At 40.0% G+C, this 144,179-nt stretch overlaps 3 protein-coding genes and 1 long non-coding RNA gene across 20 annotated transcripts; all 4 read left to right on the top strand.

Annotated features, from left to right (window-relative positions):
- Positions 1–39,935: 39,935 nt before the first annotated feature.
- LOC141769522 (protein NLRC3-like) lies at positions 39,936–107,107 on the top strand. Of its 16 annotated transcripts, none has more exons than XM_074639784.1 (18): positions 39,944–40,530; positions 40,866–41,041; positions 41,365–41,481; positions 43,513–43,629; positions 45,209–45,325; positions 49,222–49,338; positions 70,233–70,382; positions 72,016–72,132; positions 93,357–93,473; positions 94,439–94,536; positions 95,305–95,325; positions 95,412–97,179; positions 99,067–99,237; positions 101,194–101,367; positions 103,712–103,885; positions 104,764–104,937; positions 105,604–105,777; positions 106,527–107,107. In XM_074639784.1, the coding sequence occupies exons 2-18, from the start codon at positions 40,911–40,913 to the stop codon at positions 106,552–106,554; spliced, it is 3,765 nt and encodes a 1,254-aa protein (XP_074495885.1). In that variant the 5' UTR covers positions 39,944–40,530; positions 40,866–40,910; the 3' UTR covers positions 106,555–107,107. The 16 variants fall into 16 exon arrangements, with proteins under 16 accessions (XP_074495259.1, XP_074495664.1, XP_074495746.1 ...); XM_074638897.1 differs by lacking the exons at positions 70,233–70,382; positions 72,016–72,132; positions 93,357–93,473; ... (1 more) ...; positions 95,305–95,325; positions 95,412–97,179 and adding exons at positions 50,303–50,400; positions 55,050–56,832; positions 58,716–58,889; ... (1 more) ...; positions 81,601–81,774; positions 84,503–84,676 and having other exon boundaries at positions 39,946–40,530; XM_074638816.1 differs by lacking the exons at positions 70,233–70,382; positions 72,016–72,132; positions 93,357–93,473; ... (1 more) ...; positions 95,305–95,325; positions 95,412–97,179 and adding exons at positions 50,303–50,400; positions 55,047–56,832; positions 58,716–58,889; ... (1 more) ...; positions 81,601–81,774; positions 84,503–84,676 and having other exon boundaries at positions 39,947–40,530; positions 40,892–41,041.
- Positions 107,108–111,035: 3,928 nt separating this feature from the next.
- snrpe (small nuclear ribonucleoprotein polypeptide E) lies at positions 111,036–115,247 on the top strand. The gene is made up of 5 exons (XM_074638596.1): positions 111,036–111,211; positions 112,408–112,434; positions 112,534–112,596; positions 113,826–113,904; positions 115,042–115,247. The coding sequence occupies exons 1-5, from the start codon at positions 111,158–111,160 to the stop codon at positions 115,095–115,097; spliced, it is 279 nt and encodes a 92-aa protein (XP_074494697.1). The 5' UTR covers positions 111,036–111,157; the 3' UTR covers positions 115,098–115,247.
- Positions 115,248–116,750: 1,503 nt separating this feature from the next.
- cdc42 (cell division cycle 42) lies at positions 116,751–136,617 on the top strand. 2 transcript variants are annotated; one of them, XM_074638380.1, is made up of 6 exons: positions 116,751–116,887; positions 123,345–123,485; positions 124,698–124,770; positions 124,943–125,052; positions 126,461–126,658; positions 128,677–132,482. In XM_074638380.1, exons 2-6 carry the CDS (start codon positions 123,381–123,383, stop codon positions 128,764–128,766), a joined length of 576 nt encoding a protein of 191 aa, XP_074494481.1. In that variant the 5' UTR covers positions 116,751–116,887; positions 123,345–123,380; the 3' UTR covers positions 128,767–132,482. The 2 variants fall into 2 exon arrangements, with proteins under 2 accessions (XP_074494481.1, XP_074494399.1); XM_074638298.1 differs by lacking the exon at positions 128,677–132,482 and adding an exon at positions 134,265–136,617 and having other exon boundaries at positions 116,752–116,887.
- Positions 125,059–126,176, top strand: LOC141769418 (uncharacterized). Its single transcript, XR_012594299.1, has 2 exons — positions 125,059–125,833; positions 125,927–126,176. It is a non-coding gene; the product is annotated as an uncharacterized LOC141769418 (long non-coding RNA).
- Positions 136,618–144,179: the final 7,562 nt, after the last annotated feature.

Genomic DNA, 144,179 nt, shown 5'->3' with positions numbered 1-144,179 from the left:
GCTCCTACAACCTGAATGATACCCTGTGATACTATATGGTTACAAATATCACAGGAAAGCACTTCAAATATTAACACTAAACTCACCACCTTAACCCTATAATGTTCCACTGTGAATATTATTGTAGTATTATAGGCCTACTATTGAAGATGCATAACCCAAGTATAATAATAACAGCAATGAAATCACAACTGATTATGACTGACACAGTATAACATGCTTAAAGAAATGATAAATAAATATGAATAAGTCGCAAAAGATTGTTGATACCGGCCGACACACACGGCAACATGTGAATAAGAGGAGTACTGGCACTTGTTTTTCCACTTCAAGCTGTGATTGTAGGGATAGGTTTCGCTAGAAAACAAGTTCAGACATCATTGAGAGGGGTGAGATGCAAAATCTATTCAATATGGGGATAACACATTTCCAGACAGCCTCTCCTGAAAGGCATTCATAGTGTTGCACTCAGTTGTTCACACGAAAAGTCACAGAAATAGTGGTGTGGTGTGGCGAATGAAAAAAAAAGAGAGAGCTTCAGGTTCAAATGTTGCTCACTTTCTCACCTCAGCGCACCTGGCCAATCGCTGTGTGAAGTAGGCGTGAATGTCAGAGAGTCGCTTTTGGAAAGTAACAGAAATGCAGATGCAGCCGCTCTGATTCTGACGTTGGATAGTACTGGGGGGGGGGGGGTTCAGATGAAGCTGTTTGAATATCTGACAGATGTGATCAGGCAGCAACATCTGGTTCTGAGAAGTGAAGCCAATGCTGAAGTAGATTAAACTTGCATTCTTTCTAATAAACTTCTCTCTTGATTTATTACCTCAGTAAACATTGTAAACATGACTTTATGGTCTCAATCACTAGTTTCAAGTCTTCTTTAATACAGCATGATGACATTTAGTAAACTAGAATTGCACTCAGAGAGCGCAGACCTCCGCCAACGCTGTGTTTCCGTGTAACGTATCGGCAGATGCCTCTGTCATTCAGCAGCCTTGTTATGTCTGTATAACGTTACTCTACGTTGTCTCTCATCCCATCATCTACCGCTTTGTTCTTTCTCACCGCGGACGGACAGCAGCTCCCGCACACACATTCACACACGTATCTCTCTGCTCTCAGAAGGAGGCGGAGTCACGCGTCATCAACGTGTCATCAGCTACACTGTGCATGTGTTACACCTGTGGTTTTAATGCTTAGGCTGATCGGAACATTCCTAGTCCGGATCATGATCCGGATCGCCACCAAAATCTAATGGATTGTTTGTTGTGCTACACCCCACCCCTCCAAAACATTTCATTCAAATCCATCACAAACTTTTTGGAGTAATCCTGCTAACGGACAAACAAACAAATCAACAAACCACCAAACCAAAGCCGGTGAAAATATAACCTCCTTCCTAGGCCTTCGGCCTTGGCGGAGGTAATTATGGTCCCATTTAGAGTCAAATAGACCATAAAGCAGGGGATGCTTTAGGGCGGGGCTAGGTTGTGATTGACAGGTCGCTACCACGGCGTTGTCCGGTCTGTGAGTTGTCTGTGTTTTCGTCTTAGTGCTTTAACCCTTTCACAGTGTGTTTTCAGTTCATGAAATTTAGTTGTAACATTTTGGTCGCCTAAGGGGCCGCACACACATGCCGCGTCTTTCCATTGTAAAATTCAATGTATTCAAGCGTTCCCAAGCGCCAGTTTTTTGGGCCACATTTTCAACATCTGGGAAGATTTGAAAAATCTTTTAATGAAGGCCGGCCTTTACTGATGAAAGACAAAAAGATTTGAGTTTTTATATAATGTGTCTGCATTAACCTGCACTAGTGTGGGCTCGTTGTACAGTAAGCTTATCTGTGTGAATAACGCCGGCAGTGAAGGAGGAAAAACACGAACGTCACCAAAAATGTGACTGAAGGAGTGAAGACCCCATATCAAGACGGAAAGAAAGGGAAAGAAAGAATCGGCGAGGTCATGGGAGTGCACACGGTGAGGAGAAGATAAAAGGAGGCGCGGCTCTATGGGGACGGAGAGAGATAGAGAAAAGAAAGAGGGACAAAGAGAGGAGGAGAGAGAATGAAAGAGAGGGAGAGAACGAGGTAGAGAGAGCTTGGCTGTGCATGGGGGGAGCTGATGTGCCATTTCTAATCCCTCCTGTTCGTGGCTTTGTGCCGTGGCCCAGCAGGAAGTGGGAGCTGGGCAGACAACAATTAACAAAAGAGCTGTGAAGAATACAATTAGCCATCAATGGCCAACCACGGGCCTTTGTGCCTGTCGCCATGGAGACGGCACAACACCACTATACCGAGATTACAAAACCCTTTTCTACACTTCTCCTTTTTTTTCTCTCCATCTACCCTTTTCTCTTTTACCCTTTCCCTTTCTCTCTTTTCTTCCGCTTTCAAACTAATGTCCCTTTTTTTCTCTCTTCAGTTCATCTTTTCAGTCTTTTTTTCTCTCCGACACACACACACACACACACACACACACACACACACACACACACACACAGACACACTTATATGTACTGTTATACATGTGAACACTTGGTTCATGCTGTCAGTGAAGCAACATGATGTCTCTGTGTTGTGATGTTCTGGCTCCTCGGGGCGCTTTCACGAGCCAAAGTCATAGTTTGGCTAGTCCGAATCAGAGTTGAATTTATACTTTTGGTTTTGTTTTCTATTTAGTCTGGTTCAGTTTCACGATGCACAAATTAAAGCGCACCAAATAAAAAGAATAATCTACTGAGGGGCGTGTACGAAGGAGCAGATTTATCTTTTTCGTCTCTAGAGCTGCCACTTCTATGCAGGAAATCACAGACTTTGAAATATTGCTGTCAAAGTTTTTTCCACTTTGACCCGGCACTGATCTACTGTGCGCACGATTCCCTTCTCCTCCAGTTTATGACAGCATGTATGTTCTCTTCGGCCCAAATGTCAAACAAACATCGGACTTCTGCAGAAGTCCAGGTCAGTCTGGAGAGTCCAGCACTAAATGAACCTCTCTACACCCTCCAATAAGATCAACTTTACCCCTCAGCATCAGCCAGGAACTCTGGCTAGTTTTGTTCAGGCCGTCCTAGACAGTGATGTTTCATTTAATTCTGTGTGACAGCTGTGCTAATTCAACCCGACTGCACCCTTAACCGTAAAACTGCAGTTTGGCAACACCTGTAGCTGTGTAGACGTACCTGCCTCCGCCGGCAGAAGTTCGTAAAGACCTGTTGGATGTCCTTTGGTTTACCCGGAGTCTGTACAATCATGCCGTGCACAGTGGATTCTACACTCAGGGGCGATTTTGCAAAAAGATTGCGCAGCTTTTGAGACTGTTAAACCCGCAAAATAAGACCAAAATAAAACTGTGTAATTAAAAAAAAAAGCACCCGCAAAGGTTGAAATGCACCTCTAAGGCTGCGTTCACACCAGATCAGGCATTGTGGCGAAAACGCAGGTTATCCCATTCATTTTGAATTAGGGTAGTGCTTTTGGGCTGAGGCTGAGGCTGAGGCTGAGGCTGTGACTGAGGCTGCGACTGAGTCTGAGGCTGTGACTGCAGCTGAGGCTGAGTCTGAGGCTGCGACTGAGGCTGCGTCTGAGTCTGAGGTTGCGGCTGAGGCTGAGGCTGCGACCGAGACTGAGGCTGCGACTGAGGCTGCAACTGAGTTTGAGGCTGCGACTGAGGCTGAGGCTGAGAATGCGACTGAGGCTGCAACTGAGTCTAAGGCTGTGGCTGTGACTGAGGCTGCGACTGAGTCTGAGGTTGCGGCTGAGGCTGAGGCTGAGTCTGAGGCTGCGACCGAGACTGAGGCTGCGACTGAGTCTGAGGCTGTGACTGAGTCTGAGGCTGAGGCTGCAACTGAGTCTGTGGCTGAGTCTGAGGCTGCGACTGAGGTTGCAGCTGAGGCTGCAACTGAGTCTAAGGCTGTGGCTGAGTCTGTGGCTGTGACTGAGGCTGCGACTGAGGCTGAGTCTGAGGCTGCGACTGAGGCGGCCGCGGGGTTGCTGGAAAAAAAAACAGTGGCCTTCAGCAAAAAAGTAAAAACAGAATCGACTTGGAGAAATGCAACCCAACGTCACGCTGCGGTGGCTAACCAACCCAACCATGAGGGAACAAAAGACGTTAATCGTCGTGCAGTTAATGGGCTAATAAAGTGAGACACCGCTGCAAAGCTCTACAGCGAATCGCCGCAACGCCTGATCTGGTGTGAATGCAGCCTAACTGCGCTGCCAAGCAAACAGCATCTCAGTGCTTTTGTGCTATTTGCACACATTTAATTTAGGTAATATGCAGACATTTGGTCTTAAAGTGGAATTATTAGCGTCTACAGAGAGCTGGTGGTAACTGAAGTGCATTTATAAGGAATGTCCACTCAAACTCATTTATTTTGGGACGCAGTGACAGTTGTGTCATGAAAAGTAAATAAATAAAGCGCCCCTACATGTCATTTATGAAAATACATGAGAAAAAAATGAATGAAAAATAAACATAAATGAATAAACAAATTATTTCTTCCCTCTCCATCCTTCCCTAAATCCTGGGATTACATGTTCCCCTCTCCTCTCTCTTAATTGCCTTCAGGAGGTTTGGATGTGTGGCTTCCTGACCAGACCTCTGACTGACTGACTCTCAACCGACACGTTGGCCTCAAGCACGTTTATACTTTGCCTCGTGGATAACTGCAATCTGACGCAAAAAAAAGGGGCAAATTGCACCCAGCTGCATCTGTGTTTGTGCTGTAATATCATTAACACAATATCTGACCTTGAGACGGGGCAGATAGCGGTTTCAAGTGAATTCACCCACCAGTTACCAGATTATTAGGTACCCCCAGCTAAAAGTAATGCAGTCTAATACAACAATGCTGTAATAATGTAATGTTCTGTTTAGTTAAAACTGTTTTAGAGAGGTGATGATTCATCATTATGGTCATTGTAGAGACTGTAGCTTGAGTCATATTGAGAGTCTAGCCTCACTGATATAAATGTGGTATGATATTACCGTCAGTAATATATGCAGTGTTCATTTTGGCACCTGATTTTCATTTATTGATGATTGATTTATAGTCTTGTCTTCGTCAGTAAGTTTTAGTCATTCTTTTTTATGCCTTCAAGTGCCCTAATCATTAGGCATAAGCCCTAAACATTTTGAGGCCTCAGCAGTCGCTGAATATTTTCCGACGGGGAACTGAACTGAAAGTGAATCTTATCTTGAATTTCCCCTTTTTTCCGTGACGCTCAGCACGACTTTTGACCACGTATTTTTTAGTGCTTTTTCCTACGAATGTCCAGCAACACGAGACATACGTCAATTTACGCTCCATTCTTTTCAAAATAAAATTACTTAGTTAGGCTTAGGAATAGATCGACTTGTTTAGGCTTAGGTAACAGACTACTTAGTTAGATTTAGGAAAAGATCGTGGTTTGACTTAAAATAACTCCAGAAGTGCTGTAAGTTAAGTACGGAAGTTACGTGACAAATAAATCAACATTGACTTCTGGTTTCACACGGGACACGAATAACGGTCTCCTGGGTGAAAATCCTGTGATTTCAACCTCATCCCTACCCGGCGTTTGCTGCTCTTTAAACTTCCATATTTTATTTTTTTTTAACTCAAATCACAATCTTTTCCGAAACCTAACCAAGTGGTTTTATTGCCTAAACCTAACCAAGTTGATTTTTGTGAAGACAAAAGTTTATTTTTAAAAGACTGTATGCACGTAACAAGTAGAAATTTACACATTTTGCCAGACATTTGCAGGAAAACACAGGATAAATGAGGAATTGCTTTTCGTAAGATATCATTGTATGAGGATACGTTGACTGATTGTAAGAGGAATTTGAAGCATATATTTGCTGCTTTGCAAACTGAAACAAAGTCTTCTTGTTTCTGTCACCTTTCCTCAAAACTGGGCTTTTTGTTTCCGATAATGGGTCTGAACAATGGAGACAAAATTTAGTGTGTCAAATTATGGAAGTGGAAGGAGTAGGAGGCTGTGAGACACAAGGATGCACTGGAGGAGGCCTTTAAAGAATAGAAAAACTGTCATTTAATCTATAGATATGGAATAGTAAACAATCTTTAAACTGTCTTTCTATCAGCTTCCTCAACCACTTATGATGTTCAAGGCTGGTGAGCAGGTTCAAAGCCAGAACCTCGCTGTGAGTCTATAAACTGCCTAAAATATAAATATAAACATATGTGTGTCACCACTACATGATTACAGGTGTGAGCTGTTTTTTTTTGTTAAATAGGTTTGTTTTTCTTTTCTGGTCTTCAGTGGGTTTTTTTTTATTGTAGCATTTGCTTTTCACACACCATTATGTGATGTTTATTAATGGTACGAAGAGTTTCAGAACACAATGACGTTTCGAGCGAGCATTTACTGAAACATAGTTGTGTTGTGTTGTGTCACCTAATCTAAAAAAGCATGCACTATTGTTTCTGACAATGCATCTGAACAATGGAGGGAAACAGCCCAGCAGTGACGACGCATTGTTTTTTTTATTGTGTTTGAAAAACATAGGCTTAAGTTCCATCTGCCATTTCTATGGCACCGGCATTGTGTTCAGCTGTGTAATAACTTGAGAGGCTTTCTTCTTGTTTAATGCTCTTACTGTAAATGTGATGACTTTTTCACGGCAAAATATGAACTGAAGCTTAACTTAGAGAAAAGTCTACGGTCCCCATTCTGTGCAAAAATGCATTGTAAAGTTCACAGGCGTTACATTAGTCAAATCAAGTGGGTATCTTGTGTCTGGTGCCATGACATTGTTCCAACAGCCCATTAATCCGAAACCCTAATTGTCCGAAAAATGTCTATAACTAAGTAGTTTTATTTTGAACAGACTGAAGCGCATCTTCACGAACTGCCGTGAGACTGTACTGCCAGTTGTTCGTGTTCAAACTTCATACTACGGAAAACAAAACCTACGGAGCTTCTATATCCCCTCATGTTGTGTCCATACAAACCACACAGTTTTTATTTCAGTAGAAAGCACAGCGCCAGCTTCACAGTCTCACAGCTTTATTCTCCCTCCTGCCTTTCAGGTCGTGTACCTTTGTCAATGCCGTTGAAGCCGGCCAAGCCTGGCCGAGCCGTGCCAGCCTGCTCTGTTTGTTCTGCCTGGCTGGGCCAGTCTGGGCCGTGCTACAGCACCTTCAGCCACTGTTAGCTGTAGGTTAGCGTAGCCTTGTGTCACTATGCTCTGTACTATACAGTCTCAACCTCTAGTTGTACTCTCGGAGCTCCAGAGTTTCCATATTAGTGTGCCAGGTTGTTTAGAAGATGAGACTTTAATTATTCCCATGAGGATATTGAGCCGTTGCAACAGCAGAGAAAAGGAGAATATAAATAGGTACAGAGTAAATGGGTATTAAACATACATCAACCTGTAACACCAGCTTTCAGTGAAAAATCTCTCGCACATGTCCAGTAAAAGACAAAGTTAGCACCTTGCAGATATTTTTCTAAAGATTTGTGGAAACCAAAACAAGTTTATAAGATGATAATATACATTAAAGCAGGTGTTCTAGAAACAACAGGAAGTTATTTACTGTAGCTTGGCCACTGATTTGGCCCGCTTACCAATACAGTCAGCAGTAAAAGGTACTTAAAAACCCTTAGTGCCCCGTTGCTCCAATTTGCATCAAAATTCGTATTCCTTCTGGGAGTCATAACTCAGTCAAATCTAAACTCACAGACATGATAAGCATTTTTTTTTTTACATTCAGTGTGACTTACACATCCAGAGGATATCATTATATCCGATGTCCATTGTGAATAAATGTTCATAAAACAGCTTTGAAATTATAGAAAAAAAAGATGATCTTTGTACATCCACTGGTATATTGCAAATAGGAACTGCCAATAGCTAATTCGGCATACTTTCCATGGTGCCAATTTGCCAAAATGTAAACAAATGTATAGGCTATGTCCCTCAGGAAATTAAGAAATAATTTAATAAATTAGATAAATTAAATAAAGCTCTATCTTATCTTATATCTAATCTTGTAGCATGTCATTCCCCCTCTCTCCCTCATGAATGTAACACAGTTTATAGTCTAAGTATATAGTATATAAGTCTAATGCAGTGAGGGGCCAAAGTGCAAATGTACTACGGAGTATTAGGGCCACATTGAGGGAAAAAATTCTGAGCTTTCCAGAATAAAGTCGTAAGTTTACGAGAAAAAAAATCGTAATATTATGAGAATAAAGTCATAACTTTACAAGAAAAAAAAAATTACATGTAAAATTACTTCATAATATTATGACTTTATTTTCATAATACTACGACTTTTTTTCTCGTAAACCTATGATGTTATTCTCGTTATATTATGACTTTATTCTCAAAATCTCAGATTTATTGTTTTTCCTCAATGTGGCCCTAATACTCAGTCATACCGTCGTACCATAGACCTACAACAATAATAATAAAAATGAAAATGTAAACAAAAAAACAGATATTCATTTCCACATATTAATACACATTTGTTGTTCCACAGAGAGGTTAAAGGACTCGATGTTGTCCTCATCTCCTCCTGTTGTTGTTGTGGCCTATCAGACATTAATCAGCCCATCCTACTGTTCTCTTCCACCTGCTTCTATAACATTTTATCTTTCACTAACTGAGCCAAACTCGCCACATAACCGACGACGCTGCCAGGTTAATTGTTCTCCGAGTCCTCACACCCAACCTCGCCGCAGAGCTGAACAATAACGTCATGGCACGCACTGCACTCTCGATAGAACAGGACGTCACACACCCTCTCAACCAACACCTCACCCTGCGCTGCCCTCCGGGCGCAGGTATGAACTGAATGTGTTGTCTGTCATTGTGTGTTGTTACTGATGTATTGTCTGACGTGCACGGTGCTGTGGAGAGGAATTTTCCTTGGTGACAATAGTTTAAAGATATGTAACAAATTACACCTGTCACTGTTTTGTTTTTTTCTGTTTGATGGGTTTAAATTAAAACAACACAAACAGATTTAATCTATGTTTTTCTGTTTCCCTTTTAATATTGTTGCTCATTTTTTACTGTAAAGTTTTATTCATAAAGTGCATCTCCCATCCATCTCTTATCTGTAACCACTTATCCTGTTCAGGGTCGCGGGGGGGCTGGAGCCGATTGCAGCTGACATCGGGCGAAGGCGGAGTACACTTTGAACAGGTCGCCAGACTGTCACAGGGCTGACACATAGAGACAGACAACCATTCACGCTCACATTCACACCTACGGGACATTTAGAGTCAACAACTAACCTGCAGGAATGTCATACCAGCTTGTTGCAAAAGAAGTTATATAACGTCCAAACTTACACTAAATTTTAACGAGGAAAAACTGGCGTGGCCATTTTCAAAGGGGTCCCTTGACCTCTGACCTCCAGATCAGTGAATGTAAATGGGTTCTATGGGTACCCACGAGTCTCCCCTTTACAGACATGCCCACTTTATGATAATCACATGCAGTTTGGGGCAAGGCATAGTCAAGTCAGCACACTGACACACTGACAGCTGTTGTTGCCTGTTGGGCTGCAGTTTGCCATGTTATGATTGGAGCATATTGTTTTATCCGCTCGCTGTACATTATCCTGCTTATTACACAGCTACTTACTGAAGAAATCAATAATTTGACATCATCCTCCTCAACCGAACACCATAAGTGTTTTTTCTCGCTTTTTAATACTACATCATTAACTCTTACTGAAGCATTTATACGCGGATGCGTTCACATTGCAGTCAGTACAGGGTACATGGCGTACAAAAGACACACGGAAATCAAGAAAGGCGTACTTATTGTATGCACATGGCGCATTATTGTGTCATTCATACGCCTTTTTGTGAGAATAGGCTGCTTATTCAGATGTTATAAAATGTCTGTCATCATAATCATAGTACAGCAATCCTCTGATTTTAATAAATGTGTTTATTTGGACAGAGAACCACAGACTGAAATACATAAAAGCTCATTCTACATTAGCGTACAAGACATCATAATACATAATGCATACATATCCGTAACGTTAGTGGCGTTGTGTTACATTGAAAATGTGTTTTCTTAATTTAATGGTTTAAAAGTGTATTTATTCTTATAATAATCTGTTTGTAATGTCAGCGACAATTCACCAGAACTGTACCTGAGGTAAATGACAAATAACAGAAAATATGTTATGAGGGCAAATATGTGTTTTTTTTGGATGCACACACACCAACACATGCCCCGCAGGCCGCAGTGGCAGTTGCTGGAGGCTTGTTGTGTACCAGCAGCCCAACGTAATCTAGGTGCAACATGCCATAACAACCCCGACCTCAACTGAAGTCAATCAGCCACGCTGTCTTCCTGTGTCTCAGTTTGCCCCTCTTCTCTGGGGTTGTCAGATCCTGATGGTAGAGATTGGAATCAGGTCACTCGACTGTTATCTCCTCTCAGCCATTAGATAGATATCTGCTCTATCTGAGGGCTGCTGACTGGCACAGCCTGTATACCTGACGCTTCGCTGTGCTCCTCTCTCACACACACACACACACACACACACACACACACACACACACACACGCACACACACTCAACAACTCAAACCATGCACGTCCCGGATGATACCCACCAGATTTGTAAGGGGTTTTCTGCAAATATGGTCACTTTTGACTCTCCAAAATGTACCTTAAAGAGAGATTTGTCAAGTATTTAATCCTCTTATCAACATGGGAGTGGGCAAATATGCTGCTTTATGCAAATGTATGTATATATTTATTATTGTAAATTAATTAACAACACAAAACAATGACAGATATTGTCCAGAAACCCTCACAGGTACTGCATTTAAACTGCAGCCCAACAGGCAACAACAGCTGTCAGTGTGTCAGTGTGCTGACTTGACTATGACTTGCCCCAAACTGCATGTGATTATCATAAAGTGGGCATGTCTGTAAAGGGGAGACTCGTGGGTACCCATAGAACCCATTTACATTCTCATATCTGGAGGTCAGAGGTCAAGGGACCCCTTTGAAAATGGACATGCTAGTCTTTCCAGTTTGGAGTGTTATTTAACCTCCTTCACACACAAGTTAATATGACGTGGTTGGTGCAACCTAAAATCACAAGTTCCGTTAATGCGTTTAAGAAATTAGTGGCGTTGACACGAATTAGTGTTAACACGTTATTATCGTGTTAACTTTGACAGCTCTAGTTCCCATACTGCACAAAACTGCATTCTTAGTTACGTTTCGAGGGAAAAGTATTTTCTCCCAGATTACTGTCGCAGTTTGAAACACGTGGTTAACGTTGTAAATTGAAACAAAAACTGCAACAAAACTATCTCGTTAGATTTAGTAAAACATCGTGGTTTGGCTTAAAATGTCCTCATTTGTTATGTTAATTAAGTTGCAGACATGAATTAAAATAAGTCAACGTTGACTTTTGGTTTCACGCGGGACACCAACAGCGGTCTCCTGGGTGAAAGTCCTGTGTTTGTTTGACCCGTCCATTCACCCCAACCTCCTCCCTACACAGATTACCGCAGACTGTCATTAGATTAGTATTACTTGATACGTCAAGAACAAACGTAATCCTCAACAAAATATGTAATTACCTCGTACTGGGGCAGCTTGGTGGAGGTCTGCGCTCTCTGACTGCCCTTCTAGTTCACAATCCAGTTTAGTTGTATAGGAACTAGGGTTGTCAAAGATAACGTGATGATAACACATTAACCCAAATTCCTTTTAATGCCACTAATTTCTTTAATGCATTAGTGCAACTTGCAATTTTTAGGTTGTAGCGGGCTCAGTTTTAAAGCTAGAGTGAAGATACTGGTATCATATAAAACTAGAAAACCGAAAGAATCATGACATACTAGCATGTAGAGAAGGAGGTTAAATAATGCTCCAAACCTGCTGTTGTTGCCTGTTGGGCTGCAGTTTGCCATGTTATGATTTGAGCATATTGTTTTATGCTAAATGCAGTACCTGTGAGGGTTTCTGGATCAATATCTGTCATTGATTTGTGTTGTTAATTGATTTCCAATAATAAATATATACATACATTTGCATAAAGCAGCATATTTGCCCACTCCCATGTTGATAAGAGTATTAAATACTTGACAAATCTCCCTTTTAAGGTTCATTTTGAACAGATAAAAAATGTGTGATTAATTGCGATTAAATATCTTAATCGATTGACAGCCCTAATGGGAATGTAATTTATAGGAGAAGTGATTGTCTTTCATGTAAAGTATCACCTTCAGCATGTTGTATACGTAATACAACAGACAAATAGACAAAAAGCTCATTTGGCTGGTTAACATTGATTAAACCGGAGTACAGGAGATAATCAATGAGCTGCAGTTGAAGTGAAAACCTACAAGCTCTTCATGATGACTGAAAACCACTGAGACTCACAGAATGACCCTCACAGAGGGACACGGACATTGTTGGGTCACAGAACTGGTTCAGAGCACAGAAATAAACTGTAAAGAGTCGGCCTACAGCCGTCGCTGTGGGGAGGTTTTGGGTCGGTGTTTCCAGCAGCTGTGGTCACTCAAACAGCTCATAATAATAACTAGTATATAACTTCTGTCAGATCAATATCGGAAGATAGAATATGTTGATGGTATTTTCCTTTGCTGCCTCTCTTCTCACTGTAGCCGTGATACCGGATAATTTGTGGTATTTTATTTTGTAAAATCTGTAATAATCATATTTATGTTGCTGTTTTCCTGTTTTATTGTTGTCCGAATTTATTAAGATGATCGTAGTTAGTCTTTTGTCAGCATATATATATGTATATATATATATATATATATATATATATATATATATATATATATATATTTATTTATAGATAAATATTTATATATTTTTATTTATAATTAATGCACATATAAAATACTGTAGAATACAAATGCAACATATGTTTTGACTTTTCCACATTTTTTTTATGTATTTAAACTTATTTTTGTCCATCAAAATTCTTTGCTGTTTATACATGTTTATAATAAAGTAATTTTTGATGAATTTTGAGGTAAATATTGGAGTAATTTGGCAGTAATTCCAAAGAAATCTTTCGAACAGGTTACTTGCTAATTATCACCTAATTATAATGAAATTTGCAGACTTGTAAAATTTAAGTAAATTTACACTACACATGTGTTCATATCTTTGATATTCAACTTATTAGTCCATGTATAGTTCATGTGATCTAATAAATTCTAAAGTTTTACTGTTAGATATTTGCCCAAAGTATGTCGGTACCAAATTTCAAGATTTTTTACATATCAGAACAAATGTTGTGGCATTTTTAACAGACTTTGTATCACTCAGAGTTTATCTGTCATTTACTTCCTTTTGTGGTTTTTCAATAATAACACAAATCATCACTTTTAAAATGTGTGAAATGTAGAATTTGCCAGTTCAGTAACTTTTTAACTGTCAGATTTCTCACCTGATACCACAGTTAAGTTACCGCCTTCTCTCTCGTCACATGTACAAAAAAGTGGCATACTTCAAGTTTATTTTATGAAGTATACTTAAGTAAAGTTCAAGTGTGTTACCCAAAAATATACTTTGTGTAGTAAGTATACTAATATCAATGTAGTAGTATACTTGTAAGTGTATTACTTATACTTCTTGGGACTAAATTGGCCCATTTTATAGTTTATGAAAGTACACTTTAAAGTATACTCTCAGTAAACTACTAGTTTAATAGTAGTATATTTGTAAGTGTACTACTTCCATACTTCTTGGGACTAAATTGGCCCATTTTTTATATTTATAAAAGTATACTTTTAAGTTTTATGTATTACATGAAGAGACTTGCTCCTTTTGCTACTTGACTGGATGTTTTGTGATGATAAAAAAAAGAAAATAATAAAAAAAATGTCATACATGCATCCACGGAGGACGGAGATTCCAAAAACAGTTGAAGTAAATTCATATCAAAACATCCGTTTACAAACTCCCGCACTTTAAAGGGACTGTTTGTAACTTCTTACACGTATAAATCATTGCAGGTCGGTGTCCCATGCGCGCTCGCGTGTGTCTACGCTGTTCAGACTCAGACTCCAACACAAACTACACGGAAGCACCAAAACCTCTTGGTTGTATCTAGTGAAGCCCGTCTGTTAAACAGCGTTGGCCGCGGTCGGAGGACGCGGGGGAGACCGTAGCTTTGGTCTCCAGGACCGGAGTCTCTGCTGTACTCTGCTCCGCTGCCTGCTTGCCTTCACTCACACACCGCGCTCATTCTCACTTACTCAGCTCGCTCCACCTTTCACGTGCATGCTGCTCACTCCACATTGCAGAAGAGTGAGTTTAGCTCTGAGAATATCTAGTGAATGTTCAGTGGACGTTTGTGCAGAAATAACTGCTGCAGCTCCTCCAGACCAACAGAGGTTTCCCGTGTCTTGTGAAGTGACGGGGCTCCGCAGAGAGAAAAGTTATCGTCTCCGACCAAAACTCCGGCGTCTCCCCTGTTCCCTCCGGCCGCGGTCGGGAGGCTGAGGCGGGAAAAGCCAACACTAGGATCAGCATTGATTCATGGAGAGACCTTGGTCTGGTCAGCTAACATTACTGCCAAGCAGCTGAAATATAGAGTGATATTGTGCTTTTAGCTGACGTGTGTCGCCTCACTGTTTTGACAGATGCTCGCTCACATTCACGTAGCGCGTGCACACGGGCAACAGGACGCTGAAGTATATACAAGTATACTTGTAGTGTAAAAACTATTAAACTAGTAGTTTACTGAGAGTATACTCTAAAGTGTACTTTCATAAAACTTAAAAAGTGTGTACACTTCCAAGTATACTGCTAGTACATTGATATTAGTATACTTACTTCATAAAGTAAAAATATGGGGAATATATACTTGAACTTTACTTAAGTATACTTCATAAAATAAACTTGAAGTATACTACTTTTTTCGTAAGGGAAGACTTTTCTCTATACTTGTCAGTATAGGCCAAGTAAACTTAAAGTATACTTTAGATAAGTATATCTCTGATAAGTACATAAAACTGAAAGTGTACTAAATTTAATAGAAGTATTTTAATAGCACACTTGAATAAACTTCTTTTTGATGAGAGCTAATTCTTTTAGTTTGGGAACTTCCCTTTTACGAGTGAGAACCATCACATGTGTGAATATAGTGACCAGGAGCAATAACGGTGGACTTGTTACCAAGCAAGACGGTACGAATGCACAAATTACAAGAAGTTTGAAGTCCTTCAGTGCGATCCAAACACTAGAGCGATGAAGCTTGAAGGCGAATGGTGGCATCGATCGGTGACTTTGTAAAGTTTCTGTGTTGAATACCAGCAGATAATAATACCCACTTACATCTGTTCTCATCAAGTGTTCTTCTACTTCATCGTGAGCTTCAGGTCGGAGGTTGTTGAGGGATTTATTTATTAGAAGAAAAAAAAGCTCCATGAATGTACTTTAAAGTGTGTGAATATATAGACATCTATGCTTTGATTCAACCTTTTACCTGCAAGCTGTTAGTATAGTTTTATAGCAACCTCCTGTACCTGCAGCAGTGTGACCCGTGAGGGAGGGAGGGAGTGAGGGAGTGAGGGAGGGAGGCCCCTCTGAGATAAACACCATCAGTGGAAAAACCTCAAAAGATTATTCTGCTTAGTTGACACAATATCACAGCGATAGCTCCGGTCTGCTTATGTGTGCATTTAGACAGAACAAGGTGTCTTAACCAACATGCAAAAAAGTCACACACATAGCAAACCGCACAGAGGGGTGGCTGAATGAGAACTATCGAAAAAACAACCGTTTATTCATGAGCGTGTCAACATGTCACAGATGCTCCCGTCCGATAAGCAGAGTTCGCATTTATTTCTGAGAAGCGAGCACACCGCAACACCCTCTTTTTCCGACCCCTTCATCCGCTGAACGCGGCAAACACAACACAGCGGAAGCACGTTGAAGACGAGAGCTGCTTTTTCGGAAAAGTTACCCTATAGAAGATACGGAGACCGCAATGACCTGATTGAGGCGATAGCGATGTGCACAATGTTCTACAGAAAGAAGTCTCCCGGAGGGCGGGCGCACCGGTCGGCAAATATGACTCCAACGGTGAGACCTGAACATCGTAGGTCTGTCTGACGGGGTCGGACGCTTCCCGCTAAACCATCAACTTCCGCCTTTTTTCCCCTCCGTCTCTCTGCAGCTCGGGCCCGTGTAGCAGGCTACACTTTGCCCTCCGCTGATGGAAAGCAAACAACAAGCCACATAAAAGGCCTGCTCTGTGTCTACGGACACACATGCACAAATGCACACAGTCGCACACAAGATAACAGGGCCTCTGCGGGGGCGAGGGTGCGCGCAGGGGAGGGGGGGGGATTCAGGGAGTTGAGGGTCGAGGAGGGGTGGGGGAATATGGCACTGCCCCACACAAAGGCAGCCCTGAAATAGCCCCCGCGCACAATGAGACCTGCCACTCTGTCTATGAGATAATGTCTAATTGAAAACACTGCAGCCATTGTGCTCCTGTCACCGGCTCTATTGTCCAGATAGCCCTCTCCCCCCCCCTCACCCCCCACCTCTCTTTTTCCATTGACGCGGCGCGATTGTTCCTCGCCATTGTGGCAACCCTACTCTCTTTCTCTGTCTCTCTCTATCTCCCCCCTCTCTCTGTATTGTTATAATTTCATTACTTATTTGTTTTTTGTTCCGCTTCTCCTTTCACTCCCCTGCAGACCTTTTGTTCACCATATTTAGGCACTTCATTGGGATCTGCTGCCAATGTGTGTGTGTGTGTGTTAGTGTGTGTGTGAGCAGGTGTCAGTTTCACGAGGAGATAAAAACAGGAAGCAAGATAAAATAGTTCTCTGAGATGAAATAAAGCCCTCGCAGGCATCACAGAGGAGGAGATTGGCTTTATCCATGTGCAGCTCTTGATTCTGGTTGTATGAAACATGGCCCCTCGTCGTCCTCGGAGACAAGTGGTTATGAGGACAACAGGCATTGTCCTGAGTGGATTACTTGTCTGTGTTGACATTGTGGCAGTACGACGGAGTATTATTAGGGCCACAATGAGGGGGAAAAAAATCGGGGATTAAAAGAATAAAGTCGTAATATTACGAGAAAAAAGTCATACTATTTCAAGAAAAAAAAATCGCAATATTACAAGAATAAAGTCATAACATTACTAGAAGAAAAGTCGTAATATTACGAGAATAAAGTCGTAACTTTACGAGAAGAAAAGTTGTTTTATTTCGAGAATAAAGTCATACTATTTCAAGAAAAAAAAATCGCAATATTACAAGAATAAAGTCATAACATTACTAGAAGAAAAGTCGTAATATTACGAGAATAAAGTCATAACTTTACAAGAAGAAAAGTTGTAATTAAATGAGATTAAAGTCATAACTTTATTCTAAAATAATATAAAAAATATAATAAAATTATTTTACTACTTTTTTCCCTTAAACTTCTGACTTTATTCTCATGATATTATGATTTTTTTCTCGTAAACCTATGACTTTATTCTCGAAATTTCCGATTTATTTTTTTTCCTCAATGTGGCCCTAATACTCCGTCGTATAGCAGCCGGCCCGTGTCAGAAACTACAGACAACCTATCACCTAATGACACAGATATCTGGCAGAGACGAGGCAGACGTGGATCGTGAATCGTGGTGCTGACAGGGTCAGTCGACTTGAGGGGAAGTAATGCACCAGAGGCCTGTGAGACTTCTTCTCCTCATCTTACAGCTGCTATTTATATGGTTCTTCTTAAAAGTAAATTTGTTCGCTCAGTTTTCACATAAAAAGGTACAAAAGGTTGTCTGCATTAAGGGCTGTAAGGATGAAAAAAACACCTAAACCATCGTCTTTACTCTTTCCGACAATCACCAAGTGTGCTTTGGTCGAACTAGACTTTAATTTCACTGAGTTTAATGTGAAAAAACGCCGAATCATGCGTCATCAACGCATCGTCAGCTACACTGCGCATGTGTTATACCCTGTGGTTTTAATGCTCAGGCTGATCGGAATTCTTATAAATATTCCTGAATCCGGATCATGGTCCAGATCACCACCAAAACCTAATGGATTGTTCATTGTGCCAGAAGATTTCATTCAAATCCATCGCAGACTTTTGTAGTAATCCTGCTAACAGACAAACCAAGAAACCAACAAAGAAACCAATCAACAAACCAACGCCGGTGAAAACATAACCTCCTCCCTAGGCCTTCGGCCTTGGCGGAGGTAATGAAGAACTAAACCAATAAGGAGTATCGACGAGAGCAGGAGTATCGATAAAATCTTAAAGATACCCATCCCTACAAATAACCAAGATGGCGACGGCCAAAATGTCAAACTCGTGGCTTCACGGTGACTATGTTCACTTCTTATATACGGTCTACGATGGCCCTTTCCCACCTCTGTTTGGTGACGTTTAGAGAAATAGTGGAGTGGAGCGAGATGGACAGACAAAAAGCGAAAAGCTGAGAGAGAGAAGAGGTTGAAGTCCCTTGAGGCTGATGCAGCCAATTTAAAAAAAAAAAAAAAAAAAGAAGCAAATTATTCATTTGGCGCCGTTACCAGTCAATCATCTCAGCCTAGTGAGCCTGAAGGCACTGGCAGCAGAGAGCAGAGAGCAGCAGCAATACCAGTTCAACTGTTAGTGGAGGTTTTGAAGCTGAAGCGGTGACACAGAAGACAACAGAGACATGATAAACAAAGTTTGGGTTCGGCTAGATGACGAAAGTGTCGGGTTCCTTTTGTTGAAACGTGTTTAATTGAAATGGGCGGGACGTTAAAAAAAAGTTTGCTGTGCTGCAGCAAACTTGTGAACTCATTGTTATGCATGAACGTTTATGATTATTGATAAATTAGTACTAAGCTACCAAAATGTAGACTATTTTTCTTGCACACAGATTTAATGAAGGAACAAAACCTATACAAACTGTAAATGTTGGTTATGTATTGCTGCTGTATTACCCAATTTAATTTAATATTATGCTATGGTGGTGTTATTTCATATAATTACATTAAATTTTGGGCTGTCAATCGATTAAAATATTTAATCGCAAATTAATCACTAATTTTTTAATCTGTTCAAAATGTACCTTAAAGGGAGATTTGTCAAGTATTTAATACTCTTATCAATGTGGGAGTGGGCAAATATGCTGCTTTATGTAAATGCATGTATTATATTTATTATTGTAAATCAATTAAAAACACAAAACAATGACAGATATTGATCCAGAAACCCTCACAGGTACTGCATTTAGCATAAAACAATATGTTCAAATCATAACATGGCAAACTGCAGCCCAACAGGCACCAACAGCTGTCAGTGTGTCAGTGTGCTGACTTGACTATGACTTGCCCCAAACTGCATGTGATTATCATAAAGTGGGCATGTCTGTAAAGGGGAGACTCGTGGGTACCCATAGAACCCATTTACATTCACTGATCTGGAGGTCAAAGGTCAAGGGACCCCTTTGAAAATGGCCATGCCAGTTTTCCTCGCCAAAATGTAGTGATATATTTCCTCATTCGCGACAAGCTAGAATGGCATGGTTGGTACCGATGGATTCATTAGGTTTTCTAGTTTCACATGATACCAGTATCTTCACTCTAGCTTTACAACTGAGCCCGCTACAACCTATAACTCACAAGTTGCGTTAAAGAAATGAGTGGCGTTAAATATATATATTATATTATATATTATTTGTATATATATATATATCAATATTATACTAACATTACACCATTTTATTACACGGCTTTGTTGAATACTCGATTCTGATTGGTCAATCATGGCATTCTAAGGTCTGATATTTCTATATAACAGACCGTTGCTATGTATAACAGACCGTTGCTATGGGTGCAGTTCTGATGTCGGACTCAGGTGGACCGTTTTTGTGTCAAATTATTGATTTCTTCAGTAAGTAGCCGTTTGATAAGCGGGATAATGTCACTGTTGTGAAATAAGAAGACTGTCTGCTTTCAGAAGACAGTAATTAATTAATTATAATAATTATTCTTCTGAAGAACAAGCCCCGGCACTTCCAAGTGAAGGTATGTGAGCTGCCAGCTGGGCTACAAACGAACAGTCTATTATAAAGAGGTACTGCTCTCTTATCTTTTCCTCATTCGCTTTGGCTCAGTTCTCGAATGAGATTTGTATTTTTTTTTTCAAAACAATAAGTAATTAGTCTGTTGTTCACAACAGATTAGAATTTCTCATTCATTCAAGCAAATTGCACACGTCCTGCTGATTAAAAACTGATGAGTTGACTCAGTGAAACTGTCGTCCTCTTCACAACTTCTAAATGTTCTTTCATCGTTTGAGTCATCACATGCAAATATTCCGTTAAATTATCAAAATCTGTCCAACATGCATGTGTTTTACATAAATATCTATGACAAGGAGGTACAATTTGTTGATTTTTAACTGAACTACGGCAGTTTTTGTTTATTGTTGCAGGGTTGTTTTTGTTTTTAGCATAGATGTCATTTTGTGGCAAAATTTTCGTTAACTGTATATGAGAATAAAGTCGTAATATTACAAGAATAAAGTCATCATTTTACGAGAAAAAAAGTCAGAATATTACGAGAATAAAATCATAACTTCATGAGAAAAAAACTTGTAATATTACAAGAATACTAGACTGTGTTCATGTAATAGAGTTTACATAAAAGATAAAAAGAGATTTTTCTGTTTATAATACATGTAACACATTGCTACACAAATAAATTTACAATAACAAGGTTTTGTGTAATTCACTTTTTATTGTTTTTTCCAAAACAAGTTACATCACACAGAACAAAGACATCAGAAACAAAAACTGATAAGACCACAAGAAAAAAATAAAAATAAAAATAAAAATAAAAATAAATAACTAGAATGGCACTCGGAGAGCGCAGACCTCCACCAAGGTGCGTGACTTTAAAAACAGATCACAGCTCACAGCTGGCGGTACCGTGAGGTGGTCGGCGTGTGTTTCCGTGTAACGTATCGGCGGCTGTTATTATATTTTCCCATAAGTTCCAAGTCGTTTGGCAAATAACTCGGTTTTGAAGCATGAATGCAGTGTTTTTGGGTGAGTTACTACCTTTTGCAGACATGTAATAGAGTTGTGATGTTCCATCAAACAGTTGTGATGTTTGCACTTTACAGTTTAGAAAAAAAAATGAGCCAAAGCGATCGAGAAAACCCGTAATACGCCCGGCATGTTTGGGAGAGTGAGACGTGTGGGGTTGACAGATGATGAATCATTGTGTCTGCGTCTCTCTTGCAAAGTGGAATGTAAGTACGGCAATTTATTTAACCGCCATTTGTGCACTAACAAGTCAGGCCACAAATGTCACAATGATTGAGAAGAATAGTTTGGAACAATGCTAATTATCTCTCCTCCTTTGAACTTCTTTACTGTATGGAAATCAATCAGCGCACTTCAGAAGCCACCGTGGAGACGAGAGCGTCTCACCCTGCAGAGTCACTGAAACATGATGATCGTTACTATGACTGAATTTAGACACAAACCTGTAACAGCGGAAGGAGGATTCATCGTAGACATGACACTTAACATGACTCCTGATTTCTCTTCTGACTCACACTGTGTTTTATAATTAATTATGACATGCGGGAATCTTTCCTGCTATTTCAATGTTTTGTCTTTTTGTTACTCACATGGAGCTTTTTTAATAAGTTTGGCATTTAATAATAAAACATATTTGCTGAATTATAATACAGGCTTGTAGGTTGATTATACGTACTCAACAGCCCACCAATTACTGCGTATGCTGGGTACCTATATGTTAACGACGTTAAGGGCTATTTTCTTTTAATTACTGACTGCCTATTTAATAATTACAGCAAACAGAATTATTATTAGTAGTAATAATTTACTTATTATTATTATTATTATTATTAGGTTACTGGGTAACAATGAACAATGGGGCTATAGTGCTGATATTCAAATTAAATTATTTATATAATCATCTATTTTAAAATTGCTATTTGTGGTGAGAGGTAAGTAGGTGAGAGATGATTAAAATAAGTTATTTATATAAAACGGTCGCTATATCGTGACAGTAGTGCATGAAACAGGTAACCTGAAAAACATCATGTTCCTCTGTGTCCTCCGGTGTCCTCCGGTGTCCTCCGGTGTCCTCCGGTGCTCCTGACGACATCTGCAAGATTTCACAGACCGGAGGAAAACAAGCAGTAAGAGCTGATCTGAGGTCTGCTGTCCAGCTGCCGTCTATGAGAGCCGGCTGTCAATCACTCTGAACTCCGACCAAACGGTCAAACTAGGCCGCGCTGATCAAATATGAATCAATATTCTGTTACGTTAATGTCTATTTCTCTCCTCAGATGTTCTCAGAATCATCCTGTAGTGCACGGTTTAGCGTTTTAGAACGTTTGTGACGCCGCTGCCATTGTGAAATCTGGTGCAAGAACGCCAAGACAGAGCCATGAGGAGGAGCAGAAGTCTAGTTTTCTCTCAGAACACTTGAATTACAATATGGAGAAAGGTTATTATGGGATTTTTGCCCAATGATGCCAAAAATATATACTGCCTGCTGCCACTTTAAAGTTTGGGAACCCCTGACGTAGACATTACTCCACTATGTCTTTACATAGCAAATAGTTGTTTGCTGCTATATTAATGCTCTAGATAATACATTTTTAGCACCTTTTAATATTGTTTTTATGCAGGCTAAGCATGAGAGGAAGGGTGTGCCTAATGATTATTACATAATAAGCTTACATTGTTCACCCCTTTGTGACAGTAATTATAGAGTAGTTACAGAGTATTACAGAGGCACACGTGGCTCAGCTCCTCTTCCTGACATAGCTGCAATGAAAGGGACATATAGGCTATAAATCTACTTGTGTAATCTATGTACCTTGCAATTATTCTATATATACTGGGTAATTACACTTACAGTTTCCCTTATATGCAAATTTCTGATAACCTTGTTTCATGTTCACATGTACCTAAAGTTTAGGTAGCCAATATGTATTAGTATTTCCTCGGTACCCCACATTACAAAATATTTACACTTGCAGGCTGTAATCTAAAACGGTACCTTTAGTTTAGGATGGGAGGTGAAGACAAGTTAATGACTACTAATGTTGTTAGTTACTGGCAGCACTAATGCTTGCAGGAATTTGACATTTGATATGATCATTAAATCTTCTCTTAGACAAGACAATCTGGTCTGAACTACGGCTGCCAATCAATTAAATTAGTTAATGACAATTAATCGCATGATTGACTGATCGTCCATAGTTGAGATGCTGAGGCAGTGCAGGTAATCCTGTGTTCTTGCACAATAATATATACAGTAATATATAAAATATGTATATGCAATGTAAATATACTTAGAATAAGTAAAATATATGTACCAGAGAAGTCCAGACATATTTCAGTAACAGGAGTTCTCAGTAGTTTCTTAAATTCAACCCAGATATCTTACCAGTACTTACATTAAAAATTAGCTTAATTTCCTGATTATGATTTTATAGAAAGTAAAAATTGATAAATAAATAAATGTCATTAAATGTAGCAAAAAAAGATATTAAAAATAAATGTAGCCATTAATTAATTGATAAAATGTGACATAAATTGATATTTATGTTTTAATTTGCTTCTTTATTTATTTATCTTTGTATTAATTCCCTTATTTATTTACTCTTCTGTTTAATTTTCACTTTTATTTATGTATTTATTTTCATAGTTTTTACATGTATTTATTATTTTTTGTATTTATTTATTTTGTGTAAATTTTTTTGCATACATTTTTATTTATTTTACATTTATTTTTAAATGTATGTATTTATTTATGTATTTATTCATTTGAGTGTTAATAAATGGAGAACTAATGAAAATCTACCAAAAACACAACTAACATGTTATTTAATAAGATAAGATAATAAAATAAGATAAGATAAGATATGCGTTTATTGATGAAGAAAGCAGCACAAACACAGAAAAGTAAGTACCGATAAATGGAAAGTAAGAAATAAGTAGGATACGATAAGAATAAAAACTTAAGAATTAAAATGATGGAGCTTCCGTAGTGATGACATCATCTTGAGACAAATCCTGTTGGCGCTCTCAGTGAATAATAAAACAACTGGTAGCACACTCCGACCACAGCCACGGTGATTAGACTATAGTATTTAACAGATGGGGGTAGCTAAGAGGCCGTTCTCCCATAATGCAATCTGCTTTGAGGACAGACTTGCAGAGAATAAAAATGCAGCAAAATAATGCAATACAGGACCAAAGTTCCCTCCCCCCTGTGAAAACACAGAAACCTTTACTATTTAAAGTACTTTGTTTTTTAAACTGTGATGTGGACCTCTTTGCATTTCCCTGAGGATTTGGACCAAGTTGATTCAGTCTATTTCTTTTTTACTCCCCCTGTAAAATCACCACTCGCTGGGATGTGGAGACTCTGAGCTGTACAACGGTTTTAAACGAGACTATAATGCCTATAGGGGTGTCTAAAAATTGCTTTATTTTTTTTCTTTGGTTTGTAAAGTGTGTTGAGACAGCTGAGACTACGAGCTTTAAATGATCTTATATGTGCTTTGGCCAAAATGAGTAAAACACAGTATGTAATTTAAAATGGTATTAAAGGAAACCAAACAAATTATCATCGTTGAGAAGCAGTAGCGTCCAAATGCTTGATATTCTTACTTAAAGCTGTATTAAAGTGGCAGTAGGCAGAATGTTTTTTTGCATCATTCAGCATATTGTAATATCATGGCTCTGTTTTCAAGCTTTAAAAAATCTAACTTGACTTTGACCAATCACAGGTCATTTCAGAGAGAGAGCGTTCCTATTGGCTGTGCTCCGGCTGGTTGGCGGTGCTTTGAATTTCCTCAGCTGGTCTCAACATGGCTGCCCGGTCACTATCAAGCCCCCAAGGCCTATGGAAAGGAGGCTGGGTCACGGGCGGACATGGGTCTTGGGTTCTGGGGTATGACACATGCGCAGTGTAACTGAAGCTGCGGTCGTGCGTTGCGATTGGCTTAATTTCGGCGAGTGCAGGCGAGATTTTATTGCGCATGTGTTGTACCCCCGGAGATATGACGCGTGACCCAGCCTCCTTTCTGTAGGCCTTACAAGCCCCCAGGAAGTGCGCTGGTTGTTGATTCCAATTTTTCTAGTGGCCAAAAGGCAGTACTACAACTTCCGTGTCAGTCACGTGATGCCATTGGACCCAAAAATACTTTTTCCCCATAGACTTTTCCCAGAGACGTCTGTAACTCAGCGGATCTTTTTTTTTTTTAGGTGAATCAACTTAACCAACAGCACGAACGCTCTAATAGTCCTTATTTAATTCATTAGGTCCTAAAAGTTGTGAAACGCACTAATAGTTGAATCCAGAGTTATTTTCCTTCCTCCATTCATATGAATGAGACCCAGACCGAGGCTGGAGCGAGGGCTGGGAGGCGGAGTTAGCAAGCCGACAAGACGACAGCGTGACGGCTGAGCGCCTGCACCATGGGCCCAATGGATGCTGAAGATCGCTGGAAGATCCGGGTACTTTTCCAGACTGAAGTCGAGCCATTTTGGCTTCATGCGCCACTGAGCAACTTTCATAGGAATGAACGGGGCTCCGCCTCCAACGCTGTATCCAGTTCTCTTAATACATCCATGGTCACAAACTTCCTCATTTTACAGCTAAACCGTACACTACAAGATGTTTCTGAAAACATTTGAGGAGAGAAGTAGGCATTAACGTAACAGAATATTGATTCATATTTGATCAGCGCTGCCTAGTTTGACCGTTTGATCGGAGTTTGTGAGTGATTGACAGCTGCTCAGAGACGGCATGCTCCAGCTCGGCTCTGATTGGTTGTTTTCCTCCGGTCTGTGACACCGGAGGACACAGAGGAACATGATTTTTTTCATGTTACCTGTCTCATGTACTACTGTCAGGATATAGTGACCATTTTATAAAAATAACTTTTTTTTAATTATATTTGCTCCATTTCTACGCACTGCAGCTTTAAATAAAAATATATCTGAGAGCAGTGAGATGGTCAGTGAGATATTGATGAAGCTCTCCACCTCCTCTTCCTCCTCTTCCTCCTCCCTCCCCCCCGGTGCCTCTGCTCACTGACCCCTGCCACTTCTGGAGCAGCTTTGGCCGACATGTTCATCAGATCCGCAGCGTTACAGCCAAACAACCTCACAATGAAAAATGCCTCCACATTTCCTCGGTTTCACAAACACTGTTTGGAACAAAAAGGTCCTTATCGGACCTGCGTATTATTCACCGTGTTAATTGGAGGGAAAATAAATGTATTGTGCATCTCGACGGTGCTGTTAAAACAAGATAAGAACCGCATGAGTAAGTCCGAGGCAGCGGCTATTGAATGAATTGTTTAACAGAGAAAGTGTGAACAAGTTGGAAACTTTTTTTTTTTCCCTCTTTCTGCTTTGCTGAGAGGCCCGGCGTGGCTCATGTGACCAATCTGGCAATCCCCTGGTAGATGTCATTTTTTGATTGTCACCGATTCTGGCATTACCATTCAAGAAAAAAGGGTCAGAGGTCAAGCATGTACAGGCACGTTGAAGTTATAAACAGACACATTCACCGCCCAAGACAAGCTAATAGTAGTGTTTGGATCTACAGTGAACATTACAGTGAGCTACTGCAGATATGGAGACAAGCGTGCTGGTTAGATGAATTTGAATTAGTGGGAGAATGACACAGAGATTTTTTATTATATTCTCAGCAGCTGTCAGGCTTTTCTCCACCTCGGGCCACACAGGACCTCACACCTCTCTGTTCGCTTTTGTTCCCGACAAGTACAGCCACCTTACACGGAGAAAGTGACAGCTTTTCATGAATTAACAAAAACAAAAAAAGCAGCTTCACTTGATGACCGTGCAGTTAGAGCAATTTCTTCTTCTTGTTTTTCCCCCTTAGTAGGTTTCAGAATGAGCTCAAGGATCAAGTAAAACTTTCATAAATCATATAAAAATAAAATGTGAAAATCCACAAAATTGTGATTTCGAGGTCATTGGAGGATAATGAGTGTAAACCAGACTGTATAAAACATGGACGTAGTCTCTCAGGTTTCTGAAGAGCCGTTGTGAAGCTCAAAGTGGGTGGCTCCGGCCGCTGCCATCTTGGCAGCTACGACCATAGACTGTATATAAGACGAGGACATACGGTGCCTTCAAATGAAACTCGTGAGCTCGTGTTTACAACACAGGAAGTCGTGTACAGGATATGCTTGGCGTTCAAGTGGTTAAGTCGTGAGGAACACCGCTGCTAAGCAACGGCAATATTAACGTTACTGTCGGCGTCTAGAAGCAACAGAGGCTAACAGTTTAGCAAGCTAGCAAGTGGTTAACATAATGCAGGAAATGCATGACAGAGGAGAAAGATGAGGCTTTTGGGAATATCAACATTTTCCTCAGACATATTATATGATTACTAAGGAAAAACAATATACGACTAAAATTGATATATATTCACTTATTATGCACCGAAAAATGAACTTCCATGGCCTCCGCCACGTCACATGTGAACTCTGAGCTTTCAGATACTTTCCACTTACGAGGGGGGGCGTTTATATGGACTCTTCTCGTGAACACGGTAAACACGACCCCATTTGAAGGCACTAATAGTCACCGTGACGTCACCCACACTGGTTTGTGGACAATGGTTTTGAAGCCTCGAGTTCGGCATAATGGTCGTCACCATCTTGTTTTTTTGCAACCAGAAGTGACTCGAGAGTGTTGAGTTAAGTAAAACTGAACGCTGAATAAGACATTTTTAGTGTACCAAAATGGTTATAATTAACTTTCATGATGTGAAAGCACACTGTGAAAGGGTTAAAGTTCTAAGACGAAAACACAGACCACTAGCGACCTGTCAATCACATGGTGTCCCGTTACAATCAGCTGTTCGTTCGTGTCCCGTGTTCACAACGTTCTGTGTCATTTTCACTGTACCAACGTAGTAGTTTTAAGCCCAGACATGTAGTTCTTTCCTAAACCTAACTATAGTGGTTTTGTTGCAGAAAATTAAGTGACGCCAAGGGGCGTGACAAAGCAACATGTTCTCATCCAAACTCAGTATAATCTGACGCTTTGTCAGACCCCTCGGAGTCCCTTTTCGGTCACTGTAAACACGGGGTTAATGTTGTGGATTAAACAAAAACACTTGCTGAGTATGAGGCAACAAAACCCCTAAAGTTTGGGCTTAAAACTACTACGTTTGTACAGTGAAAATGTGACTTGACGTTGTGAACACGGGACATGAATGAACAGCTGATTGTAAAGTGGAACGTGACGCACAGGACACGAACAGCGGTCTCCTGGATGAAAGCCCTGTGTTTGTTGGACCCATCCACCTCCTCTCCAACCCGCCATTAGTGTGTCTCTTTCACTCTTTAAACTACGCCACCACAGTCATTCCTGGCGCTCTTTCTCTGAGCGTTTACTGTTGACGCGGATCGGTTGACATTGTAGTTAACTGAAAGCCCGTTGCGTCTCATACCGACACTAAAGGGTCGCCGACGGCCGTGACAAATCGTTGGTATTTGACGCCTTCGGAATGAAAACTGACTGGCTTTGTGACGATACAAATAAAGTTAACGGATTTTTTTTTAATATAAACATTGCAAAAATGTAGATGAATAATACAAAATAAATATCATAAGAGTAATACCACATGAGTTAAAATATTATATATATTAATCAGATATAAAATTATTGTTTCTCTCTGCTCTTTATAACTCGTCACCACAGCACTTTCTCTGAGCGTTTACTGTTGCTGCGGATTGGTTTACATTGTAGATTATGGTTAAAAATGCAGGTGTGTTTCATACTGGAGCTAAAGTGTGCCATGTGCGGTGGTATCGAACACCGGTGGGTGCGACAAAGCATCGGTATCTGACGCCCTGGAAATGAGAACGGGCTGTGTAAACAGAGTAAATATAGTACATATATAAATACGGCCGTATGCTGGGAGGCGACACGCCACAAACCATAACCTGGTTTTGCAGCATCTACTGATTGCAGTAAATTGAAGTGGAACAGTAAAGAGATAATTAGATCATGACTCACTTTAGTGAAACTCCATATTTGGTAAAAGTTCAGACCCCGAAAATAAAAACACGATTTTCTATAATTGTTTCCTCCATCACAGAGTAGAGCAACGACTCCACCTCCAACCTGTACTGAAGCGAACTTGATTGTCTGCTTTGAATAAAGGGAATAAACATGTCAGTAATCATGCTTGTTTGGTATAGGGCCTTCCTGACTGCTATCACCTCCGTGAGCGATAACCATCGACCGGAGAGAAAACGGCACCACAGACGCCGACCTGTGAGTCACACTGAGCGTGAATAGGTAGAGGGTTCACATGCAGGTTGAAACAACTCGCCATCACAACACTCACAAAACCACTTCTCTACGATCTACAATCTGTGGTGGCACTCAAGTGATATACAGATAAAACTATGTTAAAGCTGCTGCTCTTTGATTCAAGCAGCCTATAGATATAAACATTCAATATCTTTAAAGTGAAACTATAAGTGTTTCTGCAACTACGGTCACTTTTAACTCTCCCAAATTACAAAAAAATCAACCTTAATTTTAACCATCAGAGTATTGATACATATAAACAGGTAGACAAATTATATATGCATAAAAAATAAATGTAACATGTTTATTTTTAATGCTATTCATCACTTGTTCTTACTAAATGTCCATAATGTTCATTTTATACATTTTCCTTTTTTTTAAATTTCTATAATATTTTTAAAACATTGAAATTGTTTTTCATCAAGCTTTGTGCATCGTTGTAAATATTGATATAAAAACAATTTTTTTTATATTTAACATTTAACATTTTTCATGATTTTTCCTTTTTTCATGATTTTCTCTACACATGTAGACAAAATGTAAATGTAAAAATGTAGCCATAGATGTCTGTCTTCATACCTAAAAAAATATAAAATATGTTGTTTTTTATGACAAATATTGCAATTTTAATGACATTTTTGCTAATATTGCAGATAAAATTCATTAGTATTACTATTATTATTATTATTATTGTTGAATTAATCTATACTACACCTATATTATTATTATTATTTTATATCTTATTATTATATCTTCTCATAGCATTTCTTACATCTTCTTGTATTATCATATTATACAGCTATTATACTATTACTTTACACTACTGTCATCATATCATATCATACACTATACATACACTACTATATTCAGTACTCTTGCACTATTTGCACTACCATTGGCACGCTGTCACTTCACTGCTCTACTTATGTTATGTTATCTTTATTTTATTTTACTTTATTCTATTTGATTTTATCTCTTTTTAAGGTGCTACTGGATGCGTACATTTCCTTCAGGATTAATAAAGTATCTATCTTTCTAAAAGGCAGTTAACAAGGTCTGCTACGTTAAACTTTGACTCTTAGCATCATATGTACATGAATTCAACAGTGAACATTAAATTATTATTTTAATGTTGTTCAAAATACACACCCACTAAGCTGTATGGTGAGGACACACAATAAATACTTGAGAAGAAAAGGTGCTGTTCACCTTGTTTTTCTTGATCCTGAGGGTCACCTGTGTGGGCGGCCCGACCTGTCATCCATGTGCTCACCTGCTAACGTCTGTTTCCATAGAAACTAGATTTGTTTGGCTTTGAATGAAACTTTTACTTTGGCGTTTGCTCAGTGTTCGAGGTAAGGACTGGACTCGAAGACTCTAGGAAGATTAATACATCATATAAATGATTTGTAAACAAAAAAAATCATTTTAATATGCTGAAAAACCTCCGACACGGTCAGACAAACTAGGCCGACTGACGCTCACCGACGGCCCCAAACTGTCCAACAGCCGACCGCCGGCTTGGTGTGTCAGAGACTTTAAATATATAAATATTGAACTAGTGTTTCCCCCAGAATTTTATTCTTGTATCTAATAATAAGTTACTTAAAAAATAAGCAATTAAACTGTGATGGTCAACGTTGACTCAGACTGGCAGTCTGACTCGAACTGTGCTCCGAGCTCGCCGTGAATATCCGGTCAGTCGGCGAGGCAGGAAACAGACAGCCAGCGGGTCGTCTGGCTGGCTCTGCCAGGCCCGCGGGGGTCAAGCCTGTCAGGTGGGGGGGTCAGGCAGGTGAGGCAGATAGTGAAACAAAGAACCCTCCATTCACCCCCCATCCCGTCTGCGCTCGCTTCCCCTCAGAACAATCGCCACTAACAGGAACAGGAAGTGATGTAGAGAGGAGGTTGATCTAACCAGGGCAATTCCTTTGGCCGGGTCAGACGGGGAAAGAGCTGGTCGGAAAGACAGGCGTGGAAATGAGAAAAGATTAGACGGAGTAGTGGCAGGGTATCCTGTTTGGGTCTCTGTGTGTGTAACTTTTCCTATTTATAGAATATTCCAGAGAGTCTTGTTGTCAGTAGTGACTCACAGTATGAGGTGTATTTTAACTAGAGCTGTCAATCGATTCAAATATTTAATCACGATTAATCGCAAATTAATCACACATTTTTTATCTGTTCAAAATGAACCTTAAAGGGAGATTTGGCAAGTATTTAATTCTCTTATCAACAAGGGAGTGGGCAAATATGCTGCTTTATGCAAATATATGTTTATATTTATTATTTGAAATCAATTAATAACATAAGGTTCATACTTGTATTTTGTGTTTCTACTAGAACATGTTTACATGCTGTAATATTAAAAAAAAACTTTATTTTCCTCGTACTGTCTGCCTGAATATACCTGTATTCACCCTCCGTCTGAAACGCTCTGTTTTAGTGCATTTCAACGGAATTTCAATGGAATTGCGTTGCTAGGCAACAGTTTGGGTCCATGTTTACTTCCTGTCAGCTGATGTCATTCACATACACTGCAACAGGAAATAAACTGGGACACATTTAGAATGTTTATGTTTAAAACCGTGTGATGGTCTAAATATTGTATATTTGTGACATCAAAAATGGACAGAAATCCTAACGGCTTGTTTCAAACGCACAATTTCTGAATACGGGCTGTGTGTGTATTTCTCCGTATATTGAGCGTTTTGATAGTTTACCAGTATTTATAAAGCACTTAAACCAACTCTATGATATAAAAGACATGAAAATCTCACTTTTTACAATATTGGACCTTTAAAAAAGAAAAACTTAAACTTTATTAATATATCGTCACATACAATTGTACACATCTATTTTGGATCCTTGACATGAAGAAGTTTGAGATTGCTCTCAAAATCTGTGTGCTGGATTTTTCTAACTTCCATTCATGTCCATCAGTTCTTTCTGCTCCTCTGGGAAGCAGCCGGACTAAAAGGTTTAATAAATAAATAAGTAAGGAAATAAATTGTTATAATAGTTTGCACTTATATTTATATATTTTTTATTGTTCAACACATTTCAGTAGAGACATTAAATATATGACAGTAGAATAGAAATCATTTTGTTTCACTTTTGTACGGCACTTTGTAGGTGGACGTTTAACTGGCGTCCGGGAGTTGCTTTCAGTCCAAAATTGGGCGCTGACATTGCAATGGAACGACCGTTTGGCTTTCACTTCTTATAAATATATGTTCTTCGGTAACGTTATCGACTCCGACCCAAGCAGGAAAAAGTTATCAGAGTTTGGTTTGTCCGTTCTGGGCTCCTGTAGAAACATAGCAGACTCCTTGAAGAGGATCCGCTCCCTATGTAGACACAAACGGCTCATTCTAAGGTAACAAAAAAACACAATGATTCTTATTTTCAGGTGATTACACACTAAAGAAAACATACTTATTGTTATATTATATTACATTTCTGCCTTTAGATCCCCCTAATTGTTACACACTGGTCCTTTAACAGCAGCCTCCTCATTGTTATTTTGACTCCAGGGGGCCTCCATGGCGGCCGGCCGACCGCAGTGTCTCCCTTCTCTCGGTCTTCCTTGAGAATGTGAGCAGGCGTGTGGCATTGAGAGTCAGCAGCCCATTCCTGTTCCCATAGCACAAAGACAAGCATGTGGCACTTGACAGCGATGCCCGTTGAGCTGCCTTTTTTAAGATGCGGCCGAGGGGTCCCTGCCCTGAAAGGTGACACCTCGGCCTGCGAACACCGAGGCTCCTTGCGTCTTTTCTTTCCCCCCACACTTGCGGACTCTTGTCTGTCCTCGGCTGCTAATTTCCGTGACACTTTCTCTTCTGAGCAGGGGGGGGCCTGTGTTGTAAGTTATTAATACTATTGTTAACTGCACACTCAAGGCTGCGCACCCCCCCCCCCTCCCCTGACGCAGCTCATCATGTTACAGGTGTATTGTGCACAACAGAGAAATTGCCAATCGTGCTTTATATAAAAAGCATCTATAAATATCAGAGGGGATGCCTTGGCCAATTATGGTGAGATGCAGGCTGATTGTCATGATGTATCTGGCAACAGACTTCAAGGCTTTTCTTCTTGGCACAAGAGCAGCGAGCCGGGAGTGTTTGGACTCTGGTGTTTTCTCAGATTAAAGAGGGAGAGGTTGTTTTTTCTAGAATCTTAAAATTAATATGTAAGAGACAAGATCAGGAGTGACATTTATCTTCCCATGGTCCAGAGAAACTGCAGTTTAACTTCACCAAACAGTTCACAAATCCTCCCTGAATGCTGCTGTACTGTTTGGTGTGACACAGCACCCTCTAGAGGCCAACATCTGGGGACTGTTTTGGACCAGCTGTGTTGTATTATTTACAGGTTCTTTGTATTTGATCCTCATTGCAAAGAGTACATTGTGTTATGCCACTGAAAATGTGTGATATGCATTAGAATTAAGGTAATTAGTCATGTTTTAGAACGGGCTTTGGTGCATTTTGACTCTTTGATGTGTGTTTTAATGTATTAAAGCGTCAGTAGGCAGAATATTTTTCGGCATCATTGGGCAAAAATCCCATAATAACCTTTCAGCATATTGTAATTCAAGTTTTCTGAGAGATAACTAGACTTCTGCTCCTCCTCATGGCTCTGTTTTCAGGCTCTAAAAAATCCATTTGACCAATCACAGGTCATTTCAGAGAGAGAGAGAGAACGTTCCTATTGGCTGTTCATTCAACGGAGGCAGCTGTCAATCAACTATTCAAATGTATTGAGATGTTTATAAAGTCAAATTGTTATGGCAGCTCTTTTCTTTCATACAGCAGGACTTGAAACCAGCTGGTCCAGCTGAAGGACAGAGTACCTGCTCATCACAGCTCATTAGAGGTTCATAAAAATCATATGCAAAAGGCAATGTCCACATATTAAAGCGATATGTGTGATTATTATTATTACAGAACCACGGGCATTAATATGCCGCTATAACAGCCTCCTCTGTTCTGGTTTCAGGCCTAAGAACAATGTCTATTTTCTTTTAAAATATATATCATTTTAATATCAATATAATATGTACACAATACATATATATACAATATGCTCAAATAAACACATTCATAGGTTAATTAAATCAGGACAGACTACAACTTCGTATTTATAAAACTATCTTGTAAAGAGGGGTATCTTGCCTTGCGTGTCATTTTGATCAATATCCTACAAACTTATGCATTACATTCACTTTATTTTCAGTTAGAGTGCGTCAGGGATGACGTATTTTTGTAGGCCAACCAGGAAATTAGCATCGCTCTGGTTCCCTCGACAAAAAGCCAACGGGATTGTTCCATTGGGTTTTAGATTATTGCAGAAAATAAACTCTGTGGCAAACACGCGTTTATGATACTTTACACATTTTGTTCAGCAAGATAATCTCCACAAATGAAAACCACTTTTAAGATTTTTGAAGCGTGAATGCAGTCGGCAGAAATTAAAAGCTAACATTCGGCTATAAAGGAACATCACGGTCGCATGAGCGCGAGTAAACACAAAAAGGCGGACGAGTCGGCGTGATGACATTTAGTAGTCTCATTTAGCCACTTGTTAGCAACCGCCTTTTTAAAGACACGTAAAAGCTTCAAAATTCACAATTGATGTATTTTATGTCGTAGAACAAAACGTTAAAATGTCTTCAGCTTGTTTTAACCACAGACCTTATTTCATCTCAATAAAAACCCATTGACTTCCAGACGAGGGAACAGGACGTGCTAAAATGCTCAAAACTAATTTCTGTGTTTTAGGACTCATTCCTGTATTCACTCTATTATCATAACAAAGTCAGCTAGTTAGATAATAAAATATATATTTGTATTGTTGGTTAGCTATTATGTTATTGTGTTAGATGATGGTGTACATACTTTCTCATAAATCTAACATTATAGCATTGATTCACATCCCCATATCGGGGATATGAGTAATGAGTAATCCTACTTACACAAAATAATTATCTTTTTGTTCAAACTAATGGACCACCCTCCATATGATGCTCAAATAAACAGTTTTAAAAAGTTTGCATATGTAAAACCTTGTAAAACAAAAACACAGAAGGTTATTTTGTACTATCAAAATATTAAAATATAATATTGATTTTTTTTTTCCACTATCCAAAGATTAGCAAGGCCTCTGCCATCCGAGAAAAGAGCTGAAATGAAAACTTGCTAAAGGGCCCTGAAAGCCACAAGTGTTCAAGTGTCTTTCTTATTTTACTCAGAATATCAGCAAATACAGATTAAATGAAACGTTTAAAAGTTGTGCACAAAGTACTGAGTGAACAACGCTGTTCATTGGTGGATGAGAGGAGGCCGTGATATGTTTGTTTTCTTTCTATCCCGTGGAGCCACCTGCTGGGTTGATCTGGCCACGGCTGCCAAAACACAATATATATTTATAGTATGCACATATTAAAAGCTGATTAATAAACTCAATGCATATATAGCATAAGTAATAATAAGACGAACTGAACAGTTTTTGCCAGGGCCTGCATTCATTAACATAGCCAATAGTGGTATATGTATTGGTAAGTGAAGGAACAAGACTACCGCTGCAATATCTCAAGTCTCAAGAAACACACACACAAATGCAAAGAAGTCCACACATGACAAGTTCATAAATGCAGGTTCAACAGTTTGCATATAAATGTAACAACACTCCAATATGTTTATGATGAAAAAATGCTTTTAAAAACATATATTTGTGGATTTCTATTACATTTATTTAAAACAAGAAAGATGTAACAGATAGCTGCTGTCTTCAGATGGCGGTAAAGAGAGTCAGCAGAGTAAAGGAAAGGCTTTCAGTACTATTATCATGACAGACAGAGCTTTCTTCTGTCTTGCTGTCATTAATGTCATGATCACTGGTTGAAAAATCAGCATTATCATGATGTCGAACACATAAACTAAATTACATATACTACCAAATAGGCTAGAAATTATTGAAAAGCATCATAAACCACCAAACAGAATACGGTAAGTTAGGGATTTCAGTTTTTTAAGTGAACTCAGGCTGATTAATCATCAGTTTAGACTATGATGTCTGAAGGTTGGCAAACATGCTGATCAACCATACTGATTTATCATTGACTATGATTGATTATTGAATTGACCTTTCATCTATAAATCCATCAAAATTGAGAATTTGACTGCTGAACTTTTGAGAAATAAAAAAAAATCCTTGGGGGTTGAGGTGTGATGACCTCTGACCCCTACGGCGGGTAACGTCACAGAAGGCCTACTCATAAAATGCACTGACTTCACTGATACCAAATCTCCATCCAAACTAAATTGAAAAGCTGACGGACCCTCAATATGATCTGATCAATACAATACAATCAAACTTTATTGTCCACCAGGGTGGAAACTTGTCTTCAGCTCACAAAACATAGAAAACAACAGACATTAAAAACCAGACAGCAGTTAGTAAAGAACAGAGACATAGACAGGTTATGTTACACATTAAAACAGTTCATGTCAGTGTCTGTGGCTCAGATCTGCTCAGTCACTGTGTTGAGTTAAGAATATTGATGGCATTTGGGATGAGAGAGTTAGTTGCCAGCGGGGCTCTACAGCGCCTCCCGGAGCTCATGAGCTCAAACTGGCTGAAGAGAGGATGGGAGCTGTCTGTTAAGATGCTCTTCTCTTTCTTCCTCGTCCTTTCTGTAAAAAGTTGAGTCTGCCATTGACACAATCCTAGACAGTTTATTCTTATATCCACAGTTTAGGTGACCGTACCAGGCAGGAAGGTGAAAGGTTAAAACACTCTCAACAATAGTTTTGTACACTAATTCTAAAATCTGGGGGTCAGCAACCTTCACTATCAAAATAGCAATTTCAGCAAAAAAACAACAACAACAATATCTGTCTGGAGCCGCAAAACATTTGAGTATTGTGATGAAGGTATCACAGTTTATAGTCTAAGTATATAGTATATAAGTCTAATGCAGTGAGGGCCAAAGAGCAAATGTACTACAGAGTATTAGGGCCACATTGAGGGGAAAAACATCTGAGATTTTGAGAATAAAGTCGTAATATTACGAGAAAAAAGTCATAATGTTACGAGAATAAAGTCATAACTTTACTAGAAAAAAAGTCGTAATATAACGAGAATAAAGTCATAACTTTACGAGAAAATAACACGTAACATTATTACTTATATATATGCTCCAGACAGGAGTCCAGTTACAGTCAGATACATACTTGATCTAGCTCTCAAAAGACATATATATGTATATAGATAGATATATAGATATATAGATATAGAGCTAGATCAAGTATGTATCTGACTGTAACTGGACTCCTGTCTGGAGCCAGGGAGCATGAACTAGTCTACTGGTCGTATGGTGCACTCTACTGGGTGAAAACAGAACTACAACCACCAGGCTACAGCCTTCCTAATGGAGTGCAAGAGGTCAGGTGGAAGTGTCAGGTGTGTTGAAAGGAGCAGCCACATAGAGCTTCTCACCTGCAGACATAAAGAAACAGCCCATAGTAAGAGTGTGAGAGAGAAAAGTGTGAAGTACGTGAGAGCTCTGTATAACATCTGTTCAAGTTCCTCCCTGTAATTTATCACACACTTTTTGGATAAAAGACATTTGTGTGTTAATGAAAAGAACAAGACAAAAAAATATATATTTATGTAGCTATGTATGTATTTATTTGTGTATTTATTTAACTGATCCTGTGCTTAAATAATGATACACTTTTATAGAATGACCAACCTGTCTTCTTGGCTTTTATTTTGACATGTTTGCTTTTACATCCGGGTCACGTTAATGTCATTCTTCACTCTTCTAGAAAACACTGCTTTGCTGTGATTTAATTGCAATAAACGGATCAAAATGATGCCGAAAAAATTATGTTGATTAGTAAAAAGTCTGAATTCATGCTTTGTCAGGTCTGTTACTATGACGACAAGCAAACAACCTTTAAAATGCTTGTTTTCTGAATGGAGTTCTGATCGATCAGTGCCAGACTATGAAGCTGCTCCATCAGCACTCCATCTAAGAATAAACACTGCAGCAACAACATCAGTGATGACATCAGGAATATCTCAACCCTGATAAACTTATACTTAAAATAAAAGTATATATTGTTACACAACACTTATATGATGAATGCTTTTGATACACATGCTTTAATAAAAAACTGAAATACTTTTAACCTTGCAGACTGTTTGTCATGCCTCTACACCTTTCCACCTTAAAACCTATAAAATGTATAATATACTGACTAGTAAATGTTACTATTACTGAATGTTATTTGCTTCATTATAAGTTTCAATCAAACATTAAGATATAAGTGGAAATAACTGTTCACAAAACATAATAGACATGACCACTGACTATTTGGCAGACGTTTTTATTTAAATGGATTTTAGTTGTGGTTAGTTTTTTCTTCTTCCTGTTCCTGTACAGTATCTGGTCCTACCCCTTCTCCATAACTCCAACAGTTAACTCAATATGTATCATATATTCCTGTGTATTTCTATTCCCACCGTGGTAATGAAGTGATTTTCTTCCACGTTAGGTCAGATGATCTTTATGATCTGTTGATAGAGTGTTCCAGCAGCAGGAGGAGGAGCTGTGGTATCTCTCTTTCACACACCGCAGGTGAAGCAGTCAGTCACTGAAAGACCTGTTTAATAACGCACGGGGGTGGAGCGCCTTTTGTAGTTCATCTTCACAACATTGTAGTTTCACCGCAGCAGACTGACGTCACTAACATCCGCCGCCGTCGCATCATGACGGAGTCTAGTGTAAGAGCAGTCGGATTCTCCTAACACCGCGGTTGTCTTTTCCTCCTTCTGAATGCTCCTTCTCATCTTTCCTTGACCTCATGACGTTTTCCACTGAGGTCAAGGAAAAGACGTTATGACGTCATTATTTGACTACTCGAAAGCAACACATTCACAGAAGTCAGCTGATTTCCTGTAAATGGAGAGAGGAGGAGGGAAACTGACCATGTGACCCAGACTCATGAGAACAGAGGGCGGGAACCATAGCTGCATCTCATTTCATCATTTTTCGCCTCCTCGTCTCCTCGCTCCTCGCTCCTCGATCCTCCGGCTGTGACCAAAGAAATCGATTTATTAGAGAGAGTTTTCTTTTGATGATCTGTTATTTCACTCATTAACTTTTATTAAGGATCCAGTTAAAGTCAGAGAGAGAAGGAGAGTCTGTCTTTTACACCTTTTACATCATTTATCCTCATTTCCATTCAGACACATGAGGCTGATCATTCCTGAGTGTCGGGTTTGATGAGTTACATTATTTACATTTTCCCTGAAGCATTCAGCCTAATACATAACTTCTACTGTCAGAATATCAATAACTACAGACGCTAATAATGAATAAATAATATAAAGATATTGTGCCAGTAGAGATGGTTCCTGGTCCTCTAAGCAGGACTCAGTCCACAGTAGAGATGGTTCCTGGTCCTCTAAGCAGGACTCAGTCCACAGTAGAGATGGTTCCTGGTCCTCTAAGCAGGACTCAGTCCTCAGTAGAGATGGTTCCTGGTCCTCTAAGCAGGACTCAGTCCACAGTAGAGATGGTTCCTGGTCCTCTAAGCAGGACTCAGTCCACAGTAGAGATGGTTCCTGGTCCTCTAAGCAGGACTCAGTCCACAGTAGAGATGGTTCCTGGTCCTCTAAGCAGGACTCAGTCCACAGTAGAAATACAGACTGCAGCTGTTATTCATGTGCAGGTGTTTGTTAAACAGATAACAGGCTACAGAGAGAAAACACTGCTGCTCTGATAACTCTGTTTTTATTAGTATTAGATCAGTTCAGACATAAACAGCTGTTAAAGTCGACTGACAGCTGATCCAGCTGTGATCAGCTGCTGCTGTCATCAGAAACGGATTTAGCTTCACGTGACGCTTCAGAGGAAACAACGTCTCATGTCTCTTCCTCTCTCCTCATGTCTCTTCCTCGCCTCCTCCGCTCGCATCTCCCGTGGGCGGGACTAGGACGCGAGGAGAGGAGTCGAGGAGAGGAGTCAAGCCGTATAAAAACGAATGGGAAAGACCCTATGAAAGTGAAAGTAAAGTAACTGCGCAGTTCAGTTAGTCCAGAATCCATTTTGAGAAACGAGGCAGAGAGGTGACGACTGAAGACTGAAGACTGAAGCAGGGTGAGTGTTAATACTACATTTTGTTACTTTACTGTCAAAGTGTCTGAGTCAGTTTCCTCCCTGTGGACTGTAGAGGAGAGAAATGTTAGAATGATCTCAACAGTTTGATTCTTCTGTGAACACAAAGTTATGACTGGCTGAATAATCCTCATTAAAGCTGCTGTAACCCAAGAAAACAAGAAAACAAGCAGAGATTAAAAGAGAAGTGACCAGGTGGAGTTCTGGGTGGTTTTATTCTACTGTATACTGCGTGTGTGTGTGTGTGTGTGTGTAATAGAGAGGGTGTGTTACTTCCTGTTCTCTTGTGCTAACTTGTTTCTTCTTCATGTTCACAGTCAGTGTTCCTGTTTTTACCTCTCAGACTGACTTCAGATCAGAAGATGAGTGACTGTGAGGAGGAAGAGGAGGACGGAGCAGAGTCTCTAGTCTCTGGCAGTTTGGCTGTGAAGAGTGATCAGTCTGAAGATGATCTTCTGACCTTCAGTAATGAACCTGGACCCTCAGAGTCAAAGTAAGAGAGCTGCTCCTAACTCATTTATAGGACTCATTTTCACTTTCCTCTACCAATACTGTTTTCTGTTGATTGTGTGTTTGTATATTAAAGTTCTACTAAAATGTATTTTCTAACTGAAGTTGAACACACTTTTCGTGACACAAAGAGAATTAATTTGTGCATTCTTCCTCTTCGTATCTGTGACAGCTGTCAGTCACCCAGAAAAGCTGTAATCTAAGAGGACTAATACAAACTTTAAACCACATTATTGACAGTAGCAGTAGTTTGTGTGTTTTTCAAGGATTCATGTGATCTGAATAAAATCATCTTGGTGTTTTCAGAGTTCAGTTCAGACCGAGAGCAGAGTCTCCGGTACCCAGCTGTCTGTCTATGAAGAGTGACTGGTCCAAAGGTCGTCCTGTGAACTTCAGTAATGAACCTGGACCCTCAGAGTCAAAGTAAGAGACTGTTTTTACTGTGCACTGACCTGGTGGACGATGATGCATTGAGGATGAAGACTAAATGTTCTGCTAAAAGATTTCTATTCCTGATGCAGAACTATTAGTGCAGATACTGTTTCAAACTAAGATGGATCTTAGTCTGGGTTTTATAGCCACAAAGTACTGCTTGTATTTCTGTAACAAAACACCTGAGAACCTCCATTTCACAATTTACACTTCATGAAAATATTCATGTTTCTGCCCGAACGTTGAAGTCGCTGCAAAATTACTGTTTTTGTGAATGGAGTCTGGTGGCTTTGAAGAGAGTGATATAACGGCTTCAGTTCCCCGTCAGAAAGGGCTGTCTGATGGCGAGGTAAAGGGCTGTCTGACGGCGAGGTAAAGAGCTGTCTGATGGCGAGGTAAAGGGCTGTCTGATGGCGAGGTAAAGGGCTGTCTGATGGCGAGGTAAAGGGCTGTCTGATGGCGAGGTAAAGAGCTGTCTGATGGTGAGGTAAAGGGCTGTCTGACGGCGAGGTAAAGGGCTGTCTGATGGCGAGGTAAAGGGCTGTCTGATGGCGAGGTAAAGGGCTGTCTGACGGCGAGGTATAGGGCTGTCTGATGGCGAGGTAAAGCAGCTGTAGACGGGAGCAGCAGAAAAACGTATTTTAGCCACCTAAAAAAATAAAAACATGTAAGTGAACACTATGTTTAGAATATTTTCTCCACTTTACCTCGCCATCAGACAGCCCTTTACCTCGCCATCAGACAGCCCTTTACCTCGCCATCAGACAGCCCTTTACCTCGCCGTCAGACAGCCCTTTACCTCGCCGTCAGACAGCCCTTTACCTCGCCATCAGACAGCCCTTTACCTCGCCATCAGACAGCCCTTTACCTCGCCATCAGACAGCCCTTTCTGATGGGGAACTGAAGCCGTTATATCACTGTCTTTAAAGCCACCAGACTCCATTCACAGAAACAGTAATTTAACCTCTCAGAACAGGAGAGTAGCTGGTCTACCGCTGCATCCATCGGTTAGTTAGTTTGTGTTATTGTGTGACTTTCTGATCTGAACTAACGTGGCGTCCACAGCAGTACATCGCTTAGCTTCCTGCCGGTACTCCTGTCTGCTTTTCCTGACTGGGAGCACGCCGACCGCCATCTAAGTTACTGTATTAATACACCGACTATAAGGATGTATATATACTGTATTAATACACTGACTATAAGGATGTATATATACTGTATTAATACACCGACTATAAGGATGTATATATACTGTATTAATACACCGACTATAAGGATGTATATATACTGTATTAATACACCGACTATAAGGATGTATATATACTGTATTAATACACTGACTATAAGGATGTATATATACTGTATTAATACACCGACTATAAGGATGTATATATACTGTATTAATACACTGACTATAAGGATGTATATATACTGTATTAATACACCGACTATAAGGATGTATATATACTGTATTATTACACTGACTATAAGGATGTATATATACTGTATTAATACACTGACTATAAGGATGTATATATACTGTATTAATACACTGACTATAAGGATGTATATAAACTGTACATGTAGCAGTGTCATCATGTAGAAACCTACGTCAGGTCACGTGGGAGAACGTTTTTAGAAGGTCTTGAAGGGAAAACAGTATTTTGACGATAAAACATTCGTACATAGAGTTCAGATTTGAATACATAAGGAACACCACTGGGAAGATACAGAATGATATAAAAACAAAGTTATGCCATGATTTTGTTGATTTTGTGTTTGTATATTACATTTCTACTAAAATGTATTTTCTAACTGAAGTTGAACACACTTTTCGTGACACAAAGAGAATTAATTTGTGCATTCTTCCTCTTCGTATCTGTGACAGCTGTCAGTCACCCAGAAAAGCTGTAATCTAAGAGGACTAATACAAACTTTGAACCACATTATTGACAGTAGCAGTAGTTTGTGTGTTTTTCAAGGATTCATGTGATCTGAATAAAATCATCTTGGTGTTTGCAGAGTTCAGTTCAGACCGAGAGCAGAGTCTCCAGTACCCAGCTGTCTGTCTATGAAGAGTGACTGGTCCAAAGGTCGTCCTGTGAACTTCAGTAATGAACCTGGACCCTCAGAGTCAAAGTAAGAGACTGTTTTTACTGTGCACTGACCTGGTGGACGATGATGCATTGAGGATGAAGACTAAATGTTCTGCTAAAAGATTTCTATTCCTGATGCAGAACTATTAGTGCAGATACTGTTTCAAACTAAGATGGATCTTAGTCTGGGTTTTATAGCCACAAAGTACTGCTTGTATTTCTGTAACAAAACACCTGAGAACCTCCATTTCACAATTTACACTTCATGAAAATATTCATGTTTCTGCCCGAACGTTGAAGTCGCTGCAAAATTACTGTTTTTGTGAATGGAGTCTGGTGGCTTTGAAGAGAGTGATATAACGGCTTCAGTTCCCCGTCAGAAAGGGCTGTCTGATGGCGAGGTAAAGGGCTGTCTGATGGCGAGGTAAAGGGCTGTCTGATGGCGAGGTAAAGGGCTGTCTGATGGCGAGGTAAAGGGCTGTCTGATGGCGAGGTAAAGCAGCTGTAGACTGGAGCAGCAGAAAAACGTATTTTAGCCACCTAAAAAAATAAAAACATGTAAGTGAACACTATGTTTAGAATATTTTCTCCACTTTACCTCGCCATCAGACAGCCCTTTACCTCGCCATCAGACAGCCCCTTACCTCGCCATCAGACAGCCCTTTACCTCGCCATCAGACAGCCCTTTACCTCGCCGTCAGACAGCCCTTTACCTCGCCATCAGACAGCCCCTTACCTCGCCATCAGACAGCCCTTTACCTCGCCATCAGACAGCCCTTTACCTCGCCATCAGACAGCCCTTTACCTCGCCGTCAGACAGCCCTTTACCTCGCCATCAGACAGCCCTTTCTGACGGAGAACTGAAGCCGTTATATCACTGTCTTTAAAGCCACCAGACTCCATTCACAAAAACAGTAATTTAACCTCTCAGAACACGAGAGTTGCTGGTCTACCGCTGCATCCATCGGTTAGTTAGTTTGTGTTATTGTGTGACTTTCTGATCTGAACTAACGTGGCGTCCACAGCAGTACATCGCTTAGCTTCCTGCCAGTACTCCTGTCTGCTTCTCCTGACTGGGAGCACGCCGACCGCCATCTAGGTTACTGTATTAATACACCGACTATAAGGATGTATATATACTGTATTAATACACCGACTATAAGGATGTATATATTCTGTACATGTAGCAGTGTCATCATGTAGAAACCTACGTCAGGTCACGTGGGAGAACGTTTTTAGAAGGTCTTGAAGGGAAAACAGCATTTTGATGCGAAAACATTCGTACGTATTGTTCAGATTTGAATACATAAGGAACACCACTGGGAAGATACAGAATGATATTAAAACTGAATTATGCCATGATTTTGTTGATTGTGTGTTTGTATATTAAAGTTCTACTAAAATGTATTTTCTAACTGAAGTTGAACACACTTTTCGTGACACAAAGAGAATTAATTTGTGCATTCTTCCTCTTCGTATCTGTGACAGCTGTCAGTCACCCAGAAAAGCTGTAATCTAAGAGGACTAATACAAACTTTAAACCACATTATTGACAGTAGCAGTAGTTTGTGTGTTTTTCAAGGATTCATGTGATCTGAATAAAATCATCTTGGTGTTTGCAGAGTTCAGTTCAGACCGAGAGCAGAGTCTCCAGTACCCAGCTGTCTGTCTATGAAGAGTGACTGGTCCATAGATCATCCTCCACTCTTCAGTAATGAACCTGGACCCTCAGAGTCAAAGTAAGAGACTGTTTTTACTGTGCACTGACCTGGTGGATGATGATGCATTGAGGATGAAGACTAAATGTTCTGCTAAAAGATTTCTATTCCTGATGCAGAACTATTAGTGCAGATACTGTTTCAAACTAAGATGGATCTTAGTCTGGGTTTTATAGCCACAAAGTACTGCTTGTATTTCTGTAACAAAACACCTGAGAACCTCCATTTCACAATTTACACTTCATGAAAATATTCATGTTTCTGCCCGAACGTTGAAGTCGCTGCAAAATTACTGTTTTTGTGAATGGAGTCTGGTGGCTTTGAAGAGAGTGATATAACGGCTTCAGTTCCCCGCCAGAAAGGGCTGTCTGATGGCGAGGTAAAGGGCTGTCTGATGGCGAGGTAAAGGGCTGTCTGATGGCGAGGTAAAGGGCTGTCTGATGGCGAGGTAAAGGGCTGTCTGATGGCGAGGTAAAGGGCTTTCTGACGGCGAGGTATAGGGCTGTCTGATGGCGAGGTAAAGCAGCTGTAGACGGGAGCAGCAGAAAAACGTATTTTAGCCACCTAAAAAAATAAAAACATGTAAGTGTACACTATGTTTAGAATATTTTCTCCACTTTACCTCGCCATCAGACAGCCCTTTACCTCGCTGTCAGACAGCCCTTTCTGATGGGGAACTGAAGCCGTTATATCACTGTCTTCAAAGCCACCAGACTCCATTCACAAAAACAGTAATTTAACCTCTCAGAACACGAGAGTAGCTGGTCTACCGCTGCATCCATCGGTTAGTTAGTTTGTGTTATTGTGTGACTTTCTGATCTGAACTAACGTGGCGTCCACAGCAGTACATCGCTTAGCTTCCTGCCGGTACTCCTGTCTGCTTTTCCTGACTGGGAGCACGCCGACCGCCATCTAAGTTACTGTGTTAATACACCGACTATAAGGATGTATATGTACTGTATTAATACACTGACTATAAGGATGTATATATACTGTATTAATACACCGACTATAAGGATGTATATATACTGTATTAATACACCGACTATAATGATGTATATATATACTGTATTAATACACCGACTATAAGGATGTATATATACTGTATTAATACACCGACTATAAGGATGTATATATACTGTATTAATACACCGACTATAAGGATGTATATATATACTGTATTAATACACCGACTATAAGGATGTATATATACTGTATTAATACACCGACTATAAGGATGTATATATATACTGTATTAATACACTGACTATAAGGATGTATATATACTGTATTAATACACTGACTATAAGGATGTATATATACTGTATTAATACACCGACTATAAGGATGTATATATATACTGTATTAATACACTGACTATAAGGATGTATATATACTGTATTAATACACCGACTATAAGGATGTATATATATACTGTATTAATACACTGACTATAAGGATGTATATATATACTGTATTAATACACTGACTATAAGGATGTATATATACTGTATTAATACACTGACTATAAGGATGTATATATACTGTATTAATACACCGACTATAAGGATGTATATATACTGTATTAATACACTGACTATAAGGATGTATATATACTGTATTAATACACCGACTATAAGGATGTATATATACTGTATTAATACACTGACTATAAGGATGTATATATACTGTATTAATACACCGACTATAAGGATGTATATATATACTGTATTAATACACCGACTATAAGGATGTATATATATACTGTATTAATACACCGACTATAAGGATGTATATATACTGTATTAATACACCGACTATAAGGATGTATATATACTGTATTAATACACCGACTATAAGGATGTATATATACTGTATTAATACACCGACTATAAGGATGTATATATATACTGTATTAATACACCGACTATAAGGATGTATATATACTGTATTAATCAGTGGCGGCTGGTGGATTTTTTTTTGGGTAGGGCCAATCAATTTCAACAAACATCCTAGTACGATTCAATGCAAAAAAAGGTATCAAAAACGCATTACTACTTTGCAGTTACATTTTTATCATTTATTCCAACACTGACATAAGGACATCTTATTCATACAATTCAGTATGTTAATATAACATACGACAGATCATTTATAAAGGAACTTTGCTCTTCTGTCCTTCTGAGTGGCAAACCTCTCAATGACCTTCTTATTGAAGTCAGGCATGTTCCTGACAAGTTTCTTCTCCATGGAGAGCATAGCCAGAGCATTAAGGCGATCCTGTGTCATGGTGTTTCTCAGGAAGGTCTTGATCCTCTTCAATGTAGAGAAGCACCTCTCGGATTCAGCTGTTGTCATGGGTGTGATGATGAGGATGCTGAGGAGACTGACAGTCTCTGTGAAGGTGCTCTGAAGGTTGTTCTCCATGAAAAGCTGGTACATGGGCACTGCACCACTGCAAGCCTTGAACTCACTGTTCTCATAGATATGGGACAGTTCTGTTTTGAGCTTGTCCTGGTTCAACATGGGGTAAGCCTGCACTGTTGTTTCAAGCACCGACTCAGGGAACGTCTCACTGTGTTGTGGGAACAACTCTCCATGTGTGGCTTGCCTTGTACGCCGGTCTGTTGTTTTATGCTGAGTCCAGGAGGTTGATCTGGGCCCAGTTGTTTCACCAGGAGTTTCTCCGCCAAAGTCCTTCTCTCAAACGGGTCTTGGAGGAGAGATTTGATCGAGTTAGGGTTGAGTCTTGCAAGAGTAGCGCTACTAGTGCTTGGCTGTTCCATTGTCATGCCGTTAAAATGGGCTGTGAGAGAAGCGAGAGACGAGAAGACAAGATCACGCGAGAACTGACATGAGCCCTGACGAGAACAGAGAGAGACACACGTGAACGTGCGCGCGCACACCATGGGCCAAATCAGTTTGGCCCTCCCGGAAGTCTTTTTTACGGCGCTGATTGGATGAATTGTATGTTTGTTTGTATGTAATGCTTGTAATCATATATCTTTAATCAGTGATTGGCTGTACTGCTTATTAGACCCGCCTTCCTTGGGCCAAATCCATTTGGCCCCAGAAAGTGCACGTGCAGCAGAGCAGCTGAGAGGTGCACTAGCAGAGAGTTCAAGGAGGAAAGCAGATATTTGGCGCAGTTATCCTATTTTACAAATATTACGGGTATATTCCATAGGTCAAAAACACACATATTGACAATTTTTAGAATTTTTATAATTAATAATTTTATAATTATTTTTATTTATTTATTTATTTTTTTGGTGGCTCAAGGTGGGTGGGGCCAGGCCCCGTGGCCCTCTATTGGCCGGCCGCCACTGGTATTAATACACTGACTATAAGGATGTATATATACTGTATTAATACACGACTATAAGGATGTATATATACTGTATTAATACGCTGACTATAAGGATGTATATATACTGTATTAATACACTGACTATAAGGATGTATATATACTGTACATGTAGCAGTGTCATCATGTAGAAACCTACGTCAGGTCACGTGGGAGAACGTTTTTAGAAGGTCTTGAAGGGAAAACAGTATTTTGACGATAAAACATTCGTACATAGAGTTCAGATTTGAATACATAAGGAACACCACTGGGAAGATACAGAATGATATAAAAACAAAGTCATGCCATGATTTTGTTGATTGTGTGTTTGTATATTACATTTCTACTAAAATGTATTTTCTAACTGAAGTTGAACACACTTTTCGTGACACAAAGAGAATTAATTTGTGCATTCTTCCTCTTCGTATCTGTGACAGCTGTCAGTCACCCAGAAAAGCTGTAATCTAAGAGGACTAATACAAACTTTAAACCACATTATTGACAGTAGCAGTAGTTTGTGTATTTATCAAGGATTCATGTGATCTGAATAAAATCATCTTGATGTTTGCAGAGTTCAGTCCAGACCGAGAGCAGAGTCTCCGGTACCCAGCTGTCTGTCTATGAAGAGTGACCAGTCCATGTGGATTCCTATGAACTTCAGTAATGAACCTGGACCCTCAGAGTCAAAGTAAGAGACTGTTTTTACTGTGCACTGACCTGGTGGATGATGATGCATTGAGGATGAAGACTAAATGTTCTGCTAAAAGATTTATATTCCTGATGCAGAACTATTAGTGCAGATACTGTTTCAAACTAAGATGGATCTCAGTCTGGGTTTTATAGCCACAAAGTACTGCTTGTATTTCTGTAACAAAACACCTGAGAACCTCCATTTCACAATTTACACTTCATGAAAATATTCATATTTCTGCCCGAACGTTGAAGTCGCTGTAAAGATTTACAACTATTCAAAATCTGAAAGAATGTGCTTCAAATGTGTAATTCATTTCCTCATATTTGTCCTCAACATACTGTGTTGGTTTGACTTCTCCTAAAATCAGCTGTTCTGACAGCTTCTTTGAAGTGGGGTTGTACGTATACTCCCGTGTTCTGGAAGTAGAAGTACTGTCCGTTGTTCCCCTTTAATACAAACTCATCAGTTTCTGCAGCTACTTCACTGTAAATGTCCTCCATTAAAGAGACATGATTATGTCCTTTACTGATTCACAGTCACTTTGGGCAGTTTAGTTTGAGTTAGTTAGGTTTAAACTGAGGTTAGAAGTGATCTAAATATTGAGGTAGACCAGCAGTCTAAGACACACATCATGTAACACGGTTGCTCTGGTGTTCCTTGTTAGAATAGAATAATATCAGTGTTTTAATAATGGCCGTTGTTCACCTTTAATAAACAAACTTGAGGCAGATCACTAAATGTTTAATAAGACAGTCAGATAGGAAAAGCAGCTAATTCTTGTTTATTAAAGCAGGAGATTTAAAATAAAGGATCATTTTCATTACAGACTGAATGCTGAATTCAGTAACAACACTTTAACTCTTCTCTGTGACCATCTGAGCTTCAGTATCGGCCAAGTCTTGATATTCTTCAACAACAATCAACAAATGATTTTAGTAATAAAGTAATGTCTCCACAGAGAGAAGAAGAGGAGTCATGCTTCTGTGGAGGAGCCGATGTCCAGTTCCAGAAAAAGACCTCGACTGCTGACAGCCAGTCAGACCAGCTCTGTGCAAAGTAAGCCTGTAGATCGGTCTGCTGATGTCTTCATGTCTGAAAACAGGACTTGCACAACATCACTGTTCTATCACAGACAGACAGTCACACTGACGAAAGGGGAGTTTTTCCTTGCCATTGTCGCATAACAATACATGCTCATGCTTTTGTTCGGTCTCTAAATTATAGAGTACGGTCTAGACCTGCTCTATATGAAAAGCATCTTAAGATAACTTCTGTTATGATTTGAAGCTATACAAAACCGAATTGAATTGAATTGAACTGAACAGGAGCCACAGACTTTGAACAACATTAGCGTTCCTACTACAGTCTCCTTCTTTAACTTACAAACATCTTGTCCTGCAGAGCGACTTGTTAAAAAACTATTGAAAATAGATATAAAGTTTTGAATTCAAGAAGGGATGATGACTTTATAACCTTTACTTCTTTATATGTTGTCATACTGATTATTTTCATATTGGCATTGGAAATAATAAGTTTCGAGGACTAAGATTTTGTCAAAATTGAAAAAAGGAAAGGCACAAATAGCTTTCCTCGGATGGGTTTTAAGTATGTATTCTCTTCTTCATTCAAGTCAGGTCACATACTATCACACATAGCATCACACACACCATGGCAGGTGTTGCACCCAGGTAGTGCACTGCACCGTCTACCGTTTTGCCCATATTGCACAGACAATAGCCCAATATTACACAGATTCAACATATTGCACTGTCCCTATTTAACATATTAGACTGTCCCTATTTAACATATTGCACTGTCCTATTTAACATATTGTACTGTCCCTATTTAACATATTGCACTGTCTAAACATATTGCACTGTCCCTATTTAACATATTGCACTGTCCTATTTAACATATTGTACTGTCCCTATTTAACATATTGCACTGTCTAAACATATTGCACTGTCCCTATTTAACATATTGCACTGTCCCTATTTAACATATTGCACTGTCCTATTTAACATATTGTCCTGTCCCTATTTAACATATTGCACTGTCTAAACATATTGCACTGTCCCTATTTAACATATTGCACTGTCCCTATTTAACATATTGCACTGTCCCTATTTAACATATTGCACTGTCTAAACATATTGCACTGTCCCTATTTAACATATTGTACTGTCCCTATTTAACATATTGTACTGTCCCTATTTAACTTATTGCACTGTCCCTATTTAACATATTGCACTGTCCCTATTTAACATATTGCACTGTCCCTATTTAACATATTGCACTGTCCTATTTAACATATTGTCCTGTCCCTATTTAACATATTGCACTGTCTAAACATATTGCACTGTCCCTATTTAACATATTGCACTGTCCTATTTAACATATTGTACTGTCCCTATTTAACATATTGCACTGTCTAAACATATTGCACTGTCCCTATTTAACATATTGTACTGTCCCTATTTAACATATTGCACTGTCCCTATTTAACTTATTGCACTGTCCCTATTTAACATATTGCACTGTCTAAACATATTGCACTGTCCTTATGATAGCTTTATGTTACGAGTTGTTGAGAAGTTTAATAGACATCGGCAAGAAGGAATGTTTGTAACGGTTCAATCTGCTCCGTGGGACTCTATATCTCCTGCCGGAAGGTAAAAGTTGGTACTCCTGATGTAAGATGTGAGTTGGGTCTGACACAATTTTCTGTGCCTGTTTATTATTATTTCCATCACTGCATACTGTATATGACAAAACTTAAAGGGGAAAGACTGGCTGATCTCCAAGTAAAATTGAAGCAACTACAATTTGCTGATAGCAATAAAATAAATTCAAATTTGAAACCGGAAATTAAAAAACTTCACAGTGAAATTGACAATATGTACACTCTGGAAACCCAGAAAAGGTTTGTTTTCCTGAAACAAAAAAACTATGAAATGGGAGGCAAATCAGCAACATTTTTAGCATATAAGTTAAGTAAACAAGTGGAAAATACAATTTATAAAGTAAAGAACCCCAAAACGGGAGTTGTCGAAACTAAAATAAAGGAAATTCAAGAGAGCTTTGAAACATTTTATCGGGAGTTAACCCCAGGCTTCTAATGAGACTCATATTGACACTTTTCTAAGTTCTTTAGACCTACCCAAGGGCAATTATCTCAGTCATTCCCAAGGAGGAAAAAACAAACAAGAATGCTGCAACTACCGACCTGTTAGTGTTCTCAACTTGGACTACAAACATTTTACATCCATCCTAGCCCGTAGACTTGAAAAACTCTTACCTTACCATATCCATTTAGACCAGACTGGATTTATCCAACAACAACAGACTGGACAACTTAAGAAAGACTTTACATATACTACAACAAATAACTAAGGATAAAACTAAGTCATTAACAGTGGGATTAGACGCGGAAAAAGCGTTCGACTCAGTTAGATGTGTATTTTTATGTAAAGTTTTGGGAAGATTCGGCTTTCAAGAAAGATTTATAAAAGTAATTCAGAACTTGTAGGATAAGCCTACAGCATGAGTAAAGATTAACGGGGACCTTTCTGATTCTTTTGTTTTAGAGAGGGGAACAAGACAGGGCTGTCCTATTTCCCCTCTCCTTTTTGCGTTATTTATAGAACCCTTGGGTCAATTAATAAGACAGTGCGAGGCTGTTAAAGGCGTTAAGGTGGCAGGGATTGAACAGAAGGTAGCGCTATTCGCTGATGATGTTCTGGTTTATTTGGAGGAACCGGAAGAAACATTTATAAGATTGATGAAACTGCTGGCTGATTTCGAGCAACTGTCGGATTATAAGCTCAACACAGGCAAATAACAAACCACTATCTAGGAAGATAAAATCAGATATGCATAGATGGAATCTTATTCCCTTTTTAAGTCTGGACTCGAGGATAAGTGCAGTCAAAATGAACATTCTTCCTCGACTACTGTATGTTTTTCGGACTCTTCCAGTTGAGGTAAATGATAATCAATTTAGAGAATGGGATAAATGGATTTCTCGATTTATTTGGCAAGGAAAGAAACCAAGGATCCGATTTAGCATCTTGCAATTAGGAAAAGATAGAGGAGGAATGGTACTTCCTTGTTTGAGAAACTACTACTATGCTTCACAGCTAACTCCCTTACTTTATTGGTGCAATACAGAGTATAAGGCCAAATGGAAGGAATTAGAATTTGGAATGTCTCCTAATTTTCCTTTACAGGCTACAATTGGCGATAGTGGACCTGCAGGTCAACTGGAAGAGATAAAACAATCCATGGATCAACCTCAAGTTAAAAATATGGCAGAAGGTGGTTCGGTCATGTGGAACTCACAATATGTTAAAACGTTTCAGATGGTGTGCCTACGATACAGAGTTCCTTCCCAACAGAGACAAAAGTTTTGAAGCCTGGATAGGGAAAGGACTTAAAGACATATCTCTCATTTACACACAAAAACACACTACAAAGCTTTCAATCTCTGCAGGACAAACATAACCTAGAGCAGAAAGACTTTTTTAGATACCTTCAAGTCAAGCACTATTTCATCAGAAGTGCAGAACTACAAACGTATCATCAGCGGAATCTGAGTTTTACAAAATTCTGAAATCAGCCTGCAGTTCAATACCAAACAAATCTATCTTTGTACATTAAAGAAAAAGGGGAAAAAGAAGCAGGAATAGGGTTGTCTGAGGAGGTTTGTGGGGAAATTTGCAGTTTTCAATGGTCCTCCACTAACTCCACAGACTGGAGAGAACACTGCTGGAAAAATATTATAAGATATTTTAAGACCAGGAAAAATACAAGAATACAATGTGGCTCAATAGAGGCAAATCATTTTCATATTTTCTGGGACAGCCCCAAACTGAGTTTATACTGGAAAGGTATTCATAACTCATTAAGCACTGTTTTTAAGACTCAAATACCCCTGAACCTGGAGACTCTTTATCTGGGCCACGTTTTGTTTTTGAGACAGAGGAGTGATATAAGGCTGCTGCAGGCCCTCTTGGCGGCAACGTAAAAAATCTATCACAAGAAGGTGGCTAGATCCAGTACCACCTACATTGGATGATTGGTATGGAATAATCCTTGAAATATTTAAATTGGAAAAGTTGACTTACTCTTTGAGGATCCAAAAGGGCAAATTTTACCAGATTTGGAATAAATGGATGGAATTTATAACCCCAATAAGAGCAGACTATGTATGACTCCACTGACTTTTTTTTCTCTTTTCTTCCTTTCCTCTTCTTGCTGAGAATACTAAGAATGTAATGTAAGCTCCCTTGGTTCTAATGTATATAGTTATGTCTTTAATAGAGTGTGAGATTGGCATATGTAAGAATGCTAAATGTAACTGCTGATAGTTGATGGAGAAGTATGCATGGGCATGTAGGCTGTATACGCGTAAGTATGCAACTGAATATCGATTTGTATATGTGTAGATGTGTTAAATCTGGACTTGTGGAACGGTTTACATAGCCAGGAACTTCAGAAATTGAGGTTGGAGGACCCACATTTCTCCAGAAGACTGAGTTGACTCACAAGTACTGTGGCATCCGCATGCCTCACTAGGTATAACTATCAGTAAAGTTTGGTATACACTGTGATAACGCCTTTTCCAAATAAAAAGAAAATTAAAAAAAAGAGGAAATAATTAGTTTCTGTGTTTTGTCTTAAACTTTGTCTCTCTCTTTCAGCAGATAGAGGTCTGCAGGAGGTTGTAGATGAACATAAGATCAGTCTGAAGGAGAGATGTGAACGTGTGACTGAAGGAACTGATGAAACAGGAAGCGGAACCCTCCTCAACAGGATCTACACTGAGCTCTACATCACAGAGGGACAGAGTGAAGAGGTTAATACCCAACATGAGGTGAGGCAGCTTGAGACAGCTTCCAAGAAGAAGACCCTCCATGACGCTCCAATCAAGTGCCACGACATCTTTAAAGCCTTACCTGACCAACAGGGACACATCAGAGTCGTTCTGACGAACGGCGTCGCTGGCGTTGGAAAAACCTTCTCAGTGCAGAAGTTCACTCTGGACTGGGCAGAGGGCTTGGAAAACCAAGATGTCAGTCTGGTGGTTCTGCTTTCGTTCAGGGAGCTGAACTTGATCAGAGATGAGCAGTACAGTCTTCTCATGCTGCTCCATGACTTCCATCCAACATTACAGAAGGTCACAGCAGAGAAGCTCGCTGTCTGTAAAGTTCTGTTCATCTTTGACGGCCTGGATGAAAGCAGACTTTCACTGGATTTCAAGAACAAGGTTGTGTCTGATGTCACCCAGAAGTCATCAGTCAACGTGCTGTTAACAAACCTCATCCAGGGGAATCTGCTTCCCTCAGCTCTCGTCTGGATAACTTCCCGACCTGCAGCAGCCAATCGGATCCCTCCTGCATGTGTTGACAGGGTAACAGAAGTACGAGGCTTCACTGACGCCCAGAAGGAGGAGTACTTCAGAAGGAGAGTCAGTGATGAAGAGCTGTCCAGCAGAATCATCTCACACATCAAGACATCCAGGAGCCTCCACATCATGTGTCTAATCCCAGTCTTCTGCTGGATCACTGCTACAGTTCTGGACCACATGTTGACTACAGACCAGAGAGGAGAGCTGCCCAAGACCCTGACTGACCTGTACTCACACTTCCTGTTGGTTCAGACAAAGAGGAAGAAGCAGAAGTATGGTGAGGGACATGAGACGAGTCCACAGGAGCTGACGGAGGCTGACAGGGAAGTTCTTCTGAAGCTGGGGAGGCTGGCGTTTGAACATCTGGAGAAAGGAAACATCATGTTCTACCAAGAAGACCTGGAGCGGTGTGGTCTTGATGTCACAGAGGCCTCGGTGTACTCAGGAGTTTGTACAGAGATCTTCAAAAGAGAGTGTGTGATCTTCCAGAAAACCGTCTACTGCTTTGTTCACCTGAGCATTCAGGAGTTTCTGGCTGCAGTCTATATGTTACACTGTTACACAAACAGGAACACAGAAGTACTGAAGGACTTCCTGGGAGAAGGATATGTTCATTCAACCCTGGATGTCTTCCTGAGGAGAGCCATGATAAAATCCCTTGAAAGTAAAAATGGCCACCTGGACCTGTTTGTTCGCTTCCTTCATGGCCTCTCTCTGGAGTCCAACCTGAGACTCTTAGGAGGTCTGCTGGGTCAGACAGACAACAGTCCAGAAATCATCCAGAGAGTCATCAACAACCTGAAGAAGATAAACATGGATACCTCTCCAGACAGAAGCATCAACATCTTCCACTGTCTGACGGAGATGAACGACCACTCGGTACATCAGGAGATCCAAGGGTTCCTGAAGTCAGAGAACAGATCAGAGAAGAGACTCTCTGTGATCCACTGCTCAGCTCTGGCCTACATGCTGCAGATGTCAGAGGAGGTTCTGGATGAGTTGGACCTGAAGAAGTACAACACAACAGACGAGGGACGACGGAGACTGATTCCAGCTGTGAGGACCTGCAGAAAAGCTCTGTAAGTCCAGATGTGATTAACTTTATAGATCAGTGTAGATTAGTAGTTTAGTTCTTCAAATATACACACTATAAAATTATTCTTATGTGTTCCACGTGTTTATTACATAAATAAACTGGAAAAACAAAGTTTGGAAACTTGTGTTTGGTGGATTATTTCTCTGTTGTTACAATGCTAATTGGCATTGTATTTTACATGGTTGGAAAGCCTGTTTATTTACCTTCGCAATGATGTCCAACTTGTAAGGATCATGCATATGTGGGATGAGCAGCACAGCTGATTATGCGGGTAGCGCCCAAGAAAAATTTGCCAAAATGCTCCGTCAATGGTAAACAGGGTATTCTCCTGTTGGTGTTGACTCTTGTTTTGAGTTGTTTGGTGGATTGGATGATTGAACTCTCTATCAGTATCAAGGAACAAACAAGACATGTTGGCAATTTTACACTTTATTCATTTAATACACCGTCAGGAGCCTCAGTAGCGGTGGAAGATCCATACGCAGCCACAACAGCCTGGCACCTCCTCCTCATGCTGGTCACCAACCTGGTCACACGTTGCTGTGGGATGGCGTTCCATTCCTCAACCAGGATTTGTTGCAGGTCAGCCAACGAGGTTGTGTTGGTCACTCTAACTCGTACAGTAAGCCAAAGCTGATCCCACAAGTGTTGAATTGGGTTGAGGTCTGGACTCTTGGCAGGCCGTTCCATTCTCTCTACTCCCACATTGTGGAGGTAGTCTGTGATAACCCTGGCTCTGTGGGGGCGAGCGTTGTCATCTTGGAGGATGAAGTTAGGTGCCAGATTGTAGAGATATGGGATCGCCACTGGCTGCAGAATCTCATCCCGATATCTCACTGCATTGAGATGGCCTTCAATGATGACAAGCCTTGTTTTGCCAGTGAGGGAGATGCCGCCCCACACCATGACACAGCCTCCACCAAAAGCTGTTACTCCATCGGTTCAACAATCAGCATAGCGTTCTCCGCGTCGTCTCCATACTTTGACCCTGCCATCCAACTTTGGCAGACAGAACCTGGACTCATCACTGAACATGACATTCCCCCACATGTTCAGGTTCCATTGTCTGTGTTGTCGACATCAGCGCAAACGGGCCTGACGGTGAAGGGCAGTCATTGCAGGCTTCCTGGTAGCCTTACGACAATACACTGTTTACCATTGGCGGAGCATTTTGGCAAATGTTTCTTGGGCGTTACCCACATAATCAGCTGTGCTGCTCATCCCACAAATGCATGATCCTTACAAGTTGGACATCATTGCGAAGGTAAATAAACAGGCTTTCCAACGATGTAACATACAATGCCAATTAGCATTGAAACAACAGAGAAATAATCCATCAAACACAAGTTTCCTAACTTTGTTTTTCCAGTATATATCAGTTGTATTTGCCGGTGAAAACAATACCTCCTTATGCCTTGGAAGGAGGTAATAATGCAACCTCATTGGTTCGTTAATTGTGTTTGTGAGCTGAATATGTTTGATGCTCAGAAAACAGTGTTAATGACAAAACACCATGCAGTCATCAAAATATCTAATTATATGAATTTTTAATTATGAGACAGACTTGGGAACAGATCACACTGACAGACTAGACATTAGGGAAGCCTCAATGTAACTACATTTTCTCTCTCTTCATCTGCAAGATTAAAGAAAAACGAAGATTAAAAGTCTGCAGGTTTGAGAGAGAGTGATGAGAATTATTGTTTCATGTCAACCAGTGAGATGAGATTAGCTGAACCACTGATGTGAGGAGCAAATGTTAATCAAAGAAGTATATATCAAACTGTTTAGTCATCAAATGCATGAAGTAAATATAATCTGTCCTCTTTCATAATAACATATTTGGTCATTTTTGTGTCATGACAGACTTTCTGAATGTGGACTCTCAGATACTCACTGTGAAGTTGTGGCCTCAGCTTTGAAGTCCAACCCCTCCTATCTGAGAGAGCTGGACCTGAGTTACAACGACCTGCAGGATTCAGGAGTGAAGCTGCTTTCTGCTGGACTGGAGAGTCCAAACTGTAGACTGGAGACTCTGAGGTCAGTTCACTGACTGTAGCTTATGTAGTTTTTACACACACTCTTTACACACTGGCTCCAGATGGCTCTAGAGAGGGACTTTCACATTTTTGCGTCGATACCGTAGCTCTCCAACACGCTTGGCACACAGGAGAGGCTTCAGTTGGTTGCAATCTCCTTACGTCACCGCTATATACCGCCAGATCCTACACACTGGACCTTTAACCACAGACCTTATTTCAGGCATCTAACTAAAAACCCATTCAAAAAACCCATTGACCTCCAGACGAAGGAACAGGAAGTGCTAAAATGCTAACTCATTTCTGGGTTTTAGGACTCATTCCTGGAGCGCTCTATTTGAACATGTTTAAAGGTGCAGCACTCTTCAACAAACACGTATTGCACCAATTTAAAGGCACATAAGTGATGATTATGAACAACACTATCAAATTAGAGTTTTCTATGGTTCTAAGTTATTCTCACATTCTTTTTGACAGCAGATCTAACCGTGTTCTGTTTTCATGTCAGCATTGGCTTATTATTTGAAGCCACACATTTAGATTGCAACAAAAAACAAATAAATATTCTGAATCAGAAACATCTTTGCAGGTTCATATTTTTTTTAAGTCTATTTCAATACAATACTCACATGTTCATGTACATTCAAAGAGTTATTGATGTCTGTCATCATTACTTCTGTCTTTGAAGCAATCCCTGTATAACCTGAGTCTTATGAGATGAGGACTAAATCCACAGTCTGGTTCTGTGTAAAATGACCTATAATGTTGATCTTAAACTCGACGGAGGCTTCAGCAGTCTGAGTTATATCTATAAGGGCTGAGTGACTTGGACAAAATCAAATATCACAGTAGTTTTGACCAAATACTTCGATATCGATATTGCGACGATATTGTAGGGTTGACCATTGGTGCTTTCACAAAATATTTACACAATGACATTTTTGATACATAATCATCAGTAATGTGGATATAATGACTAAGTGTAAATGACAAATAATAGAACAGCTAGAACAGTCTAGTAAGTTCAGAAAATTACATCACTTTACTTTAATGTAGCCTTTAAAACTAGGAAAAGACAACACTTACAGTCCCCTCGAAAACTATTGGAACAGCGAGGCCAATTCCTTTATTTTTGCTGTACACTGAAAACATTTGGGTTTGACATCAAAAGATGAATATGAGACAAGAGATCAGGATTTCAGCCTGTATTTCCAGGTATTTACATCTAGATCTGTTAAAAAACTTAGAAGATAGCACATGTTTGAACCCACCCATTTTTCAAGTGAGCAAAATTATTTGAACATGTGACTGTCGGGTGTTTTATGTTGCCCAGGTGTGTCCTATTACATTGATTATTCAAACAATAAATAGTGCTGAATGTCTACTCTCAGTTTCAGATTTGGGTTTTGCCTGTGCAGACAACATTTATAGTTAAAAAGGTGTAACCTACATGAAGACCAGAGAGCTGTTTATGGGAGAAAAGCAAGCAATTTTGAAGCTGAGAGAAGATGGAAAATCAATCAGAGCCATTGCACAAACATTGGTCATAGCCAGTACAACCATTTGGAATGTCTTGAAGAAGAAAGAAACCACTGGTGTACTGAGCAACAGACGTCGAACAGGTAGACCAAGGAAAACATCAGCAGTTGATGACAAACATTATGAGAGCTATAAAGAAAAACCCTAAAATAACTGTCAGTGACATCACCAACAACCTCCAGAGGGCAGGAGTGAAGGTATCACAATCCACCGTTCACAGAAGACTTCAGGAACAAAAGAACAGAGGCTTCACCAGAAGATGCAAACCACTCATTAGCAATAAGAAAAGGAAGGCCAGATTGGAATTTGACAAAAGGTACAGAGACGAGGCTCAAAAGTTGTGCTCATTGATTAATACATAGGGATGTTGAGCTACACATTTAAAACCTGAATACATCTGATTGGATTATAAAGAAATTTGTATCTTCATCATTTATTCTTTATTCAGATTGAGGCTCTGCAGGTTGTCAGAGATCAGCTGTGCTTCTCTGGTCTCAGCTCTGAAGTCCAACCCCTCCCATCTGAGAGAGCTGGAGCTGAGCCTCAACGAGCTTCAGGATTCAGGAGTGAAGCTCCTGTGTGGTTTTCTGGAGAGTCCACACTGTAGACTGGAGACTCTGAGGTCAGACACCATTTTTTACTTCTGTATTGAGATTAATATGATGTGAAAGTTGTGGTGACACTAAGCTGCAGACATCAGGCTGATATCCTGATCCACACTGAGTATCTTAATGCTAAAGTATATTTTCTTCTTCAGTGGTTTAGTCCATTGTCTGTGGCAGAGCAATGTTGAGCTACACATTTAAAACCTTGATATATCACAACTCTTGATTTTCATCATGTTTCTTTTTTTCCAAGAAATGATAATAAAAAATACATAAGTATGAAGAATAAATAAATAATCTCTATTTCAGCTATCAGACAATAACACATATATTCAGTATTTGTTTGTCTAAGAAAAGAAATATGAAGCTACATGATGCTTATACTGACTGAATAGTTTAAACCGAAGATGCTTTGATTTTATGACTCCACTATTCCTAATATATGTATTTTGTAGATGTGTTACAATCAGTGTAAGGGTGGACCCAAACGCAGACAGAGACAATGGCGGAAGTTGAAGAAAAAGGCTTTATTGCCAAAAGCATGAATGGTGGCAGAATGAATGGATGAGCAGGCTGGAATGAGCAAAGCAGGCAGGCAGGCGGTGATCTTAGGCACAGAAAAAATACAGGATTAGAAAAAACACGAACGAGGTCAAAACTAAAAACAAGATTTCAAAAGTACAAGCTAAGAGGCCGAGGCGAAACTACCACTTCGGTTGAGTCAACGATCTGGCGTCGAATGACTGGAAAGCTGGGGTATTTATGCTGAAGTGGATGATGAGATGATTTGCAGCTGCGCAGGTTGCTCAGGTGGGTTGATTGCCTCAGTGAGGGAGAGAGAGGGTGCGTCCCAAAGCTCTTAATTTTCGTTTCCTCGCTCCTCGATCCTCGCTTGAACCGGAAGTTGTTCTGGTGCGCCATCTTGAAGACCGTCCCAAAGCTCTTATTTGTGCATCGAGGAGCGAGGATCGAGGATCGAGGAGGCTTGCCGGAGGAGCTATGAGCGAGGATACACCAGTGTATCCTCCACGGAAGTCTTTTACCGACCGACACGCCTCCTTATTGGATATCAGTCACTGATTGGACGCTGCTGCCGATCAGACTGACCTGATAACTTTACCTCTCAACATCACTGGAGTTTTATACCGGAGTGAAAACAGATCACATATTAAACGTTTTATATTTTAGTTGTCTTCTGATTCACCATCTAGTTATAATCTGTGTTAATTGAAGCTCTGAACAGCAGCTTCAGAGGAAATGACCGTCTCATGTCTCTTAAATCGTATTTCCTCGTTTCCTCTCTCCTCGCATGGTTTCCTTGCGTCTCTCCATGCTTCCCTGGTGGGAGGGACTAAGATGCAAGGAAAAGACGCAAGTGAGGGAAACAGGGATGCAATTAAGAGCTTTGGGATGCAGCTAGAGAGTCTGCCGGGTAAAAACTCACACACCCACACAGACAGCCAGACACGCCCACACAAGACAGACAGGGAACTGGGCACAAAGGGAAAAAGGGGAAAAAGACACACTAGGAAGGCTGAGTTCATGAATGGAGTCATGAACTGAATCATAACAGATGTCTTATCTTCTATATCTTTTGTGCACATTTCCCCTAAAATCCATCCTGACATATTTGACATCTTTAGAAACTTTGAGACCTTGAGTTGAATCTTGAATCAGTTTCTGTGGTTTTATTTGTGTTTGGCTGCTCAACATGAGTTTGTATCGATGGATCCAATGGTGGTGCTGTCAGAGTTTAAGAGGTGAAGTCACTACGTCTTTATTGAAGTAGCAGCACGTTGTCATTAATATTAATGAGAGCTCTGTTTCACTGTTTGTATTTTACAGTTTTTAGCCTGCATCCTGTTGGCTTCAGGTGTTTGGAGTTTACATTTTCTAAACTTCTACGTTCTAAACCTTCTTCAGCTCTGAACACATTATTAAACATTGAATGATTTCAAGCAGGAACGTTGTCTTCTAAACTTACATCATTTATTCTTTATTCAGATTGAGGCGCTGCAGTTTGTCAGAGATCAGCTGTGCTTCTCTGATCTCAGCTCTGAAGTTCAACCCCTCCCATCTGAGAGAGCTGGATCTGAGAGGAAACAACCTGAAGGATTCAGATGTGAAGCTGCTGTCTGATCTTGTGAAGAGTCCAAACTGTAGACTGGAGACTGTGAGGTCAGTAGAGGGTCGGAGTCGGTCCATGCTGGTTTCAGTTGTATTGTTGTGATGTGTTTCCTCAGGTAAGCTGTGAGAGGAGAACAGTGACACAGAGAGAGAGAGAACAGTCAGCCAATCAGATCAGCCAGAAGCTTGTTGTGATCATGTGTTAGAGTTGATGTGAAGAAGATGTTGTTGTTGTGTTCATGTCTCCAGGAAATAAAGCTGGATTACAGCTGACAGCATCACATCATGTACAGAGACAGTGGTCCTCATCCATCAAACTGTCGTACCATCAAATCTGATCAAAAAGTCTTTGTTCTCTCATTGATCAGTTCATCTCTGTCACAGCTCTGAGATCAGTCTGAAGCCTCAAATCACTGGCTCTTATTTCATAGAATCGTGGTTACATTTAGTAACCATGATGTGGTCTGCCCATAGAGCTATTAAAGGAGGGTAACAGGATGAGGGTTTGGAGTTTTAGTGTCTTTATTAACTCGTTTCAGTCACTAGAAGCAGCAAACTGAAATGAGTGACAACCAAAGGAGGTGAGGACTTTAGGAACGACCATACTGATGAATTTGCTAGAACATAAGTTGCAGTTACTGTTGGAGATATTGAGTAGTGAGCGGAGATATGGAGGTTGGTTTTGCCAGTGATAGTTTTATAAATGAACTGTGTGCTGCATCAGTGACTGACAGCTGATGAAGGGAGTCTCTGTAAACACTGATTCATGACTTCTGTTCTCTTCTTCTCTCATCAGCTGGAGGTCTCTGAAAGAGTGAGTGATCAGAAAAGTGGATGTGTTGAGAGGATCAGCCGTGTCCTGATGATCCACAGAGGTTCACCACCTGGACCTGCATCTTATTTTGTCTTTTTTTTTTCATTCATTCATTTATTCTGAACCCAACATGCCTCTGCAGAATAGTTCAGTTTATGACAACATAACTGTAGATGAACACATTTAAATAGATCTTTCTGCTTCGCTTTGTGTCGCAGCTCCACTCTGTGGAACGATGGAGTTTTGCTGTTTACTTCCACATATTTCTAAATAACAGTGGAAGTTAATAAAGTTACCCTATTAAAACCGAGCCCTCAGGAAGAGCGCCGAGCTTTGATGCCAATTTTCGTAGTGGCCAAACGGCGGAACTACAACGTCCGTGTCCGTGACGTGATGCCATCGGGCCCAAAAATACTTTTTCCCACAGACTTCCATTGGGAAAGAGACGTCTGTAACTCAGAGGATAGCTGTTGTTTTTTAGGTGAATTAACTTCCCTGTATGAACACTCTAATAGCCCTTATTTAAATTATTAAGTCCTAAAAGTTGTAAAATGCACTAATAGCTGAATCCGGAGTTATTTCCCTTCCTCCGTTCATGTGAATGAGACCCAGATCGAGGCTGGAGCGAGGGCCTGGAGGAGGAGTTAAAGGAACGAGGGCCGGGAGGAGGAGTTAAAGGAGCGAGGCTCGGGAGGGCCGGGAGGAGGAGTTAAAAGACACGCTACTGCGCCTGCTTTATGGGCCCAATGGAAGCGGAAGATCATCCGGGTACTTTTTGGCAATTTTGGCTTCATGCTCAACTGAGCGACTCTCATAGGAGTGAACGGGAGTCTCCAACGCTGTATCCAGTTCTTTTTATACATCCATGATTAAAACCAATACCAGCCATTTCTCATATTATCAAAGATAAATATTAGCTTGTAACAAACAGAAAGAATGAGATAAAACCTGAATTCAGTCGAGGCTTCATTTGAGTTTCTCAACTGACTACAAACAGATTACGTCTGGATTTTAGTGTAAAGTCAGCACCTTCATATTTTATATAATGTTTGATGTAAAATAAACAAACAGAACTGATTAACATGCGTACTCTAGACTTTATATTCACTAATCATGTACAAACAGGACAATTCCAGTTTTATGTGGGACTCTGCTAGTTTTCACGTTACATGACAGACACATAAAGTCGCCCGTGGAGCTTTTTCCCCTCAGAAATCCGTGTTGAAGCGGTCGTTATCACCACCGTTCAGGTTCTGTTGTTCCTGCTGGAGCTGCTTTCTGCCAGCAGATGTCACCGTTTCCTCTGTTTTACCCCAAAGGAGGTTTATCTGAATGGATGCAGTGAACACTGAACTGATGGTGTGAATGCTTTCTTTCTGACTGACTTGGTTTTGTAAAGGTTAAGTGTCATCATGATGTAGTTAAACTTGATTTAAAATGATGGAAACTGGATTTGAAATTAAACTCAGCACACAAGTTGTACAAACGTCCACTTAGACTCAAGTATGAGCTGATTAGAGTTTGATGGTCAGAGGTCAAAGGTCACAGAGCAAAGCAGACTATTTTCTGATAAAGTCCTTCATCAGCAACACTTGGAGCTGTTTTAAAGACTCCACAAAGACTTCTGATCTGTTGCAAAATAAAAACACATTTTAATCACTTTACCAAGTTGTGATTGTATTTCTAAATCCAGGTTGCTGGAAACGGCACGTCCTTGCTCTCTTTTTTGTAAAACACAAGCGAAACGTTCACACCTTTTGTATGATATCGGAAGAAATATCAATATCAACAAATGTAACTCATATGATAATAAATATATATACAATGATAACTATTTCTGTGTGCATTGAAAAATATTTTTGTGGAGAGATTCATTTATATATAAATCACAAAATACATTCTGTGTGCTTTCATTACTATTGAGAGACTGATCTGACTCCATATTGTGACCCTAACAGCTAACCCTGAATCAAAAGTGAATGTTACTTGCTTGTGAAGGAATTTGACAGTGGTTATTACCCTTCTACCAACAAAGCATATGACTTAAAATGATCATTAATGATAAATGAGAGTATGGATGATATTGCAAGTTCATAAATTAGCAGCAAAGAGACTTTGACCAGTACTTTGATGGCGGATTTGGAGCTTTCCACGTAGCACAAATGGCATTTTCCAGACAGGGAACAGCGGCTGCTCTCAAGACTTTTGTTTTCCAACATTTCTTCTTGTGTTAAAGTCCTGTAAAATAACATACAATTAAATAAATAAATAAAATAAAATAGGGCTATCAACCGCTTCAAATATTTAATCAAGATTAATTGCATGATTTTCCATAGTTAATCACAATTAATTGCAAATTTTTTTATCTGTTCAAAACGTACCTTTAAAGGAGATTTGTCAAGTATTTAATATTCTTATCAACATGGGAGAGGGCAAATATTCTGCTTTATGCAAATGTATGTATATATTTATTATTGGAAATCAATTAACAACACAAAACAATGACAGATATTGATCCAGAAACCCTCACAGGTACTGCATTTAGCATAAAACAATATGCTCCAATCATAACATGGCAAACTGCAGCCCAACAGGCAACAACAGCTGTCAGTGTGTCAGTGTGCTGACTTGACTATGACTTGCCCCAAACTGCATGTGATTATCATAAAGTGGGCATGTCTGTAAAGGGGAGACTTAGATCCCATTAGGTACCCATAGAACCCATTTACATTAACTGATCTGGAGGTCAGAGGTCAAGGGACCCCTTTGAAAATGGCCATGCCAGTTTTTCTTCATCAAAATTTTGCGTAAGTTTGGAGCGTTATTTAACTTCCTTCACGACAAGTTAGTATGACATGGTTGGATTCCCTAGATTTTAAAGTTTAATATGATGCCAGTATCTTCATTATAACTTTAAAACTGATGTGTTATTATCCTGTTAACTTTGACAGCTCTAAAATACATAAATAAATAAATAAAACCCTTACCATTACCTTTTTTATTATCAGTCATATATTGTTTTGTTTTTTGTTTTTTTGTCCTTATTGGCAATAGCTTGCCAAATTACTTATAGGTTATTCTATGGAGGACCACAAGAGTCAGGAAAATAGTGATAAAGCATTTAAATTAATAACTAATTGTACAATAAAAATAGGCATTAATAAATTTGTTTACAAATTAATTCATTAATCCATGAATAAATGGACTCCACACTGCAGACGAGTTAGTAGCTCTAAGAATATCTAGTGAATGTACAGGGGACGTTTGTGCAGAAATAACTACTGCAGCTCCTCCAGACCAACAGAGGTTTCCCGTGTCCTGAGAAGTGACGGGGCTCCGCAGAGAGTAACGTTATCAGCGGCACCCGGTCGGAGACGATAACGTTTCTCTTCCTGCGGAGCCCCGTCACCGACCCGCTTTTCCTGCTCTGCCTCCGGTGTCTCCCTCCGGAGAGAGAGACACCGGAGGCTGAGCAGGAAAAGCCAGCATTGATTCATGGAGAGACCTTCGTCTGGTCAGCTAACATTACACGGTCCAGACATATACTGGGTTTTGACCGAGTCTTGTTTTCATATGGTTTGGGGGGGTCCAAGGGTTGCAGAGTTCTGGAAGAAAGTTGCAGAGATGCTATCAAACATATTGTCTAAAACAATTCCTTATTCACCTGAAGTCCTGTTACTTAATGACAGCTCCGACCTGGAACTCTGTGTTAAGCAGAGATGTCTCTGGTTAGCCGGCCTTACAGCTGCAAAGCGACTAATAGCTTGCAGATGGAAAGTTCCACATTCTGTCAATATACAAAGATGGCTTCTTGACTTCATAGATAGAGCAGGTATGGAACACTGGGCGGCCAACATGCACTTAGCAAAGAGAGAAAATATATCACATTGGAAACAAACAATCACTATAATTAGTGTACAGAAGTTTTTATTTAAATGGCTTTTTGTTGTTGTTTGTTTTTTCAACTTCCTGTTTGTTTCTTTTTCTTTTTCTGTAGCTGCTTGCCAATGTTGTATTGATTAATACATGGACATTTGTGATTATATTCTTTTACTCTATTTGTGATCTATTCATTTGTAACCCCACCCTATACAATTATGCTTAAATACCAATACAAAATTGATCACAAAAAAAACAAAACAGGTCTATTGTGGGTCTCAGAGGGTTAATTCAGCCTGTTCAAGCCAAGAGAGATTCTTATAGACACATCATGTTAAATGTGAAAACACACATTGGAGCTATAGCCCCATAATTTATTATATCTTCAACTGTGCAATACTGATTTAACAGTGCAATAATGTAGTGCAGTAATTCAATAATCTGGTTTACTCCGGCATTAACACTGCATTTATTTATACAGAACATTTAAACTAATATTCTTATTTTACACTATTCTTGCATTCTTATAAATGCATTTATATTATTTGCATAGATCCTATTTTTCAGCATTATTATTTGCACTGTTGTTATATATGTTTCTTATTTATATTTTCTCAATTTTTATATATTTATAATCAATAATATTTCTGATTCTGATATTTATTTCCCTGCAGGAGAGAGGGAAGTTGGTCCCAAAGTGGCTGCTGTATTTCTCCCCTCCACCTTACAGAAGGAGCTTCATTGAGCTGTGAGTTCACTCCACCACAGAGTGGGAGGCTGGAGGGCCGGATTGGAACTGAGACAAACTCAGCTGACTTCCAGTAAATGGAGAGAGGAGAAGCAGCCCTGACGGTGTTATGTAAGAACATGAGAACAGAGGGAGGAAACTATGAAAGTAAAGTTAAGTGCGCAGTTTATTAAACCCAGAATCCATTTTGAGAAAACAAAGCAGAAGACTGAAGACTGAAGCAGGGTGAGTGTTAATCCAACATTTTATTACTTTACTGTCAAAGTCTCTGAGTCAGTTTCTCCTCCCTGTGGACTGTAGAGGAGAGAAATGTTAAAATGATCTCAACAGTTTGATTCTTCTGTGAACACAAAGTTATGACTGGCTGAATAATCCTCATTAAAGCTGCTGTAACCCAAGAAAACAAGAAAACAAGAAAACAAGCAGAGATTAAAAGAGAACTGACCAGAGGTCTGTACTATGAAGCCAGTTCAACACACCCAGAGTATCTTCTCCTTATCTGGCTTCACTAACTCTAACAACCGAGATCACACTAAACTAAACAGTTCTACCACGCGGGTTATCAACTCTGTAAATCAACCCAGAGTTTCTCATCTGGCTGTGAGGGCGTTCACATGAACAGGGAGGTGTTTGCAGCATCTGACCAATCACAGACATGGACACGTCTACAGACCAATCACAGACATGGACACGTCTACAGACCAATCACAGACATGGACACGTCTACAGACCAATCACAGACATGGACACGTCTACAGACCAATCACAGACATGGACACGTCTACAGACCAATCACAGACATGGACACGTCTACAGACCAATCACAGACATGGACACGCCTACAGACCAATCACAGACATGGACACGTCTACAGACCAATCACAGACATGGACACGTCTACAGACCAATCACAGACATGGACACGTCTACAGACCAATCACAGACATGGACACGTCTACAGACCAATCACAGACATGGAGAAGTCCGCAGACTGCAGACAGACAGGCAGAGAGGCACATTTAACAAAGGAAGAAACTATATTAGACAAATATGAAGAAGATAAACACTTAATCCAGACTAACAGTAACACAGCTGAAGCTGCCAAATGCAGGAAGAACAGCTGGTGAAAGAAAAACCTCCTGATGAGTGAATGAGTAAATGAACAGATTTATTAATTTAATGGAATACTCAAAAGTCAGATATAGTCATCTAGATATAAATAGTTCAAGAAATGTAAGGGATGGATGGGTTACACCTCATTATGCTCATTATTAAATATGAGGGTGTATACTTATTTCAACCTTCTTTCAACTGCGTAAAACAATAAATATAAAAACATAATTCAAAGCGGTAAACACCCACAGCATAAATCCAGCTGTCCTTTCTGCATCTGTCAGTTTAAACTGGAGCAGGTTAGCTGTTCAGCATCAGTTACCATGGTGATCTACCCCGGTAAGAAGTGATCCACCTTCGTAAGACGGAAAACCCTGAAAGGTTAAACCCTGAAGTTACCTCGCTAACGCCAAATCCTGCTTCATAGTAGAGGCATCAGGTCTCTCAGTTGTGCCTGTGACTTCTACTAACTTGTTTCCTCTTCATGTTTACAATCAGTGTTCCTCTTTTACCCCTCAGACTGACTTCAGATCAGAAGATGAGTGATTGTGAGGAGGAAGAGGAGGACGGAGCAGAGTCTCTAGTCTCTGGCTGTCTGTCTATGAAGAGTGATCAGTCTGAAGATGATCTTCTGACCTTCAGTAATGAGCCTGGACCCTCAGAGTCAAAGTAAGAGAGCTGCTACTAACTCATTTATAGGAGTCATTTTCACTTTCCTCTACCAATACTGTTTTCTGTTGATTTTGTGTTTCTGTTTTAAAATTTCTACTAAAATGTATTTACTAACTGAAGTTGAACACACTTTTCGTGACACAAAGAGAATTAATTTGTGCATTCTTCCTCTTCGTATCTGTGACAGCTGTCAGTCACCCAGAAAAGCTGTAATCTAAGAGGACTAATACAAACTTTAAACCACATTATTGACAGTAGCAGTAGTTTGTGTGTTTAGAGATACTGAAATGTTTTTGTCATCATTGAGGCAGATCACTAAATGTTTAATAAGACAGTTAGATAGGAAAAGCAGCTAATTCTTGTTTATTAAAGCAGGAGATTTAAAATAAAGGAACATTTTCATTACAGACTGAATGCTGAATTCAGTAACAACACTTTAACTCTTCTCTGTGACCAGGGTCTGACATTAACTTTTTTCCCTTCCTGCCACTGTGGCAGACAAGTATTTATTTTTGTCTGCCACTCAGAAATGTATCTGCCACTTTTTAAATCTGTGCGCTAAATGAAGGAATAACATTTTAGATCTGAGGTCATTCAATGTTCAATATATTTTACAAACTAGACATTATATAAACGGTAAATTACAGTGTTTGAATACACCGTGATGTCTGGGGGAGCCCTGTTATTCAAGGCAGGGAGGGTAGTGTACACAGTACTGTGCTGTACTTTGTTATTGTCATCTATAGTGGTTGTTTGCATAAAAACACACAATTCAAATGATTATGATTGTTTAAATATTTGCTTTAATAAAAAAAAATCTTTGTAAGTTGTTTAGAGCTAGTGTTAGGAAGTTAAACGGGTCATAATTATATCTCTATTATCTATTTTATATTACTGTGAAAACATCTCCTTCAAACAACTGGATATTTTAAGATATTCCTCTACATTTCAGTAATGAACCTGCACCCTCAGACACAAAGTAAGAGAGCTGCTATATTCCAATTTCTACACAAATGTATATTTGCCAACTAAAATTTAACAGACTTCATCAAATAAACTCTTGCTCTTAGTATCCGTGACAGCTGTCAGTCTCAATGACCTAAAAAGAGATTCATGTGATCTGAATAAAATCATCTTGGTGTTTGCAGAGTTCAGTCCAGACAGAGAGCAGAGTCTCCAGTACCCAGCTGTCTGTCTATGAAGAGTGACCAGTCCATATATGAACCTCTACACTTCAGTAATAAACCTGGACCCTCAGAGTCAAAGTAAGAGCTGCTACTAACTCATTTACATGATTCATTTTTCAGCATCTCCGCCAATGTTTTCTGTTGATTTTGTTTGTATGTTAAAGTTTTTACTGAAGTTTATTTGCCAAATAAAATTTAACAAACTTCTTGTGATACAGACAAAGTTAAATGATTTGTGCATTCTTCCTCTTCGTATCTGTGACAGCTGTCAGTCACCTAGAAAAGCTGTAATGTGATCAAATAGGACGGCTACAAACTTTTAAACCTCCTAATTATTGACAGTAGCAGGAGTTTGTGTATTTAGAGCTAATTAGATGTCTTTAACATCAGAGAATTTATCAAGGATTCATGTGATATGAGTTAAATCATCTTGATGTTTGCAGAGTTCAGTCCAGACCGAGAGCAGAGTCTCCAGTACCCAGCTGTCTGTCTATGAAGAGTGACCGGTCCATGGGTTTTCCTCCGAACTTCAGTAATGAACCTGGACCCTCAGACCCAAAGTAAGAGACTGTTTTTCCTGTAAGCTGACCTGGTGGATGATGATGCATTGAGGATAAAGACTAAATGTTCTGCTAAAAGATTTATATTCCTCAAAATGCAGCTTCATGTTGTACTAATTGAGCAAGAACAAGTGTCATTTCTGGCTACCATCTATGTTTGGATTATGAAAAAGAGTTGCAACTCAGGAAAGTGGCTTAAATTATTTTTATTATGCAACAGACAGAATATTTTTTCTTCCAGATGTTCAGAAGAATCTTAGTCATATAAGTCTGAAAACAAACAGAACAAGTACATTAGTCTTTAATCAAATTGATTTAAACATAAAAATGAGATAACATTTGACCAAAACTCATTTTAATTCAACCTGTTCAATCTAAAAGAGATTCTCATAAACACCCCGTGTTAAACAGCTGATTTGTGTGATACACACGCCCTCATAGATAAACTCAAAGGTCAAAGGTTTCCTGTAAATGAATAACATAGCAGAAGGATGAAGACTGTAGACTGAGGCAGGATGAAGACTGTAGACTGAGGCAGGATGAGTGTTAATCCAACATTTTGTTAATTTACTGTCAAACTCTCTGAGTCAGTTTTCTCCCTGTGGACTGTAGAGGAGAGAAGTGCACCGCTGCCATCTTGTGGTTTCCCGGCGTGCCCTCGCAATATGTGTGTCCATGAGCAAGTTGCAATTTTTCCCCACATCATGTTATATAGCCTCTAGAATAATATCAATGTTTTAAAAGTGGCTGTTGTTCCCCTTTAATACAAACTCATCACTTTCTGCAGCTACTTCACTGTAAATGTCCTCCATTAAAGAGAGATGATTATGTCCTTTACTGATTCACAGTCACTTTGGGCAGTTTAGTTTGAGTTAGTTAGGTTTAAACTGAGGTTAGAAGTGATCTAAATATTGAGGTAGACCAGCAGTCTAAGACACACATCATGTAACACGGGTGCTCTGGTGTTCCTTGTTAGAATAGAATAATAGCAGTGTTTTAATAATGGCCGTTGTTCCCCTTTAATAAACAAACTTGAGGCAGATCACTAAATGTTTAATAAGACAGTCAGATAGGAAAAGCAGCTAATTCTTGTTTATTAAAGCAGGAGATTTAAAATAAAGGAACATTTTCATTACAGACTGAATGCTGAATTCAGTACCAACACTTTAACTCTTCTCTCTGACCAGGGTCTGACATGAACTTTTTTCCCTTCCTGCCACTGTGGCAGACAAGTATTTGTTTTTGTCCACCACTCAGAAATTTATCTGCCACTTTTGAAATCTGTGCGCTAAATGAAGGAATAACATTTTAGATCTGATGTCATTTAATGTTCAATATATTTTACATAATAAACATTATATAAACGGTAAATTACAGTGTTGGATTTACACCGTAGCTTCCGGGGGAGCCCTGTTATTCAAGGCAGGGAGGGTAGTGTACACAGTACTGTACTGTACTTTGTTATTGTCATCTATAGTGGTTGTTTGCATAAAAACACACAATTCAAATGATTATGATTATTTAAATATTTGCTTTAATAAAAAAAAAAATCTTTGTAAGTTGTTTAGAGCTAGTGTTAGGAAGTTAAACGGGTCAAAATTCTCTCTCTATTATCTATTTTATATTACTGTGAAAACATCTCCTTCAAACAACTGGATATTTTAAGATATTCCTCTACACTTCAGTAATGAACCTGCACCCTCAGACACAAAGTAAGAGAGCTGCTATATTCCAATTTCTACACAAATGTTTTTGCAGACTAAAATTTAACAGACTTCATCAAATAAACTCTTGTTCTTAGTATCCGTGACAGCTGTCCACTTTTATAAACAAACTTGAGGCAGATCACTAAATGTTTAATAAGACAGTCAGATAGGAAAAGCAGCTAATTCTTGTTTATTAAAGCAGGAGATTTAAAATAAAGGAACATTTTTCATTACAGACTGAATGCTGAATTCAGTAACAACACTTTAACTCTTCTCTGTGACCATTTGAGCTTCAGTGTCGGCAAAGTCTTGATATTCTTCAACAACAATCAACAAATGATTTTAGTAATAAAGTAATGTCCCCACAGAGAGAAGAAGAGGAGTCATGCTTCTGTGGAGAATCTGATGTCCAAATCCAGAAGAAGACCTGGACCTCAGACAGCCAGTCAGACCAGCTCTGTACAAAGTAAGCCTGTAGATCGGTCTGCTGATGTCTTCATGTCTGAAAACAGGACTTGTTGTTTTAATACTCACTATTGTTGTGACAACCATTTAAGATCTGCTCCACCATACATATCTGCTCTGCATCACTTGTACTTTGTTCTCCTTTGAGAGAAAATCTGAACTGAAAGGACTAAATTTATATTTTTATTTTTTGTTTTTATGATAGCACTCCGTCTTTGCATTAATAATCAGAATGCTGTTTGTTTTCCATCTGCATAAATGAAGATGGAGAACTATTAAACTCTGTGTAAAGCAACAACATCACTGTTCTATCACAGACAGACAGTCACACTGACGAAAGGGGAGATTTTCCTTGCCACTGTCGCATAACAGTACTTTTGTTGGGTCTCTAAATTATAGAGTACGGTCTAGACCTGCTCTATATGAAAAGCATCTTTAGATAACTTCTGTTATGATTTGACGCTATATAAAAATGAATTGAACTGAACTGAACTGAACTGAACTGAACTGAACAGGAGCCATAGACTTTGAACAACATTAGCGTTCCTGCTACAGTCTCCTTCTCTAACTTACAAACATCTTGTCCTGCAGAGCAACTTGTTGAAAAACTATTAAAAATAAAATAAATATAAAAATCACGTTGACGTTAGTTTTGACTTCAAGAAGGGATGATGACTTTATAACCTTTACTTCTTTATATGTTGTTATATTGATTATTTTCATAATGGCATTGGAAATAATAAGTTTCTGTGTTTTGTCTTAAACTTTGTTTCTCTCTTTCAGCAGATAGTGGTCTGCAGGAGGTTGTAGATGAACATAAGATCAGTCTTAAGAAGAGGTGTGAATGTGTGACTGAAGGAACTGATGAAACAGGAAGTGGAACCCTCCTCAACAGGATCTACACTGAGCTCTACATCACAGAGGGACAGAGTGAAGAGGTTAATACCCAACATGAGGTGAGGCAGCTTGAGACAGCTTCCAAGAAGAAGACCCTCCATGACGCTCCAATCAAGTGCCACGACATCTTTAAAGCCTTACCTGACCAACAGGGACACATCAGAGTCGTTCTGACGAACGGCGTCGCTGGCGTTGGAAAAACCTTCTCAGTGCAGAAGTTCACTCTGGACTGGGCAGAGGGCTTGGAAAACCAAGATGTCAGTCTGGTGGTTCTGCTTTCGTTCAGGGAGCTGAACTTGATCAGAGATGAGCAGTACAGTCTTCTAATGCTGCTCCATGTTTTCTATCCAACATTACAGAAGGTCACAGCAGAGAAGCTCGCTGACTGTAAAGTTCTGTTCATCTTTGACGGCCTGGATGAAAGCAGACTTTCACTGGATTTCCAAAACAACGAGGTTGTGTCTGATGTCACCCAGAAGTCATCAGTCAATGTGCTGTTGACAAACCTCATCCAGGGGAATCTGCTTCCCTCAGCTCTCGTCTGGATAACTTCCCGACCTGCAGCAGCCAATCAGATCCCTCCTGCATGTGTTGACAGGGTAACAGAAGTACGAGGCTTCACTGATGCCCAGAAGGAGGAGTACTTCAGGAGGAGAGTCAGTGATGAAGAGCTGTCCAGCAGAATCATCTCACACATCAAGACATCCAGGAGCCTCCACATCATGTGTCTAATCCCAGTCTTCTGCTGGATCACTGCTACAGTTCTGGACCACATGTTGACTACAGACCAGAGAGGAGAGCTGCCCAAGACCCTGACTGACCTGTACTCAGACTTCCTGTTGGTTCAGACAAAGAGGAAGAAGCAGAAATATGATGAGGGACATGAGACGAGTCCACAGAAGCTGACGAAGGCTGACAGGGAAGTTCTTCTGAAGCTGGGGAGGCTGGCGTTTGAACATCTGGAGAAAGGAAACATCATGTTCTACCAAGAAGACCTGGAGCGGTGTGGTCTTGATGTCACAGAAGCCTCGGTGTACTCAGGAGTTTGTACAGAGATCTTCAAAAGAGTGTGTGATCTTCCAGAAAACAGTCTACTGCTTTGTTCACCTGAGCGTTCAGGAGTTTCTGGCTGCAGTCTACATGTTCCACTGTTACACAAACAGCAACACACAGGTACTGAAGGCCTTCCTGGGAAAAAGATATGTACATTCAACCCTGGATGTCTTCCTGATGGGAGCCATGATGAAATCCCTTGAAAGTAAAAATGGCCACCTGGACCTGTTTGTTCGCTTCCTTCATGGCCTCTCTCTGGAGTCCAACCAGAGTCTTTTTAGAGGTCTGCTGGGTCAGACAGACAACAGTCCAGAAATCATCCAGAGAGCCATCAACAACCTGAAGGAGATGAACAGATATCTTATCTCTCCAGACAGAAGCATCAACATCTTCCACTGTCTGACGGAGATGAACGACCACTCGGTACATCAGGAGATCCAAGAGTTCCTGAAGTCAGAGAACAGATCAAAGAAGAAACTCTCTGAGATCCACTGCTCAGCTCTGGCCTACATGCTGCAGATGTCAGAGGAGGTTCTGGATGAGTTGGACCTGAAGAAGTACAACACAACACGAGAGGGACGACGGAGACTGATTCCAGCTGTGAGGAACTGCAGAAAAGCTCTGTAAGTTCAGATGTGATTATCTTTATAGATCAGTGTAGATTACTAGTTTAGTTCTTCAAATATACACACTATAAAATTATTCCTATGTGTTCCACGTGTTTATTACATAAATAAGTCAGTTGTATTTTGTCACAGATGTTCTTGAGCTGTTTCAAATGTTGAGTTAAAAAATGTTTCAGTAGGTTTTGTTTCTAGCTGTCAAGTTAATGAACACTTGTTCTATTTATTTCTAATAATTGTTACATTTTACAGTTTTTTCTTATTTATCTTTGGGGTGATGGAGACGACATGTGAACCTGGTAAAACAAATGAAAAAAACTAAAGATCAGCTGACTGGTGGAGCGCTGGGTCTAACCGGTGTAACGACAGCAACAGAACGTTTGCTGATCCGGCGGAGAGTCGGGGCGGTCCTGGGATCAGAGCCCTGGTGCTGGGGTTTGCTTTCAATAGGCCTTGCACCACATTACACCTTACCTCAAGTGTTATTGGGCTCTTCTCTTTCATTGGCCGCAGTTTTAGTTTTCTTTGAGACCAGCTCTGCCATGTCTCGTCTCATCTCGTCTCTCCAAAAAACACTTGAACTTTCTAGTAAACAAACCTCTTCTTGTTTATAAACCAACATAACATCATAATCTTGTTTTTAAGTCTTTCCTTTTATTCTGTTACTCACAGAAGGAAACTCTGGTGTTTCTCTCTCTTGTTGGTGTAGAGAAGAGTAGTAACAGGGAATACACAGCTTCCACCAATAACAGCGGTCTGATGAATATATAACAGCAGAATGGTAGAATCCAGACTTTTTAAGAGATCTTATACACACCAAAGATCAATGTTCTGTTTTTAATGCTGATACACTGATAACATCTTTCTGATGACATTATGTTGAAAATAATGAAACCTTATTGGTTCATTAATTGTGTTTGTGAGCTGAATACGTTTGATGCTCAGAAAAGAGTGTTAATGACAAAACGCCATGCAGTCTTTAAATATATAATTATATGAATGTTTAATTATGTACAGATTTAATATTATTACGTAATTTGTTTAATTTCTCTACCGTTTGGCAGCAGTCACTACATTTTCCCATTTATGGACGTGAACCTGACAGCAGCAGGTAGCTAGAGGTCAACTTTATCAACTGTATTATTATTACTTATTCACTGAGTTTTAAAAATGCTTTTCTAATCAAGAAGGCCTCATGCTAACTTTGTGGAGACAGACCTGGGATCAGATCACACTGACAGACTGGACATTAGGGAAGCCTCAATGTAACTACATTTTTTCTCTTCATCTGCAAGAATAAAGAAAAACAAAGATTAAAAGTCTGCAGGTTTGAGAGAGTGATGAGAATTATTGTTTCATGTCAACCAGTGAGATGAGATTAGCTGAACCACTGATGTGAGGAGCAAATGTTAATCAGAGAAGTATATATCAAACTGTTTAGTCATCAAATGCATGAAGTAAATATAAACTGTCCTCTTTCATAATAACATATTTTGTCATTTTTGTGTCATGACAGACTTTCTTACTGTGGACTCTCAGGTACTCACTGTGAAGTTGTGGCCTCAGCTCTGAAGTCCAACCCCTCCCATCTGAGAGAGCTGGACCTGAGTATCAACGACCTGTATGATTCAGGAGTGAAGCTGTCTGCTGGACTTGAGAGTCCAAACTGTAGACTGGAGACTCTGAGGTCAGTTCACTGACTGTAGCTTATGTAGTTTGTACACACACTCTCTACGCACACAGGAGAGGCTTCAGTTGGTTGCAATCTCCTCACCTCACCTCTATATACCGCCAGATCATACACTCTGGACCTTTAAACACAGACCTTTTATTTCAGGCATCTAACTAAAAACCCATTCAAAAAACCCATTGACCTCCAGACGAGGGAACAGGAAGTGCTAAAATGCTAACTCATTTCTGGGTTTTAGGACTCATTCCTGTAGCTCATAAGGCACATAAGTGATTTCAATCAGGAAAGACTCGTATGAATTAAATGATGATTTATTACAAAGTGCACAATTTATGAATAGCACATTTCTTTGCCGATTTAGACCCGATGTGAAATAATAAAGGGGAAGTGAAGCTGTAGTAGGATGTAGAAATATTCCCCTCGGGTCTAGACACTGGTGGTGGTGGTGGTGGTGGTGAAGACTGATGCAGATCCGATGAATGAAGTGGAGCAGGATTACTCTGATGTGATGAATCTGGAGGTGATGGGGTGGTGGAGGGTCGCGTCCGTTTGCTGAATGCTGAAACTTAAACTGCATAGAGGAGAAATGTTTTTTTAAACTTTTGAAAGCAGCATGTGATTGGTTGAGGGAGATATGGAAAGCTCTGATTGGTCGCTGAAAAGAGAGACGCCCATTATCAGCTGACATATTAATAGCCCATGAGAGAGAGAGACCCAGAATGAATGAGGATGAATGAGCTTGCACACCCAGTCTTCCTGTCTGAATTTACACATGAGCTTCATGATTATGAACGATACCATCAAATTAGAGTTTTCTATGGTTCTAAGTTATTCTCACGTTCTTTTTGACAGGAGATCTAACTGTGTTCTGTTTTCATGTCAGCATTGGCTTATTATTTGAAGCAAAACCAAATAAATATTCTGCATCAGAAACATCTTTGCAGGTTAAAATTTTTTTCAAGTCCATCTCAATACAATACTCACATGTTCATATGTACATTCAAAGAGTTATTGATGTTGAGTGTTACGAGATGAGGACTAAATCTACAGTCTTGTTCTGTGTAAAATGTCCTGTAACGTTGAACTTAAGCTAATCGGAGGCGTCAGCAGTCTGAGTTATATCTATTAGGGCTGGGTGACTAGGAGAAAATCAAATATCACAATATGTTTGACCAAATACTTCGATATCGATGGTGCGACAATATTGTAGGGTTGACTATTGGTGGTTCCACAAAATATTTACACAATGAGGTTTTTGATAAATAATCATCAGTAATGTGGATATAATGAGTAAGTGTAAATGACAAATAATAGAACAGCTAGAACAGTCTGGTAAGTTCAGGAAATTACATCACTTTAATGTAATGTAGCTTTTAAAACCAGGAAAAGATGACACTGATGCCATATCACGATATATCGCAATTTTTATTTAACGATTTTGAAATAGATTTTTTTAATGCCAGAATCGATATATTTGCTCCATCTGAGTCTATGAGGAGGTAGAAGGAAGTTACCGCTTTTATTGTTGTAGTCTGAGTAACGTGACGTCATATCTGTTCTGTATCCGTTCCAACCAAAACAAACCGCCGCGAGCAGAAACGAGAAAGTATTAAACGTTGGAGGGTCAGCGTGGATACGACCTGCACCCTCACATGTTAAATACCAGCATGGTAAACACTACACATCCAGTAAAGGATGGAAACACTTTGGGTTTCACACATTGACAGGAAAAGCAGAGCTAGACATCACGGCTAAAGCTGCATGCTAACTCTGTCACGGACAGGAAACGTCATCGTATCGCTGTAACGTTGCGGTCTAGCCGGCCGTTGCTCTCGTCTCCGTGGTCAAATGGGCCGACGCTACAACTGTAGAGCACCCATATACTGACATTTATGTTAAATGCATTCAAACGGCCCCGATGGAGCTGACCATGGATGGATAAAGAGAACGGAGCTGACGGGAGAGCTAGAGACCACCTTGGAGAAGTTAGAGGAAGTAGACACGTGGGTCTACGTCCGGTTTTCAAAATAAGGTGTTAACAAAGGGAAGTGTATTTACAAAATACATCTATAGAAATAAGATTGATTGATTATATTCACCAGAAGTATAAAACATTACATGTCCCTTATAAATTAAAAAGAAAATACCTCTAATCTGTGATCTGTTTTTATTCTTTGATTTTTGGGTTGCTGGAAAAAATGTAATTAATTCCTGACAATGACTGATATATTTGACTTCAGGACATCTGTGACTACATACATGCTGAAAATCAAACATTTTTATTGGATTCATTTAGATATTTTCCAAAGTAAAAGTCCCTAGAAGTGTATGATTCAACTTTTTCCCATGGTCTAGTGTTAAAAAAGTTAACAAAAATCACAATAAATCACAAAATCGAATCACAATACTTAAAAATCACAATACATATTGAATCATGAGATAGTTGAATCATCCTAGCCCTGGTAAACACCCACTTGATTTGTCTGAGTCAGACTGCTGAATCTTCATATTAGTTTCAGTTGAACTTCTGAATTCATTTCTTACAGTGTAGTTGTGTTATGAAGGGACCACTTCACAGGAGGAATGATTACTGCCACCAATAACTCTTTTAATGTACATATGACATGTGGCTGTTGTTTATAGACACACTTGAACAAATGTGGACTTTTCCTGTAAATGACATAAACCTACTAAGCTACCAGATACAGTGAGAAGAAGGCCATGTAATAAATGAAGTAATGAAGTCCAACAAGTCTGATTTAATATTGATCCTCTAATTCCAGGCTTGACTGAGATCAGCAGCATGTTACTGATGTGTGTTGACATGAACAGGTGTATGAATGTTGTGGTGACATATGGATGATGTCTGTAGAAGGCTGACATTATGATGATCCACAATGACAGTCACTCTACTCATTTTAGGGAAAAGATCATTGATTAGGACATAGTGATGTTGAGCTACACATTTAAAACCTGAACACATCTGATTTGATTAAAAAGTGATTTTTATCTTCATCATTTATTCTTTATTCAGATTGATAAGCTGCAGTTTGTCAGAGATCAGCTGTGCTTCTCTGGCCTCAGCTCTGAAGTCCAACCCCTCCCATCTGAGAGAGCTGGATCTGGGAGGAAACGACCTGGAGGATTCAGTAGTGAAGCTCCTGTGTGGTTTTCTGGAGAGTCCACACTGTAGACTGGAGACTCTGAGGTTAGACACCATTTTTTACTTCTGTTCTGAGATTAATATGATGTGAAAGTCGTGGTGACACTAAACTGCAGACATAAGGCTGATATTATATTGATCCACACTGAGTATCTTAACGCTAAAGGACATTTTCTTCTTCAGTGGTTTAGTCCATTGACTGTGGCAGAGCTATGTTGAGCTACTAGGGGTGTGACGATTCACTCAGCTCACGATACGATACGATGCACAATATTGGGTTCACGATCTCGATACGACATTATAACAATAATTTTAACAAAACTTGAATGATGAAAATATATGACTGAAAAAGTAGTTTTTTATTTAAAAGACACAAAATACAAAAACATCACACAACTTCTATGCAAATTTTGTCTGACTCCTCCATTAATGCCTGGCTGCAAATCAGCTACAAATGCACTAACCACACCAGCACTAGGGATGTGACGGTGCACTAACCACACCAGCACTAGGGATGTGACGGTGCTCTAACCACACCAGCACTAGGGATGTGACGGTGCACTAACCACACCAGCACTAGGGATGTGACGGTGCTCTAACCACACCAGCACTAGGGATGTGACGGTGCACTAACCACACCAGCACTAGGGATGTGACGGTGCTCTAACCACACCAGCACTAGGGATGTGACGGTGCTCTAACCACACCAGCACTAGGGATGTGACGGTGCACTAACCACACCAGCACTAGGGATGTGACGGTGCTCTAACCACACCAGCACTAGGGATGTGACGGTGCACTAACCACACCAGCACTAGGGATGTGACGGTGCTCTAACCACACCAGCACTAGGGATGTGACGGTGCTCTAACCACACCAGCACTAGGGATGTGACGGTGCACTAACCACACCAGCACTAGGGATGTGACGGTGCTCTAACCACACCAGCACTAGGGATGTGACGGTGCACTAACCACACCAGCATTAGGGATGTGACGGTGCACTAAACACACAAGCACTAGGGATGTGACGGTACACTAACCACACCAGCACTAGAGATGTGACGGTGCTCTAACCACACCAGCACTAGGGATGTGACGGTGCTCTAAACACACAAGCACTAGGGATGTGACGGTGCTCTAACCACACCAGCACTAGAGATGTGACGGTGCACTAACCACACCAGCACTAGAGATGTGACGGTGCTCTAACCACACCAGCACTAGAGATGTGACGGTGCACTAAACACACCAGCACTAGAGATGTGACGGTGTACTAACCACACCAGCACTAGGGATGTGACGGTGCTCTAACCACACCAGCTCTAGAGATGTGACGGTGAGTAAATACTCCCACCGGTTAATAAACTTGTGACATCACCGGTGTTACTGATTAAACCGGACATTTTACAGGAAAAGATGACGGTCAACATGTGCAGCTTTCTTACTTTGATGTTTACCGTTGGGTGGCTGGCTGTGTGTCTGACCTCTCCGGTCCAGCTTTTTTTCTACCTGGCGCCGCACCCACCGGCTGTGACCGCTCCGTCCTCCTCGTGGCGATTAACGTTACCTCATTAACGTTATGGTTCCCTTATATCATCGGGTTTAAATCTGAAATATTGCCAAATAGGCGCGCTTGCTTTTCGCTTCGACACCAAATCCTCCGCCATCTCGGTCTGTCAACTCTCTCTGGTCAACGTGTGTGAAATATGACACCTGCCGCTCTGAGCTGACTCCTTAAGATGCGTTCACTGTCAGATTGAAGCGTCCGTCGTCCGACTATGTATTGATGACATTCCGCAAAAATGAACTAAATGGGTTCAATTTCTGTAAAAAAAAAAAAAAGCAAGCCGACAGTGGGGGCGGTGCTTCACCTACTGGTCTGAACTCAGAGCGCCCTCGTCTGTTCAAACAAAGCACTGAAACAGACGAGAGACTGCAGATCAGTGCTGGTATGACTAGATGTACCTATGATGCCCTGATATCACTATCAGTTTTTCATCTCGACGATACATATCGTCACGTTTTTATATCACTATATTTCGTGGCATGATATTTCGTCACAGCACTATGAGCTACACATTTAAAACCTTAATATATCACAACTCTTGACTTTTATCATGTTTCTTTTTTTTCCAAGAAATGATAATAAAAAATACACAAGTATGAAGAATAAATAAATAATCTCTATTTCAGCTATCAGACATTAACAAAATATATTCCTTATTTGTTTTTTCTAAGAAAAGAAATATGAATCTATATGATGCTTATATTGACTGAATAGTTTTGCTGAAGACGCTTTGATTTTATGACTCCACTATTCCTAAAATATATACAGTATATTGTAGATGTCTTATCTGATATATCTTTGTTCACATTTTCACAAAACTCAACCTGACATATTTGACATCTTTAGAAACTTTGAGATCTTGAGTTGAATCTTGAAATCAGTTTCTGTGGTTTTTATTTGTGTTTGGCTGCTCAACATGAGTTTGTATCGATGGATCCAATGGTGGAGCTGTCAGAGTTTAAGAGGTCACTAAATCTTTATTGAAGTAGCAGCACGTTGTCATTAATATTAATGAGAGCTCTGTTTCACTTTTTGTATTTTACAGTTTTTAACCTGCATCCTGTTGGCTTCAGGTGTTTGGAGTTTACATTTTCTAAACTTCTACGTTCTAAACCTTCTTAAGCTCTGAACACATTATTAAACATTGAATGATTTCAAGCAGGAACGTTGTCTTCTAAATTTACATCATTTATTCTTTATTCAGATTGTGGAGATGCGGTTTGTCAGAGATCAGCTGTGCTTCTCTGGCCTCAGCTCTGAAGTCCAACCCCTCCCATCTGAGAGAGCTGGATCTGAATGACAACAAGCTGCAGGATTCAGGAGTGAAGCAGCTGTGTGGTTTTCTGGAGAGTCCACACTGTAGACTGGAGACTCTGAGGTCAGACACCATTTTTTACTTCTGTTCTGAGATTAATATGATGTGAAAGTTGTGGTGACACTAAACTGCAGACATAAGGCTGATATTATCCTGATCCACACTGAGTATCTTAATGCTAAAGTACATTTTCTTCTTCAGTGGTTTAGTCCATTGACTGTGGCAGAGCAATGTTGAGCTACGAGGGGTGTGACGATTCACTCAGCTCATGATACGATACACAATCTTGGGTTCACGATCTCGATACGATATCATAACAATCATTTTAAAAAACTTGAATGATGAAAATATATGACGGAAAAAGTAGCCTTTTATTTAAAAGACACAAAATGCAAAACATCACACAACTTCTATGCTAATTTCGCCTGACTCCTCCATTACCTGTCTGCAAATTAGCTGCAAATGCTCTAACCACAACAGAACTAGGGATGTGACGGTGCACTAACCACACCAGCACTAGGGATGTGACGGTGCACTAACCACACCAGCACTAGGGATGTGACGGCGCACTAACCACACCAGCTCTAGGGATGTGACGGTGCACTAACCACACCAGCACTAGGGATGTGACGGTGCTCTAACCACACCAGCTCTAGGGATGTGACGGTGCTCTAACCACACCAGCACTAGGGATGTGACGGTGAGGAAATATTCCCACCTGTTAATAAACTTGTGACATCACCGGTATTACCAATTTAACCGGACATTTTACAGGAAAAGATGACGGTCAACATGTGTAGCTTTCTTAATTTGATGTTTACCGTCGGGTGGCTGGCTGTGTGTCTGACCTCTCTGGTCCAGCTTTTGCTGCGGGGCTGTAGGGGTCTACCTGGCGCCGTACCCACCGGCTGTGACCGCTCCGCCCTCCTCGCGGCGATTAACGTTACCTCATTAACGTTATGGTTCCCTTATATCATCGGGTTTAAATCTGAAATATTGCCAAATAGGCGCGCTTGCTTTTCGCCTCGATACCAAATCCTCCGCCATCTCTCGGTCTGTCAACTCTCTCTGGTCAATGTGTGTGTGAAATGTGACACCTGCCGGTCTGAGCTGACTCCTTAAGATGCGTTCACTGTCAGATTGAAGCGTCCGTCATCCGACTATCTATTGATAATATTGCGCAAAAATTAAACTAAATGGGTTTTATTTTTGTTTTTAAAAAGCAAGCCGACGGTGGGGGGCGGTGCTTCACCTACTGGTCTGAACTCAGAGCGCCCTCGTCTGTTCAAACAAAGCACTGAAAAAGACGAGAGACTGCAGATCAGTGCTTGTATGACTAGATGTACCTATGATGCCCTGATATCACCATTCAGTTTTTCATTTTGATGATGCATATCGTCACGTTTTTATATCACTATATTTCGTGACATGATATTTCGTCAAATCCCTATGAGCTACACATTTAAAACCTTAATATATCACAACTCTTGACTTTTATCATGTGTCTTTTTTTTTCCAAGAAATGATAATAAAAAATACACAAGTATGAAGAATAAATAAATAATCTCTATTTCAGCTATCAGACATTAACAAATATATTCAGTATTTGGTTTTTCTAAGAAAAGAAATATGAATCTATATGATGCTTATACTGACTGAATAGTTTAAACTGAAGATGCTTTGATTTTATGACTCCACTATTCCTAAAATGTATACAGTATATTGTAGAAGTCTTATCTTATATATCTTTTGTTCACATTTCCCCAAAATCCATCCTGACATATTTGACATCTTTAGAAACTTTGAGATCTTGAGTTGAATCTTGAATCAGTTTCTGTGGTTCTTATTTGTGTTTGGCTGCTCAACATGAGTTTGTATCGATGGATCCACTGGTGGAGCTGTCAGAGTTTAAGAGGTGAAGTCACTACGTCTTTATTGAAGTAGCAGCACGTTGTCATTAATATTAATGAGAGCTCTGTTTCACTTTTTGTATTTTACAGTTTTTAACCTGCATCCTGTTGGCTTCAGGTGTTTGGAGTTTACATTTTCTAAACTTCTACGTTCTAAACCTTCTTCAGCTCTGAACACATTATTAAACATTGAATGATTTCAAGCAGGAACGTTGTCTTCTAAATTTACATCATTTATTCTTTATTCAGATTGAGTCACTGCAGTTTGTCAGAGATCAGCTGTGCTTCTCTGGCCTCAGCTCTGAAGTCCAACCCCTCCCACCAGAGAGAGCTGGATCTGAGCCTCAACGAGCTGCAGGATTCAGGAGTGAAGCAGCTGTCTGATCTTGTGAAGAGTCCAAACTGTAGACTGGAGACTCTGGAGTAAGTAGAGGGTCGGAGTCGGTCCATGCTAATTTCAGCAGTATTGTTGTGATGTGTTTCCTCAGGTAAGCTGTGAGAGGAGAACAGTGACACAGAGAGAGAGAGAACAGTCAGCCAATCAGATCAGCCAGAAGCTTGTTGTGATCATGTGTTGGAGTTGATGTGAAGAAGATGTTGTTGTTTTGTTCATGTCTCCAGGAAATAAAGCTGGATTACAGCTGACAGCATCACATCATGTATAGAGACAGTGGTCCTCATCCATCAAACTGTCGTACCATCAAATCTGATCAGAAAGTCTTTGTTCTCTCATTGATCAGTTCATCTCTGTCACAGCTCTGAGATCAGTCTGACTGAAGTCTCAGATCACAGGCTCTTATTTCATAGAACCGTGGTTACATTTAGTAACCATGATGTGGTCTGCCTAATGAGTTCTTAAAGGAGGGTAACGGGATGAGGGTGTGGAGGTTTAGTGTCTTTATTAACTCATTTCAGTCACTAGGAGCAGCAAACTGAAATGAGTGACGACCAGAGGAGGTGAGGACTTTAGGAACGACCACACTGATGAATTTGCTAGAACATAATTTGCGGTTACTGTTGGAGATATTGAGTAGTGAGCAGAGATATGAAGGTTGGTTTTGCCGATGATAGTTTTATAAATGAACTGTGAGCTGCATCAGTGACTGACAGCTGATGAAGGGAGTCTCTGCAAACACTGATTCATGACTTCTGTTCTCTTCTTCTCTCATCAGATGGAAGCCGTGGCCTCTGAAAGAGTGAGTGATCAGAAAGTGGATGTGTTGAGAGGATCAGCCGTGTCCTGATGATCCACAGAGGTTCACCACCTGGACCTGCATCTTATTTTGTCTTTTTTTTTTATTCATTCATATATTCTGAACCCAACATGCCTCTGCAGAATAGTTCAGTTTATGGCAACATAACTGTAGATTAACACATTTAAATAGATCTTTCTGCTTCGCTTTGTGTCGCAGCTCCACTCTGTGGAACGATGGAGTTTTGCTGTTTATTTCCACATATTTCTAAATAACAGTGGAAGTTAATTAAAACCGAGCCCTCAGGAAGAGCGCCGAGCTTTAAAGCCAAATTTCCTAGTGGCCAAACGACGATACTACAACTTCTGTGTCCGTCATGTGATGCCATTGGGCCCAAAAATACTTTTTCCCACAGTCTTCCATTGGGAAAGAGACGGCTGTGACCAGGTTGGTGACCAGCATGAGGAGGAGGTGCCAGGCTGTTGTGGCTGCGTATGGATCTTCCACTTCCACCGCTACTGAGGCTCCTGACGGTGTATTAAATTAATAAAGTGTAAAATAGCCAATATGTCTTGTTTGTTGTTTGTTCCTTGTTACTGATAGAAAGTCCAATCATCCAATCCACCAAACAACTCAAATCAAGAGTCAGTACCAACAGGAGAATACACTGTTTAGCATCGGCAGAGAATTTTGGCAAATTTTTCTTGGGCGCTAGGTGATTCCAGAGAGTTGGGGCTAAGACAGAAAAGACCTGATCATCTTTTGTTTTGCAGTTTGAGCGGATCTTAAAGTTCATTCTGAATTTTACAGGAAGCCAATGGAGGGATGCCAGAACAGGGGTGATGTGAGACCGACGGCTAGTTCTGGTTAATAACCTGGCCGCTGCATTTTGAACCACCTGTAGGCGATTTGAAACAGTTTGACTGAGGCAGGTGTAGAGGGAATTACAATAGTCTAGACGGGAGAATATGAAAGTGTGAATTAAAAGTTCAAGATCGGTGGAGGACAAGATACATCGGATTTTTGCAATGTTTCTTAACTGGAGAAAGCAGGTCTGGACAAGTTTAGTGACATGATGGTCAAAAGTCATATTCCGGTCAAAGATGATACCAAGGTTCTTAGCTGTAGGACTGATATTTGATTGAAGTGGGCCAATAAACTGATGAACTGCTGTAGCAAAATTGTCTGGTCCTATTAAAAGAATGTCTGTTTTTGACTGTCTGAGGTCGAAAGAGGTCAAATTATCTAATATTTCTTAAAAATGCAAAGATTAGAACAAAGTCCCAAAAAATGCATACAAGTTTATGTAGAATTTTTAAAGTCAAATTGTAAGACCCTAAAATAATAATATATAATATATTATGCACTCTTAAAATAATAATAATAATTAAAAAAAATATATATATAATAATAATAATTATTATTATTTTAATAAAAAAAAAATACTTTTACCTGTAGTGCTATTCATCAGTCTAGATTATTGTCAGCGCACCAGGAATGGTAGCAGCGCTGTAGCGCCCAGTAGCTCATGATAGTCGAGCCCAGTAGCTCATGATAGTCGAGCCCAGTAGCTCATGATAGTCGAGCTAAACTGAAAACGATTTGTGTCAAACTGTACGCAGACACTGTTCAACTGAAGTCGGGTTTATATGTGGACACTTGAAACATTTAATTACCACGGCATCACCCGAATGTGTCGATCAGCGGAGCGAAACAAAAGCAGACTGGACAGAATCCGTTCCCCCACAGCGTTCAGACAGCCTCCCACTGCAGATTCACACTGTGCCAAAGTCATATCTAATGCTATAAGAGTGTTTATCGCTGCATATACGACCACACTCCATCATAAACAATACAGAATTAAAGCATATGGTCAAAGCGTGAGCCTTCACGTGTGAATTTTAGTCTGTTGTGCCTGCCCTGTAGAAACTAGAATAAGCAGCAGTTGAGGATTTACCAACAGCCTTAAGATGGAACATTACATTTACATTACAGACATTTATGATTTTATTTTTGGAATTTATTTTTTCTTATTGACAGTATGTCAGTATTGGAGTGCCTTAACTGTTATAGTAAGAATTATGACCAATGAGCCACTGTTGAATGAGTGGGAGATAAAAAGCTAAGTTTTTTAGCAGTTCTGGTTGAGCTTCTGCTTCAATATATGACCTTAGACCTTCATATTTACATGAAAATAACAAAGCTGCATTTTTTGTTTGTACTAATTACTGTAGAAGACTTATTCATTCAATTAAGATTTGTCAATGAAGAAGTGTATTTGTTCTTTATGTAAGCCATACTTTTGTTAAGGCAAACATTTGTTAACTTATTTTTGCCAAATAAATGAAAAGCATGTTGAAATCAGAACATGACCTCCTCGCTGTAACATAAAACCGTGACCCCAAAACCGTGATATGAACCGAGGAACCAGGAATTTTGTGAACCGTTCCACCCCTAATATATATATATTATATCATAAATTGTTCATCATATTGGAAGTGTTGCCGCTAGCATAAACCATATACATGTATATATATATATATATATATATATATATATACAGTATATATATATATATTAGGGATGGAAACGGTTCAGGTAAAAAATCTGAACCGTTCGGTTCTCTGGTCACGGTTCTCTAGTAACGGTTCTCTAGTCATGGTTCGCTAGTCACGGTTCTCTAGTCAGGGTTCTCTAGTCACGGTCATGGTTCTCTAGTCAGGTTCTCTAGTCACGGTCACGGTTCTCTAATAATGGTTCTCTAGTCACGGTTCTCTAGTAACGGTTCTCTAGTCACGGTTCGCTAATCACGGTTCTCTAGTCACGGTTCGCTAGTCACGGTTCTCTAGTGACGGTTCGCTAGTCACGGTTCTCTAGTCAGGGTTCTCTAGTCAGGTTCACGGTTCTCTAGTCAGGTTCTCTAGTCACGGTCACGGTTCTCTAGTCAGGGTTCTCTAGTCACGGTCACGGTTCTCTAGTCAGGTTCTCTAGTCACGGTCACGGTTCTCTAGTAACGGTTCTCTACTCACGGTTCTCTAGTAACGGTTCTCTAGTCACGGTTCTCTAGTCAGGGTTCTCTAGTCACGGTCACGGTTCTCTAGTCAGGTTCTCTAGTCACGGTCATGGTTCTCTAGTAACGGTTCTCTAGTCACGGTTCTCTAGTAACGGTTCTCTAGTCACGGTTCGCTAATCACGGTTCTCTAGTCACGGTTCTCTAGTCACGGTTCTCTAGTCACGGTTCTCTAGTCACGGTTCTCTAGTCAGGGTTCTCTAGTCACGGTTCTCTAGTCACGGTTCAGTGTAACTGAAGCTGCGGTCGTGCGTTGCTATTGGCTCAACATGAGTGCAGACCAGATTTTACTGCGCATGTGTTGATGAAGCGTGACCCAGCCTCCTTCACGGATGAAGTGGCGAGTGCGGCTGTCAGTCAGTTTAGGAAATGGCGAGTGGACACAATAAAGTCCAGTTAGAGGATCCACCAGCATCGTTTCACTCTGCTGTATGGGAGCATTACAGATTTAGTGTTACCATGAAAATGACGGAAAATAGTGTTTGATAAAACGTCGACTGTATAAGCACTGTGCAACACGTGTGGTTTATGTTAACGTCTTCCACTATGATGAACAATTAATGAAGCGATCACTCCGGTGTGTCCGTTGATAGCGTAAGGAGAAGAGAGGCGGGTATGAAAGAGCAACTCCTTCTCCCCGCAGCATTTAAACAGCCTCTACATGCAGACTCAGACTCAGACTCAGACAGGGAGAAAAACATGACTAAAGCACTGGGGAGGTTTATAGTGAAAGATATGCAGCCTTATGTAGTCGTGGAGGACGCTGGATTTCAGCATATGATTAACGTAACGTTACTTGAGCTGCACTATACACTTATAAGCAACACAGTAATTCCAGCAGCACAATCCCTGTAATGTGTTTTGTAGTTATTCATTATTTTTAAATAACACAAATCTTTCAATTAAGAGCTGATAATCAGGGAATTGAGACATATATTATACTGTTCTTATTTTGTTTTAGTATAGTTCTGGTTGAGCTTATGCTTCAATTTATGTTGATGGACTTAGTCTATAATTACATCATATTTATATGAAAATAACAAAGCTGCATTTTTTGTTTGCAATAATTACTGTAGAAGACCTATTCTTTCAGTTAAGATTTGACACTGAAGAAGTGTTTACGTTCTTTATGTAAGCCATACTTTTTTTAAGGCAAACATTTGTTAACTTAATTTTGCCAAATAAATGAAAAGCATGTTGAAATCAGAACATGACCTCCTCGCTGTAATATAAATTAACTGAACCGAACCGAAAACTGTGATATGAACCGAGGAACAGTGAATTTTGTGAACCGTTCCACCCCTAATATATATATATATATATATATATATATATATCTGTCACAATTTATTTTAATTCATTAATTCGTGTTTATTTCTGATTTATGACTAGAACAAGTTGACACACAGAGCTGAGCTGCATCTCAAATTAATCTTCAGGTTCCCAGCTTTCAGATGATGTTCACCACTGCTATGTGACATCTATTTCTAACCTGCTATCTGCCGTGAACACACCCAGTCACACAACTCAGCTGATTTCCTGTAAATGGAGAGAGGAGGAGCCGCACTGGCCAGGTGAGCCAGGCTCATGAGAACAGAGGGAGGGAACTATGTAGGTGTTCAGTCTGTCAGTTCAGTGAGACAGAGGGGTGACGACTGTAGACTGAAGCAGGGTGAGTGTTAATCCAACATTAATCCAACATTTTATCATCTTTCTGTCAAAGTGTCTGAGTCAGTTTCCTCCCTGTGGACTGTAGAGGAGAGAAATGTTAGAATGATCTCAACAGTTTGATTCTTCTGTGAACACAAAGTTATGACTGGCTGAATAATCCTCATTAAAGCTGCTGTAACCCAAGAAAACAAGAAAACAAGAAAACAAGCAGAGACTAAAAGAATAGTGACCAGGTGGAGTTCTGGGTGGTTTCATTCTACTGTATACTCTCTGTGTGTGTGTGTGTGTGTGTGTGTGTGTGTGTGTGTGTGTGTGTGTGTGTGTGTGTGTGTGTGTGTGTGTGTGTGTGTGTGTGTGTGTGTGCGCGTGTGTGTGTGTGTGATAGAGAGAGAGGGTGTGTTACTTCCTGGTCTCTCAGTCTATCCTGTAACTCTTGTACTAACTTGTTTCTTCTTCATGTTTACAGTCAGTGTCCCTCTTTTACCTCTCAGACTGACTTCAGATCAGAAGATGAGTGATTGTGTGGAGGAAGAGGAGGACGGAGCAGAGTCTCTAGTCTCTGGCTGTCTGTCTATGAAGAGTGACCAGTCTACAGATGATCCTCCACTCTTCAGTAATGAACCTGGACCCTCAGAGTCAAAGTAAGAGAGCTGCTACTAATTCATTTATAGGACTTCACTTTCCTCTACCAATACTGTTTTCTGTTGATTTTGTGTTTCTGTTTTAAAAGTTCTACTAAAATGTATTTTCTAACTGAAGTTGAACACACTTTTCGTGACACAAAGAGAATTAATTTGTGCATTCTTCCTCTTCGTATCTGTGACAGCTGTCAGTCACCCAGGAAAGCTCTAATCTAAGAGGACTAATACAAACTTTAAACCAAACTTTGGTGTTTTCAGAGTTCAGTACAGACCGAGAGCAGAGTCTCCAGCACCCAGCTGTCTGTCTATGAACAGTGACAAGTCCATGGGTCTTCGTATATTCTTCAGTAATGAACCTGGACCCTCAGAGTCAAAGTAAGAGACTGTTTTTACTGTGCGCTGACCTGGTGGATGATGATGCATTGAGGATGAAGACTAAATGTTCTGCTAAAAGATTTCTATTCCTGATGCAGAATTATTAGTGCAGATACTGTTTCAAACTAAGATGGATCTTAGTCTGGGTTTTATAGCCACAAAGTACTGCTTGTATTTCTGTAACAAAACACCTGAGAACCTCCATTTCACAATTTACACTTCATGAAAATATTCATGTTTCTGCCTGAACGTTGAAGTCGCTGTAAAGATTTACAACTATTAAAAATCTGAAAGAATGTGCTTCAAATGTGTAATTCATTTCCTCATATTTGTCCTCAAAATACTGTGTTGGTTTGACTTCTCCTAAAATCAGCTGTTATGACAGCTTCTTTGAAGTGGGGTTGTACGTATACTCCCGTGTTCTGGGGAGTAAAATTACTGTCCGTTGTTCCCCTTTAATACAAACTCATCATTTTCTGCAGCTACTTCACTGTAAATGTCCTCCATCAAAGAGAGATGATTATGTCCTTTACTGATTCACAGTCACTTTGGGCAGTTTAGTTTGAGTTAGTTAGGTTTAAACTGAGGTTAGAAGTGATCTAAATATTGAGGTAGACCAGCAGTCTAAGACACACATCATGTAACACGGGTGCTCTGGTGTTCCTTGTTAGAATAGAATAATATCAGTGTTTTAATAATGACCGTTGTTCCCCTTTAATAAACAAACTTCAGCCAGATCACTAAATGTTTAATAAGACAGTCAGATAGGAAAAGCAGCTAATTCTTGTTTATTAAAGCAGGAGATTTAAAATAAAGGATCATTTTCATTACAGACTGAATGCTGAATTCAGTAACAACACTTTAACTCTTCTCTGTGACCATCTGAGCTTCAGTATCGGCCAAGTCTTGATATTCTTCAACAACAATCAACAAATGATTTTAGTAATAAAGTAATGTCTCCACAGAGAGAAGAAGAGGAGTCATGCTTCTGTGGAGGAGCCGATGTCCAGATCTAGAACAAGACCTGGACCTCAGACAGCCAGTCAGACCAGCACTGTACAAAGTAAGCCTGTAGATCGGTCTGCTGATGTCTTCATGTCTGAAAACAGGACTTGTTGTTTTAATACTCACTATTGTTGTGACAACCATTTAAGATCTGCTCCACCACACATATCTGCTCTGCATCACTTGTACTTTGTTCTCCTTTGAGAGAAAATCTGAACTGAAAGGACTAAATTTATATTTTTATGTTTTGTTTTTATGATAGCACTCTGTCTTTGCATTAACCAATCAGAATGCTGTTTGTTTTCCATCTGCATAAATGAAGATGGAGAACTATTAAACTCTGTGTAAAGCAACAACATCACTGTTCTATCACAGACAGACAGTCACACTGACGAAAGGGGAGATTTTTCTTGCCATTGTCGCATAACAATACATGCTCATGCTTTTGTTGGGTCTCTAAATTATAGAGTACGGTCTAGACCTGCTCTATATGAAAAGCATCTTTAGATAACTTCTGTTATGATTTGACGCTATATAAAAATGAACTGAACTGAACTGAACAGGAGCCACAGACTTTGAACAACATTAGCTTTCCTGCTGCAGTCTCCTTCTCTAACTTACAAACATCTTGTCCTGCAGAGCAACTTGCTGAAAAACTATTAAAAATAAATATAAAAAATACTTTGATGTTAGTTTTGACTTAAAGAAGGGATGATGACTTTATAACCTTTACTTCTTCATATGTTGTTATATTGATTATTTTCATATTTGCATTGGAAATAATAAGTTTCTGTGTTTTGTCTTAAACTTTGTTTCTCTCTTTCAGCAGATAGAGGTCTGCAGGAGGGTGTAGATGAACATAAGATCAGTCTGAATAGAGGTCTGCAGGAGGTTGTAGATGAACATAAGATCAGTCTGAATAGAGGTCTGCAGGAGTAGATGAACATAAGATCAGTCTGAGGAGGAGATGTGAATGTGTGACTGAAGGAACTGATGAAACAGGAAGTGGAACCCTCCTCAACAGGATCTACACTGAGCTCTACATCACAGAGGGACAGAGTGAAGAGGTTAATACCCAACATGAGGTGAGGCAGCTTGAGACAGCTTCCAAGAAGAAGACCCTCCATGACGCTCCAATCAAGTGCCACGACATCTTTAAAGCCTTACCTGACCAACAGGGACACATCAGAGTCGTTCTGACGAACGGCGTTGCTGGCGTTGGAAAAACCTTCTCAGTGCAGAAGTTCGCTCTGGACTGGGCAGAGGGCTTGGGAAACCAAGATGTCAGTCTGGTGGTTCTGCTTTCGTTCAGGGAGCTGAACTTGATCAGAGATGAGCAGTACAGTCTTCTCATGCTACTCCATGTTTTCCATCCAACATTACAGAAGGTCACAGCAGAGAAGCTCGCTGTCTGTAAAGTTCTGTTCATCTTTGACGGCCTGGATGAAAGCAGACTTTCACTGGATTTCAAGAACAACGAGGTTGTGTCTGATGTTACCCAGAAGTCATCAGTCAATGTGCTGCTAACAAACCTCATCCAGGGGAATCTGCTTCCCTCAGCTCTCGTCTGGATAACTTCCCGACCTGCAGCAGCCAATCAGATCCCTCCTGCATGTGTTGCCAGGGTAACAGAAGTACGAGGCTTCACTGACGCCCAGAAGGAGGAGTACTTCAGGAGGAGAGTCAGTGATGAAGAGCTGTCCAGCAGAATCATCTCACACATCAAGACATCCAGGAGCCTCCACATCATGTGTCTAATCCCAGTCTTCTGCTGGATCACTGCTACAGTTCTGGACCACATGTTGACTACAGACCAGAGAGGAGAGCTGCCCAAGACCCTGACTGACCTGTACTCACGCTTCCTGTTGGTTCAGACAAAGAGGAAGAAGCAGAAGTACGGTGAGGGACATGAGACGAGTCCACAGGAGCTGACGGAGGCTGACAGGGAAGTTCTTCTGAAGCTGGGGAGGCTGGCGTTTGAACATCTGGAGAAAGGAAACATCATGTTCTACCAAGAAGACCTGGAGCGGTGTGGTCTTGATGTCACAGAGGCCTCGGTGTACTCAGGAGTTTGTACAGAGATCTTCAAAAGAGAGTGTGTGATCTTCCAGAAAACAGTCTACTGCTTTGTTCACCTGAGCATTCAGGAGTTTTTGGCTGCAGTCTACATGTTCCACTGTTACACAAACAGGAACACAGAGGTACTGAAGGACTTCCTGGGAGAAGACTATGTTCATTCAACCCTGGATGACTTCCTGGAGAGAGCCATGATGAAAGCCCTTGAAAGTAAAAATGGCCACCTGGACCTGTTTGTTCGCTTCCTTCATGGCCTCTCTCTGGAGTCCAACCAGAAGCTCTTAGGAGGTCTGCTGGGTCAGACAGACAACAGTCCAGAAATCATCCAGAGAATCATCAACAACCTGAAGAAGATGAACAGATATGATACCTCTCCTGACAGAAGCATCAACATCTTCCACTGTCTGACGGAGATGAACGACCACTCGGTACATCAGGAGATCCAAGAGTTCCTGAAGTCAGAGAACAGATCAGAGAAGAAACTCTCTGAGATCCACTGCTCAGCTCTGGCCTACATGCTGCAGATGTCAGAGGAGGTTCTGGATGAGTTGGACCTGAAGAAGTACAACACACCAGAGGGACGGCAGAGACTGATTCCAGCTGTGAGGAACTGCAGAAAAGCTCTGTAAGTCCAGATGTGATTAACTTTATAGATCAGTGTAGATTAGTAGTTTAGTTCTTCAAATATACACACTATAAAATGATTCTTATGTGTTCCACGTGTTTATTACATAAATAAGTCAGTTGTATTTTGTCACAGATGTTCTTGAGTTGTTTCAAATGTTGAGTTACAAAATGTTTCAGTAGGTTTTGTTTCTAGCTGTCAAGTTAATGAACACTTATTCTATTTATTTCTAATAATTGTTACATTTTACAGTTTTTTCTTATTTATCTTTGGGGTGATGGAGACGACATGTGAACCTGGTAAAACAAATGAAAAAAACAAAAGATCAGCTGACTGGTGGAGCGCTGGGTCTAACCGGTGTAACGGCAGCAACAGAACGTTTGCTGATCCGGCGGGGAGTCGGGGCGGTCCTGGGATCAGAGCCCTGGTGCTGGGGTTTACTTTCAATAGGCCTTGCACCACATTACACCTTACCTCGTGTGTTATTCGGCCCATATCTTTCGTTGTCTTCAAATACAAACTGTTGCCATGCTGCCGCAATTTTCGTTTTCTTTGAGACCAGCTCTGCCATGTCTCGTCTCGTCTCGTCTCGTCTCGTCTCGTCACTCCAAAAAATACTTGAACTTTATAGTAAACAAACCTCTTCTTGTTTACAAACCAACATAACATCATAATATTACGTTAATCACGTTGTCATATTGCTTATTAGTAATACAATACAGGCTGGATTTAGCACTGTGACTCTGTCGGCACAGGTTGTTGATGTAGGATACTTTTTAGTTTGCCAGAATGTGTCATAATGACAAATGTCGGTTCCGCCGGTTAGCATAAAATCAAACCAGTTTAAGCTCGTACACTGGACCGGAAAACTGAAAACCGACCCAACTCTAGCATTAGCCACCGTAAACTACTGGTCATACGAGACAAAGATCGTCGTTGTAAAACCCCTGAGTGTGTTGAATCGAGCAATGGTGTATTTTATTGCTCATGAAGTCGAGTTGTGTTCCATAATCTCGTTTTTAAGTCTTTCCTTTTATTCTGTTACTCACAGAAGGAAACTCTGGTGTTTCTCTCTCTTGTTGCTGTAGAGAAGAGTAGTAACAGGAAATACACAGCTTCCACCAATAACAGCGGTCTGATGAATATATAACAGCAGAATGGTAGAATTCAGACTTTTTAAGAGATCTTATACACACCAAAGATCAATGTTCTGTTTTTAATGCTGATACACTGATAACATCTTTCTGATGACATTATGTTGTAAATAATGCAACCTTATTGGTTCATTAATTGTGTTTGTGAGCTGAATACGTTTGATGCTCAGAAAAGAGTGTTAATGACAAAACGCCATGCAGTCATCAAATATATAATTATATGAATGTTTAATTATGTACAGGTCTAATATTATTACGTAATTTGTTTAATTCTCTACCGTTTGGCAGCAGTCACTAAATTTTCCCATTAATGGACGTGAACCTGACAGCAGCAGGTAGCTAGAGGTCAACTTTATCAACTGTATTATTATTACTTATTCACTGAGTTTTAAAAATGCTTTTCTAATCAAGAAGGCCTCATGCAAACTTTGTGGAGACAGACCTGGGATCAGATCACACTGACAGACTGGACATTAGGGAAGACTCAATGTAACTACATTTTTTCTCTAACAAAGAAAGAAACAAAGATTAAAAGTCTGCAGGTTTGAGAGAGAGTGATGAGAATTATTGTTTCATGTCAAATAGTAAGATAAGATTAGCTGAACCACTGATGTGAGGAGCAAATGTTAATCAAAGAAGTATATATCAAACTGTTTAGTCATCAAATGCATGAAGTAAATATAAACTGTCCTCTTTCATAATAACATATTTTGTCATTTTTGTGTCATGACAGACTTTCTGACTGTAGACTCTCAGCTACTCACTGTGAAGTTGTGGCCTCAGCTCTGAAGTCCAACCCCTCCCATCTGAGAGAGCTGGACATGAATGACGTTTACCTGCAGGATTCAGGAGTGAAGCTGTCTGCTGCACTGGAGAGTCCAAACTGTAGACTGGAGACTCTGAGGTCAGTTCACTGACTGTAGCTTATGTAGTTTGTACACAAACTCTCTACGCACACAGGAGAGGCTTCAGTTGGTTGTAATCTCCTCACCTCACCGTTATATACCGCCAGATCCTACACACTGGACCTTTAAACACAGACCTTATTTCAGGCATCTAACTAAAAACCCATTCAAAAAACCCACTGACCTCCAGACGAGGGAACAGGAAGAAATAAAATGCTGACTCATTTCTGGGTTTTAGGACTCATTCCTGTAGTTCTCTATTTGAACATGTCTAAAGGTGCAGCACTCTTCAACAAACACGTTCAAAGGCACATAAGTGATGATTATGAACGACACCATCCAATTAGAGTTTTCTATGGTTCTAAGTTATTCCCACGTTCTTTTTGACAGCAGATCTAACTGTGCTCTGTTTTCATGTCAGCATTGGCTTATTATTTGAAGCAAAAACCAAATAAATATTCTGCATCAGAAACATCTTTGCAGGTTAAAAATGTTTTCAAGTCTATCTCAATACAATACTCACATGTTCATATGTACATTCAAAGAGTTATTGATGTTGAGTTTTACGAGATGAGGACTAAGTCCACAGTCTGGTTCTGTGTAAAATTACCTGTAACGCTGATCTTAAACTAATCGGAGGCGTCAGCAGTCTGAGTTATATCTATTAGGGCTGGGTGACTTGGACAGGAAACTTTACCGTATCGCGGTAATGTTGCGGTCGAGCCGGCCATCGCTCTCGTCTCCGTGGTCAAATGGGCCGACGCTACAACTGTAGAGCACCCAGATACTGACATTTATGTTAAATGCATTCAAACAGCCCCGATGGAGCTGACCATGGATGGATAAAGAGAACGGAGCTGACGGGAGAGCTAGAGGAGGACTTGGAGAAGTTAGAGGAAGTAGGCACGTGGGACTACGTCCGGTTTTCAAAATTAGGTGTTAACAAAGGGAACTGTATATATAAAATACATCTATGGAAATAAGATTGATGGATTATATTCACCAGAAGTATAAAACATTAGATGTCCCTTATAAATTAAAAAGAAAATACCTCTAATCTGTGAAGTAAATGTCTTTATTCTTTGATTTTTAGGTTACTGGAAAAAATGTAATAAATAATTCCTGATAATGACTGATATATTTGACTTCAGGACATCTCTGACTACATACATGCTGAAAATCTAATTTTTTTACTGGATTCATTTAGATATTTTCCAAAGTAAAAGTCACTAGAAGTGTATGATTCAACTTTTTCCCATGGTCTAGTGTTAAAAAAGTTAACAAAAATCACAATAAATCGCAAAATCGAATCACAATACTTAATAATCACAATAAATATCAAATCAGGAGATAGTTGAATCGTCCCAGCCCTAGTAAACACCCACTTGATTTGTCTGAGTCAGACTACTGAATCTTCATATTAGTTTCCGTTGAACTTATGAAGTAATTTCTTACAGTGTAGTTGTGTTATGAAGGGACCACTTCACAGGAGGAATGATTACTGCCACCAATAACTCTTTTAAAGTACATATGACATGTGGCTGTTGTTTATAGACACACTTGAACAAATGTGGACTTTTCCTGTAAATGACATAAACCTGCTAAGCTCCCAGATACAGTGAGAAGAAGGCCGTGTAATAAATTAAGTAATGAAGTCCAACAAGTCTGATTTAATATTGATCCTCTAATTCCACACTTGACTGGGATCAGCAGCATGTTATTGATGTGTGTTGACATGAACAGCTGTATGAATGTTGTGGTGACATCTGGATGATGTCTTTAGAAGGCTGACATTATGATGATCCACAATAACACAATGACAAAGTCACTCTACTCATTTTAGGGAAAAGATCATTGATTAGGACATAGTGATGTTGAGCTACACATTTAAAACCTGAACACATCTGATTGGATTAAAAAGTGATTTTTATCTTCATCATTTATTCTTTATTCAGATTGAGGCTCTGCGGTTTGTCAGAGATCAGCTGGGCTTCTCTGATCTCAGCCCTGAAGTCCAACCCCTCCCATCTGAGAGAGCTGGATCTGAGAGGAAACAACCTGAAGGATTCAGGAGTGAAGCTCCTGTGTTGTTTTCTGGAGAGTCCACACTGTAGACTGGAGACGCTGAGGTCAGACACCATTTTTTACTTCTGTTCTGAGATTAATATGATGTGAAAGTTCTGGTGACACTAAACTGCAGACATAAGGCTGATATTATACTGATCCACACTGAGTATCTTAATGCTAAATACATTTTCTTCTTCACAGCAGATCTAACTGTGTTCTGTTTTCATGTCAGCATTGGCTTATTATTTGAAGCAAAACCAAATAAATATTCTGCATCAGAAACATCTTTGCAGGTTTAAATTTTTTTCAAGTCCATCTCAATACAATACTCACATGTTCATATGTACATTCAAAGAGTTATTGATGTTGAGTGTTACGAGATGAGGACTAAATCCACAGTCTTGTTCTGTGTAAAATGACCTGTAACATTGATCTTAAACTAATCGGCGGCGTCAGCAGTCTGAGTTATATCTATAAGGGCTGGGTGACTTGGACAAAATCAAATATCACAATATTTTTTACCAAATACTTCAATATCGATGTTTCGACAATATTGTAGGGTTGACTATTGGTGGTTCCACAAAATATTTACACACTGAGGTTTTTGATAAATAATCATCAGTAATGTGGATATAATGAGTAAGTGTAAATGATAAATAATAGTACAGCTAGAACAGTCTGGTAAGTTCAGGGAATTACATCACTTTACTGTAATGTAGCCTTTAAAACCAGGAAAAGATGACACTGATGCCATATCACGATATGTATCGCAATTTTTATTTAACGATTTTGAAATAGAGTTTTTAATGCCAGAATCGATATATTTGCTCCATCTGAGTCTATGATGAGGTAGAAGGAAGTTACCGCTTTTATTGTTGTAGTCTGAGTAACGTGACGTCATATCTGTTCTGTATCCGTTCCAACCAAAACAAACCGCCGCGAGCAGAAACGAGAAAGTATTAAAACGTAGGAGGGTCTGCGTGGATACGACCTGCACCCTCACATGTTAAATACCAGCATGGTAAACACTACACATCCAGTAAAGGATGGAAACACTTTGGGTTTCACACATTGACAGGAAAAGCAGAGCTAGACATCACGGCTAAAGCTGCATGCTAACTCTGTCACGGACAGGAAACGTCATCGTATCGCGGTAACGTGCGGTCAAGCCGGCCGTCGCTCTCATCTCCGTGGTCAAATGGGCCGACGTTACAACTGTAGAGCACCCATATACTGACATTTATGTTAAATGCATTGAAACGGCCCCGATGGAGCTGAACATGGATGGATAAAGAGAACGGAGCTGACGGGAGAGCTAGAGGAGGACTTGGAGAAGTTAGAGGAAGTAGACATGTGGGTCTATGTCCGGTTTTCAAAATAAGGTGTTAACAAAGGGAACTGTATATACAAAATACATCTATGGAAATAAGATTGATTGATTATATTCACTAGAAGTATAAAACATTACATGTCCCTTATAAATTAAAAAGAAAATACCACTAATCTGTGAAGGAAATGTCTTTAATGTTTGATTTTTGGGTTGCTGGAAAAAATGTAATAAATAATTCCTGATAATGATCCTGATATATTTGACTTCAGGACATCTCTGACTACATACATGCTGAAAATCAAACATTTTTACTGGATTCATTTAGAGATTTTCCAAAGTAAAAGTCACTAGAAGTGTATGATTCAACTTTTTCCCTTCATGGTCTAGTGTTAAAAAAGTTAACAAAAATCACAATAAATCGCAAAATCGAATCACAATACTTAATAATCACAATAAATATCAAATCAGGAGATAGTTGAATCGTCCCAGCTCTAGTAAACACCCACTTGATTTGTCTGAGTCAGACTGCTGAATCTTCATATTAGTTTCAGTTGAACTTATGAAGTAATTTCTTACAGTGTAGTTGTGTTAAGAAGGGACCACTTCACAGGAGGAATGATTACTGCCACCAATAACGCTTTTAATGTACATATGACATGTGGCTGTTGTTTATAGACACACTTGAACAAATGTGGACCTTTCCTGTCAATGACATAAACCTACTAAGCTACCAGATACAGTGAGAAGAAGGCCATGTAATAAATGAAGTAATGAAGTCCAACAAGTCTGATTTAATATTGATCCTCTAATTCCAGACATGACTGAGATCAGCAGCATGTTACTGATGTGTGTTGACATGAACAGGTGTATGAATGTTGTGGTGACATCTGGATGATGTCTTTAGAAGGCTGACATTATGATGATCCACAATAACACAATGACAAAGTCACTCTACTCATTTTAGGGAAGAGATCATTGATTAGGACATAGTGATGTTGAGCTACACATTTAAAACCTGAACACATCTGATTGGATTATAAAGTGATTTTTATCTTCATCATTTATTCTTTATTCAGATTGAATAGCTGCAGTTTGTCAGAGATCAGCTGTGCTTCTCTGGCCTCAGCTCTGAAGTCCAACCCCTCCCATCTGAGAGAGCTGGATCTGAGAGACAACAACCTGAAGGATTCAGGAGTGAAGCTCCTGTGTGGTTTTCTGGAGAGTCCACACTGTAGACTGGACACTCTGAGGTCAGACACCATTTTTTTACTTCTGTTCTGAGATTAATATGATATGAAAGTCGTGGTGACACTAAACTGCAGACATAAGGCTGATATTATCCTGATCCACACTGAGTATCTTAATGCTAAAGTACATTTTCTTCTTCAGTGGTTTAGTCCATTGACTGTGGCAGAGCAATTTTGAGCTACACATTTAAAACCTTAATTTATCACAACTCTTGACTTTTATCATGTTTCTTTTTTTCAAAGAAATGATAATAAAAAATACATAAGTATGAAGAATAAATAAATAATTTCTATTTCAGCTATCAGACGATAACAAATATATTCAGTATTTGTTTTTTCTAAGAAAAGAAATATGAATCTATATGATGCTTATACTGACTGAATAGTTTAAACTGAAGACGCTTTGATTTTATGACTCCACTATTCCTAAAATATATACAGTATATTGTAGATGTCTTATTTTATATATCTTTTGTTCACATTTCAACAAAATCCATCCTGACATATTTGACATCTTTAGAAACTTTGAGATCTTGAGTTGAATCTTGAATCAGTTTCTGTGGTTCTTATTTGTGTTTGGCTGCTCAACATGAGTTTGTATCGATGGATCCACTGGTGGAGCTGTCACAGTTTAAGAGGTGAAGTCACTATGTCTTTATTGAAGTAGCAGCACGTTGTCATTAATATTAATGAGAGCTCTGTTTCACTTTTTGTGTATAACAGTTTTTAACCTGCATCCTGTTGGCTTCAGGTGTTTGGAGTTATATTTTCTAAACTTCTACGTTCTAAACCTTCTTCAGCTCTGAACCCATTATTAAACATTGAATGATTTCAAGCAGGAACGTTGTCTTCTAAACTTACATCATTTATTCTTTATTCAGATTGAAGGGCTGCAGTTTGTCAGAGATCAGCTGTGCTTCTCTGGCCTCAGCTCTGAAGTCCAACCCCTCCCATCTGAGAGAGCTGCAGCTGAGTGACAACAAGCTGAAGGATTCAGGAGTGATGCTCCTGTATGGTTTTCTGGAGAGTCCACACTGTAGACTGGAGACTCTGAGGTCAGTTCACTGACTCTCTGTTACTATTGTAGATCTTATATCTTTAATTAACAATTGAACCTGACTTATGTACAAACATAACTTACATCCATAAAGTTGTTAATGTCCTTTTCTTCATATTTTCATGTTTCTTGAACTAAATTCAGTCTGCAGTCACAAAAGACTTGTGTTTCTTAAAGAAACTGTAGAAAATGTCCACTGTTAGTTGTTAAAGTGAATTAATGTTTATCATTGTTGGTAAATGGTCACATCTGGATACAGAAGATCCTCTGAACTAATATTTGTTTTACATTGATCAAGTTTACTTCATGAAGTAGAAATATTTCTCTGGTTTCTGATTGTTTCAACGTATTCCACAAATAATGTCTGATCATTGATATTGATCCTTCAGCACACACACATAGATGAAGACAGAGATCAGCAGCATGTTATTGATATGTGTTGACATGAACAGGTGTATGAATGTTGTGGTGACATCTGGATGATGTATTTAGAAGGCTGACATTATGATGATCCACAATAACACAATGACAAAGTCACTCTACTCATTTTAAGGAAAAGATCATTGATTAGGACATAGTGATGTTGAGCTACACATTTAAAACCTGAACACATGTGATTGGATTATAAAGTGATTTTTATCTTCATCATTTATTCTTTATTTAGCTTGAGGCGCTGCAGTTTGTCAGAGATCAGCGGTGCTTCTCTGGCCTTTGCTCTGATGTCCAACCCCTCCCATCTGAGAGAGCTGGATCTGTGCCTCAACAACCTGAAGGATTCAGGAGTGAAGCTCCTGTCTGGTCTTGTGGAGAGTCCAAACTGTAGACTGGAGACTCTGGAGTAAGTAGAGGGTCGGAGTCGGTCCATGCTGGTTTCAGCAGTATTGTTGTGATGTGTTTCCTCAGGTAAGCTGTGAGAGGAGAACGGTGACAGAGAGAGAGAGAGAACAGTCAGCCAATCAGATCAGCCAGAAGCTTGTTGTGATCATGTGTTAGAGTTGATGTGAAGAAGATGTTGTTGTTGTGTTCATGTCTCCAGGAAATAAAGCTGGATTACAGCTGACAGCATCACATCATGTATAGAGACAGTGGTCCTCATCCATCAAACTGTTGTACCATCAAATCTGATCAGAAAGTCTTTGTTCTCTCATTGATCAGTTCATCTCTGTCACAGCTCTGAGATCAGTCTGCCTGAAGCCTCAAATCACTGGCTCTTATTTCATAGAACCGTGGTTACATTTAGTAACCATGATGTGGTCTGCCCAAAGAGCTATTAAAGGAGGGTAACGGGATGAGGGTGTGGAGTTTTAGTGTCTTTGTTAACTCGTTCCAGTCACTAGGAGCAGCACACTGGGATGAGTGACGACCAGAGGAGGTGCAGACTTTAGGAACGACCATACTGATGAATTTGCTAGAACATAAGTTGCGGTTACTGTTGGAGATATTGAGTAGTGAGCGGAGATATGGAGGTTGGTTCTTCCAATGATAGTTTTATAAATGAACTGTGTGCTGCATCAGTGACTGACAGCTGATGAAGGGAGTCTCTGTAAACACTGATTCATGACTTCTGTTCTCTTCTTCTCTCATCAGATGGGGGCCGTGGTCTCTGTCAGAGTGAGTGATCAGAAAAGTGGATGTGTTGAGAGGATCAGCCGTGTCCTGATGATCCACAGAGGTTCACCACCTGGACCTGCATCTTATTTTGTCTTTTTTTTTTATTCATTCATTTATTCTGAACCCAACATGCCTCTGCAGAATAGTTCAGTTTATGGCAACATAACTGTAGATGAACACATTTAAATAGATCTTTATGCTTTGCTTTGTGTCGCAGCTCCACTCTGTGGAACGATGGAGTTTTGCTGTTTATTTCCACATATTTCTAAATAACAGTGGAAGTTAATTAAAACCGAGTCCTCAGGAAGAGCGCCTAGCTTTGATGCCAATTTTCCTAGTGGCCAAACGACGATACTACAACTTCCGTGTCCGTCACGTGATGCCATTGGGCCCAAAAATACTTTTTCCCACAGTCTTCCATTGGGAAAGAGACGTCTGTGACCAGGTTGGTGACCAGCATGAGGAGGAGGTGCCAGGCTGTTGTGGCTGCGTATGGATCTTCCACTTCCACCGCTACTGAGGCTCCTGACGGTGTATTAAATTAATAAAGTGTAAAATAGCCAATATGTCTTGTTTGTTCCTTGTTACTGATAGAAAGTTCAATCATCCAATCCACCAAACAACTCAAAACAAGAGTCAGTACCAACAGGAGAATACACTGTTTAGCATCGGCAGAGAATTTTGGCAAATTTTTCTTGGCCGCTCCCCACATAATCAGCTGTGCTGCTCATCCCACAAATGCATGATCCTTACAAGTTGGACATCATTGTGAAGGTAAATAAACAGGCTTTCCAACGATGTAGAATACAATGACAATTAGCATTGCAACAACAGAGACATAGACAACCAAACACAAAATTTCAAACTTGTTTTTCTGAGTTTATATACAATGATAACTATTTTTGTGTGCATTGAAACATATTTTTGTGGAGAGAATCATTTATATATAAATCACAAAATACATTTGGGAATCCTTCTGTGTGCATTCATTAATATTGAGAGACTGATCTGACTCCATATTGTAACGCTAACAGCTAACCCTGAATCAAAAGTGAATGTTACATGCTTGTGAAGGAATTTGACAGTGGTTATTATTCTTCTACCAACAAAGCATATCACTTAAAATGACCATTTGCAAATAAATGATAAATGAGAGTATGGATGATATTGCGACTTGATAAATTAGCAGCAAAGAGACTTTGACAAGTACTTTGATGGAAGATTTGGAGCTTTCCACGTAGCACAAATGGCATTTTCCAGACAGTGAACAGTGGCTGCTCTCAAGACTTTTATTTTCCAACATTTCTTCTTGTTTTTAAGTCATGTAAAATAACATAAAATTAAATAAATAAATAAATAAAATAGGGCTGTCAATCGCTTCAAATATTTAACCAAGATTAATTGCATGATTTTCCATAGTTAATAACAATTAATTGTAAATTTTTTTATCTGTTCAAAATGTACCTTAAAGGGAGATTTGTCGAGTATTTAATACTCTAATCAACATGGGAGTGGGCAGATATGCTGCTTATATATTTATTATTTGAAATCAATTAACAACACAAAACAATGACAGATATTGATCCAGAAACCCTCACAGGTACTGCATTTAGCATAAAACAATATGCTCCAATCATAACATGGCAAACTGCAGCCCAACAGGCAACAACAGCTGTCAGTGTGTCAGTGTGCTGACTTGACTATGACTTGCCCTAAACTGCATGTGATTATGATAAAGTGGGCATGTCTGTAAAGGGGAGACTGGTGGGTACCCATAGAACCCATTTACATTCACATATCTGGAGGTCAGAGGTCAAGGGACCCCTTTGAAAATGGCCATGACAGTTTTTCCTCGACAAAATTTAGCGTAAGTTTGGAGCGTTGTTTAACTTCCTTCACGACAAGCTAGTATGGCATGGTTGGATTCCCTAGATTGTAATGTTTCATATGATGCCAGTATCTTCATTGTAACTTTAAAACTGACGTGTTATTATCCCGTTAACTTTGACAGCTCTAAAATAGATAAATAAATAAATAAATAAAACCCTTACCATTACCTTTTTTATTATCAGTCATATATTGTTTTGGGTTTTGTTTTTTTGTCCTTATTGGCAATAGCTTGCCAAATTAATTGTATGCTATGGAGGACCACAAGAGTCAAGAAAATAGTGATAAAGCATTTAAATTAATAACTAATTGTACAATAAAAATAGGCATTAATAAATTTGTTTACAAATTAATTCACTATCCATGAATAAATGGACTATATTACAAAGAAATTCATTATTTTATACAATTTAATGGGCAATAAAAAGAAACATATTATTTAATTTACAAATGCAATATGAATACATCAATAAAAGGTTCAAGTTAAAAAAAGGATTTACAAAAAAAACAACCATAATAAATCATTTAAAAATACATGAATGCATTTATAAATGCATAATGGAATTTAAAAATCTATTTGAAAATTAAGTTTAAAAATAAAAATAAATAACTGGATTTAAAAAATGTAATCATGATTGTATTTTATGTATGTGTATGCCGTATGCAGGTGCACACCTGTAGACTGTTTGTAGAGCTGGTAGTGGAGCGGATAACAGATGCAGTCAAATCGTGCAAATAGTGATACAAGCACCAAATTTGGCATGATTTGGCATGATGATGGCCGAGGGGTCACTAAGCAAATATACACGATTGGCCACCTGAAAATCCAAGATGGCCACCAAATTGACCTGCTGATAATGATTTCTCTCATAGAAATGCATCTACTTGGTCGATTTGAGTGATCTTGGTGTCAAATTATATGTTTTCTAGCATGCTGGATCTAATTTTGATAGTTTTAACAATTTTTAACCGCAATATGGCGGCCAGGGAATCAAGCATCAAGACCGAACCGTTTCATTTTCCTGTTGAGAAAGTGTGTGTGAAGTTGAAATATCTTGCACGGTCATTTCGACACAAGGAGACAAAGCCATCACCACCAATAGGAAGTCTCTGGATGCTGTGACCCCCATGCTCTCATGAGGAAGCAGACACTAAACAGACTTGTCAAAACTATCAAAATTAGATCCAGCATGCTAGAAAACATAATTTGACACCAAGATCACTCAAATCGACCAAGTAGATGAATTTCTATGAGAGAAACCCTTATCAGCAGGAGTGTGTTCCAATCCACGTACTTCCTGAAGTACACTTCAATGTAGTGCACTGTGTGCACTCTGTACTCACTTGAGTAGTGCGTGTATTTCAGCGGGGTCGGGTCGTCTCTAATTGAATACTCTGCGGCGCACTGACCGGAAATGACGATCGCAACATTTCACTGCGGCTCGCTACCCGCCAAAATATATTTTTCTTCTTCGGGGTTTTACGGCAGCTGGCATCCTTTGTGTTGCGCCGCTGCCTCCTTCAGGTTCTACCTATCAACTACCCGCCAAAATATCTGCCTGCTTTGTTGAAGAAAAAAATGAAAGCAGAGTGGAAATTACGCTTCCAGCGTCGTCGCCTACGCCTACGATGTGTCCTCCTGTTGGCTGAAAATGCACCAGTCCGGTATGTTTACGTATTGCATTGTTTTATTCTGTTATCTACGTATGTTTGAATAGTGGTCGTGGTCCCACCCCTTCCACTACGTAGCCAAGATGGCGACAGTTGAGTGTGGAAAGTGTCCAGCGTTCCACACTCAACGATTTCACCGTTTTGAGTACAACATCCAGGTACTTTGAGTGCACTGCATTTTGCCATACTTCCCAGTGTGAACGCACCTATGCACTCAAAATAGTAAGTGTAAGTACAGAAGTACGCGGATTGGAACACACTCTAGGTCAATTTGGCGGCCATCGTGAAAAATGGCAGCCATCTTGGATTTTCAAGTGGCCAATCGTGTATATTTGCTAAGCGTCCCCTCGGCTATCATCATGCCAAATGTGATGCTTGTATCACTATTTGCACAATTTTTCCACTATCTGCTCCACTATGGAGCTCAGAGCTGGAGTGATCCACAGACAGACTCAGGAAATCCATCAAACTGTACAACAAACTGTACAACACCTCTATAGGGAGGGGGGGGGACAAAGAAGGACGGTCTGCAGGACAGATTATAATGCACAGAGTGCACTTTAGACTAAGTTACCCTGCATTATACTCATTTTTAACAGTTTCTTCTGCACTTTTTAATACTCGTGTATCACAGCTGTTACCCTGCACTATATTCACTTTTAACAGTTTTTCTTCATCTCCTTGTATTTTTATATCTGATATATTTTATCCATCCATCCATCCATCCATCCATCCATCCATCCATCCATCCATCCATCCATCTATCTATCTATCTATCTATCTATCTATCTATCTATCTATCTACTATGGAGCTCAGAGCTAGAGCAACTAACGGGTGCAGTACCGACCTCCTGCCTGCGGGGGGCGCTGTTTGACCCCATGTGACGTCTTTATCATAACTGGCGCGGAAGGCGGAAGGAAGAACCAACCGGAACCAACCGTCCCCGCCATTAAAGCGCGTCAGCCTCGCGTCGTGAGCGTGTTGTTGATCTGCAGTTCAGAAGCTGCTGATTGTCTCTATAGAACCACCGCTGGTAAACTCCTGAAGAATGGCGTACAGAGGACAAGGACAGAAGGTCCAGAAGGTGATGGTGCAGCCCATCGTATCCTTTACTGATCAATCAACGAGGCTACGACAACCAGCTGCTAGGCTAGCAGCTAGGCTAGGCTAGCAGCTAGGCTAGGCTAGGCTAGGCTAACTCATTGATCTGCCACGGTGTGAAGGAGGAGAGAGTTTTAACGGATCTATCATGGTGTGATACAGACTTGTCTTGATTTAAAATACTTAACGCAATCAGTTCTGGTTATTTGAAGTAGGTTCAGGTGACCAGGTGTTGACATACAGCCGCTGTGAGTCAGTCAGGCTACATAACGTTACTACCCTCAGCACGCTGAACGACACAACAACGTTACTCCACAATGTGGCGCTCTGATGATCTAACGAGCTTAAACTGATAGCTCTGTCTCTTTATGAAACATAAGTTTGCGTTAAAGTGGAGTCGGTAACGTGATCTGTTATCTAATGAGATCTTTTACTTTGACTTGTTCAACATAGTTTTAAATCTTAAATTCAAGATGTTTATTGTCACGCAGGTTATACAGGTACAATCGTGTGAAATGCTTTTTGCTGGGAAGCTCCATTAAAATAATCAGTTATATTACAATTATGAAAGGAAATACTTTGTACAGGGGCATATTAAGAATATATACAGATAGATAGATAGTAACTTTATTGATCCAGAGGGAAATTCAAGTTTCCAGCATCACAGTTCCATAGTGCAAAACATGTTAGTAAAAAAGTTAGTAGTGCAAAGTACAAAAGAATATACCAGATATAAAAATACAAGAAGATGAAGAAAAACTGTTAAAAGTGAATATAGTCCAGAGTAACAGCTGTGATACACGAGTATTAAAATGTGAATATAGTGCAGAAGAGACTGTTAAGAATGAGTATAGTGCAGGGTAACTCCAGTAGCTTAGTCTATGAAAGTGCACTGTGTACATTATCTGTCCTGCAGACCGTCCTTCTTTGTCCCCCCCTCCCTAGAGAGGTGTTGTAATATACAGGCATATTAAGAACATATACATTAAGAACATATACAGTATAAGATGTTACCTAATTAGATTTTTTACTTTGACTTGTTCCAACATAGTTTTTCTAAAGATTAATTCCAGCTTGGAAAAGTCTGAAATGCCACCAGGCAACATGAACAGTAGCCATTTATGGTGAACATGTTAAGCTTTTGTCAATGTGTGTTTTTGCTTTTGAGCTTTTAATTTCCTTGACTCCATGTACCAGAACCTAATTTTCAGGTATCTGCAAAATGTAAGTATTTTTTTAAGTTCGTTTTTTCTCCATAATTTAATCTGATTTGTTTTGTGTGATTAAAATGTAATCCTCTTCTCTTGTTCCACTCATTCCCAGCGCTCACGGATCCAGGTCTGGTTGTATGAACAGGTGAACATGCGGATAGAGGGCTGCATTATTGTAAGTTATCCTTTTGCTATTTTCTTTTTTATTGAAATGGAATACTAAATGTGTAGAAAGTTTGATTTCCCACAGTCATTTCATTAACATGTGGCGAATGGACAATGTCGGGTAATCATTAAAGTTATTCAATAAGTAGGCTGAATGGTCTGGAGGAGAATCTGAGACCATGTCGGCACTAATGTTGTTAAATCTGAGAAAGCTGTTCACATGTGATGAACGACATGAAGCCACAAAGTTACTTTTGAAAAGTTTTTTTAATCCACATCAAGATGCTAAAACACAAGAAAAACAACTTGTGATAAGACCTGAGGCCTGTACTACGCAGCGAGTTCAACATACCCAGGGTATGTCCTCGTTATCTGATTTAACTAACCCTAACGACCACGATCACACTAAGCGGTCCTACGATGGTGGTTATCAACTCGGTAAATCAACCCAGGGTTTCTCCATCTTAAACTAAGTCAAGTTAAACACATAATCCAGACTAAAAGTAACACAGTTGAAGCTGCCAAATGCAGGAAGGACAGCTAGCAGAAGAGAAAAATGTTAATGTGTGAAAGCGCAAATTAACAGACTTATAATATCACTGCCCCATCTAGAGCACGAGTAGATGTGACTATAATTACTTTGTGTATTCCGTTAAATTAATATGTTGCTTGTAGAATAGAAGTCTAGAAGATACTTTATTATTCCCTTTGGGGAAATGTGGCGTATATGACATTTTTAACCTTCTTCCAGCTGCGTCCCGGACTCCGGCGGTGTGAAACCTAATATATTAAATAAATAACCTAAAAAAATAAATATAAAAACATAATTCAAAGCGGTAAGAAGGCTTAACTTCCACATCTTATAATTACCTACAGCATACATTAATATACCAGTACCAAAGTAACACAAGGAAATACATAGTCTGTGGGGCTTTAAACACGCGACCGACTTAATTATTAAATTATTTTTTATTTGCTCCCAAGTTTGTTTCACACCATCAGTGATTTTTTTTATTTTATTTTTTGATGTCCTTTCGGCATCTGGCAGTTTAAACTGTGTTTCTTTTAGCCTGTATTATGACTTTAACTTGATTGATCAGTAGGCCGGGGCTTTTATACGAGTTGATCTCTTATCTCGAACATAAGTAGGTGTTTGAAAAATGAGGGATTCGGGATAAGAGTATGAATGTGTTACTGCATTGAAACTATTTTCGGCTCACTGTTCTTTCTCTGTTTTAGGGTTTTGATGAGTACATGAACCTGGTTCTAGATGACGCTGAGGAGGTCCACATGAAGACTAAGAACAGAAAGCCGCTGGGTAAGAGCACCCTACGATTTGATGTTTTTTTGGTTGTAGCTTTGTCTCTGTGTTTAGCATTGCTTTGTACACATGCATATCAGCACACTTGACACTGTCACACAGACAGTAACTTCTATTATGTTGCTGTACAAAAACACCTTTTTACAACACATTTTGGCATGTCATAGCAGGAAAATCTCAGGTATAATTGATAACGTTAAAAAACGTCTGCATTCCCTAGGTGAGCTGGTTCCAGGGTACTGGTATTGTGCATGCATTGTTACTGAAATTAGTTTCACCGATGCTTTTCCTGCTACGCCAAGTCAAAATGTCTGCTGTGAAACGTGTCAATTCAAAACTACTGAAAGTCTGTCTCTACATTGGATGGGTATTTTTGTAAATAGCTATTTACACCAAAGATACTGTATCTTTTACATCAGGTTTGGGGTTTGACAAATAAATTACACTCAAAATACGAGTGTAGGGAGGGGGAGAGAGAAGTCTGTAACCATAACTGTACAAAAGCATGCTTTCAGAGGTGCTTGATTATTTACACGGTATTATCATATGTGTATTATTAACATGATATCAACATTTCATTTATTAAATATCATGGTTATCGTTAATACTGTCTGAAACTAGCTGAAAGGCCCAACAGGCTGTAATCAGAATTTAGAAAATGATCTTGTGAATCCTTTTTTAACCCAAAACACTAAATAAGATATTTTACTTGGAGTGCTGGGAGTTTTTTGGGGGGGGGGGGTCTGTTTCAGAGTAAGCAAAACAATTTTAGCTGAATATCCATTTCTTAAAATTACTGTACATCAAGTCTCATCAAACCAACACAAGGTTTTTTTTTTTTTATGTTGCTGAACATGCCTATAGATTGTTGGTGTGGACTGCCATATAGCTTCATGAAGCCCTTTTTTGGCTTGTGTGTTACCTAATGAACACACCTGAGCTGTGAAGGGAAGGACTAGTAGAGACAACCCAAACATCCTACAGATCCTACATGTACTGTGACACTAGGCTCCCTCTCACCTGTAGCCAACTTGATGGGCACTCTGTGCTTTGTATCTCTTTCCATCCATCATCTTGCTCTGCTGATCCACCTCTGCTTGTGTTTCTCCCTCTTTCTTCCTCTATGTCTCCCAGGGAGGGTCATGTTGAAAGGAGACAACATTACCTTGCTGCAGAGTGTTACCAGCTAATACAATGGAGACGGCTACAAATCCTACCTTTCCTACAAAGAAATGTTTTGTTTTTGCAAATGGTCGAGTATGTTTGTGTTTATACAACATGAATAGTGTAATTGTTTCTTTCTAACACGTGGTTTTGAAAATAAATGTTGTTTTCTTACAGCTGTTTGTTTTTTAACTTCTTCCACTAAATGTTTCTGAACCTCAGTTGTTTGCATATTACATAGTATTTGGGTCATTAGGCTACTGTGCCATCTAGTGGCAGACGACACTATTACAATGTACTTATGTAGGTCAAACTCTCCCAGCTCCAAATAATTAAGCAGAGCAGTAAAAAATACTTCTACTTGAAAGATAATAAATGAGGCTGTTTGTGTTTTATAGTGGGACCTTTTCCTATAATGTTATATTAAGTGTTGTGTAGCAGAGAGAGAAGTGGTAGTGTACTTTTTGGTACAGTGTAAAAACATAATTGCTGCATGAAGCATAAAAGCAGATTTAGTCAAATACAACAAATCATATGGAGCACAATTCAAGCACATCCAAATTGTGCATTCAGGCACCTTGGTATGTATTGCATTTGCTTGATATGACTGATCCATTTTTATTGGCTGAATAATATAAATAAGGGGTCGAACAAATTCCATGAGTGTAATTTATTGTAGAAAGTGGCTGGAACCCATCCATCGCTAATGTCTCAGAAAACTATTTACAAACCAGAGTTAAGGTTCATTTCAAGAAGTTTAAAGCCGTTTTAAATGTAGATTAGTCACCTTTGATTGTTGTTGAACCATTTATGCTGCTTAGATGTTTTTTGGCTGAAATTTGAGAAAAGTAGCCTGCAGAGAAATAGAATAGGAGCCTGGTCGTAGTGGAGTAAAGTGCAGTACATGTATTTCACTTTGAAATGTATTGGAGCAGAAGTATGGCATTTTAAACAACGTATACATATTTAAGAAAAGTACCTATACTTCAGGATTGTACTTGCTTAAGGACAGTATACGGTCAGTTAATTACCTCACCACACACGTCTGACCTGACCTCAAACAGCAAAAAATAATCTGAGATTACGAGAATAAAGTCGTAGTATTATAAAGTAATTTTTGTAAAGTTATGACTTTATTCTCGTAATGTTACGACTTCTTTTCTCATATTATGACTATAATCTGTAAATCTCAGATGTTTTTTCCCTCAATGTGGCCCTAATACTCCGTAGTACATTTGTTCTTTGGCCCTCACTGCATTAGACTTATATACGATACACTTAGACTATAAACTGTGTTACCTTCATCACAATGCTCACATGTTTTGCGGCTCCAGAAAGATTATTATTTTTTTTTTCTTGCCTAAAATGGCTCTTTTGATAGTAAAGGTTGCTGACCCCTGTGCTATACGTTCTAACTCAATATATGCACATATGTACATATAACATTTATTTATTTATTGCACATTCTACATTTATTTATTGACGGACTGCATACACTATTTTCACCCATTCACTGTTTTATATCTCTATTATTGTTTTTATAATTTGTGTATACCTCTACCTCTCCTGTGATTCACTCTGTTTGCTGATGTTGCTGCTTTGACACCTGAATTTCCCTCCGGGGATTAATAAAGGTTCATTTTATCTTATCTTATCTTATCTTATCTTATACAAATAAAGCTCCCTTGCCTAGTATTGATTAACGTAATGACGTAACGCATCCCTACGCACGCAACGTGCCCCTGCTCTGTTGACTGGGAAGCCCCGTAGCGCGGAGCTGCCAACGCCCGGCGAACAGACACAAACAGAGCAGACGGTGAGAGAAAAACACGTTTTATTACTGTTATTAAGCTGTAATTATGTCTGTTTCTATACGTTTAATGTTGTCAACGTCATCTATACTGTACGCGTGTAGTACATCTTGTTGTAATTGTTGAATTAGATGTCTCATTCAGCAGCAGCATCCGCTAAGGTTAGCTCAGCCAGCTAGCTGAGGAGGATAGCAGTTAGCTAGCAGACAGACAGACTATAACTTAGTGTTTATTATCATCTAAGTTAAACAGGCTCTCTGTTAGTAATGTTAGAGTGCTAGGGTCAAGTTTCACTATACTGACTGGGTTAATAAAGAGGGACAGATTGTTGGTTTATCGTTTGTTTCAACAGCCGGCAGGAAATGAGGCCAGATTGAGGCCAAACTACAGCTAAAGCTAAGCTAACAGTAGCTTTAAGAGGTGGTAGTCATCTCTCAGGTGTGATCTTAAAGGTCCCATATCATCCTCATCTTCAAGGCAAGGCAGCTTTATTTGTAGGCTATAGCACATTTCAGCAACAGGGCAATTCAAAGTGCTTTACATAAACATCCAAAAACATTGTGACAAAGTGCAAAAAGAACATTAAAGGTCCCATATTATAAAAAAGTCAGATTTGCATGTTTTTTTTTTTTTTATTATAAAGCAGGCTTAAGTTCTATATAAATACTGTGACAGTATCGAAACGCTCAATCCACAGGGAAATACACACAGCCCGTATTCAGAAACTCTGCATTTGAAACAAGCTGTCAGGATTTCTGTCCATTCGTGATGTCACAAATATACAATATTTAGACCATTACACAGATTCAAACGTATACATTCTAAATGTGTCCCAGCTTATTTCCTGTTGCAGTGTATGTGAATGTCATCAGCTGACAGGAAGTACACATGGACCCAAGCTGTTGCCTAGCAACGCAATTCTGTTGCAATTCCGTAACAATTCCGTCAAAATAAGCTGAAACGGAGCGTTTCAGACAGAGGGTAAATACAGGTATATTTAGACAGACAGTATGAGGAAAATACAGTTTTTTTTTGTAACATTACAGCATGTAAACATGTTCTAGTAGAAACACAAAATACAAGTATGAACCTGAATATGAGCATGATATGGGACCTTTAAGACATAATTAAAACAGTTGTAAAAACATTAAAGATTAGAAAATAAAAAACAAGCTAAAAATAAAAGCTATAGGATAGAAGCTAAAATAGAGTATAACACACAAAAGTAAAAGCTCTAGTGCAGTACAAGATCATAAGTTTAAGAGAATTTTTTTGTAATATGATAATAAAGTCATAAGTTTATGAGAAAAAAATTTAATATGATAATAAAGTTATAAGGCAAGGCAGCTTTATTTGTGTAGCACATTTCAGCAACAGGGCAATTGAAAGTGATTTACATAAACATTCAAGAACATTGCAACAAAGTGCAAAAGAACATTAAGAACATAATTAAAACATTTATAAAGACATTAAAGATTAGAAAATAAAAACAAGCTAAAAAAATAAAAGCTAGGGTAGAAGCTAAAATAGAATATAACACACGAGTAAAAGCTCTAGTGCAGTATAAGATCATTATCTGGTTAAATAAAAGGCAGCAGCAGCAAACAGGAAAGTGTTAAGCTTTGATTTAAAAGAACTCAGAGTTGGAGTTGGTCCTGCAGGTTTCTGGGAGCTTGTTCCAGATATTTGGTGCATAAAAACGGAACGCTGCTTCTGCATGTTTAGTTGTGACTCTGGGGACACTAAGCAGACCTGATCCAGATGACCTGAGAGGTCTGGATGGTTCAGAACATACCAGAAGATCAGAGATGTATTTTGGCCCTAAACCATTTCAGTTTCAAACTTGTATTCTGTGTTTCTACTAGAACATGTTTACATGCTGTAATGTGCAAAACCCTTCCTCATACTGTCTGTCTGAATATACCTGTATTTACCCTCCTGTCAGCTGATGACATTCACATACACTGCAACAGGAAATAAACTGGGGACACATTTAGAATGTTTACGTTTAAAATTGTGTAAAGGGTCTAAATAGTGTATATTTGTGACATCACGAATGGGCAGAAATCCTGACAGCTTGTTTCAAATGCAGAGTTTCTGAATATGAGCTGTGTGTATTTCCCTGTGGATTGAGGATTTCAATACTTTCACAGTATTTATATAGGAGTTAAGCCTGCTTTTATGATAAAAAAACATGAAAATCTCACTTTTTTATAATATGGGACCTTTAAAGTGTTATGTAGTTAGCGGTAATTACACGTACAGGCAATTTCCACACCACTCGTGGTCGCATAGTTAGTCATAAATTGTGAGGGCACCAATGTAAAAGAAAGTCACTCATTATCGATTTGTGTTGATGTCAAAACAAAATGCTTGTTATTTTGCTTGTGATCACAAATGTCCCAAGGATTTCCTTGTCAAGCCTGTTCCTGGGGTACACCGTCACTAAATCTGTGTTTCAGATGAATTTAGAAGGAGGAGGCTGTGATCAGCTGTTGAGGAAATGTTACTAAATCCATTGTAATGATAGTCACAACCTGTGTGGATGCAGTGATGTTTGTTTTTGTGGTTTGCAGAAGTATTCAGTTTTCAATAGAAGTTAACATTTGTCAGATCTGATGAGCTTATCAGTGCCTTGCAAACCTTCTTGCTAGATGCAGTGTCTAGTTTACAGAGTTGATTTCAACTGAGGAGTTTACATTATGGGTAAACTACTGAATGTCAGCTGCTTTCACTACTACTCCTTAAGCTGGCCTGCCCTCAGAGTGCTTGCTGGCCTACAAACACAAATGCATGGATTAAGTCTAGAAGCATTATTGCAGCTGCAGCCGGTCACCCTCTGTGGCCCACGGCAATCATCTTAAGCTGGGCACACACCAAGCCGACATCAAAGAACTAGCGGCGACGAAGGCCACTAGCGGCGACGAAGCCCACCAGCTGCGTCGCCTCACGTCGCCTTTGTTTTGGCAGACAAGTTGCACTGGAACACACCGCAAAGAAAACAGCCGACGGCCAGTTAGCACGTATGTTCTGCCCCTGCGTGAGAGGAAATAACTCTCCACACCAGCAGGCGCCGGTAGTCTGTATTCGTCATTCACAAAGTGAAACCGGAAGACCGAGTATACAAGCCGTTATGATACGTACATGACCATTTTCACACCACTCTCATTCACCACTTAGCTTCATTCCTGATTGGTCATGTCGTTGTGAGAATATAAACATATTAGCCCTGCAGGGCAGTACGATACTTGAGTTCTTACGCTGTTGTATGGCTGTAACGGTGATCACCGTGCAGTGAAACTAACTGTTCTTCACTGGCTAAAGTGGTAAAAGGATTCCTCCACACAATAGACGGGTTTCCCCTTTGTTAAACAATTGATTTAGTTGGTGCCTGAGGCACAACTCTTCTTGATTTTGTGTGTTGTAAGTTGAGGATCACCCGAATACCCAATCCAGTAAGAGCCCCCATCTTAACTTACATGATCAAAACGACACTTAATATGGTTGCTTTACATCTAGACATTTTGGAAGAACCCTGAGTTATGAGCACAAACTACGAGCATGCTCATAACACATATACTCTTATGTATGCTCCCCATCTGGAACACCGGGCTATTTAACTGTCCAGGTAGCAGAGTGACCGCAGTTTAGATGACACTGTGAGGTGTAGGGAAGCAATTCTTAAATTTACTGTAATACACAACTACTAGTCCAAGTGCTGGGTGATCCTAATGCCCCTTTTAGACATGCACCCCTCTCCATAATTGTACTGACAATTCAACATGTCGATGTCACATTCCTTGCGGTGCGGGGTAACAAAGCTAAAAAAAAAATCAGCTCTCTCGCTCTCTCGCTACGCACACAGTACGCACTGTAATATTCCCCAAAGGAGCTACGCTACTCTTACAACAATGTAATATGTAAACATGTTGATTGCAAATCCGGCCGTGGCCATTTTCACACAGTAGTACTGCCAGCATCAAAGCTTGCACGTGGCGTGGCATTTGTCCTCATATGTCCTGTGGAGCGTGGGACAGCGCATGTGCACGTGAAGCCCACGGGGCCAGGTGTTTCTGACCCTCTGGTTGGTTAAATTGTGTAATGTTAAAAAACTTTATATTTAATCACAGTTATTGCGATTAGAAAATTACATTTTATTACATTGTGATGTCAGTTTGAATTTGATTAATCGTTCTACCTTAATTTCTACAGCAGCGCAGGCATTGTATTTGTACCACGACTGGGAATCAAACCCTGTGTCTCTGTGGACCGGGACAAAAAAGATTCCCTGCACTGCACATGAAAATGTATTATAAGGGGTACAAAGTTCTCAGACAAGTGAGGTTAAAGCTGGGGACACACCAATCCGACATCAAAGAACTAGCAGCAACGAAGGCCACCAGTTGCTTGGCCTCACGTCGCCTTTGTTTTGGCCAAGACGAGCCTTTTGTTGTCGGCCAAGACAAAGGTGACGTGAGGCGACGTAACAGTCGGCCTTCATCGCAGCTGGTTCTGTGACGTCGACTTGGTGTGTCTGGACCTTAACAGACAAATGAACCCAGCAATATTACACATTATCGGCACATGGAGGATTGTATTTTTTGGACTTAATGCAGCTTGTTTTAATATCAATGTCTGCAGTGCAATGCCTCATTTTATTGTGTCTAGTGGCTGCTTTTCACATCTGTATTTTTGCACAGTTTAGTCTACAGTCCAGGTAACCTCTCTTGTGTCTTAAGAAACAGGCCTTTAGTCAAGGTTGAGCTGTTGAGTCTGGGCTGCCTCCACGAGCGTAATCTATTACTTGGCCGTTACCAGAAACAGCTCTACTCTTTAATGACATTTTTGCAACAACTTTGTATTTGTTGACCAGGTGTTTCTCGCCTTTTTTTTGCCTTAATAAGAAAAACGTTTTTGTAGGGGAATTGGGTGTTGGTAGTCGGCAACGTATAGTATGGAAAAAGCAATTTTGGTATCAAAATTCATACAAGCAGAATGTTTATATAGCTAGCACTAGTTTGATTACATTAAAATTATACTTTAAAATAAAGGGTTGTATGAAGTAGGGGGTAAGAAACGCCCCTCTGCTTCCTCTCTAAACTCCCACCTGGAAAATACTGTGATAAATCAGATTAATCTATAGCAGGATGTCACACTCATGTTGACAAGACGGTTTGGTCTGTCATTTTCACTAAACATTCAATCAAGTACAACATAAAGGCCTATCTAACATTAAGTAACAGTCTATTTTGTAAAGGGTTTAGTATGTTTGATAAATTAGTACCATTGTATTCCCTGTGTTTCTGCAGGACATCCACCTTGTGTTGTGTTCCTTGTTAATCCGTGTTCACGCTGTAACATTTGGCGCCTGCAGTTTTGTCCGTCCTGCTTCCCCACACACACACACACACACACACACACACACACACACACACACACACACACACACACACACACACACACAGTGGTGCAGAGCTCTGCAGTGGCTTGGCACTGACATACTGTAACTAGTGGAGGAGAAACAGGGGAATACTGTGGTCCACATACTACATATAGCGTGTTCTCTCTAAATGCACAATGCGCCAAGATGCATCACATTGTTACAGACACAGATTCAAGGTCAACGTTTATTATTTCACTCATTTTATAGGCCTTTTTCATTGAAGGCATTTTGACTAGAGATGTTCCGATACCATTTCTTCCTTCCCAATACCGATTCCAATACCTGAACTTGGCCAAGTACCGATCCGATACCAGTGTGATTTAAAAAAAAAAATATATATATATATATAGCTATTATTATTACAATGCCAGCATTTGTACCCTTTTACACACATCCTTGTACCTTGTAGCAGCTTGCAGTTTATTAAATAACATTTTAAATAGGATAGGAACAGTACTGCAACAGTATCTTAAAAAATAAATCTCGGAATAAATATTTCCTTTAATAAATTGTTGAAGTGCAGGAAATGGAAGCCTTACATACTGTACATATTTGCATTTTACTACTTCTGGGTTAATAAATTATCGTATCGGATTGGTGCATAGACTAGTGTACTCGCCGATGCCAAATTTTGGGCAGTATTGGATGCATTTCCGATACTGTTATCGGAACAACTCTGATTTTGACATGTCGCAGTAGGAAAAGCACATAAGTGCACATACATGTTTCGACTATTTTCAACAATATTTTCTCGATTAATTGTTTGGTCTATAAAATGTCAGAAAGTAGTGAAAGATGCCCATTAAAATGTCCCATAGTCTAAGGTGGCATCTTCAGACTATTTGTTTTGTCTGTCCAACAATTCAAAACCAAAACATATTCAATGTACTATTATATATGGCAACGTTTCCCACCTCTGCAGCGTTGAACTTGCCTGTCACGGGGCAGTCCTTAACATATTGACAAGTTGTGAACTAATGAAGTTTCCTTTCTATTTTCTTTGTTTTTTTCTATTCCAGATCTTGAATGAGTAGCGAAGACTGTAAAACGCAGCTATGCAGACCATCAAGTGTGTTGTAGTTGGGGACGGTGCTGTGGGTAAAACCTGCCTGCTCATCTCTTACACTACAAACAAGTTTCCTTCTGAATATGTACCTACGGTAAGTGGTCATTCCCATGCAAGCTGTTATGTTCTAACTTTGATAAAAGAATTTATTCAGAGTTAGTCAGGTTCATAGTGTTTGTGTTTCTGGCTGTTAGCTTGCTGCACAATGTACTAATATTTAAGATTGGTGTTTGAGTTTGTGTAACTACTGTTTGAGTATTTAGTTTCATTCTAAACGGCATGTTACGTTTTGAATGTGACTGGTTTGATTTTATACACTCTGTGAACCAAGTAATTACAGTTTTATAATACACACAGTCACATAATCGTTATCCTGCGCCTTTGATCTCACAAATTTCTAATTTGTATGATTAAAACATTTGTCAATTATGCCTTTTCCAATCCAGAGGAGACACAATGCTCGTTGCCAAAAGTGCAACGAGTCTTTTAATTGTAACGGCGGAAACACTCAGCAAACTGTTATCTAAGCAAAAGTGCATCAGCTACAGGTGTAGAAATGCACGGTTTTCAACAGACTAGCTCGTAGTTCATCTCTCGCTGCCCCGTCCACCACCATCCCATTATAGTTTATAATAGTGATTTGTTCAAAACATGACCGTTTCTCATACTATAAATAAATGTTTATTTTCCATTTTAATTATCACATTATCAGTGATTTGTTCAAAACAATGCTGTTGGCAGTTGCTACTCGAATGTTAATTCTGTTATAATTTTTTCTCTTAAAAAAACAACAAAAAGAACCGTTAACAGTACCATTAAAGTACCAGATTGATATGCAGTATCAGTTAGAGTAGTAGTAACGTTAAAATCTTAACGATAATAATCCCTACTGTTACACCGGCCGCCAAACAACGGCGGCATAATGTCGCCCCGGTGTCTGCTTTTAGATAGCACGCCGGCATCACGGGAGCTGAAGAGGAGTGACGTGTAACATAACAGCGCCGGCGTCTAGTGTGCATGTAGTCCCGCCGTGCCGGCTGTCCCTTTCACACAGACGTCGGCTCGGCTCTGCGACTAAGTCCGCTGCCAAACAACCCAGTTTTCTCCCCAAACCGCCTCCTTATCTTTCATACAGTACAGCGAGGCGGAATAACAGCACAAGATAAATAAAAGATAGTTTAAAAGATATTGAATGTGCATATTTTAATATCAACACCATATGTGTCAAACTCTAGTGATAATAAAATGTATACATAATTCATTGTTGAGCAAATGAGCTAACCTTTGGTTTTGGTCTGTGTTGTAGGTGTTTGATAATTATGCTGTAACTGTAATGATCGGAGGCGAGCCCTACACTCTGGGCTTGTTTGATACAGCAGGTACGTCTTTCTTATTCCAACCTACACTTGTGTAGTTCTGTTCATTCAGATATCCAGTTTATGTAACTATTTCCCATGAAGCCGTTGTCATTTTATACACAGGTTGTTCAATGTTATCAGTGCTGGTAACATGATGGCCAGAGTTAAACGTGTTTGTATGTGGTTTCTCCAGGTCAGGAAGACTACGACAGGTTACGACCTCTGAGTTATCCCCAGACAGATGTGTTCCTCGTCTGTTTCTCCGTCGTGTCCCCCTCCTCCTTTGAAAACGTCAAAGAAAAGGCAAGTGAAGCCCTTAGCTATTTTCTTTTTCAGAATTTGTTGTGAAATATGGATGCATTGTTTTTAGGAATGTATCTGCTGAAACCGAGTCCCGATCTGATTTTCCTAGATAATACAGCTGCACGCACAGTGCACACTTTGAAGTACATTTTAGTTATTGAAATCAATCCAGTGTATATGCTTCACAATTGAATAGCTCTGCATTGCAATAAGACAAAAAATACCTGCATCCAATCTGCTCCTCATGTTTTTTTGTTGTTTACAAAAAAACAAACCCTCTCTGTAATATTTTTGGCATTGTCGCTGTCTCGAGGGAATTTCTCTCTGCCTTTAAAAGCGTCCTCCAGTGTTTGTTGCTTCGGTGCAGCCTTTGCCTGAGTTACCTGAATGAACTGCATTACATTTATTTTTGTCATCTGTGCATCTTTTGCGCGAATTATATTAATAAATTATTCGTATTGTTTTTTTGCTCGCGGTGCTTCTGTTGCACTTGCAGTGGCGTGGTGAGTGTGGTTGTCGTCAGCTCTCCACCGCCGTCTATCTATGCTGTCCGCGGTGAAACACCATGCACCATAGATGACAGCAAAACGCAAGAGACTCTCACACTGATACCCTTTTCAAACCAATGTCCAGGGTTGGACCAGGGTTAACGTACCCTCCTCTGGAGGATTATAAAGAGAGGAGATGATGGTAACATCATCAATTTGTGCAAAAACATAAAATGTCACAGAATGATGCACATTTTTGGGATACAGTGTAAATATAGTAGGTTTATGGTGTGGTGTTTCTCCGCGGGTCGGGGCTCAGCCCCTGCTCTTAGGTTTAAGACACACCAACCGGACATCAAAGAACTAGCGGCAACTAAGGCCACCAGTTGCGTCGCCTCACGTCGCCTTTGTCTTGGCTAAAAAGTTGCATTTGAACAAACCGCAAAGAATACAGCCGACGGCCAGCTAGCACATACGTTCTGCGCCTGCGTGAGAGGAAATAACTCTCCACACAGATTAATCATTGTTGTAGCATTCAACAGCTACAGCTCTCCTGTATCTTCATCAAAACTTCATGAGAGTTGTTGAATGCTAACCAAATGAATCTTTTCAAATTTCACTGTGCCGTACAGAACTTGTAAAAATTAGCATCAAATATGGACATTAAACCTGAGACCATGTTACAGCTGTCCAGAAAGGCAGATGAAAGAGAGAGACACCTTCTTAACGGGGGCAGAACTGTAGTTTCTAATCATTTCAGAAAGACTCTTTACACTATTTTTTGTGTTGGATTTAAACAGTTTAACCTCCGCTGACAGCTGATCAAACTTGAGTTAGCGTGGAGGAAACCACACTGGTAATGTTAAATGCTTGTGATGCAGTATGTCAACCTTTTCTTAACCCTGTGTTTGTGTATCCAGTGGGTTCCAGAGATTACCCACCACTGTCCAAAGACCCCCTTCCTGCTAGTTGGGACTCAGATTGACTTGCGGGATGACCCGTCTACTATAGAGAAGCTGGCCAAGAACAAGCAGAAGCCCATCACTCCGGAGACAGCCGAGAAGCTGGCGAGAGACCTCAAGGCTGTGAAATACGTGGAGTGCTCAGCCCTCACGCAGGTAACACATATGAACATATACCGTCACACATATATATATACACACTCTTAATGGACACACATGATTCACACCTCAATGGCAAGAACTAAGAAAAAGGAGGAAAGAGGAACATGCCCATATTCCCCCTGGCCTGTGCACGCTATGGTTGATGAGTTTTGTTCTGCATGCTAGTTTGATTTCGGTGACTGTTTTTGCTCCTGAGCTCAGTGGTTGTTGCTATTTATATATGTTTTTCATACGGGTTAAAAGCCTTGCTTCAGACCATGGTGGATGCTGGTGGTTACTGTAAGCTGTCTGCCTTGAGCTGCATTAGTGCTGGTGAAGACAGCGGTTTAGTCTCGTAGGGTTTCTTTAAGGGTGGTCAGTCCACATGTTCTCTACAAGCTTCTCCAGCACAGACGTTCAGTGAGTGTGAAACTAATCTGATCTTTTGCACCTTTTTTCTGGGAGTCTCCCAGCACAACGTGGCCCTGGGCCTTGTCCTGTGATCCGCTTCCTACACCCAGAGCACCTCTCTCACCATCTCTCCCAATTCGATACTATCACGGTACTTTGGTGCCGACTCGATATGTATTGCAATGCGATATTACGATTTATTAAGATTTGTTAACTTTTTTAACACTAGACCATGGGGAAAAAGTTGAATCGTACACTTTCTAGGGACTTTTACTTCGGAAAATATCTAAATGTATCCAGTAAAAATGTTTGATTTTCAGCATGAATGTAGTCAGAAATGTCCTGAAGTCAAATATATCAGTCATTGTCAGGCATTATTTATTAAATTTTTCCAGCAACCCAAAAATCAAAGGCTAAAGACATTTCCCTCACAGATTAATGGTATTTTCTTTCTAATTTATAAGGAACATGTAATGTTTTATACTTCTGGTTAACACCTTATTTTGAAAAGCCGACGTTGTCCCACTTGTCTACTTCTTCTAACTTCTCCAAGGTGGTCTCTAGCTCTCCTGTCAGCTCCGAATGCAGAGAACATAAATGTCAGTATATGGGTGCTCTGCAGTTGTAGCGTCCGCCCATTTGACCACGGAGATGAGAGCGACGGCCGGCTCGACCACAACGTAACCGCGATGCGACAACGTTTCTTGTCCGTGACAGAGTTAGCATGCAGCTTTAGCTCTGCTCTGTCTAGCTCTGCTTTTCCTGTCAATGTGTGAAACCCAAAGTGTTTCCATCCTTTACTGGATGTGTAGTGTTTACCACGCTGGATTTAACATGTGAGGGTGCAGGTTGTATCCATGCGGACCCTCCAACGTTTAATACTTTCTAGTTTCGGCTCTCTGCGGTTTGTTTTGGTCGACAGATACGAAATGGATTTGACGTCACGTTACTCGGACTACAACAATAAAAGCGGTAACTTCCTTCTACCTCCACATAGACTCAGATGAAGCAAATATATCGATTCTGGCATTAAAAAATCTATTTCAAAGTCGTGAAAAACAATCGTGATACATAGGTGAATCCATTGTTTCCCCATACCTTATGAATTACCTTGTCTTTTTGTTTTTAATTCAATATTAGATTTAATATTGTGGTACCATAAATCAGTCGGTGTATTTGTGGGTTTATCTGCTCGATCAGGTCCTGAGTTCTTGTGTTGGTGCATCACTGTTAGAAACTGGAGGAGGGAACATGACTCATGGGAGAACAGATGAGCTCGGCCTCACTCAGCCAGAGAACAATAGTGTTGATGGAGTTGAGGTGGAGCCCCCACCTCTCTGCTCTGCCCCTTCCTTCCTCCTCCTCCCCCCTCTCTCTCTCCCTGGCACAACTGTTGCATAGCTGCTGATGTAATTTCCTGTTTCCTGTCTGAGCACTCTGTCCACACTGTTCAGTGACTGCCCTCTCTCTGTGAACACTGTCATCTTTGTGCCGTGCATCTCCTGTAACTCTCATACCTTTCTGTGCAGCCATGTTCCTCTTATCCTCCTCTCCCATCTATGTCTTTCTGTGTTTGCTCTGCTAACTGTGCTGTTGTTCTCTTCCCTCTCCTGTCCTTGTAGCGAGGGCTGAAGAATGTATTTGACGAAGCTATCCTAGCTGCCCTAGAGCCACCTGAGACGCAGAGAAAGAGGAAATGTTGTATATTTTAAACTCTCTGTGCCACTCCTCTCATCTCTTCCTCTTCTGATTGACATTATTTTCTACATTTTTCATTCATTTACCTCATCTCTCTCCTTTCCTTCTCTCTATGTATTTACATGTGCTGCTGATCTAACACCAGACCCAAACTACTACTCTGTATTGAGAGTGCATTGCAACTCATCTTTGTTCCATGGCCTGATTCACTGACTCGTGGCCTCTCTGCACTTCACTGACTTTACTCGTTGCCTTTTCTAATCCGTAACTGCTGACGTTTGGTTAATGTACTTCACCTAGACGTGGGCGATATATCGTATATACTCAATGTATTTGCGGCTTGTTCTATGCGGGATGTAGTAAATGACTATATTGCGAACTCTGAGGACATATCGCCATGTTGTTTTTTTTATGCTGCCGGCTTTAGACTCGCTTTGGCGTTTCGCTCTTCTCGCCCTCTCACAGACGCAAGAAAAGTGTGTGACGTATGAGGCGTGTGTTTTTGTATCTGGAGGGAAGCGGTGAACTGGAAAGAGCCTGCTATAGAGGTGAAGCACCAAAGCGATTTCATACGTGTAGAGTTGGAAGCGATATGGAAGATGCCAGCCTCCGCTTTAAAAAAGATGGACAAACTAGCCCCCACGTTGTTATATACAGTATATATACTAGGGCTGTCAATCGATGAATATATTTAATAACAATTAATATAAAGACAAATATGACAAATATGCTGCTTTATGCAAGTGTATGTATATATTTATTATTGGAAATCAATTAACAACACAAAACAATGACAGATATTGTCCAGAAACCCTCACAGGTACTGCATTTAGCATAAAACAATATGCTCAAATCATAACATGGCAAACTGCATGACAGCTGTGTGTCAGTGTGCTGATTTGACTATGACTTGCCCCCAAACTGCATGTGATTATCATAAAGTGGGCATGTCTGTAAAGGGGAGACTCGTGGGTACCCATAGAATCCATTTACATTCACTGATCTGGATGTCCGAGGTCAAGGGATCCCTTTGAAAACGGCCATGCCAGTTTTTCCTCTACAAAATTAAGCGTACGTTTGGAGCGTTATTTAACCTCCTTAACTAACAAGCTAGTATGACATGGTTGGTACCAATAGATTCAGCAGGTTTTCTAGTGTCATATGATACCAGTATCTTCACTCTAGCTTCAAAACTGAACCCGCTACAACCTGAAAATCGGAAGTTGCGCTAAAGAAATTAGTGCCGTTAAAACTAACTTGCATTATAACGTTATTATCACGTTAACTTTGACAGCCCTAGTATGTACTAGGTACTACGGTAAGAGCATGGAAGAACTGAAGCAACCTTCGGTGAACGGCAATTTCACATTCATTCAATAAATAAATAAGTCAGTCAGTCTGCTGATAATAAATAAATGTACATAAATGAATAAATTAAACAGTTAATAAATATTAAGTAATAAATAAAATCAATGAGAATTAAATAATGAGAATAATTGAATTTCAATTGTGTGAATAATTAGTCAAACTTAATAAGAAAGAATACATTTCCAAAGACTAATCAAACTTCATAATAAAAGCAGACCACCTCAAAGAGTCACTCAGACAATATCAGGACATTTTAAAAATAAAAGCCCTCTAAAATGTCATATATAAGCTCTAAACGCCACGTCGGGCTAGTGAATCGAGCAACCGATCGGGCACTCGCGAGAAAATGGCGACGGGTAAAGACAAAGTTTAGTAGCTGAAGCGCACGCGAGCATTTCAGTTATCCTGGAAAAATAAATAATAATAATAATCTATAAATATAGATTAAACACGACAATTACCTTTAGTCTTTCTTGTTATTGTAATTGATAAATAATCAATAAAACAATTTTTACAGGGGCAAGTAGAAATTTACTTTGGGCAAGTAGATTTCAAGTGAAAAAACATTAACGTTGAACCCAGAGCAGTTCTGTTATTTTAGAGAAAATATGAAAATATCGAGATATATATATATATTGTATATTGAAGTATTGAGATATTATTTATAAGCTTTAACTTCACTTCACCACTGTATTATTCCTAATTTTCCTACTTTGGCCCAGTGCTCATTAATGTGGCCGCTGGCCAGCAGCGGGGCGGTGTCTTACAGAGGATGTAGGATGTCATTTGGGATGTAGCCATTGTTTTAGTTGGTCCTTCCCCTCTGTCCTCTAGTAGTAGTAGTAGTTAATGTGGGGAGGGGTCTGGACCAAAGTGAGGACTTCACATGGCTCCACATTGAGAATGATCTCAACACTTTAACAGAGCTTCCATTTCTAATGCTGATGTATTTTTTGTACTAATGTTGATGTTTGATTAAACAGAACTTTGAGTCTGACTACGTGTAGGGCTTCTAAGTACGCGAGTCATATGTAGGGAGTGTTTGGCCATTTTAACAACATAACCACTAAATATAAAGGTTTTCCCTGTTTGGTACCGTGATGGTGCTGATTTAGGGAGCTTTCACAAGCCATAATCCGTTTGGCTAGTCCGAATCAGAGTGGCATTCATATTTTTGCTTCGTTCTGTTTAGTCTGGTTCAGTTTCACAGTGCACAAATTAAAGTGGACCAAATAATTTTTTTTATTTCCTGTGTACGAAGGAGCATATTTTTCTTTTTCGTCTCCAGAGCTGACACTTCTATTCAGGCAATCACAGACTTTAATATATTGCTGTTAACGTTTTTATGTTTTCGGGTTGTCCGTCCGTCATTCTCGTGAACACGATATCTCAGGAACGCCTCGAGGGAATGTCTTCAGATTTGGCACAAACGTCCACTTGGATTCTAGGATAAACTGATGAGGTCACTGTGACCTCACGTCCGTCCCATTCTTGTGATATCTTAGAAACGACTTGAGTAAATTTCTTCAAAGGTCAAGGTCACTGTGACCTCAAAAAACACGTTTTTGGCCATAACTCAAGAATTCAAATCCTAATTACGCCAATTTCACACAAATGTCAAACAGGATAAAATGATGAAGTGATGACATTTTGGACAGACGTGGATGTAAAGGCGAGGCGGTAATTCTAGTTTCACTTTGACTCGGCACTTGTCGACTATGCACACAAATCCCCTCTCCTCCAGTTTATCTGGAATGACTATAAACGTCAATATTTTTGTGGACTTTATTTAGCATATTCTGTATGTTCTCTTCGGCCCAGATGTCATGCAAACATCAGTCGGTCCTCTCCCACTCATGTCAACCTGTTGTTTACCTGTGTCCATCTCAACAAATGCCCACAAAGACAGCATGCGTTTTGGTTCACTTCCTTTAGTTGGGTCGGATTATGTTCTCACTGCAGTCGAACCGCACTAGGTTTCGCTCTGAAACGGTCCGAGACCACCTCTCACAAGCAGTCTTGGACCGGTTGTTTTGGTCCGCACCAGAGTACGATTACTGCGTTCACAACTGCCCAAACGAAACACACCAGAGTTGGATTAAAGAGGACTAAATGTTGGCTTGTGAAAGCGCCCTTATTGATCTGGTTTATAGCTAAACTACACTTGTTTCCTAAAGTTGTAATCTTCTGAAAAATGCTTTTCTTGCTTACTGGTTTGGCCCAACTTTCTCTATATATGACACATGTGCCATTAACTGTGGTGCATATCCTGCTGTCTTGGAAGTCCAGATAATTAAAAAAAAAAGAGATAATGTGTGAAATTTACCTGTGAAATAAATTAATAAATGACAAATGAACTTGCTTCTCCTCTCTGGCTCCCTTCTTTTTCCAGTGATTTTAGTAGGTTTAATGAACGGAGTTAAGCAACGCTGAGGGGCTTACTGGTTTACTGGTTTACTGCATAGTGCAGCACTGTGTCAGAGCAGCTCTGGTTCATGCACATGACCAAGCTCATGGTGTAAGCCGCTCTGCTCAAAGAGAAAAGAAACATTCACCTCTGAGGCTGAGAGTGGACCTAGTTGGTGGTGATTTATTATTTGAAATATGTTGAATCTGAACGGCAGTGAGTTAGTCAGCGATGTTAATCTGAAGAGCAGATCCGGTGCTGTAATAAGAAGAAGAAACAGGCGACGGAAATGCTCATCTTCCCTTTTTGTTTTGTGTTGTAGCATCGAGGCTTATGATCCCTTTTTCCTCCTCTTTCTTGTTTGACTTGCCTTTTGTTTCAGCTGTCACAGGTCAACTACACTTTGCACTCAAAACACACATTTGTGTTAATCCCTGATCTGGCTCACACAACGAACCACAACACAAATAGAAAATTCTCTTGAATTGTTTGTTGCACTTCTGATTTTCTTGAAATCATTTACATACAGTATTTGTTGATTTCTTTTTGTCCCCAGCAGCACTTTCACATCTTGCTGTTTCAGGCTACTTCCTCACTAATACGTTTTCATTTTAAAACACAACTCCTGCTACGTTTAGCCGTAGCGTCCACACTACTCCGGCGTTTTCAAGCCCCTAAAGCGGAGACGTTTGAAAACGCTGCTGACCTCGTTTTAGTTTTAAAACTCCAGGGTTGTGTTTTAGTCTGGACGGACAGAAACGGAGACATTTGAAAACGATGACTGAGACGCCCACGTTCTCCTCTTGATTGGAACGTTTATGAGGTGTTTTCCATACTTCTGTTACGTTGTTTTTGTACGTATTTTACTTAGTTTACATACTTATTTTAAGCCCGACCATGATGTTTTTCCCTAAACCTAACTAAGTGGTTTTGTTGCCTGAACCTAACTGCGGCCGCTACTGTAGTTTTGTTAATATTCGCGAATATTCTCGACATGTGGAATATTCTGTTAATGCGCTATTTAAACGCCTTCTTATAACATCAGGTTGATATGTTAGTTTTCATTTTAAAACGCATAACTTTGCTACGTTAGTGCGTAGCGTCCACACTACTCCGGTGTTTTCAAGCCCCTAAAACGGAGACGTTTGAAAACGCTGCTGACCCCGTTTGTGTTTTAGTCTGGACGGAGACACCCACGTTCGCTTCCACCCATGTGTCCTTCCCTGACTCATTATGCTCCCATCACGTCAGCCTCAACCACCAGCGGTTAGTTTCAACATGGATGACGAGTTACAAGCGTTGCTGACCTTCTTGTCTCTGCTAGCAGCGGTTCTGCAGTTAAATTCTGTATTTTATAATGTTACTTCTGCCTACATGCGCAGGAGGGAAGCTATTATTACAGCGCTTTGCATCCATGCCCGTGTCCAGCGCTGCTTCCTATTTCCACTGGCACTGGTCATGTGATATGCATTTTCAGGCGTGGTAGTATGGACGGAGATTAATCCTGAATCGGCCCTTATCGTCTTGACGTAGATCGCTGTAAAACGGCGTTTCAAAACAAAAACCTATTGGTGTGGATGTAACCTTAATGATGTTCAATGCTTCTTTTGTTTCCACCCGGTTATTTTCTCTTGTTTAAGCTGTTATTATTGTGTTTCCCCCTCTACTTTTATTTTATGGACCTGTTTGCGTTGCCGCCCTCATTGAGCCCGTGTGTTTGTGTGTTTGTGTTCACAGAAAGGCCTAAAGAATGTGTTTGATGAGGCGATATTGGCTGCATTGGAGCCCCCAGAGCCCAAGAAGAAACGCAAATGTGTGCTGCTATGAGAGGCTCCCCTACCTTTTCAAAGCACACACACATATACATACATCTTAAATACACACACACACACACACACACACACCCTCCCCCTGCCGCCACACCCCTCTCCCTCGCTCTGCTAAGGTTGGTTGACAGCATTGCCCTCCACAGAGAAGACTAGAAAGAAAACAGCCTACAAAGTTTCACATTAATTCTCTGCAATAATAAGGAGCTTCAGCCCGGAGAGTTTGGGACAGAAGATCAACCTGACCCGGCCGACAGGCTGCTGAGGGGGTTCATGGTGGCGCCGCCTCGGACGGGGGGGGAGGATCCAGATACCAAGCTTATAACAAGTAGGATTCATTCTGTCGAGCTTCTGATAGATTGATTTTCAGTCAGTGTTGTGGCCTAATCAACTTAGCCATTTAGATGTCCTCAGCCAATGTAAAGGTTTCATGGATATAAGCCCCGCCCCCGGCCCCTGATTGGCAGCTGCTCATGCTGCCACCCCCCACCACCCCTTCTGTTGACGAGCACACTCATCGGCCGATCCCCTACGTTCTTTCAGAAGAAATGCTGACAAAGTAGTGTTTTGTTTCTGTTTGCCAACCCCCCCCCCCCCCCCCCGCCCGCCCGCCCGCCCCGCCCCTTTCTTTCCTCAAACACATGACAAGTCTGAGATATTTATTCCAGATAGATGCGCTCCTAACCACTACGGAAACTGTGTTGGTCTGACAGCAGTATTGCTAACGCCTAGTTCACACTACACGACCGTAGCCCTGATTTTACGTTCTTCGATGGTTTTTGGAGCTCCCCGACAAAAACCCCAGATCAGAGGCATATCGGCGTTGGCTCGCCGCTCGCACATCATCATGTATGAGCTGCTCAAAGACGCGAGCTGAGGCTCGCCGATGCCTCATAGATTAAGCTTGTCTCGGTAGTCAGTGTTACATGGTGTTTGCGCATACACCGATTACTTGCCTACCGCCCCCACCGTCTTTTTGCTTTTTTTTAATAGAAATACAACCCCACATAGTCGGACGACGGACGCTACAAACTGAAAGTGAAAATATCTGCTCCGTACGGAGTCTCAGCCCTCACAGAGAAAGCTCTAACGGAGAGGCCAGACACATCACCACCCGACGTTAAAGATCTAAGTAAGCGCTCTGCACATACTGACCGTCATCTTTTCTTGTAAAATGTAACGGCGTAATCGGTAACGCCGCTGTTGTCAGGAGTTTATTAATCCCTAACTCCTGATTACAAGACAGCAAGTTGTGTAGCGTGAACAGTACAGCGATCTGTCGAAAAGTCGTGTAGTGTGAACTCAGCTTGGAACTCCACACAGCTCTCATCGAGCAAATTTAATTATCGCCATCTAGTATCCGGTCTTGAAGAGCTAAAGGCATCCAGTAGTAACGGGTCCGCTAGTCGACCGCAAGGAATTGGCCTTTTTTAGATGCAGGGAACTTAAACAGTGTTAGCCGAACAAGCGGTGTGTTCTTTGTGCGTTGCCGGGGGACCAAGGAGGGTAAGGAGCAGGTTTTAACGTTGTCATCGCCTCACACTTAGAACGGGTACAAGCAGAGACATCCAAAACAAACACTCCTCGGCGCCAAATCTGGAGATCCGTAAGATCGATTCCCACCAGAGTTCTGTGCCAGGTCAGAATCTGGTGCCTTCCTGTTTGTGTCTGAGGTGTGAAGGGACGTCCGGTCCGTTGTACCCGTTCAAACTGTCGGGCGCTGCGTGTAGCTGAGCCTTGGTCTCTGTTCTAAATGATAGGTTTAACAGATGTAATTATAATGTAAGCTGGCACACAATGTTGATGTAGGCTCCAGGTGTTTTTACCAAAATATTTTTTTTTCTTCATTATTTCTGTTTGTGCAGTTTTATTTTTTATTTTATATATATATAAATATATAAAAAAAAAAAGGTTACTTTCACTCCTTTTACATTTAGGGGTGGGAACTCATCTGAACTCTTACCTGCCAGTTTATACCAAGAAAAGCTCTGATTGGTTCAGTTGAATTAAAAACCTCCAATGGCAGAGAGACTGTTTGGTAAAGATTATTTGTGATTGGTTGTTTTTCTTTACTGGTCGGCTTTGAGTTGGGTTGATTTCCAGCCCAAGTCAGTATAATTATTATTATTATTATTATTATTATTATTATTATTATTATAACCTGTTGTTGTTTTGGTGCAAAACCAAATGCTCCGTCTAAAGTCTTTGTTCTTTGTATATGCATTCTTTTAAAAAATATTAAACTTATACCTTAATTGCCTTTACCACTTTTTCCTTGCCATTCTTTTTTTTTTTTTGGCTGGACGGCAGAGGGCCGAAAGTCTGTCACTGACGCAGTGATGAAGTCACACGATTGGTCGGCCGAGCGTTGGAGGTTCCTCATTGGCTGGAACAGTATATCGATTAAAATATTTAGTCGGGATTAAATTAAGATTGTCCATATTTAATCGGGATTAATCTCGACTAATCGCACATTTTTTTTATCTGTTCAAAATGTACCTTAAAGGGAGATTTGTCAAGTATTTAATCCTCTTATCAACATGGGAGTGGACAAATATGCTGCTTTATACAAATGTATGCATATATTTATTATTAGAAATCAATTAACAACACAAAACAGTGACAGATATTGTCCAGAAACCCTCACAGGTACTGCATTTAGCCCCAAACTGCATGTGATTATCATAAAGTGGTTATGTCTGTAAAGGGGAGACTCGTGGTTTGAGTCATTTTTTAAGAAAGAAAAAAAAGTCAAAGTTCTGATTCCAGCTTCTTAAATGTGAATATGTTCTGGTTTCTTTACTCCTCTAGCTGCTATCTGCACTCCAGTCTTCATTCCCGGCTCCGTAGCTGGTTAGCATGTAGTCCATCTATGGCCTCTGACCCCATGACACATGTTGAGCCCCCTTTTTTTCCATAATGTGGCAGAAATGTATGAAGAAAAGAATACAGAAATAAGTTTAGGGAAATAAGTAAGGGGTGAAATGCAAAGGGAAAAACGTGCAGAAATAAATAAATAAAAGCATAAATACATACGTTTAAAAATAAATAAAGAATAAATGCAAAAATAAATACATTTTATAATTAATAAAAATAATGCATGAAATATGACCCCATGACACATTTTGAGTGACAGCCCCCAGAATACAAAAATAAATACATTTTGGGAAATAAATAAAGGGTGAAATGGAAAGGGAAAATCGTGCATAAATAAATGCATAAATACATAGATACACACATTTAAAAATAAATAAAAATACATACAATAATAAATAAATAATATATATATACATAAGGGAAAATTAAACAAGAGTAAATAAATAAGGGAATTAATACAAAAATAAAAGACATAAATAAATAAATTTATGTTACATTTGATCAATTAATTAATGGCTACATTTATTTTTAATATTATTTTTGCTTCATTTAATGACACCTTTATTTATCGAGTCATTAATTAATAATTTTTTTATTTTGGCAGGTTCCGTCCTCCTTAGTGGTAGGCTATATTTATTGATTAATACTGGACCACCACCACCAGTTAGTCTCTGCTGTTTCTATTCCATCACAGCTGGATGAGCCGGTGTTCAGCCAGCAGGTGGTGCTGTCCACTCAGACGTTATCGGCCCTGATGTCGGTTCCCCTCTGAAGGTCACAGTGAAGCAGAAACTGATGCTATTCACAAGAAGTGCATTTACTCCCACTGTTATAAACTGATAATTAGATATTGACATATTGATATCGTTTGCATTATAATTTATTAAAGGTTTTTAATTTAATTTTAGTTTAGTTTTAGTTTCAGTGTGTATTTGCTAGTGTTATTTTTATATATTTAGTTTTAGTTTGTTGTTGTTAGGGACAGGTATAATGTCTCATTTTATTGAACCTTTATTTAACCAGGAGTAAAGACTCTGAGATTAAAAATCTCTTTTTCAAGAGTCCTTGCCAAGATAGGCAGCAGCAGCACAGTTACACGGTTGCAGATATAAAACAAACATAACGTAACAATTTAAAGCTAAAAAAGAGCTAAAATACATGGCTGGAGAACTGTGTAGGAGTAGCCATAATGTTTAATGTTTAATCTTTGTGCTACTTTAGTGTCATAGCACCGTCTCCTGGAAGGTCAAGTCTGAAATTTCTGTGGTTCAACGTTACGAGAGTCGTCGGAAATTCATGCTGTCTCTTCTTTTTTTTTGGTTGTGATGTATTATAGCTAAAAAACTAAAACTGAAATTAATTTACGTTCATTTTCTTTTATTTATTTATTTTTATTTTTATTAGTTTTAGTTTTTCTTAAAAGATATCATTTTTATTTAAGTTTAATAAAGATATTTTTCACTGCTTATTTTAGTTTCAGTTTTAGTTTACTATGATAACATGGCAAATGGATTTGCATTTGTATTTTATTTATTATTTATCTTTGTAGTCTTCCGACCCATTCACACACACGCGTTCATACACTGATGGCAGAGGCTGCGGAGGGTTCAGAGGGTTCGGTGTCTCGCCCCGAGGACACTTCGACATGTGGACTGGAGGAGACGGGGATCGAACCGCCCACCTTACCTCCCACTCAAATCACCTATCAAGCGAATTTTAAATATGTATAAAACAAAATAGATAAAAGCAGAAACACTGGTTCAAAAACATGAAGATAAATAAATGAACACATTAAGTAATAACAGTGTAGACTTTAAGGAAAGCATGATAGAGGCAGAGTCATGTTAACAGGTCTACAGAGGTCCAGACGTAGGCTATAGATTATGTTAATGTGCATTTTTAGTTCTTTAAAGCTGCTCTAAAGACCCACAATAGACCTATTTTAGTCTCTTTTAGGCGGGTAGAGGGGTCTTTAGGTGGAGATAGCAGGTCAACAGTATATGTCACATAGAAGTGGTGTACTTTTGACAATTTGGAGACTTCTACAAGAATTGCATTTTTTTGGCGATTGGATGGCGAGCACTCAGAAACCCCCTTATTGTCTCTCTAGCTAGGAAAGCCATCCATCCTCTGAATGCTCTAGGTCTCTAGTCTGATCCATCCATCCTCTGAATGCTCTAGGTCTCTAGTCTGATCCATCCATCCTCTGAATGCTCTAGGTCTCTAGTCTGATCCATCCATCCTCTGAATGCTCTAGGTCTCTAGTCTGATCCATCCATCTTCTGAATGCTCTAGATCTCTAGTCTGATCCATCCATCCTCTGAATGCTCTAGGTCTCTAGTCTGATCCATCCATCCTCTGAATGCTCTAGGTCTCTAGTCTGATCCATCCATCCTCTGAATGCTCTAGGTCTCTAGTCTGATCCATCCATCCTCTGAATGCTCTAGGTCTCTAGTTTGATCCATCCATCCTCTGAATGCTCTAGGTCTCTAGTCTGATCCATCCATCTTCTGAATGCTCTAGGTCTCTAGTTTGATCCATCCATCCTCTGAATGCTCTAGGTCTCTAGTTTGATCCATCCATCCTCTGAATGCTCTAGGTCTCTAGTCTGATCCATCCATCCTCTGAATGCTCTAGGTCTCTAGTTTGATCCATCCATCCTCTGAATGCTCTAGGTCTCTAGTCTGATCCATCCATCCTCTGAATGCTCTAGGTCTCTAGTTTGTGGCTGTAAAGTTTCATGAGGCTGTGATTACCCTAGAGGTCACCACAGGTCATTTTATACAGTGAGGTCAATGAAATGTCTCCTATGGGGACTAACATCATCACACATGAATACAGTTGGGCTCATTGGATCCACCAGAGTCTCAGTTTTACAGTGAGACCCAATTTATGTAATTCAAAGACTGTTCAGGGACCCCAGTATGCAGAAATATTCAAATATACCATTTTAGAATAGGAGAAAATAACACATTTGTGCTCGTGGGTACCCGTAGAACCTATTTTCATTCACATATCTTGAGGTCAGAGGTCAAGGGGCCCCTTTGAAAACGGCCATGACAGTTTTTCATCGCTAAGTTTGGAGCGTTATTTAGCCTCCTTCCCGACAAGCCAGCATGACATGTTTGGTACCAATGGATTCCTCAGGTTTTCTAGTTTCATATTATACCGGTATCTTCACACTAGCTCTGAACCTGCACACACACACACACACACACACACACACACACACACACACACACACATACAGTATCTTACAGCTGTAATGTCGGTGTTGAGAGATCAGCGTCACTTTCACAGCTCACACAGATGTCCAGGAATTCCTCAAGTGGCAGCAAATGAGGGTGATACATCTCAGGTTTGGTGACCTGGATCATCTGAAACAGGCGGCGGTTGGGAGGGTCGTTGCACCACCACCACCTCCACCCTCATCCCCCCCGCCTCCTCTGTGAGGCGTTCACACATTCCCTGCGTTTCTGGAGTGCTGTCTGTCAGCGCCTTCTTCTGCTTAAAGAGACGCTGACAGCCATTAATTATCACACGGGCTGAACGAAGGGCATTCCTCCCTCTCTCTCTCACACACACAGACACACACACACACAACCCTCGATGTCCACACACAGAGAGACACCACCTGGCCTTCATTGGTCTTCATCATATTTGACAAATGAGTCTAAATATTTTTGTCCTCCGGGGTCGTCCAATCACCATCCAGCCCGTCTCCTCCGGGTGGGACGAGCAGGCAGATGTAGGTGGATGTAATGACCAGGCAACCCACAGACACACACACACATGCTGGCGTAGAGCTGCCTGTGTGATCGGTGTGTGTGTGTGTGTGTGTGTGTGCGCTGCACCCACTTTTTATGAGACGATTTTATGATGATCTGCACAGATACTGACTTTGTGATGAAAAACACGCCAAGGATTTAAGCAGTAAATCAGCGCTCAGCTACGTACTGTGCGAGGGCATGGCTGCTGTGTGTGTGTGTGTGTGTGTGTGTGTGTGTGTGTGTGTGTGTGTGTGTGTGTGTGTGTGTGTGTGTGTGTGTGTGTGTGTGTGTGTGTGTGTGCGTGCGTGTGTGTGTGTGTTGCATGAAAATAAATCTCCGGTGTTGGCTGCGGAGAGCGAGGACGCGGCCTGCCTGCTTAGCCGTGCCTGCGCTGAACCTTTGACAGTCTCTACTGTTCCAGCGTCCAGGCCGGCTCCTGCCAACACATGGAGCACAATGTGGTTTTCATGTAGATGTTGGCGGTGGTGTAGAGGTGCAGGTTTGGCCCGGTCCACCTGGTCTAAATACTCTCCAGCAGGTAGGAGGAGGAGGAGGTGCACGAGTGAGAGAAAATGGAGAGGTGCCATCTTTATTTTTTCAACCCCTTAAAACTTTGACAGCCCGCCGGCGGGCCGGCCGCTAATCTGTCTTTCAGAGGTTGTGGCGGGCTTTCAAGGCAGAGAGAAGATACTGATATCATATGAAACTAGTACCGAAGGAGTCCATCGGTACCAACCATGTCATACTAGGAAGAACGCTATGAAGTTTGGCAAGGAAAACCAAAGGGGTCTCTTGACCTCTGACCTCCAGATCAGTGAATGTAAATGGGTTCTATGGGTACCCACGAGTCTCCCCTTTACAGACATGCCCACTTTATGATAATCACATGCAGTTTAGTTTTAGTTTAGTTTGTCTATTTGTTAGGGAATTTACAGGATTAGAGTGTCTGTGCTTTTGCTTTCTTCGTTTTACCTCTTGCACCACCCGAAACCCTCGCTTTTTATTGTTTGTTGTGCTAAACATGAGTTATCTTATAATTTATTTTCCTTTAATTCCATCCACGGTAATATAATCTATCATTCATATCGTTCATATGGACTCTTCTCATCAACACGACCCCGTTTGAAGGCACCATAAATATAAACTGATATTGATTTTGAACTGTTTTTTCCTTTAGGTGTCTAAAATCTGTTTTGCTGCTTTTCCATCCACATCAGAACATCGCTTCGTTCCCGTGTCGATACTTCCTGTCTGTTTCTCCAAACTGGGGGCGTGCAGACCGTCATCTACTGTAGGTAATACACCGACTACGGATAAATACCTCATGCAACCCAAACACCCAAACTATCCCTTTAAAAATTCTGAGACATTTACAGTGAAATTCAACCAGGTCTGTTTTTCACATCCATCCGTACAAACTCACTGAGCTTGATTACGCTGATTTCCCAGCACTCATCTGGAGGCCACTCAGGCTACAGTTTATCCCGGCATGGACAGATGAGATAAGGACGGATCAGTCAGGAGGAGTGAAAGTGACAACACACACACACACACACACACACACACACACACACACACACACACACACACACACACACACACACACACACACACACACACACACACACACACACACGGTGGATGAGTTGATGAGGGCTTTAGCTTCATCTCTGGATGCTGGTATGGAGGTAGGATCACTGTGAGCTTACTCTCTCTCTCTCTCTCTCTCTCTCTCTCTCTCTCTCTCTCTCTCTATCGATGGTTATAGCCACGTGTCTGTCATCGGGGAGATTTCAGCTGAACTGCAAAGAACTTTCTCTTAACACCTGGACACTAAACACCTGAACGTGTGTGTGTGTGTGTGTGTGTGTGTGTGTGTATGCGGGTGAAAGGAGTTGAAGCGTGAGTGTTACATGTATCTATTAGCCAACAGCGACTCGCCGTGTCAAAATAATCCTTGCAGTGACCAGCGGTGGCGTCACTTGATGGTCGCCTTGTTGTCAGACATGTACTCAAAAGACATCGCGATGAGTTCAACGCTCGGATCTTTGAAGATAAACATCTTTGTAACAGCAGCGACCGCAACTACAGAATGAAAACTATGAAATAGAAGAATTACAGCATAAATGCACTGGGTGCAAAAAGCACTAAATGAATTAAGATTAAATAAAGTGTACAGGGGAGTTTTCCTTTGATAATTAGTAACCAATATGAATTATCATTTCATTGTTTGTGAACAGAAAAAATAACTGTTGAGTAAGTTTAATTAACTATTAATTTACCATTTATAAATGATGGTTATCACCAAGTGTTATACAGAATCGTTGTTTTTTCTTTGGCTTAGAATGAGCCCTTCATATCTACATAGGGAGCACCATGTTGTTGCTCCGCTTTGTTGTTGCTCCGTCATGTTGTTGCTCCACCATGTTGTTGCTCCGTCATGTTGTTGCTCCGTCATTTCATGTTGTTGCTCTGTCATGTTGTTGCTCCGTCATGTTGTTGCTCCGTCATTTCATGTTGTTGCTCTGTCATGTTGTTGCTCCGTCATGTTGTTGGTCCGTCATTTCATGTTGTTGCTCCGTCATGTTGTTGCTCCACCATGTTGTTGCTCCGCCTTGTTGTTGCTCCGTCATGTTGTTGCTCCACCATGTTGTTGCTCCGTCATGTTGTTGCTCCGTCATTTCATGTTGTTGCTCCGTCATGTTGTTGCTCCACCATGTTGTTGCTCCGCCTTGTTGTTGCTCCGTCATGTTGTTGCTCCGCCATGTTGTTGCTCCGCCTTGTTGTTGCTCCGCCTTGTTGTTGCTCCGTCATGTTGTTGCTCCGTCATGTTGTTGCTCCACCATGTTGTTGCTCCGCCTTGTTGTTGCTCCGTCATTTCATGTTGTTGCTCCGTCATGTTGTTGCTCCACCATGTTGTTGCTCCGCCTTGTTGTTGCTCCGTCATGTTGTTGCTCCGCCATGTTGTTGCTCCGCCTTGTTGTTGCTCCGTCATGTTGTTGCTCCGTCATGTTGTTGCTCCACCATGTTGTTGCTCCGCCTTGTTGTTGCTCCGTCATTTCATGTTGTTGCTCCGTCATGTTGTTGCTCCACCATGTTGTTGCTCCGCCTTGTTGTTGCTCCGTCATGTTGTTGCTCCGTCATGTTGTTGCTCCACCATGTTGTTGCTCCGCCTTGTT

Source organism: Sebastes fasciatus, chromosome 1 (genome assembly GCF_043250625.1).
Source record: "Sebastes fasciatus isolate fSebFas1 chromosome 1, fSebFas1.pri, whole genome shotgun sequence".
Taxonomy (NCBI): domain Eukaryota; kingdom Metazoa; phylum Chordata; class Actinopteri; order Perciformes; family Sebastidae; genus Sebastes; species Sebastes fasciatus.
Note: the sequence above shows the minus strand (reverse complement) of the source record. Positions and strands in the feature narration are given on the sequence as shown.

Excerpts from the sequence above, each read along its gene's own strand:
- LOC141769522 (XM_074638816.1), top strand. The coding sequence starts at position 40,911 with ATGAGTGACTGTGAGGAGGAAGAGGAGGACGGAGCAGAGTCTCTAGTC. Across the intron at positions 41,482-43,512 it reads CCTGGACCCTCAGAGTCAAA|AGTTCAGTTCAGACCGAGAG; the intron begins GTAAGAGACTGT and ends TGGTGTTTGCAG. Across the intron at positions 43,630-45,208 it reads CCTGGACCCTCAGAGTCAAA|AGTTCAGTTCAGACCGAGAG; the intron begins GTAAGAGACTGT and ends TGGTGTTTGCAG.
- snrpe (XM_074638596.1), top strand. The coding sequence starts at position 111,158 with ATGGCGTACAGAGGACAAGGACAGAAGGTCCAGAAGGTGATGGTGCAG. Across the intron at positions 112,435-112,533 it reads TTTTCAGGTATCTGCAAAAT|CGCTCACGGATCCAGGTCTG; the intron begins GTAAGTATTTTT and ends ACTCATTCCCAG. Across the intron at positions 113,905-115,041 it reads TAAGAACAGAAAGCCGCTGG|GGAGGGTCATGTTGAAAGGA; the intron begins GTAAGAGCACCC and ends TATGTCTCCCAG.
- cdc42 (XM_074638298.1), top strand. The coding sequence starts at position 123,381 with ATGCAGACCATCAAGTGTGTTGTAGTTGGGGACGGTGCTGTGGGTAAA. Across the intron at positions 125,053-126,460 it reads TTGAAAACGTCAAAGAAAAG|TGGGTTCCAGAGATTACCCA; the intron begins GCAAGTGAAGCC and ends TTGTGTATCCAG. Across the intron at positions 126,659-134,264 it reads AGTGCTCAGCCCTCACGCAG|AAAGGCCTAAAGAATGTGTT; the intron begins GTAACACATATG and ends TTGTGTTCACAG.